Genomic DNA, 144179 nt, shown 5'->3' with positions numbered 1-144179 from the left:
TTCTTACCCGATGGTACACACTTAGCATGTGCAAACATATAACTTTAATTGCTTGCGCTCTTACCTCCTGTCGCATGCAAACGCTCTCAAGTGACGAAGACCGCAATAGGGGTTTTAAGATGCAGCCATGGAATGGATTGTTTTGGCATTCCATGTACTCTCTCTTGTCTTGTCATTGACCCCACCCCTCGTTTCCTTGTTTAGCTTCCCGCCTTTGTCTCATTACCCACACCTGCCCAATGTTATCTTCCTTGTTAGTTTCCTTATTTAATGCCCTTGTGTTTGCTGTCCTGTGCACGTTAGTTTTGCTTGTTTTGTTTTGAGTGATACCCTGTGGAATACCCTGTGTATTACTCCAAGCCTGGTCAGAATTATACCCTGTGTATTACTCCAAGCCTGGTCGGAATTATACCCCGTGGATTACTCCAAGCCTGGTCGGAATTATACCCCGTGGATTACTCCAAGCCTGGTCGGAATTTTACCCCGTGGATTACTCCCAGACTGGTCGGAATTATACCCCGTGGATTACTCCCAGACTGGTCGGAATTATACCCCGTGGATTACTCCCAGACTGGTCGGAATTATACCCCGTGGATTACTCCCAGACTGGTCGGAATTATACCCCGTGGATTACTCCCAGCCTGGTCGGAATTATACCCTGTGGATTACTCCCAGCCTGGTCTTGTTACTGTTTCTTAAGTATAGTCCGAGTTGTTTTAAATTTAATTTAGCATATTGTTCTCTGTTTTTTGGCCCCCCTGTGGGTAATGTTTTTGTGTTGTTCGTGTTTACCCCATTGTAGGCTTTTGCTTTGTGATTTTTATTCAAGTCTTTGTTGTCCCACCACTGCTGCCTGCTCTTGGGTTCTTCCCTCCCTGATCGTGACATAAATAATCGTTCTTTTTTGGTTATTTTGTAGCATAGTGTGGCGAGTCAGCGTCCCCATGGCAACCAAGGGAGGAAACGAGGCACAGCTGTCGGTCGTCAGACAATCATCTAGACCGGCATAGAAGCCGGATACACAGACAACACAGGGAGCAACAACTCCATGGCAATAGCTTGTCTAATGATATTGTCTCCTGTGCTTGTAACCAGGTTCAGACTGCTGACGACCGACAGATGCCACGTACCCACGTCTCCCGCAGCCATACCGCACACGGAACTGCACGAACACGGGGATTACACGGAGACGAGGATTATACGGAAGCACGGGACATCACGGAGACTGGGATTGAGGAGGAGCACGGCTCGCCACCCCACACCGTAAACCCAGAAGCACCGACACTACCTCTCTCTATTGTTTTCATCACCTGTTAATAAATTCCCCTCTGGGGCGTTAAAAGCAGAAAGAGTTGTGCGTGTCGTTTCTCTACTCGTGACGCATACATTGTTGCTTTTTGCAAAATACAAAGACGTCCATTTTTAAACAAACTTTTTATTTATGTTTTATAGGTAAATGCAGAACAACATCGAGAAAAAAGGTAAAAGAACGCACAGGCTATAGCCCAATGAGATTAAGGTAAATATAAGATACATATAAACTGTCAAATGAAGATTTAAAGGTTTGTTACCGATCAAGTTTAAGCGCTGTGTATTTTCATCTTAATAGTTTTGATCAAAGTAATTTCAAGTTAAAACTGCGTTTCGAAGCAGAGAACGCTATTCTCGCATCTGACCTTAAATTTGGTTATTAGGTCCCAACCTGGCAGCCGCTTTTTCTGTCTTATCAACTCTCGTGTATGAAATTAAGTGCTACTACAGGGCATGCATAAGTGTCTTTTGGATTCACGTTCATTGCATTTGCATTTATAATGTGTTCGTCTAAACGGCCAAAGCATCCTTTTACCGGCCCCAAACCATAACGGCCTACCGGGACTCCACCTCTGGCAACATTGCATCGCTACTCCACTATGCAAAGCAGCGAGAAAACACTTATGACTTTCATAACAGGGAAGTGCACAGACATTTTTAGGGGCAGGGGGTCAAGTGGAAAAAAGGGCACTTCTCATATGTAAAAAAAATTTCTAAACAAAATGTATTAAAACTAAAAATATTTAAATCCCCACACTCATTTGTTAGGTTTCATTTTTCAACAATGTATACAAGATAATCAGTTCACATAGAGACCATGGTCTATAGATCCAAATTTTATCATAAGAACAGGCACCAACAAAGGAAACTAAGCCACAATGCATGTATGCTTTCTATGCTAAACTTTCAAGTATATATGTGTTCTTTTGCTCAATTGGAAAGGAAATTTCCAAAATACACATTGTGTTTGTTTTAAGCCTACTATTCCATTTACATTTACATTTACATTTATTCATTTGGCAGACGCTTTTATCCAAAGCGACTTACAAGTAGTTTTTTTTTTTTTTACAGTGACACATTACTGCAGAGCAATCAGGGGTAAGGTGCCTTGCTCAAGGGCACATCAGTCATGACCTGCTGGCACTGAGATTTGAACCAGCAACCTTCTGATCACAAGCCCAACGCTCTAACCCCCAGGCCACAACTCCCTTGTCTCCCTTGTCGCGAATACGTTTGAACTTCAGTTTGGTTGACTGGATAGGCATAGGCTCAGTTAGCTCCATTGTTCAGTATTTAGTGTACTGATCAGGGAGTTTTTCATTTTGAGGGCTGTCTCATTAGCAAAATCCTTCCAGTACACTATTAGATTATTAATGAAAATGCTTATTTATTTTTATTTAGCCTTGTTGTGCAAGGACTGTCAAGCTTGTGCAGAGGCTGCAGCTTTTGCCAGAGGGGAACTGGAATCCCCTGGTCGGCCTGGGTTCTCATGAGTTTTTCTTTTCTCCATTGGAGTTTTGGGTTCCTCGCCACCATTTGGGAGCTAGTTATTGAGATGCAGCCATAATAGATAATTAGACGCCACATTGGCCGCTTTGCTCTGTTGCAGCGATACGTCAACGGCGCGGCTATATTGGTAAAGGCAAAAAAAGTGAATGGGAGAGCTGAGCTTTTTCTGCATTAAGAGCACAATAACGTTTACATTCCTTAACACATTTCAATGGTTTATATGAAGAGTACAAATTTATCATGTCTCTAGTTACTTTAAAATGAAATGTTGTCATAAGATATTGTGAAATTCATTATTTCTGCCTGTTATTCAGGTTAATCCACTAGCTAGGCATTATGTTCCGTGATTTGTTAGGGATATGCAGGGCAAACTACAAAATAAAAAACACACATTAAAGTATTAGTCGAGAATAGCACACAACCATGTTGAGTTTTATTTTAATGATTGAACAAAACACCAAAGGTAAAAGAATGTTGCTTTAAAATGGCTTTTTCTGTCATAATTTTATACAATATCAAAGATAAAAGTTTAGTTTATTTATTTACATTTACATTACATTTAATCATTTGGCAGATGACAAGTAGTTTTTTACAGTGTCACATTACTGCAGAGCAATCAGGGGTAAGGTGCCTTGCTCAAGGGCACTTCAGTCATGACCTGCTGACACTGAGAACCGGCAACCTTCTGATCACAAGCCCAACGCTCTAACCACTAGGCCACAGCTCTTAGTTTGTACCCGGTTGGATTTTGTCTCGGGTTCTGAAACCCTGTGGACCAGGGATACCATCCTGCAGACTGCAGCTCCAACTCCAGCTTCAACACACCTGTCTGTCATTATCAAGCAACCTGAACCCATTGTTCCAACATCTGTCATGCTGATCTCCTGGCTCATTGTCATTTCCGTTCCTAAGTCTGTTGCCGTGTGGTCTGTCCATGAGTAATTTTACGCCTCAGCTCTCGCAGGCTCCAGGGGTATTCTTCTCTTTGAAGGTTTCTGTAGCAAGTCAGGCGGAACGAGAGCCGGGATTCGAGCATCAGCTGTACGCGCACCGTTCTCATATTACGGAGGAGATTGTGGAGCGATCGGACTGTCAGTGAGAGAGGACAGGGCCCGAATTAGTGTTTATGTTTGGGGGCCGGCAGTCGACTGTGAGGTGGCTGGCGTTCTTTTACTTACGTGTTTATTGTTTGTTTTATTTGATTAAAGTTTGTTGAATGTTCACCGGTTCCCGCCTCCTTCCTTCCCTTCTATTGACCTTATTACAGTTTCATATCCATAGGTGGGTGGATTCTCTAAACTACTGTTTGTGTTGTCAGATCCTTTCAACATGGGAAGCTAACCCATGTCAGCCCTGTTTGGGTCTATTCCCTCCTGTTAGCAGTCTCTCCTGGCTGTCACTAGGTCTATCCCTGGTTGTCAGCTGCCCTTTCACAACAGTCACTGGTTTTAACCAGGTTGTTCATTGGACTAGGTGTTATAATCCCGGTTTTCAGCTCGATTTAGCCGCATCATAGAATCTTCCTTTTTCGCTGTGGTTTCGCTAGACAACACCCTTATTCATCCGCTGGTGTCGTTTAGAGCCTTTTGAAGCTGCCCCAGTTTAAGTGCATTAAATGGATAAGAAGCCTGGAAATATGTTCTAAAAAGCCTCAATTTGTTTTCGACAGAAGAAATATACACACGCACGCTACTACTCCTTTAAAGAGGAGATGCAAAATATACAGAGCAGGGGTCGGGAGGACCAGGATTAAGACCCTCTGATCTAGTTGTATATAAGTTTTAATTTAATATAAATGTCTGTTTTCGTAAAGAAAATTAATGCTGCAGATGACCACAAAACTGATATATTCATACAAAATGACCACAAGTTTGAAACATTATGAACAAGAATACATAGGCTAATACAATTAAACACAGTACATTATATAATAATATTTAACAAGATTAATGTTTTAAATGCTTTTTGTAATGCACCTTAATGTATTATGCGAACTGAAAATTATTTTTGCCCGAATATATGGGCCATGTTTTCATATTAATGCAAATCCACAGGGCTCAAATTAGTTCTGGTGATTGGTTAAAGGTTTATGACGTCATGACCAGGGCAGTTTGAAACCGCATTTTCTGCAGTTTTATGGAGAAAATACTCAGCAATAGTTTAAAGTTATAAATTATAAAATGTATAAATATCATGGTTTGTCTAAAAGCATATTTAAAAAAACACATAAACATACACAGGGGGTCTGCAGTTTTGAGTTATGGGGTTTGGGGCATTTTGGTTATAATTTTTCAGAAGAATGGTGCATGTGCTTAGGCTGTTAAAGTACTTCCATGATGTGTATTGCATCATTCAATGAGCAATAACTGTGTTGATGACATTATTGTCATTATTAGCACCTATTGTACTATTGCTCTTTTATGACATATCGCTTATTGCTCCCCAAACTCTTTGTAAGTCGCTTTGGATAAAAGCGTCTGATAAATGACTAAATATAAATGTAAATGGCTAGCCATGGCGGAATCCAAATCTCTGGCTCCCCTCTCCGCTGGTTCCAATCCTACCTCTCCGGCAGATCATTCAAGGAGAGTCACGGAGGGCTCACTGTCCACTGCTCACCATATGATCACTGTTATGCTGATGACACCCAGATTTACATCTCGTTTCACCCAGACGATACCACTGTTGCGGCTCACATAACAGCCTGCCTAGATGACATCTCAGCTTGGATGAAAGAGCATCACCTGCAGCTGAACCTGGCCAAGATAGAACTACTCGTGTTTCCGGCACACCCCACGGTCCAACACGATCTCATCATCCAGCTTGGGAATTCCACTATCACTCCCTCCGAATCAGCCAGGAACCTCAGAGTCATATTTGATGAACAGCTGTCCTTCAATGATCACATTGCAAAGACAACGCGATCATGCCGATATGCCTTATTTAACATTCGCAAGGTTAGACCCTACCTCACTGAGCATGCGGTACAACTCCTTGTCCAGGCCCTGGTAATCTCAGGGTTGGACTACTGCAATGCTCTCCTTGCTGGTCTTCCTGCAAAGGCTATCAAACCACTTCAGCTGGTTCAAAACACAGCAGCACGCCTCATCTTCCAACAGCCCAAAAGGGCTCATGTTACACCCTTTTTCATCTCTGTCCACTGGCGATATGACTAAATGTAATATAAATGTAAATGTAATGCAATGTCTCTCTTATAATTTGTTCATCAGGCCCTCTTTTAACGAGTGCAAGTGCACTTAGGGTGTGTCCGAATCCACTTTTTCTAGTGCAAACACAGGAAAAATTGTCGGCGCACCCTGCGCACGATCTAAATGGGTTGTTGATAATGTATCTTAAGACCATGAGAGTTGTACATTAGAGTAGAGTAGGTATACTGTATATGGTAAATACTGTACTTATGTTTATGTGTCCGAATGAGTCTGTACTCTTTCTATTTCATGTTGCTTTTAAGGTTATTCTGTGTTCAACATGTGTTAATTTTTTTCTTTCTTGTACACCTGATACAAAGCAAATTGTGAAAGCACAAAGAAGTTGATTCAAAAAATGGTATTGAACTAGAAATCAAATAAAAGATTACTATAAACGATAACTATAAAATGTCATTATAAAAATCATTCTTTATTTAGGAGAATAGCAGGGTTCACACCTAAGCTATAAAAAGATAAGGAGAATGAGAATGTTATAATGCCTAAAATAGTTCATAATGGCATTTTAATGGAAACCAACACAATTTCTGTCATGTTTCCATATTTTCAGGGCTCCAGGCTAACTTTTATCTAATAGGAGCACTGTGGTCTCTGAATTAAAGTTTTATGGAGTACAAGCAGAACATTTAAGGGCACACAGGGCTGGGCTGGTAATCTGGCATACCGGGCAAATGCCCGGTGGGGCGACGCACTTGGGGGCCGGTTGATATAATATGTTTTTTTTTTATTTGCCAACGACCGGCCCATAAAGCAGGGACAGCAGCCCATTGGTTCATTATCCATACTGACACTGGGCTGGCCCAATCATCTCTTAGGGTTAGGGCTCCACCCCTCCCCCTCGGTTTCTTGTGTCAAATGCAGTCAGTGGGTCAGAGCCAGAAATCTGTGGATTTAGGATGGAGAAACAAAAGCGTGCGGGTGCGGAGCAGTTGCGGGCCAAACAAATAAAAATTCTAGAGGTTGATGCCTCAACATGTGCAAAAATAACCGACATGTTAAGTGCTGTAGCTTCAGTTTCCAAGCCTATAGTAGCTTACCTGACGAAATTTTGCAAAAACAGGTGAACATAGCACATGGAGGAGAGGTGACAAGCCATAGCGGCACCCAGGCAGAGGAGTAGGTGTCTGATAGTGAAGTCAAGGAGAGACAGAGTGAGTAGGAGAGTGTACTTGAAACGGTAAGCAGTGTTGGGCAGTAGCGTCGCTACAAGCAGTGACGCTACTAGCTTAACTACATTTTTCAGTAGCGTGGTGGTAACATCGCTGTTTTCTGAATCAAATAGCTTTTCAGTAGCGAAGCACTTTTGTTGACCAAGTAGTGCGGTAGCGTCCACACAAGCTAACGTTACATATTACCAAACATTTCTGAAGAACAAGCTCATATCGGAAACACAACTGCTAAGGATCACCGATCCTGGTCCAGTAAGTGACGCCACCACCATACAGGGACCGGCCGGTGACTTCTTCGTGTTTTACGGTAAACAGCTTTTTGGTGCATTACTGCCACCTTCTGCTCCGGACGGTGACATCACAGTGTGTGGGCCTGGTTGGGCCACGACGAAGATGATGATTTACCTAAATGAATGAATATTATAGTAAGACAACATAATCGTTGTCGCTATTATAATGTCTGTCAGATTGTCACCTACTGCACTAGCCACTCAGTCAGCTAAAGTCAAATAACACAGCATAAGCTATTTTGCATTGTTTTTGTAGCTAGGTTAGCAGAGTTAACTTATTCAATTGCAACTTCGGCTGATTATTCTAATGTTAACTAGCTTTTATAACATGGAGCACATTGTAATTGACCGAGTTGCAGAGAAGAGCAAGCTACTGAGGAAACTGCTGTTATTGTAAGGTGAGTTGAGATTATTGATATTATTATAAAAATATTCATAATATTGTAGACTGAAATGTGACTCGTTATTCCCTCTCTCTCTCTCTCTCTCTCTCTCTCTCTCTCTCTCTATCTCTCTCTCAGGATGCCCTCACGTTTGTAGTTCGTTGTCTTAAAAGTTCAGAGCACCATGGAGCCATTTCCACTAAGTAAGTATAAAATATGTGCAACCATCTCTCTACATTGTTATATATTAAAGATACTTGTATGGGGATCATTTTTCTGATTCAGTTATCATTCTCGTCTCTCTCTCTCTCTCTCTCTCTCTCTCTCTGTCTCTCTCTGTCTCTCTCTCTCTCTCTCCCTCTCTCTCTCTCTCTCTCTCTCTCTCTCAGGCTGCCATCACTTTGTGTAGGCCCTACTCCACTGCCACCTTTGGTCACCACGGAGTCAGTCAAGAGAGAGTGAGTACACTGGTCCATGGCACTTAGTTCTCAGCTTTGTAGGGGTTTTGGGGAATGAAAAAGTAGATATGCATATCTGCAGGGACCGCAAGGATGGTGTACTGGTTGGTTGTGTCCGACCGCTTGTGGTGGGCTAGTCTGAGCAAAAATGCCAGGGCCCTTTTTTTACCCAGCCCTGAGGGCACATGTGCTTATGTGCAGACGAACTGAGCTGTCTGCCATACGGTGTATTGAATGTGCTGCTTCTCCCTGCCACTTACTGCATAGAGTGACACAGAGAGAGGCGATCCCTGTACCGTGGAAGCAAGACCTCACTGATAACAGTTTCCCACTGAATGAAAGGTAAGGTTTATTCAAAAAGCTGCTGGGTTTGTCTTTATGCACTTCTTTTGAACAAAAGTTGCTTTAGGAGTGGAAAACACTTTAAATCTAGTAAAAGAGTTGCTAACATTGGCCGGACAAATTAGAAACTAATCGGAAACACTGGGGGCTTATAAATTGTATTTTTTTCAACATGAAATGACACCCAGAAGAAATTATACATTTTTGTAACTTCACCTCTAGATCTGAAGGAGTTCTCTCTGGCCTGGATGCATGGGGAGTCCAGGGCCTTGTCACTGAGGTGGGGGGATGAGGAATCTTTGTCAACGGAGATGTCTGGAAGTGGCTCTCTGTCTGTGATGCAAGACGTGATGCTCTGCGTGATGCTCTGCTGTGTCTTTAGAGCAAGTGGCAAAGTCACACCCTGAATAAAAAAGGGTGCATAAATATATATTCTTATGTATTTCCAATACCCATTTCTGTTTCTCTCTCATGTGAGATTACTAAAAACACTGATATAGAAACTGACATATTACGTAACATTAATTGGGAAAAATCCAAATGTTCTGTAACCAATTACGTAGGCATCAACCAAACCATATTGTTTGTCATGATACAATTACAGTGTTCCTATAGTGAAGAATCTAAAATCTTTTTGGTTAAAAACATTTTTTAATACTAAAAGTCTTTTAAAAATCTTTAAAAAATATTATAAAATATTTTGAAAATAAATGGGGGTTGGGGAGAGTAGATCTTATGATCTTATGGACTTATGGTTGTAAGGAAACAAATTAATGGTGGTTAATTATAACTGCAATATATAATGCATTTATAAAAAAACATGGTGAAGTGCTTTTTTCTCCTCTTTTAATAGTAATATCATACCTCTTTCACCTTCCTGAGTAACTTCAGCCATTGACTGTTGGAAATAAAAACATATGTGTCACTTATTTATTTTCTTTAAATTTAAGGATTTTCAACTATCTGTCAATTGACTAATATACTATGCTTGTTTGAGACACTTAATCAGTTCTTTCAAAACTACACATCTAAGAAACCTATGCCACATGATTTGAGATTTTGTGACCTTACCTGCACTCATCAGGGCCTTCTGAGAGCAACAGAAGGAATTTGTCTTGGGGGAGAATAAGGGCAAAGCAGCTGTCTCTACGGCCTCCATGAGGTAAGTGGGGCAAGTCCAGGATCTCTTTTCCCTCCACTATGGATTCACAATGGCTCTGCAGCAGCAGCACCTGGTCAGGTGGTGAGTCTGCATCTCGACAGACCATGAGATTTCCTTCTACCGTTAACACCAGATATTTTTCTTTCCATTGTTTGAACATAAAGCCCCCTAAAGAATAACACAAGGTGATGGGACATTATTTGGGGCTTCTAATTGAGTGAGCAGTGCCACATGATTATTGCTGGGAAAGGTTATCGTAAGAAATATTATAATAAATGATAAAACCATGAAGTTACCATGAAAAGGAAGTTACTTATTATCAATATCGTGACAGAGTATCTCACAGAAGTGAGTACACCCCTCACATCTTTGTAAATGTTTTATTATATATTTTAATGTGACAACACTGAAAATACCAACCCTTGTAATGTCGTGACTGGCTAATCAGAATCAGGCCTTCAAATGAGCTGTGTAATAATTAACATTAACATTCCATGTTAATTTATTAAAAAGTAATTAGTAAAATTACTTATCGAGTAATAAGCTCTAGCTCCCCGAACTGAGCTAAAATCAGCCAGTCGTCTGTGTAATTCAAAATGCGGATGCCCTGGAATCGCAGAGGAACCAGAGCTGCATCCATGCACTTTGTGTAGGTGCGGGGTGGCAAGGCTAGGCCGAATGGAAGAACCCTGTACTGGTAAGCTTTTCCCCCGACAGCAAACCTCAGGAATTTCCTGTGTTGTGGCAAGATCTCTCTCTATGTAAGAGTATGCGTCTTTGAGGTCCATCATCACGAACCAGTCGTGACACTGAATTTGAGACACAATCATCTTGATTGATTTTGAACTTGTGTGTCTTTAGGTAGCGGTTCAATTCGCAACTCCCCATCCTTCTTAGGAACTAGAAAATACCGGCTGTTGTAGCCTGACATTCTGTCTGATAGGGGAACACGTTCTATGGCCCCTTTGTACAGCAGAGCTTGTAATTGTTGTGTCAAAAGATGTGCCCGCTCAGGTTGCACGGAAGTGGAGACCATGCTGTTGGCTACAGTCCTTTCTACCCATGGAGTGATACCTGGCAGTAGTTTCCAAATTGCCAGCCCCTCTGAAAGGGGTATCAATGTTGAAACCTCGTCTAGTTGGGGAGATGCCAGACATTTGTGTCCTGAATCGTGGCAGGAGATGGCCGAACATTTAGCATTTTTGAGCCCAGCGTAGTTCTGTGAACGCTGTTTCGTCAATCACCGCATCAGTGCTCACATCATGCAGCAAATCAGCCTGGTATGCTTGCAGAACCGCCATGGTGTGCAGGGCAGCACCAGCCTGACCAGGTACCTGAAAAGGCTTGGTGGAGAGAGAGGGCTTTTTCAGAGAGGATGATGTCCCAGGGGAGAGAAAGCTCGCCAGTATCTCCTCCAGATGGGGCACAATCGTGTACCCGCACCAACAACAGTCGAAAAAATTGACGTTGACGGCACAAAAAACGAGAGGAATGAGGTCTCTCATTTCCTGTAGCTCAGTGGCAAGAGCACAATGCAAACAACGCAAGGCCATGGGTCCGATCCCAAGGGACCGCACATACCCATGAACAAGTGTATAGGATAATGCAATGTAAGTCGCTTTGGATAAAAGCGTCTGCCATGACTGAGATACCTCGGCGTGGAGATCCAAAACAAAAGAAGGGGCCTGAATATTGGGCTCATCCCCTTGGCCACTCGACAGATACATGTCGTCTAATGCTTGTGGGTCTCTTGTTCCTGTGGCCAGTCGAGCTTAAGATGGTTGACTGCATTCGACACCGCCCCAGAAACTCATCTAATGCTTTTGCAATGCGAGAGGAACGCCCAGAGGCGGAGCTCTCCAAGCCTGCAGAAACAAGGGATGCCTTGTCCTCCGCCCGGTCTGAAGAAATGCCGGGGCACGCCTTTGAAGCGGACGCGAGGACCCCGCAGCTCGGCAAGTGCACAGGGGAAACGGCTTCCGTCTCCTGTGCCTCGGCTAAATCGAACCCTCGAGCTCAAAAACGTAGTGCTTAGACCTATACACAACGAGCCCTACTTTGCGTGACACTATGTCTAAACACTTTCGCTATGCAAAAACACACATGAACACAAAGCGGTCCTGAAGACGCGTTGGCATCACGCATATTCATAACCTGCAGGTGCTGGTGTAATTAGCCACGTCACTTGCCGAGGTTATTTAAAGCCAAAATATTTTGACACACGTGCTTAGCAACCTGTCGAACAAAGACGTTCTCCCATAGCGTTTGAAATGCAGCATTGAGAGTAGCTTTTGATAGGGAACACGGCAGTATTTGAAGTCTGTAGTTGTTTAATCCAAACAGTGCTGCTATGATTCCCTGTTAGCCTCCTTCAGCCATTTTTCATGTAGGTCAGCACAACCAAAAGTCTAATGTATTTTAATATGCGATATCTTTCATATTATGTATAAATATATATTAGCGCAACCTGATGGGAATTCATACAGTACCTTTATTACAATGTAGCTCATTCAATAGTATGTTTTGTTATGATTTCACTTTGCGCCTGTGACGTTAGATTTAAGGGCGGAGTTAGAGTAGCCATTTATCATTGTTTTGCTACCTCGTGAATTTTGATCAAAATAAGCATTTGTGGCTGTGATTTAAGGGTTTGGGGAGAGGTAAATTATTTTGATATGAGGTTATAAATATATAAATGTACATACACACGCGGCCTGTGTATTGAAAGTCGTGCTGAGTAACATGAAACATTTTTTGTGCTGAGTGACACGAAAAAAGGGGGGAGATTTGTGTCCATGAATATGGATCTATAGTTTACGAACTGCCTTGAGATTGGCACAGTCTCCTAGCACAGTCTGGAACATTTTTGATTGAGATTACTTTACGCAATGACATAAGAACAAACATCAGAGAGACATTAATTCTGTTACTGTCAAGGAGAATTTTTTATATTATGAGTCGGAAAATCGAATGCAACATAAAACCTGCATCTTTACAAAGTGTGCCAAATAGAAGGCACCAGACACAGATGCATGTGCCAGTAAAAAGAACAATGCCTACAAAGTTTTTTGCAGAAGCAGCAAAGCATTTGTAAGACGTCACAATTAACAAAAAATTGCAAATTAAAATTCTGATAAAGACATTATACAACATCCCAATAGCCTCAAGTGTGAACCATGCAGTAAAAAATTTTTTTCATTATTTGACCTAAATACAATAAATACATAGAGAGACCATGTTTACACCTTAAAATGTGACTGCCAAACAGCATGTGATGAAGAGCACACACAAATAGTTCACATTAGAGATTATTTAAACCACAGATGGATTAATATATAGAATACTGAAGGGTCTCATCAGGTGAACAAAACAAGCAGTTGTACTAGAATGTTCTGGTAATCTATTTGTTGTTCTCACATGCCACCACAAATAAGACTGTTCAGGTCCAGAAAAGTTATAAACCAACATGCCATTTAATAAATGCATACAATATTAAAATTTGCATTTAAACTTTTAATGCAATAACTTGGTAGCTATATATTGGGTTATGTTAAACTAATTCAAGATAATACGTTTCGTATATTGTGCTACATAAAATATAATAAATTAAAACATTAGCACAACATAAAATCTACAAATTACTGCATACACACTGATACAAAACAACAAAGGTTTGCATGTCGAATAGCTTTTCATTGCTCTTAAAACAATTCATTTATATAGACAAATGTGAATAAAGCTTTTACAGCAAACCAGGACAGCTTAAGTGTGCAAAAAAGAATGTAAAGAAAAAAGGGAATGCTGGACCTTTACCAAATTTCTTGAGGAATCCTCTGTGTACCACTGCTGTGTTCATTCCTGTGTTCAGTCAAGCAGCATAGATACAAAGCGTTCAAGTTGGTGTTTTGCCCTCATTTTGAGAGAGAGAGAGAGAGAGAGAGCAATAATCCCTAGTCATTTACGACATTCCAGCTGGCAGTGTCCGATCTCTGCTGAGCAGGTCATTAAGGGATTGTACCAACTGCATCTGAAAAGAAAGACACACCGGTGCTCATAAACATCACATAAAATAGAAAGATATGATCTTTCATCAGGAAATGTATTTTATATTTTTAAATCCACAGTATTTGTGATCCATTGTTTATTTATTTTCTCACAATCATTATTACACATTGAAGAGGAGACATCTTCACAAAACAAAAGTATGTTTTGTTTTTGAAATCCACAGTATGTATGTCAGGGACCCGTTTCAGAAAGCAGGGTAAGTGCAAACTCAGTGTAAATTAACCCCAGAAAACGGGATACTCTGGGTTTTCAGTTTCAGAACGCGAGGTATATTAAACCTGTGACCGCGGGGTAAGTCAAGCCCGTTTCAGAAATCGAGTTATCTTATACTTCGAGTGAGTAACCATAGTAACCTACTCTGTGAAGCTAACCTGGTCAGGAGCAGGTTTTATTTCACTAACCCGGGGTTTGTTACAATCTCCGCCCCCTTTTAGAAGCGCGAGCGGTGTTGAAATTGCCTTCGCCATTAGTTTTTTCAATCGTTTTCCTTAATCGCGCACAAGTTCGTAACACAGACATTAAAATGGCATGTCCGTTTATTCAGGAACCCGTAGATGAGGTAGCTGCATTCATTCAGAGAGAGTTAAATTTACGTCGGGAGAGAATATATGGTGAAGCCCCGTTTGGTTGTTTTATCAGATTTTTTATTTGAGCGATACCGTTTTTCTTTACAGTCCATTAAATATATCCACAATCTGCTTCATACTTACATCAAAAACCTCACTCGTCGGGGTCTTTATATGGCCCCGACGAGTGAACACGTTAGCAAGGCAACTGTATGCAGAGCAGTAAGAAAAGTGTGCATCGCTCTCAAGCACTTTTTATACATTTTTGTTAAGTTTCCTGTGAGAGCCATCAAAGAGGAGTTCCATAGGATTGCAGGTGAATGGTGTACATCTTTCTGAATTAGGCTGATCAAATAAATGTGGTCTTGCTGCCAACTCTGGAAGGAAGCTAATAATTCAAATAACCTTTTGGATTTCCCAAATGTGATTGGGTGCAAATGTAGCAGGTTTATTTGTACACTTTTGAATTCCACCAAAAAATATTTATTTTTGTACTACTGGGAGTTTCGTTTTGGGTTCATTCTGCCTGCGCGTCGGGTTAGCGCAGTGCGTGCGTGTGACGTCATCAGACCGGAACTTGTGCCGCGTAAGGCTAACCTCAGTCAGAGCAATGCTGGATTTGACTGAGGTGAGTTCACGTCAGGTTTCTCCGATAATAAAATGGATATACAAGTTGTTATAATCACTTATTTGTTGACATATGACCGTGTAAGAGTGTCTATGATGATGAGTGAATCTTGCAGTAGTCTTAATGAACTACAAGCCGTGATATTGTTTTTATATGTTAAATGCAGTTCGGTAGCTGCTACAGCACGCGGTGAGCTAGCTGTTCGGCAGGCCATTAACATTGTATTGACGTGATGGATTTTTTTAGATGGTAACCTGATGTCACGCAGCACTCATTGCCATATTGTTTATAACCGCAGTTATGTTTTTTGTGTTTGTATATTTGTTTGAGATGACTCAATGAATATATGTGTAGTTTATATAATGGAATTAATGTATGACTAAAGGGAAATTACAATGTGTATTTGTTTTGATCACAAATGTATGTAGTTTTTCTGAGGTTAAATGTGATTAATGTGAATACAGCAGAGCAATGCTGGATTTGACTGAGATGGTAACCTGATGTCACGCAGCACTCATTGCCATATTGTTTATAACCGCAGATAATAAACCGCATTGTGACAGCCCGTACCTCTGTGTCTACTTGAGAACAACCCAGAACACAACGCAGAAAAACAAGACGGGTTACACATAGCTGTCTTACAAACAGGATTTAGAAAAACCAGCCATGATTTTCTTGGAGGAGCAGGTGCAAGCATGGCCAGTTTTCTGTCTTCTATAGCCACTGTGCTCGGTTCTCATATCCTCATAACTTTCAAGGCCAGTTTTTTAAAATATATCAAACATTTCGCAGTCAGGCATCCTACTAGCAAGAGCATTTAAACTCACCGGACTGAATTATGTTTTTATATTTCATTTTCAGCTGCTGCCATGTTCTTTTTATTGCAGGATTGCACCTACATGACAAAACTCATAGGTATATATATAATCATAGAGATATACACATTTTCACGGTATCAACAAAATTTCTATAAAAAATGATAATTAAGCAATTATATTTACGCATTGACACGTAAAGCAATTTTGTCCCATGCCGATTCTCTCTCTTTTGCTGCTGCGGCTGTGTTGCTCTTCCTTCCAAAAATTTGCTCATATTCCCCGTAGGCTTGTAACAGTACCTCCAATTCTGCTGGCGAGAAATAAACGGAGCGTTTTTTTTCACGTGGCGTTGCCATTGTGAATCGTGTTATCTTCGCTCAATTGATGATGGCTTTTTAAAGCCGCGGTGAACGCGCGTAACCTAGGGTGAACTTACTCAGAGTGGATTGAACTAATTGAAGTTGTTCTGAAACAGAAAACTCAGAGTAGCGGTTATCTGAGTAAATCAACTCAGAGTTAACTCAGTGTTGCTTGAACCTCCTTATTGAAACGGGTCCCTGACCTTTTGAAACCAACTGTCTGCTTGCTGTCTCAAGTCGCTGAATACACAAAAAACATGCGATAATTCTTTGGTGAGGAAGGCGGGACGAGAGCCGTGACGCGGGGCCGGTGGTGTGGGTGATAAGTGGAAGCAGCTGTGCACGCACCGGTCCCACATCTTATCACGGAGGAGATTGGGAGCTTAAAAGGATGTTCGGCAGGACTGTTGATGAGAGAGGACCGGGCCCGGACATGTGTTTAGTGTGTGTATGTTTTATGTCCGGCAGTCTACCGTGAGGTGGCTGTCGGTCGGTCACTTCAGTGTTATTGTTTATTTAATTAAAGTTTTCGTGTTTGAATGTTCGCCGGTTCCCGCCTCCTTCCTTCCCTTCTAACGAACTTTATTACACTGGTGCCGAAACCCGGGAGGAAGGAGGGACATGCTGTCAAAGAGCCCTCGCTGCCGAGGGTGATCGCGGTGCTGAGGAGTTCGGGCAGCGCGGACGAGGGAAGTCCGCGAGTGGCTGCCCGAGGCGGTGGTGCTGGATCGAGAAGTCGGATGGGACGAGGACCTCGCTGCCATGCTCCTGGGTCGAGGTGGGGTGGCTGCTGTCCAGGAGGGAGCCAAGGCCCGTTCGCCGTGGGACGAGCCTGCTGCCAGCCGCCATGATGGGGAGGAGCAGGGAACGGAGGACCAGCTGCCCTCAGCTGGAGAGCCATCGCCGGCCGCCAGGGGGCGGAGGAGGATCGAGCCGTCCACCGAGCGTCCAGTACCATCGCATGGCACCGCAAGGAAGAGTTTCTCGGCTGGCTGAGGACCGAGCGACAGCTTGTCAGGGAACCGCACAATTTTTTTCTTTTCCTCTCTCCCCTCTCTCGTCCCTGTCGCTCCGGGGGCTCCCGTCTCCGTTCTTTCGTCTCACCGGTGCATACCCCCAGGCGCCGCGGACTCCGAGACTGGCTCCCCGGGGGGGAGTAGGTACAGTCTCGGTGGTGCCCCCCGGTGGTGTCTGTAAGGGGTGATGGGGGTATGTGGTGAGGAAGGCGGGACGAGAGCCGTGACGCGGGGCCGGTGGCGTGGGTGATAAGTGGAAGCAGCTGTGCACGCACCGGTCCCGCATCTTATCACGGAGGAGACTGGGAGCTTAAAAGGATGTTCGGCAGGACTGTTGACGAGAGAGGACCGGGCCCGGACATATGTTTAGTGTGCGTATGTTTTATGACCGGAAGTCTACCGTGAGGTGGCTGTCGGTCAGTTACTTCAGTGTTTATTGTTTATTTAATTAAAGTTTTCGTGTTTGAATGTTCGCCGGTTCCCGCCTCCTTCCTTCCCTTCTAACGAACTTTATTACAAATCCCTTTTCCAAAACATCATAACACAGACTGTGTCTGTCCCCCTTAAACATAAAATGATGCTTAAACCTCTTAAAAGTAATTTAATAAACTGTAAACAAATTAAATATGAACAAAATACAGATCAGATTGCAAAATATTAGATCTCGTTCTAATAAATCACTTTTTGTTAACAATATGATAACAGATCATAAAATAGACGTGCTCTGTTTAACAGAAACATGGATAAAACCAGATGATTATATTACTTTAAATGAGTCTGTCCCCCAAGATTATTATTAAAAAGACTTTAAATTCCTACATGCAGCTTTGATTATATAAAACTTAAAGATTCCACCTTTATCCAGCTTTATCATCTTAGCTATTGTCAGGTCTGGGTATGAACTGTGTCCTGCCTGCTCTGGTAACCTTGGAACAATGAGACAAGACTGGCTGAGAGTAGAGTACTGTTCTGAACTCTTTGATGCAACTCTTTGATGCAACAACTTCAGTTGTTATTGGAAGTATTCCTGGTTTCCGGTTGATCTAACTAGTAAAGTCTAAACCTTCTGAGTATTTATATTATGATTGTGTAGTGAATGTCTAGATTAAAGCAGACAGAGCATGTCTATATTTATGATCTGTTATCATATTGTTAACAAAAAGTGCTTTGTTGAGAGATCTAATATTTAGCAATCCGAGTCGTAACAGGTGATTATCTGTATTATCAGTTTAATTTGTTTAACGTTAATTAAATTATCTTTAAGAGCTTAACGCATTATTTTATGTTGCTTATTTTATTGTTAATCTGGGGGACAGACACAGTCTCTATTTTATGAATGTTTGGGAGAAGGGATTATCGAATGTTGTGCATTTTGTGTATTCTGCGATGTGAGACGGCAAGCAGACCGTTGGTTATGCCATTCTGTCTGCTCCCTGACCTGGGCCCCAGTGAGTCAAGATTTAGCATTAAGACTTTGTGCCATATTTCTAGACAGGAGGAAAGCACCAGCCCAGGAGGGATGGAGACCGTCACTTTTCCACAGGTCAGGTCAGCCTTCCAGTTATTTATAAAAGCTTTATCATTCTGCAGGCACCACCCAGAAAACCAGCCATTTAGTGATGATAATCTGCTACGTGTGTCATCACCACGATGAGCAGGGAGGGGCCCAGAGAATATTACAGTGTTTGACATCATGCTTGCGAGCTCACACACCTCTTTAATATTATATTTTGTGATCCCCAATTGACGGAGTCGAACATAATTTGTGCCGAGGTGAATAACAATCTTACTGAATTTACGATTAGTCTTAGCCAGCAAATTTAAATTTGACTTGATGCCAGGCGCTCTGGCTCCCGGTTAACATTTGACTATGGTGGCTGTTGCATCTATGTTAATGCTACGAACAATAGAATCACCGCTAGCTAGGGCACTTTCAGCTAGTTTCTCAGACGGTGCATTACTGAGTGGGTCAAACCTTTTCTAGACTGTAATCGGAACGGTTGAGTGATGTTTTGACCTTCGACTACTGTATGCTGTCTCACAGTCAAAAAGTTTCCCAGCTGCGGGTGATCTTCAACCGGAACTGAGCTGTGAGCTCTAACGTTGCTCGCTTCCAAAGTATTTTCTATGGTCGTTTCACTCCGGTCCTTTCTTTGGTCCTTTCACTTTTTCCTTAGATAAAGTATGGATGCGAGACACTAATTCAGATATCTTCTCTGTCAGCCTAGCTATTTCCCTGTATTTATCGCATGTAAAGCCAGAGAAGGCTAAATTAAACATTTGACACGAGGTGCAAGTAACAATACATTTACATCTATTCATTTGGCAGACGCTTTTATCCAAAGCGACTTACAAGTAGTTTTCTTACAGTGGCACATTACTGCAGAGGTAAGGTGCCTTGCTCAAGGGCCCTTCAGTCATGACCTGCTGGCACTGAGATTAGAACCAGCAACCTTCTGATACATACACTTAAAAGAGAAACCGTTAGCAGACAAAACAACTAGAAGGCAAGATGATCCAAAGTGTAAACAGAAAGCAAGCTAGAACGCTAATGCTATGCTAATGGCATTGAGTTAACTGTCAATTTTGGTTTAAAATCTTCAAGTAAATAATAAGGACACGGTTATTAAGATATCAGTTACAAGTTAGTACAAGTTAGCATGTACAAGTTAGCATGGACAGTGATCAGTAATGTTAATAAAATACACTAATATTAAAACGAAGTGCAAGTGCAGTGATACAAACAAACCGCCGGCAGCTATGGTAGCCCACGTTAATATGTGTCATGAACGGCTCCGGGACAGGCAGGTTAGATCCAAATGCAGCTTTATTCAAAGAGAATGGTCAAACAGGCAGCGATCAACAACAGCGTCAGGGGTGTCAAGGGATATCCAAAATCATAAACAGGAACAGGCAGAGGTCGAGGCAGGCAGCAGAGAATCACGGTCAAATCAACAGTCCAAGATAATGCACAGAAGGAATAAACACAGGGAAATCGCTCAGAAATGTCAGACAGGCTAAACAAGACTTCGCCAAGAATGGGTGTGTGGAAGTGGTATATATGTGTATGTGAATGATCTGCAGGTGTGTGTGCAATCAGTGCTGATGAGTCCGGGTAGTGAGTTATGGGAAATGTAGTGTGTGAATGAATGATAAGTTTGATGTGGAGTGCCCTCTAGTGGTCCTCAAGGGCACTCCAGCTGGTGACCGTTACATAGCCCCCCCTTTAAAGAGCGGATTCCAGACGCTCCTAACACTGTCCAGGAGAGAGGAGGAGCGGAGGCGGACCCGGGGGCGGGATGGAGGGCCAGGACCGTGGAGCGGAAGAGAACCCGGAGACTGAGGTGGAGCAGGCGTCCAGGGCGGAGCAGGCTGTGCAGGCGTCCAGGGCGGAGCAGGCTGTGCGGGCGTCCAGGGCGGAGCAGGCTGTGCGGGCGTCTAGGGCGGAGCAGGCTGTGCGGGCGTCCAGGGCGGAGCAGGCTGTGAGGGCGTCCAGGGCGGAGCAGGCTGTGAGGGCGGCCAGGGCGGAGCAGGCTGTGAAGGCGGCCAGGGCGGGGCAGGCTGTGAAGGCGGCCAGGGCGGAGCAGGCTGTGAAGGCGGCCAGGGCGGAGCAGGCTGTGAAGGCGGCCAGGGCGGAGCAGGCTGTGAAGGCGGCCAGGGCGGAGCAGGCTGTGAAGGCGGCCCGGGCTGAGACGTCCCTTCAAGGGAACCAGGCAGACCTGTCGGTTCAGGGGTATAGCGCGGGTCCGACGGTTCAGGAACCGGTACAGGCTCAGGCGTGGAGAAGGCCATTTTGTCCGAAGACACATGCGTGGAGAAGGCCATCTTGTCCGAAGACACATGCGTGGAGAAGGCCATCTTGTCCGAAGACACATGCGTGGAGAAGGCCATCTTGTCCGAAGACACAGGCGTGGAGAAGGCCATCTTGTCCGAAGACACAGGCGTGGAGACGGCCATCTTGGGATGAGGCTCTGACTGGGCGATGGTCATTTTGTCCCAGGGCTCAGATCTGGCAGACGTGACGTGAACAGTCTCTGGCTGGGCAGACGTGACGTGAACAGTCTCTGGCTGGGCAGACGTGACGTGAACAGTCTCTGGCTGGGCAGACGTGACGTGAACAGTCTCTGGCTGGGCAGACGTGACGTGGGTTGACTCTGGCAGATCGACTCGGACTTGGGTTGACTCTGGCAGATCGACTCGGACTTGGGTTGACTCTGGCAGATCGACTCGGACTTGGGTTGACTCTGGCAGATCGACTCGGACTTGGGTTGACTCTGGCAGATCGACTCGGACTTGGGTTGACTCTGGCAGATCGACTCGGACTTGGGTTGACTCTGGCAGATCGACTCGGACTTGGGTTGACTCTGGCAGATCGACTCGGACTTGGGTTGACTCTGGCAGATCGACTCGGACTTCCCTTTCGTGCAATGGCTCTGGGCTGGCGGCCATCTCGTGCAGTGGCTCTGGGCTGGCGGCCATCTCGTGCAGTGGCTCTGGGCTGGCGGACATCTCGTGCAGTGGCTCTTGTGGTTCAAGCTCCGCTGCCAACTGCGCTTGACACTGTTGCCCCCCCCCCTAAAAATATTTTGGGAGTTTCAACACTGTCCTCTGCCTCTCCCACAGTGAACGGAGAGTCACATAACATCAGAGCGTATTGCATGATGTCCCTTAAACTGCAATTAAACTCCCCTCCCGGTAACCATGACCTAATTGGGTCATTGAGTCCGAACCGGAACAAGTCCTTAAGAAAACCTTCATCATAGAATGGGACTTGATGGGATATCGCACAAAACTGTTGGACATACTCCTCAGTAGATAGATCTCTTTGACGAAGGTTCAATAGCTGATCTACTGGGTCCATGACCGAGCTGGAAAGTTGCCATGCTGACCTTTGGGCGGGAACAGACATCTCAGTAAAGAGAGAGTACCGGGCTGCTGGATCCTGGTGTGGCGAAGTCTTCTGTCATGAACGGCTCCGGGACAGGCAGGTTAGATCCAAATGCAGCTTTATTCAAAGAGAATGGTCAAACAGGCAGCGATCAACAACAGCGTCAGGGGTGTCAAGGGATATCCAAAATCATAAACAGGAACAGGCAGAGGTCGAGGCAGGCAGCAGAGAATCACGGTCAAATCAACAGTCCAAGATAATGCACAGAAGGAATAAACACAGGGAAATCGCTCAGAAATGTCAGACAGGCTAAACAAGACTTCGCCAAGAATGGGTGTGTGGAAGTGGTATATATGTGTATGTGAATGATCTGCAGGTGTGTGTGCAATCAGTGCTGATGAGTCCGGGTAGTGAGTTATGGGAAATGTAGTGTGTGAATGAATGATAAGTTTGATGTGGAGTGCCCTCTAGTGGTCCTCAAGGGCACTCCAGCTGGTGACCGTTACAATATGATGGGCTGAAGCCCCCGATTACTTGCGCATGCCACCCGTCGAGGAGACCCTCGCCGCTCATCTGTGCCCTTCCACCACCTCGTTGGACTCGGACCCAGGCCTGCCCTCGAAACCGTGCAGGTTTACCGCCCATCACGCCGGTAAAGCCTACGCGGCCGCCAGGCGAAGCTGCAGGCGAAGCCACCTCCGCTTTGCACTCAATGGCGGTGCTGCAGGTGTTCCAGGCTAAGATCCTTCAGTCGCTGGATTGCGGCAGCCTGGAGGCGGACGCCACGAAGGATCTGAGGGCGGCGACCGACTTGGCTCTGATGGCTACAAAGCGCACCGCGCAAGCTATCGGCAGGTCTATGGGGTTTATGGTTGTCCTCCACCATCATCTGTGGCTTACGTTGGTGGATCTAAAAGACGCTGATAGTAAGTCCCTTCTCAACGCATCGATCACTCCCTCCGGCCTCTTTGGTGACGCCGTGGAGTCGGTAGTAGAGCGTTTTGGTGAGGCACAAAAGCGTGCAAAGGCCAGAGTCACGTGCTGCCTCGACGATCTTATCAACCGTCTCCCAGAGCCCGCTCTTCATCCGCGCCTCACTCCTCGCAGAGACCCGCCAAGCAGCACGCGGCTCCCGCACCGGCTAGTCGAGGTCGCGAGCCGGACGTCCGTCCTAAACAATGGTCGGGCCCAGCTATGAAGAGGTACGGGCCGAAGAGAGGTCCGCGCCACGGCAAACGCAACTGTTTGCATCAATTTTCCGGTTGCGGGCGATTATTGCAATGTTGTAAGTGTTGTTTGTGTGAATGCAATAAAAACACATACTTTTTCACAAGAGGAGCTCTTTCCCCCTCACCCACACAATGCTGCGTCCCTTATCCTGCCACAGTGCAGCGCGAAGCCGCAGTTAGTCCCAGCTATAACCAGCCTTCTCTCGTCCACGGACGCTCCCGTGGACGAGAGACCGCTGGATTCTCACGCGCGAGCCATTTTCCCGCCAGTGCATTTAGCCTCGCTCGGTCAGCACGCTCCCCTAAACGGTCCGCTGACGGTAACCCCCGATCGGATTCGGCCGTTATGTCTGTTTCTGGACGCGTGGAAGGCTATTCCAGGCATCTTTCTTTGGCTACTAAACGTGATAGAACACGGGTACTCCCTGCAGTTCAGGCGCAGACCTCCCCGCTTCAGCGGTGTGGTTCCGTCGCTTACGTCAGCACAAGACGCGCCTGTGTTGAGGCAGGAAATATGCAGCCTGCTCGCGAAAGGAGTGATCGAGCGTGTGTCCCCGAACGAGCGGGAAAGGGGGTTTTACAGCCGGTATTTTGTAGTGCCCCAGAAAGATGGTGGTCTGCGTCCGATTCTGGACTTGAGACCCGTCAACCGAGCGCTTCACAAGCGAGCGTTCAGAATGACAACTCTAAAACAGATCCTGGCAAAGGTGCGTCCCGGGGACTGGTTTGTATCTGTATATCTGAAGGATGCGTACTTTCATGTTCAGATAGCCAAGCGCCACCGAAGGTTCCTGCGATTCGCATTCGAGGATTCAGCGTACCAATTTGCTGTCCTCCCATTCGGACTGGCATTAGCTCCGCACACATTCTCGAAGTGCATGGACGCGGCGCTTTCCCCTCTCAGAGCGAGCGGAATGCGCATTCTCAATTATCTGGACAATTGACTGATTTTAGCCCACTCTCGGAAGGCACTAATCGGTCACACGCGGATGCTGCTTTGTCACTTGACATCCCTGGGGCTGCGCGTGAACATGCAGAAGAGCAAACTCACACCGAGTCAGTCTATAATGTATCTGGGGGTATGTTTCGACTTAGTGGAGATGCGCGCTCGCCTTTCCCCAGAGCGGACGAAGTCCATCTCTTCAGCTCTACATTTTCTCAGGCCGGGCTGGTCTGTTCCCCTGAGGGAGTTCCAGAGGCTTTTGGGTCTCATGGCGTCGGCGGTCTGCCACCTAGGTCTTACACTCAGCTGCCTCGGCGCCCTGAGTCCGTGGCGCGACCCGAGCATGTTCAGTCGGGGAGTTTCCCTGGGGCTGGTGAAGAGACGCACAGTCGTTCTGACAGATGCGTCGTCCTCGGGATGGGGCGCGGTGTGCGAGGGCATGCCGGCATCCGGCCTTTGGTCACAGTCTCTGAGGAAATGGCACATAAATCGCTTGGAGCTAAAGGTGGTGTCTCTAGCTCTTCATACTTTCCAGTCGAGGCTGGAGCAGAAACATATTCTGATTCGCACCGACAACATGTCCGTGGTTTCGTACATAAATCGCCACAGAGGGATATGTTCCGGAGCTCTTTTCAAACAGGCGGCGGGTCTCCTACTGTGCGCAGATCGGCATATACTCTCTGTCAGAGTAGCGCATATCCCCGGTCATCTGAACCGCGGAGCAGACATGCTTTCGAGGGAGGGTCTTCCGCACGGGGAATGGAGGCTACATCCCGACTCAGTACTGTTAATTTGGAAACGCTTCGGGAAGGCGGAAGTGGATCTATTTGCGACAACCGAGAACGCACACTGCCCATTGTATTTCTCGCTGATCCACTCCCCCATGGGGAGCGACGCGCTGAAGGTTTCCTCCGGTGAAGATTTTACCACTAGTGCTGTGCAAAATCAGAGAGGAGACGGCGTCTGTGATTCTCGTCGCTCCGTTTTGGCCGAATCAACCATGGTTTCTGGACCTGACGGCACCGCCATGGCGGATTCCCCTCAGGAGAGACCTGTTGTCCCAAGTGAACGGCACGCCTTGGGACTTGGCGCTGGTGTTGAAGGCTCTCTCTTCTCCCCCTTTCCCCCGTTGGACGCGGCTTCTGTAAGAGAGCTCACTCTAAAAAACGTTCTCCTTCTCGCCCTTGCTTCGGCTAAGCGCATAGGGGATTTACAAGTGCTCTCAGTCGGCGCTGATTTCATTCGTTTTGGACCCGGCGACTGCAGCGTCACTCTCCGGCCGAAATCGGGTTATGTGCCAAACGTCCATGTCTACCCCTTTTAGAGCACAGGTAATTTATTTGCCCTGATTGTCTTCCGAGTCGTCAGACTCACAGGATGCTAAAGCTCAGAGAGTGGTCTGCCCGGCAAGGATCTTGCGGGCTTACATTGATCGCACGGCCGGGTTTCTCAAAACAGAGGCTCTCTCAATGGGTGGTGGACGCTATTACCTTGGCGTACGAGAGTCAGGGTCAGAACTGCCCCTTCGGTATCAGAGCTCATTCGACTAGGGCTATCGCCTCTTCGTGGGCCTGGTCTAAGGGCACATCTATTCAGGACATATGCTGTGCAGCTGGCTGGTCTTCTCAGAACACCTTCGCCAGGTTCTACAGATTGGATGTGTCCTCGTTGGCTTCTCAAGACCTCTCGGTGAGTGCTGATCACGCTTTATCTTCTACCTTGTAATTTCTTATGCTACACAGTCGTTGCTGCATTGCTGTTTACACTGTGCTCGGTGTACTTTATGTTCGCTATTATATCGCCCGGGATTACGTGCTGGTTCTACTGCTGTGGTGTCTGCCCTGTTCAACGCAGCCCGCTGCATTCGTTGGGTTTGGATATGCAAATTTGCCAAGAGCCCAATCTAGCAGTTCATTGGCGTGTTCAGTGATCTAGCAGTTCATAGGCCGGTTTCAGGCAATCATCTGTTAACGCTTGGGGCGACCTCGCGAATAGTTGATTTGTATGCTCCACATACTTTGTTTGTTGTCGGGCTCTTTTTGCTAGCTCGCACGGCGGGATTGTACTACCGTTCCATATGCGGTTCTCCGCAATGTCGAAGTGACCGCTCTCGAAAGGGAACGTCTCCGGTTACTTTCGTAACCTCGGTTCCCTGAGAAGCGGGAACGAGACATTGTGCAGAACGCCGTGTTCGCGGCTTATCTCCGGGCAGGCGTTCTATCGTAGATTCTGAGGAATTGTCGTCACATGCACTGTATTTATACTGTCTAGATTCGTCAGTATTTGCATACTGTGCATGTCTTGCGACAATTGGCCAGTTTTTTACTGGCGTTATCCTATAGGACTTCAGGAAAAGTGAAAAAGAGGAGGTTTCATATGCGGTTCTTGGCAATGTCTCGTTCCCGCTTCTCAGGGAACCGAGGTTACGAAAGTAAACGGAGACGTTTCATGGAACAAACAAATCAAAATGATCAAGCACAAGACAGAAAACACAGTGGCATTAAATAAGGGATCAAATAAAGAAGGGAACAGGTGTTGGGCATGAAATAATTAAGAATCAATGATGAGGAAACGAAGGGCGGGAACAAAGACGAGACCAGGGGCCTGTACCATGAATGTAGCTGAACAAACTCAGGGTAGTTGGAATAGTTTTGGGTTGACAAAACCAAACCAACGTGATCAAGCTTTGTTGGTACCATGAAGCAGCTCATGGAGTTTCTTTGTCAACTCAAGCTTTGATCCTGAAGCTAAGATTAGTTTGCGCGCGCGTGCACATGAACGAGTGACGTCAGCATGGCTAAACCAATCGCATTATAAATGGATAAAGCGATTTCCACAATATGAACACAAACATGAATTGGAGTGATATGTTTCTGCTGTCTACGCAAGAGAGAAGTGTTTCAGAAACACTGCTGATTGCGTTAATGCGCAAGTTATAAGACTATATAGTACACATATTTACTGTAGTGCTGTAGGGCAAACAGGATCCGCGGGGTCCTCGTGGAACTACAAGGGGTTTGTGTCCTTGCGGGCAACTTTTGTATGTAAGGCATGGGTACAGAAATATTACAACAAATGTTCATTGATGCTCCCGCATATTGCAATTTTAACCTGCGCGCGGACAAAAAACATCCATTATTCAGGCAGCAGAAGCAGTTAACCTTACATCTGCTTCATCATTTCCCTTCCGAGTAAACATGAGAGGAGCTGCGTGCAGATAAAGTTCATTCTCATATATTTCTGAACTTCTGTACAAATTTGTTAAAGCTGCAAATAAGGCTAATTTCACAGGCAAATGACACCACGCCGCTTCTGCATTGTAAACTCTGACATCTTACGTGTTTAAAATCAATAAATGCACCTTGTACTGATGGTTCATGTCAAACAAGTTGCCCAAAAAATAACGCGGACTGGTTGCATGTTGGTCTCCTTTTAGTCTGATATGATAAAAACTAGTTTTTTTTTCTTGCAGAAAGAAGACGGAGCTCAGAATTATAAATAGCGGTGTGTTCTGCAACACAGAGAAGCGGAAGGAAATATAAGAATTACACTTAATAAAACGGCCTGCTTTTACAACAGAATGCATAAGCCTTTACCTTTAATAGACTAGTCTTTGCGCCATTAACCAGGGTCAGTCATTTCATTGAAGCCTTAATAAAAACTACGGTTCAGGACAAAGAAAAATGTCCTAATACAGTGAAACTGAAAGTGTTTCTAGATGTTCTGCACCACAGACAAGAATGTAAAAACTGCAATGCAAATACACGTGATACAATAAAAGTGGAATATAAGTAAGTAAATTGAATTTCATGTGAGTGTAAGGGAAAGCCAGCAAATCTGTAAAATCAGATTTTACCTATATAGTAAACAATATTTGATTTTATATTTGTAATATATATTTTTATATTAGTATTTTTATTTTATTAAACAGTATAAAAAATAACTAGCCATTCTAACAAGCACTGTGAGTCAGTTACGTCACCTATATGTTTCTTTGCTCACAGCTGATTGGTCAAACTTCAGTCTGAGATCTCGAATCCAGAACATAGCCTGCCCCGGAGCAGGTTAGCCGTGCAGTGTAAGACACCATGCCGACGAACACCGAATAAAGCCGAGCTACTCTCATGGTACCTAAAACCCAGGGTTGCCACAAACTAAACTGAAACATAGCTGGCTAGCCACCTAAACCAGCTTCATGGTACAGGCCCCAGAGAGAGCGCATGGGATGTCAAAACAAACAATGGCAGGTCTCTCGCTACACTTAACACGTGGGTCTGTTGTGATCCTGCCACTAGACCACTAGAAAATCATGACCAAAGGTGGCAGAATCATGACAGATTTCATATCTATTTTTTACAGTGTACAGAGAAGCTGGATTTTTGAGCTCAAATTCACTCCTTGTACGATACACAAAAGAAAAAAATTATCAATACACACATACACACCCACTCACACTGAGTAATTAGGGGTTACAAGCAGCTTAGCACTCTGTATGGGTACACCACCACCAAAACAGCTAGCCTCCCATCCCCAAGGCCCATCAGTGCCTGAAACAAAAAAAAACACATGAAAGATACTGAAACTCAACAAAAAATATACTTCAAGTAGGGAGGGGAATGTATTAAAAGAAATCCCAAAGAACTCCTTAATTATCAAAGAAAAAGAACTATAGATCTTTAAACTTAAAAACTTTAAAAATATATTTGGAATAAAATACAAAGAAACTATACAAAATATACTATATCTTAGAAAACTAAACAGCAAAGCACTTAGATGGTTTCAGATGGCACTAAGGCTTTATAATTGAAGCCAATTTAAAAAGACTCTTGCGAGTGCAGTTCCAGCAATGACGGACCCTATGCTCAACACAGCTCCACCCTTAAGCCAAGGGACAAATGCTGATAGTCACACACTAGACACCAACACTAAACACCTCGATACGTGCAATGGCTATTTAGAAAGCAGGTTGTTGCATTAAAGCCCATCTTTTTGCCTCATTAAATACAAGGAAACTTTATCTGACAGCAACAGTCTTAGTTGTCAGGATATTGTAATGTTTCTATTTATAATGAAGAAACTGTTTGTAGCAGATGTCTTTATTACATCACATGTTTACAGTTAGCTCTCAACTTAATCGAACAACAACCTAAGGTCCATCAACATCTACTGACCTCTAGTGGTTAGTAGTAGTAACCTACATACATTTACATTGGGTACGGAAAGTATTCAGACCCCCTTAAATTGTTCATTATTTGTTATATTCCAGCCATTTGCTAAAATCATTCAAGTTCATTTTTTTTCTCATTAATGTACACACAGCACCCCATATTGACAGAAAAACACAGAATTGTTGACATTTTTATTTATTAAAGATTTATTAAAAAAGAAAAACTAAAATATCACATTCAATTCATTTCAATAAATTGTATTTATATAGCACATTTCACAATTTGCATTGTTCCAAAGCAGCTTTACAGGGGAAAATAAGAAACACACAAAAAAGGTAAAACACAGTACATGAATAGTTTATTTTGTTATATAAACACTTAGTAAATAATATCTAATATCAGCAGTCTCCCGGTGGTTTATTTAGCATATTTCGCATTAAGTGAATGCTTTGCTGAAAAGATGTGTCTTTAATCTAGATTTAAATTGGACGAGTGTGTCTGATCCTCGAATAGTATCAGGAAGGCTATTCCAGAGTTTAGGTGCTACGTATGAGAATGCTCGAACCCCTTTGGTGGATTTAGTTAGGTGTTATCAAAAGTCCTGAGTTTTGAGATCTTAGAGAGCGTGATGGGTTGTAGTGTGATAGAAGCTCTGTTAGGTAGGTAGGGGCTAAACCCTTTAAGGCTTTATAAGTGATTAAAAGAACTTTAAAGTCAATACGATACTTAATGGGTAGCCAGTGAAGCGTTGATAAAATTGAGGTTATGTGATGGTATTTTCAGTAGTGCATTACAGTAGTCAATTCTTGAGGTCATAAATGCATGAATAAGCTTCGCCGCGTCAGCAACACATAGAATATTTCGTAATTTGACAACATTTCTTAGGTGGAAAAATGCTGTTTTTGTGACATTTGTGATGTGATTTCGAAATGACAGGTTGCTGTCTAATATAACGCCTAGATCTTTTACTGTATTTGTTGGAGTAACAGTACATCCTTGTCCATCCTTGCAGTTTATAATCAGAAATATTCGGTTTGCGTGTCTTTCATAAGTAATATTTCTGTTGTATTAGAGTTTAAAAGAAGGAAATTACAGGTCATCCAATGTTTTATATCTTCAATGCACTCTGCCAATTTGGATAGCTGGGAGGAATCATCTGGTCTTGATGAGATATTTAGCTGAGTATCATCTGCATAGCAATGGAAGCTAATTCCATGTTTTTTAATAATGTTTCCGAGGGGCAGCATGTATATGGAGAACAGCACGGGTCCCAGAACCGATCCCTGAGGTAATCCACAGTTTACTTGCGTTAGATTTGATATTTCCCCATTTAAATGGACAAATAGATGTCTGTCTGACAAGTATGATCTGAACCATTGTAGTGCCTGTCCCTCAATACCGGTATAATTGTGAAAGCGATCTAGAAGTATGTTATGGTCCACAGTATTCAACGCAGCACTAAGGTCAAGCAGGACTAGGAGTGAGATGTTACCTTTATCTGATGCTATAAGCAGTGTGTTTGTAATTTTAGTTGCAGTTGCAGTGCTATGATGCGGTCTAAAGCCTGACTGAAATTGTTTGTGCATGTCATTATTTTGTAGGAAAGAGCACAACTGAGTGGACACTACTTTTTCTAGAATTTTAGACAGGTATGGGAGATTTGAAATCGGTCTATAGTTTCCTGACGTTGACCTGTTTTTCTTACCACTCCTGGTTCCATGTAATGTTTCTATTTATAATGAAGAAAACTGTTTGTAGCAGATGTCTTTATTACAGCTCACATGTTTACAGTTAGCTCTCAACTTACTCGAACAACAACCTAAGGTCCATCAACCTCTACTGACCTCTAGTGGTTAGTAGTAGTTACCTACATACATTTATATATCATGACAGATATGTTTATAGAAAATTTAGTGATATCAGGCTTGAATTCTGAGAGCCTATATCAGCAAAGGTATCGTGCTAAAAATGTCATGACAAATATGTCAAATACCCAACTAAAGGAACCACTGATCTTCAAATTAAACAATAAACATAGTTACATATCTGTTCATTCTCAACCAGAGCTTTTGTAGATGTACAGTATGACAGAAATAAAGTGAAAGTGGTGTCTGTAATATGTGAAGAAGTTAATGATATTTATGTTGGATTTTCTTCTGGTGAGATCTTGACAGACTGATGTGTTCATCTATGGTATTTACAGTTACTGTTTGACTTTAAGTCTATGGTAATTGTTGTGTTTTTTCTATTCTTCTTTGGTTTGTTCAGTGATTCTGTCATTCAATCCGATTTTCATTTGAAACTAAAACCCAGCATCATCCATTATTGTTAATGTTGGAGTCCGACGTCATTCTGATGTTAAACTGACAAACTACTACTACTAACTATAACAAAATGTAAAAATGTCATTACTATGCAGGCAAAAATGACTCATCTTAAAGCTAAACATATACAAAAATACAATGACCAAAATAAATAAGTCAGCACAATGGTGTTAAGGATTTATAAAAACGTATATTTTGACAATAAAATGACTTAAAAACAAAGCAAATCCTCCTATTATTTTGGATAAATTGTTTCAGCTTTTTCCTTTTTTTTCATAAGGTTTTTCCTAGGCTGGTGGTTCAGAGAGAATGAAACTCATCATAAAGTTAGAAAATACAAACTCCCATGTTTAAAAAGATATTTTGATTGGCCACTTTTATTGTCACTCAAAGACCTCTAGACCTCTACGTCATATGGGAAGTGGGTATAATTTAAAGCATTTTGGTGGTAGGTCAATCACTCAAAAAGATTTGAGCTTGATTAATCAGATTTTTACCCAAGAAAAAAACACGTCTATAAACTAGAGGTGAATATTGTCAGACATATATCTACAGAACTATCATCAAGGCATCCCTCATCTAACCATCCCTGTATTAAATGTCAATACATATAAATAGATATATGAGAAAATGCTGCACAAATGTATGACACAAATATCGTAATTGTCAATTACTCTGTTTTATATTGTAATTTCAGTTATGGAATTTTTATTGTTTTAATCTCATCATGCTGTATACATTTTCACAGATTGGGATAAATTCATAAACAGTTGCTTGGACTGACTGACATGTTTCAATATTGTGCCTTATATGCAACTTGCTTGAACTGGCCACATGCCACTTTATTTAGCTGAGCCTTGGACATAAATCTGCTTTTACACCCTGATTTTCACAAATAAACATCGGATCCGACATTTGCTATACTTTAAATTTAAATTATACTGAATCTGTTAATCTGTTTTTCTCTCTCTAGGTTAACCTTCCTCTGTTTTACTCTGAACAATATTCCCTAATTCCTTCAATTTAGCATGTTCCCTTCTCCATGTTTCATACTTTCTGCCCCCTTTATCTCACCCCCCCCCCTTCTCCCTCCTTTCATGTGTGATTCCTTGGTTTCTTTTGAAAAGTGAGGACACAATGGGGGCTTTCTCAGGCGAGTTCTGTCTCCATTTAAAAACCCTGGGAACATTGCACGGTTCTGTCTCCTCTTTAAGGGACAGAAAGCCCCCCATACCAAGCAACCTGAGAACGTAAAAACAGTGTGTTGCGTTTTGGGAAAATATAGAAGTTATTAATTAAGGGTGTGTGAATCCCGTCTCCCAGCTACCTCTATTCTGTCACCCAAACAAACGTCACCCGCATTTATCCCCTCAGTCCTGTATGAACATGTTGGGCTATCTTACCTGCAGATGTAGCCATGACAGTGACATAAAAAAGGGTATTTGCACAGACAACCAGAGGTCGCAAAAGATGTTTAATCTTTTGCACTTTTATGTATTATTTAAACGTTTGTATGTGTTTATTCTAAATATTTGGTTGGTAAAGTCTATTCATGCTTTAAAGGGACATTAGGCCTTTACTGCTAATAATTTAAATATTGTTTATAAATAATTCAAAAACATGCTTTTATGCGTTCACAAAAAAAGGACAAGTCACAAATCTTCTACAGCCCTTTAAAGGTCAGCAAATCGATGCTATATCACTCATCAAAGGAGTGACATTTAAATACGTGAACATTCGTGTGCGGGTCTACACTTTTAAAAATCTTCATGTTTAGGTAAAGGGCGTGCTGAGAGAGGGAGGGCGTGCAGAGAGAGAGAGAGAGAGAGAGAGAGAGAGAGAGAGAGAGGGCAGGGGGAGGGGAGAGAGACAGAGAGAGAGAGAGAGAGAGAGAGAGAGAGAGAGAGAGAGAGAGAGAGAGAGAGAGAGAGAGAGAGAGAGAGAGAGGGGGGGGGAGGGGGGGGAGGGCAGGGGGAGGGGAGAGAGACAGAGAGAGAGAGAGAGAGAGAGAGACAGAGAGAGAGAGAGAGAGAGAGAGAGAGAGAGAGTTGGCCAAGTTTTGCGGGAGGAATGCGAGTTCGTCTGAAGGGGTATGAAGGAGTCCTGATGGGAAACTTTTGGAGGCATAAGGAAATTCTGACATAAAATTACTCGTCGTGATTCCAAAACTACATATTTTTGGGGAACATCTGGAACGCTATAGTTTGTACTTCAGGTATCTTGAAAAAAAAACAAAAGCGATCAAGAAATACTCAAAAGAAGAAACAATGCATTGTTTACTTTGCATCTCCCATGCTGCATTATAGCTGTCAATAAAGGAAAATTTGGTTGAGAACTTGACAAATTCAGTAGGCTATAACATCCATCACGCTGTGGATTTTGCGAATTTTCCTCTGGATTTTCTTTTTCTTGGAGTTTATGAAGGAAGTTGACTGATCTGTGGAAAGTTAAAGCGCAATATACATTCGTAAACGCTACAGCGATGACATGACGCGATCTATGTTCACAGGCACTTACTCACACAAGACACCGATGCCGAACTGCGGACTGAAACCAGACAGAACAATGTCTGGACTTCATTTATTCACTTTTTCGCTCATGATACTGATTCGTATCGGCTCCGCGGAACATGCGCCAGGTAAGAGATCTATAGGATTAAAAAAGGACTTAAAGGCATTTATTGATGTATAATTGAGGTAAACTGATCGACGTAGTGACAATATACACCACGACCCACAGGTATATGCACAATTTAAGACAATTAGTCAAAATCTTTCTTGATAAAACATACCACAGCAAATGTTATTTGTTGAAATTTACACTACCATAAACACTCTTTTCAAAGAGGATATTCTTTATTGGAAATTGTAAAACATTATATACATCATTGAAAATATTAATGAAGGTGTAAAATATGAGTAGGACACGGAGTGACTACTATGCCTGAACACTTGTGTGAACTTTAGGTGGAATTAACTTCATATATTCATTAAAAATCACCAGCTTAAGTCAAATCACCATAAAATTGGCTCAGTCTAAAGATTTAAGGTCTAAAAGGAAAAATATATCACCCCTTATCTTTCAATATATCCTAAATTAATGTCTAAACAATTTCTTCAAACAGTACAAAGGGAAATCAATCAGGATTAAACTAATCCACATGATTTGAGTATCACAAACAACATTTTCTGAATGATGCATTTACTGTGGGATGGAAAGGCTTAACTGAATTAATTACGCTTACATCAACTGGTTGTAAACTTGTTGCCAGATTTGCTTTCGATTCATATAGATTTAGAAGTTGTAGGGGCTGTTTCCCGGACAGGGATTATCTTAAACCAGGACTAGGCCTTAATTATATTAGGGCATTTGCACATTGGCACTGATGTATTTTAACATATTAAGTTTGCACAGCTCTAACATTGAATTTTTTCTAGGACTAGTATTAATCCATGTCTGGGAAATTGCCACTTAGTTTTGACCAGACATGGGGATTGAGAAAGAATTCTTGAAATTGTGAGGCCCTGCCGAATCAACTAATGGAAATGATGGACTGAGTTTGGGCCAAAGGAATGGAATAGCAAGTTGTCAGTGGAGAATAAGATGGGCAGAGTAGAGAAAACAAAAGAGAAAAGAAAGCATGTGTTGCATACGTACAAGGCGATAATGAAAGGGGATGTGTGAGGGCTGAATACATAAAATAGTTTATACTTTCTTTTGTACAGACTGCACAAATCCATATTCCTGCCGTTGTTTTGTTTTCAGCCAAATATATGCAAACATCCTTGAAACAAGATAAATCTACTTGAGGATAAAATGTATACAAAACTATATATTTACATTACAGTTATATTTTAAATATCTAGTTCTAGTATAATTTGAAGATAATTCTCTCTAGAAAATAGTTTAGCATGTTACCCTATTGGCAAATGATTTAAATATTGAAATATTATTTTTAAAAACAAAATATTATCGGGGTTTCGCAATATACTGGTATTGTCAGTAATTGTGATAAATGTGATTATATATTGTTATTAATAACAGCAATTATTGATATTGGATTAATTCTATACAAATGATAATCATTTTAAATAATCCAGCAACAGTATTTGGTTGACACATCAACATAATAGGTGGCGGTTTTGCACCTGTTTAACATGCAGCTCTCTCCTCATACACTGATATACACTCTAGACCTAAAGATGGTTGACTACCCATTCTCAGTCCATCATCGAAGACAATATGTTTAAAGGAACTAGCCAAGCAAAGCCATAATAGAAATAGAAAGAAGAAACCAGCCATGAGAATCTAGTGAGCGTCACCATTGAATCAATTGCACCATTGCACCATTGCTGTGCTATATAAATATAGCACAGACCCCTTGTTGGGTTATTTTATCCCTATACATTAGGTAGCAGTTTTACCCAATCAATTATGAAAAAACTAATTTATTTCTGCCAAAATGTTGTTAACCATCCTTTTTATTATTGTATTGGTGTGAAAACAAATAATGCACAACATAGAAATATCTCTGAAATTATTTATTACCAGAACAATTGAAAGTTTTGGTTGCAGTTGTTTTATTAATGTATTTCCTTTTATCACGAAGTTACTTGCATTTAAGTTTGAATTTACAAGAATCAAATAAATAAACAAATGCTGTAAATAATCTTCCTGTAGGGTCAGAGTTAGGGGTCATCTGACAGCTTTGACTAAACCAATCTTAATTTATAAAGAGGAATCATCTGAAGCACTAATTATATCAGCTTTAAAAACCACGGCAGAGCTTGTTATTGAACCCATGCTAATAAAGGAATGTAAAAAAGTCTTCAGGCAAAGGGAGTGGGTGAAGCCAATGGAAACTGAATCACCATGGCCAGACTAGTGTTGGACAGAGAGTGGATTTGTAGGCATGCAGTCTTATTCACATCCTAAACATTCTGGAAGGGTTGGTGGTATTTTAAATGCCTCCCTAAATATGTCCTTCATAAAGCTATGGCATGGCATGAAGCTAAAATGTTTAAGTATCATGATAAAAGTATCTGCTAAATGTAAAATCTATTACTGTTCGTTCATCCTGTTTATAGCATAAAAGTCCACTGATGTGTTAGGTAAGCAGCAACAGTCAAGTGCAAGTCGTTAACTGAATATTGTTATGGTTGATGAAAAAGATCTCTCAATCCAGACTGTAGTGAGGTAGGCGGGATGAGAGCCGGGATTCGAGGCTCGTCATCACTCATGCACCGGTCTCGTATTATGGAGGAGATTGGGAGCATAAGAGGACGAGTGACCGGACGGTCAGTGAGAGAGGACCAGCTATATGTAATAAGCAGGATACACCTAATGGGATCGGTTGGCCTATATACAATTGCTGACCACGTTGTGTAACCTTAAGGAACTACCAAAGAGAAGTCGTTTCATAAGAAAGCAAGTAATAATTTGTTAAATGTCAGCAAACACTGCGCACATAATAAAATCCGGTATGGTGGCCAATTGGTCTGGTCTGGCTCAGTTTATCAGTGATTGGTTGACAACAATTCAAATTTACTGGCTTTGGAAATCAGTGGGAGGGGCTCATTATACAACAGACAAAACGCTGTGAATGATGCGCAGTCTGTGCAACAAAAAAGCAGTTTTTACGCCGTCGAATGCCAAAACAGCGGTGCAAAAGGTGGTGCTTTTTGGGTGCCTTAAAACACTATTAAATACAGAGTTATGGACGGCTTCTTGTGTGTTTTTTATTTTGTGGAGCAAATACTGTTTAAAACGGATATTAACGTGTTTTATCTATGGCGTAATTGTGACACCATCGGCTTACCATATGTGTCTCTCCGTGCAGGTTAAGGTGCGCAGTTTAAAGTCAAACGTGTCTTTCCATGCATGCGTCTCTCCGTGCAGCAATAAGTCTTCATCCATTTAATACATTTAATAATTTACACACTAAGGGGCCGGTAAGGGGAAGGAAAGACGGGCGGGAGACGAGGAAACAAGGGAGCGGGGCCAAGAGACGAGACAGGTGAATACGTGGTGCAGTCACAACAAAGGCCATGTGTTTCCACACAAAACACAGCAAGCACAAAACAAAATACATGGTACTCTCATGACCCTGTCCCCAGAACTAGAAAACTCCAGACAAGAGACATGACAGTATGATATGGGTCAAATTACCTAAAAATCCTTTTTATAAAATAAAAAATATGCACCAGGTGGACCTTGCCAAAAACACCAAATATGCGTGTCGTAGATTGCGGCGATGTGTCAGTGACTCTTAAAGACAGTGATCCCCACTTTCAAAGACACTAACTCTAGCTGAATTTAACGTGGCCTATGGAGCATATAGAGATTTCATATGCAAAGTTTATCCAGCTTGTAGGGCAGATTTAGACACGTATTTTGCTATGTCTGCCATGTACATTCAACGATTCAAGAAGTAGATTCATTGTTAGAAAGGTGGTAAAGAAAGGTTTTTATGATGGGGCCGTTTTGATACATCCCTCTTCACAACCCGTAGAATTAATTCCATAGCAAACGCTAACCATAAATATTCAGGAAAACAGCGATTAATTATTGATCTCTTTGTCCCAGATAATGACAATACTCAAAGTGTTAACAGACTTATTCCTTTAGCTCCTTTTTCTCTGTTTTATGCCTCCCTCGACGACAGAATTCAATTCATTAAGCATGCAGGCAGAGGTGCTTGGCTAGCAAAACGCCTTTAAAATTATGCCTTTACATCCAATACAGTGGCATTTATTTGGTGTTAAATGTGGAAATAAACCGTTTGTTTCGATTAGGCTTACCTTCGGCTGTCGCAGCAGTCCAAAAATATTTAATTCACTGTCAGAATTATTGTGTTGGATTCTTCTCAACAACTGCAAAATGCTGTTCGTGCTTAACTTTTTAGACGATTATTTATCCATAGATTATCCACATGCGAAGCAAGATCGCTGTATCTCGGCAATAAAATGCACATTCGATGAATTAGGCATTCCTCTCTCCGTCGGAAAAATTATAAGTCCTCTTAAAGTTATCCAGTTTCTTGGCATCACATTAGATTCCAATCTCATGCAAGCCTCAATTCCCATCGAGAAATGTTATCGCATAAGAGAAGTCATAAGAAATGCTCAGGTGTCAGTTTCTTTTTCAAAAAGAGATTTGCTTTCGTTGTTAGGCCACCTTAATTTCGGAATGCAAATCATTCACAGGGCAGGTCCTTTATTCCCAGGCTCCTTGACCTTTCAAAGTCTGTCAAGGATCTTAAAGATATAGTTACCTTAGATGCAGGATGAAGATCAGATCTCAGGTTCTGGTCTTTGCTCATCGATAATTGGAACGGCGTCTACTTTTTCTGTAATGACGATCTTGAGTCTTCCGCAGCCATTAAATTGTACACAGATGCTGCGCCTTCCGTTGGTTTTGGGTGGACCTTTAATGGTCAATGTTTGGTAGCGCATGGCCAAATGACCTGCTATCCGTACCAGATCAAACTTTGTTTGGCTCTGTGGGAACTGTATCCTATTGTAAAATCCTGTATTTTGTGGTGTAAACACTGGGCTAGGAAACAAATCACTTTCTTTGCGACAACAAGTCAACTGTTCATATAACTAATAAGGGTCAATCCTCAGTGCCATTTTTTAAAAGGTTTGTTGGGCGCCTTACTTGGTTTTCAGTCATGGGTAACTTCAAATTTCAGGCAGTTTACATTCCAGGCTTAACCAATCAAATTGCTGATTCCTTGTCTCAATTTGAATTTCAGAAATTCCATCTCTTATGGCCGGAGGCAGCACCATCCAGCCTTGTCTGCCCCTATTTAAACCAAACTTTACTGGACTAGACATGAACCTTCAGTCTTATCTGCACTCTGCAGCTCGCTATATGCGTAAAGGTCTTGCCAAATCGACATAAAAAATGTACCACTCTGCTTGGTCTCACTTCAGTGTCTTTCAGTCTAGTCTAGTCTAGTCTAGTTTTGATGTTCTTGTTTAAGTGTAGGTAGTCTTAGTCATGTCTAGTTATTGTACCCATCCCTGTTTTGTTATGTTACCCCACGTGGGTCTTTGTTTTGTATTTATTTATTAAATGTCCATGTCTCACCACCCGCGATCATGACATTTACACTCTCACTCTTATGGAAGATAATTTCACTGTTGAGAGAAGGTTGCTTTGGGCCTTATTCTGATCTATTGCTGGAATCTGTTTTGCTCACTGTTTTCTTAGAGGTCACATGACCTAACAGTTTCTGATTTATCAATTTATGCTCACCATTTCACCTTATTTCTTAACCATTAAAAAACAGATAGAAACCAGGAAAGAACTATTGTGTTAATCTCTGAATCTAACACTGCTTTTTCTCCTCTGTCTTCAATGTTGCCCTATTTGAAAATACGTCCACAAGCTGGTCAGAAAGACCCATTATTTGCCACAGAGGAAGGAAAGCCTGTGTCCAGGCACTGGTTCGCCTCCTGTCCTCGTCTGCTTAGCCAATATCGTGGACTTTCCTCCAGATCATTATACTGCACATTCGCTTGGCATCGGTGTCGCAACAGCAGCAGCTTCTTCCACACCTGTTTCTATTTTGAAGTCCATGGGACGATGGTCCTCAGTTGCTTACGCATGCTATCTTCGACCTGATGCTCGAGCCATCCTTGAGGCTCCAAGTGCAGCTCTTTGATTTGTGGCTTGAAATAAATATTTACAGCTTCAGCTATATCGTTCCTGTTTACTTAAAATATTTTATTCTATTTTTGATTAATATTGCTACACTTCTCATGCCTTTCCAAAATCAGTCAATACTTGCAGTAACTTGCTTTCACATTTATTCATTCTGCAGATGCTTCTATCCATCGATTACAGGTGAAGATCAAGCGATTGTCTTGGGAAGGCAGTAAGATGAGAAGTGCAGTAATTCTAGTTTCAGAGACAGTCGTACTCTGAACCGCTCATTTGGTTCCTCTGCTGGCTCTTCGATTTGGTAGGAAGAGCCAGAGAAGATTGCCTTGCATGGTTTTGTTTGGGGGGTTGAGCTGCTCTCCCAGCTAAACCAGGAGAGTTACCCCAGATGCTGCTGCTGCTTCCCATCTTACCTTTCATGGAGCTCATGAGAAGGATGGGGAATTTCGAACAGAGCCGTACCGCCAAATGTAAATTCAGCAAATCTGCCAATAAAAGATGACTTGTCTTCAAATTTTCACTTGGGTTTTTCTTGACTTGAAAGTTCCTGCTTGAAATACTGCCATTACTCGCTGTTTGAAAGACATGGAAGAAGAGGGAGAAAAGAGAAACATTGCCCTTGGAGGCAAGTGGATTGCACCACATGACAAGTCTCCGCTACATTACTTCCATAATTATTCTTGAGGAAGTTCTTAGAGTTGTACAGGTAACACACAAAAGACTGCAAGGTGCAAGTACAACCATGGCCTCAGCAGTAAAGAGAACACATGTTCTTGTGAGGACCTTCCGGGCTTTCGCAGTACTTAGTAACAACCACAGTTGACCACATGGTGAAAATGAGACTGTGAATCAGCTACACAGACGTTTAAATGTCAGTTATATCTCCCTGTTTTAGACACTGCATGCCGAATTTGTTGGTACTGCTACGTCAGAAAGAATTTTCAAGGATTACCCAAGTAGGCAATGGGAGGTGTGCAGGTAGGCGAACAGGACCACCTGTGCCTGCCCGGACTGCTACCAATGAGCTGGACCGCGGTGGACGAAGTCGGCATCTGCCGGGGGGCGTGACCTTTCGAGAGAGCAGATGGGCTGTCTGATCGAGGTTGTCTGGGATATGAATGGCCCGCAAGGACACCACCCACTGCTGACTCCAGATGAGGAGGGCGAGTTGCGGCAGATGGATCGCGCGGCGGGGAGGATTCCCTCGATCTGCCTCTTCACTATCGGCTCACAGCTACCTGGGCAAGCATGGCTGATATATCTGGGTCGGCCTCGTCCTGGGCTTTACTGGCCATTGCCGGGAGCTGTAGGGAGTCTTCAGTGTCTGATGACAGAAAGTCGGTGTCCGATGTTGCAACCAAAATCTCATCCTCTGCACGCTGTGGCATGGTTCTGCTGAGTTCCCCAACTTTTCAGCGACCCCAAAAATAACAGTGCCTATCAAGTGACTCAAGACCCCCACTATCCTCAGAAGTGGTTAAACTATACAAACGTTGCGTGCAAATCGGCACATGCACCTATTCAACTCAAACGCGCATAACAAAAAGATAAAAGAACACAGTCTAAGTAGGGTGACTAAGCAACACCCAACAAACTGAACGTGGGAAAAGTAATCAGTTTATGTGGGACAATGTGGGACACCATTGAAAGGTAGCGTGAAACTGTGATATAATAACAGAATGAAAAAAATTGTATATCATTTTTTAACTTAACTTTTTTAACTTCAACTAAAATAATTTGTTATTTAGTCCATTCCAACTACAACATAATTAAGGCATAGATCAAATGTTATACAACATAAAAATGTAATGGCGATTTCAATTTAAGGTGTACTGTCTCTTTGTTAATGTTTTAGTGAGTTTTTATTCGGGAAGTTGACATGGGAGGATTGCGACCTGATCTACTGACAGACGTCACAGCCTCTTTATGACTGAAACCACTGCATACTTCTCATACATTGAGTAAAAGTTGCATTTGTATGAGTGTTGTGTGCACTGGAGTGCACCGTGTTGCTGCTTTTGACACAGTGCTAAATAGTTAAATAAACACTGGTGCAAACAAGCGTCTCATGTCCGTTTTTGGGTTAAAGAACGAGTTTCTTAATGTAACAACTAAAAATCAACAGACATGAAAATGCGATGAGATTTTCTAAATATGCGACTTGTGGGAAAAGGTGTGAAAATGCTGTGCGGTGTCATTCCTTATTATAATTATACATAAAATATGAACTATTACTACAAATGGTCGAATTTCATGAAACTGATTAGAGTGCTGATGGATGTGCCCTCTTCCGCTGGCCTCCCTGCGTTGTCTTTGGTCGATAATAATCAACGTTTCAAAGTTGCAATATTGTTAATTTGACGCAATCATGATCGGGGAAGGAATTTACTAAGGCTGATGGCTTTCGGGCTGGCCACTTCATAACGTTAATATTGTTGGTCTGGAACCAAGATGCTGTTCGCTTACTGGTGTGTTTAGGGTGTTCTCTTGTTTCATTCATTCATTTTCTTCCGCTTATCCGGGGCCGGGTCGCGGGGGCAGCAGTCTAAGCAGAGATGCCCAGACATCCCTCACCCTAGACACTTTCTCTAGCTCTTCCGGGGGGACACCGAGGCATTCCCAGGCCAGCCGGGAGACATAGTCCCTCCAGCGTGTCCTAGGTCGTCCCCGGGGTCTCCTCCAGCGTGTCCTAGGTCTCCTCCCAGTCGGACGGGGAAGGCGTCCAATAGGCATCCAAAAAAAACAAAAAACGTCTCGATCCGCCTACATTTCATCATTAATAAAAGAAAACCAAAATAACCCTAGGTTTTTATTTGATACAGTGGCTAAATTAACCAAAAATAAATCGTCAGCGACTTCTGATGCTGTATACCAGCATAGCAGTGATGATTTTTTGAACTATTTCACAAATAAAATCCAAGATATTCGGGAGAAAATTATAACTATGCAACCAGATGCGAAACCCGCTGAACATATGACTAACTACAGCACCCCTAAGGAGAAATTATGTTTATTTTCTACTATAGATCACGATGAACTATCGCATGCTAGACCCTATACCTACAAATCTTCTGAAAGAGATGCTCCCAGAAATTATAGATCCTCTACTTAGCATTATTAACTCATCTCTGACATTAGGACATGTGCCTAAAGCATATAAGGTGGCTGTTATAAGGCCCCTTGTCAAAAAAACCCACCTGGACCCTGGAGAACTAGTTAACTATAGACCTATTTCGAATCTACCTTTCTTATCTAAAGTTCTGGAAAAAGTAGTCTCAATTCAAATATGCTCCTTCCTCCAAAGGAATGAGATTAATGAAGATTTCCAGTCTGGATTTAGAGCACATCACAGTACAGAGACTGCTCTGATTAGAGTTACAAATGATCTGCTTATGGCGTCTGACCGAGGTTGTATCTCCTTATTGGTGCTGCTAGATCTTAGTGCTGCATTCGACACCATTGACCACAGCATGCTCCTACATAGACTTGAAAATGATGTCGGTATTAAGGAAATAGCTTTGAAATGGCTTAGATCTTATTTATGCGACCGTTTCCAATATGTAAAAATAAACAATGAGGTATCATGCAAATCGCAAGTCCAGTACGGTGTACCACAGGGCTCAGTACTAGGGCCTATGCTCTTCGCATTATACATGATACCCCTAGGAGATATAATAAAGCGACACGGAATAAGCTTTCACTGCTATGCTGATGATACGCAACTTTATATTTCCTCGAAGCCTCACGAAACACAGCAATTCCATCGAATAGTGGAATGCATAGTCGATATAAAAAAGTGGATGAGTAGCAATTTTTTATTACATGATCTCGGACAAAACTGAGGTGTTACTTATCAGACCAAAAACCGCCCTACGTAACAACCAAGAACACTGCTTAACTATTGATGGATGTTCCATAAAACCCTCATCTTCAGCTAAGAATCTTGGCTTTATATTCGATAGTACTCTGTCATTTGAGAACCAGGTCGCCAACACCTGTAAGATTGCGTTTTTCCATCTTAAAAATATATCTAAATTACGTCATGCTGTCATCATCAGATGCGGAGAAGCTTATACATGCCTTTATGACATCAAGACTAGATTACTGTAATGCACTATTAGGTGGTTGCCCTGCAGGCCTATTACAAAAACTCCAACTGGTCCAAAATGCGGCAGCTCGAGTTCTTACACGTACAAAAAAGTATGAGAATATTAGCCCGGTTCTGTCAACCTTGCACTGGTTACCTATAAAGCATCGCATAAATTTTAAAATCTTGCTTATTACCTATAAAGCCTTGCATGTTTTAGCTCCTCACTACTTGAGAGAACTTCTTACGTATTATAGTCCATCACGTGCACTACGCTCTCAGGCGTCAGGTCAGTTGGTAATACCTAGAATTTCAAAATCAAGTGCAGGCGGCAGATCCTTTTCTTATCTAGCGCCTAAACTTTGGAACAGTCTTCCCTGCAATATCCGGGAGGCGGACACACTCTGTCAGTTTAAATCTAGACTAAAGACGCATCTTTTTAATCTTGCATACACTACATTATCATAATATATGTATTTCAAAGATCTAGGCTGCACTAGTTAGATCAACCGGAACCAGGGACACTTCCAATAACAACTGATGCATTTGTTGCATCAAAGAGTGCAGAACAGTACTCTACTCTCAGCCAGTCTTGTCTCATTGTTCCAAGGTTACAAGAGCGGAGCGGGCAGGGCGCAATCCATTCCTAGACCTGACAAATGCTGGACGAAGGAAGTGACGTCCCTACAAAACTTCAGCCACTATTAGATTATTAACGATAATTTTAAATCTATTTTTTTTTATTTTTGCCTTGTTGTGCAAGCACTGTTGAGCTTGTGCAGATTCTGCAGTTTTGCCAGAGGGGAACTGGAATCCCCTGGTTAGGCCTGGTTTCCCTCCGAGGTTTTTTTTCTCCTCCAATGGAGTTTTGGGTTCCTCGCCACCGTTTGCATACTGTTTTGCACTGTTTTGCCTGGCCGGGGGGGCTGCTAGAATTTGGTAGTCTTATTTAATTAACACTGCATATAGGAATTTATTGTGTGTCTGATATTTGACCTGTGTTTTGAATTCCATAACCTTTTATGTTTTACTTATAGTCATTTTTTTCTTGTACAGCTGCTTTGTAACAATGAAAATTGTAAAAAGCGCTATATAAATAAAGCTGACTTGACTTGACTTGAACAGGTGCCCAAGCCACCTCAGCTGACCCCTCTCGATGTGGAGCAGCAGCGGCTCTACTCCGAGCTCCTCCCGGGTGACCGAGCTTCTCACCCTATCTCTAAGGGATCGCCCAGCCAACCTTCTCTTGTTGAAACACCCAATTCAAGGGCATTTCCTCTTCGGCATAAGGCACCATGACCTCTTTAAGCATTTTAATGAACAGAAATCCCTTTTTAAAGACTACAACAAACTTTTTCCTAGGTTGGTGACATCATAAAGCCCCAAATTTACATTGATCCTGCCCCCTGGAACATGGATAGGGCAATGAAGGGACATTGTAACACACACTCTAAGCAGTAGATCAATCAGCAACCGTTAGTTGACCTATTATTATACTTTCTTCTTCTTCTGCAATGGAAGTCTATAGAACCATACATGTCAAATTCAGTCAACTTTATTTATATAGCGCTTTTTACAATATTCATTGTAACAAAGCAGCTGTACATGAAACATATTGATTATAAGCCAAACATTTAAACTTATGATTAACAACTTATGAATACACACAGACATGCACAAACGCACGCACGTTCCCGCCCTCTCTTTCCTCGGTTAGCTTTCCATCAGTGTTTTATTCCTGACATCTGTCACTTAATTATCTTTTGTTAGTTTCCGCTATTTAATACTACCTTGTGCATGGTGCTACTACATTGTGAGTCTTGTGGATAGTTTATCGTGTTCCTGCCTTGTAACATTGGTTCTGATCCCACCTGCCTGTTTAACCTGCCTTGTTTAATTTGTGTTCTAGTTAGTCCGACTTTGTGTCATGTATGTTATTTAGTTTGGCTCCTGCCTTACATGTTCCAGTTGATGCAGCCTAAAACCCTAAGACAGAACATGGTGACTTGAATGCAAGGAGACCAATAATAAGATACAACCTCAGTCAGAAGCCAAAAGCAGATCATTTGTAACTCTGTATCTGTACTGCAATGTGCTCTTAATCCAGACTTGGCATGGGCCGGTATGAAATTCTAACAGTATGATAACCTTGATCAAAACTACACGGTATTACTATTAAATCTCCAAAATGTGTTATTTTTAAATAACAACAACTTATTTTTCCACTGAACTCAATATTTTTTGCAGCTGAACAATATTTTGGAGACATGCTCACTTTCTGCACATTTATTTTTCAGTCCAAGTTATGATGCAGGAATTTAAGCATGTTGACCTAGTTCATGTTGGGCTAGTTGATTAGCCATTTTATTTGCCTTGGTAGAAAGCTAAATAGTATTTATTTCAACAGTGCTAAACACTCTAACTGATGGTTGCAAATGTTAATATCTGTTTCTCTGGGCTGCCATCGTGCACAGATACTGCCTCCAAAGTCATGGCATTCGGCTGCTATTTGTAACCAAACGCTGCCAGGGTCTTTTTCTATTCATCTCCTTCGGCCATCCTACACACAGGTTACTCTCACTCACTGGCTGCTTGCACCAACCGGAGAGGCCATGTGACTCGTTTTGCCTTGCGATGCATACAACCTGAGGGATTCCTGCACTTTCAGTCTTTGAGAATGAGTAAAAACTGTGCATATTGCACTGTGTCAAGAGGGGAACAGGTGTAGGGCATGAATCAATAACGAGAAAACGAGAGGATGGGAACAGATACGAGACTGGAGAGAGTGTATGGAAGGCCATAAGGGCCATAAATGCCTCTCTCCACACAAAACATGAGACTCTGGCATGATCCTGCCACTAAACCAAGAGAAACATGACATGATGCGGCAGAATCATGACAATATTGCTAGACAGGAGTGCAGCAGCAGCCCAGGAGGAATGGAGCCAATCTCATTTCAACAGGTCAGGTCAGGTCTGCCTCTAAAACAACAAGTTATTTATAAAAACAATATCATTCAGCAGGCACCACCTAGACAACCAGCCATTTAGTGAGGATTATCTGCTATATATCTCATCACCACCACGAGCAGGGAGGGGGCCAGAGACTATTACATTGTTTGACATCAGGCTTGTGAGCTCACACACCTCACACCTTAATGTTATCTTTTGTGCTCTCTGATTGATGGATTTGAACATCATTTATGCCGACATGAATAACAATCTTACTGAATTTACGATAAGCCTTAGCCAGCACATTTAAATTTGACTTGATGTCAGGTGCTCTGGCTCCCATAAACATTGGACAATGGTTGCTGGTGCCTCTATGTTAATGTTCCGAACAATAGAATCACAGATAACTAGGGCATTATCAGCAGGTCTCTAAGTCGGTGCGTTACTGAGTATGGCAAAAATGTTGGAGAACTGTAATCGGAATGGTTGTGTGATGTTTTTCACCTGCAACTACGCCATCTCAAAGTTACAAAGTTTCCCTGCTGTGACGGATCTTCAACTGGAGCCGAGCTTTGCGCGCTAAAGTTATTCACATCCAAAGTGTATTCTATGGTCCTTACACTCTTACTGTGTGTTCACATAGAGCGCGAATGAGGCGTCATTTACATGTTAAGTCAATGCAAAGACGCGATAGACGCGCTTGCAGCGCGAATGAGGCGGCGCGAATGACGCGAATAGCGCGAATGACGCGAATAGCGCGAATGGCGTGAATTGCGCGAGTTGAAAAATCTGAACTTTGGCGAAAATTCGCGCTGCGTTAACCAATCAGGCGCCTGCTCTAGTAGTGACGTAGACGACGTAGCGAGCAGAGGCAGAAATAAAAAATGGAGGACAAGCTCATCTCAGTGTGTGGACACCCGGAGCTATATGATACGTGTTCATAAAAATAGGAATAAAAAGGATCTTGCTTGGAAGAAAGTGAGTGAGGAGGTCGGAGAATCCGGTAAATTGTAAAAACATTTTCGTGAAGCGAATTTCACTCGCGAATGACGCGAATGAAGCGAATGACGCGAATGAAGCGAGTAAACACAAAATGTTCATGCGTCCAACTACTCGCGAATAGCGCGTTTTTGACGCCTCATTCGCGCTCTATGTGAACACACAGTTACTGTCCTCTCATAAAGATTGGATGTGAGACTCTAATTCTAAGATCTTCTCTGTCAACCTAACTATTTCCCTGGATTTATGTAAAAACCTCGCCTGCCGTCAGAGAAGGCTAAGCTAAACACATAACATGAGGTGCAAGAAGCGATAATAGGAGTAGACAGTGATATGTAACGATTATAAAATACACTAATATTAAAAAGAAGTTCAAGTGCATATGCAAGGATAAAAACAAACCGTCGGCAGCGAGGCAGACAGAAACTCCCACCCATACATTAGAAAATGTTATGGAAATTGGCACATTGAAAGAGGACAGTATCATTAGCAGCATTATCCACAGCAAATCTGAACTTTCAAACTCCATAGCGCCATAACCACTTCAAAGATCTATGACACATTTGACACAGTCTAGACCGCTTGTTCGAGTTGCACAAATTCTGTAAGGAGCGTCTAGAGACAGCAGGGAAACATTGTAACCATCACCACTTCAAAGTTCTATGACATAATTTTACGTCATAAAAAATGTTTCCGCCCTTTTAAAATTTTCGAGAATTCACAAACACATTTGATTCGCACGAAATTCTGTATGTAGCGTCTATAACATGAGGTGCATCATTAACTAATCTACTGCTCTGTAACCTTATTAACTGCATTAACTCATATACTGCACCGTAACTTTAATAACTGCATTAACTTCAACTGCATTAACTCACCTATTGCACTGCAATAACTTTAATAACCAATGTCAATAATCTATGCATACCTAAGTCACTTGCACTATTTTAGTCTAAATTATTATCTGTTCATATCCACCTGTACATTAATGTTCATAGTACATAGTCATCTGTATATATTGTTCATAGTATATACCTTCTGTCATATTTTCATAGAACACACCTACTGCTAAATATTTTTATAATCCATGCCCACTGTATTATATTCTCAATATTGTATTCTGTATTTATTCTAACTGTATATCCATCACTTGCTAACTGCACTTCTGGTTAGACCTAAACTACATTTCGTTACAGTGTACTTGTATATGTGTAATGACAATAAAGTTGAATCTAATCTAATCTAATCTAGAGACAGTGCTGACAAAAAAAACGAGAAAAAAGTTTTCCTTCAATCAGGTCAATTTAAAGGAAAATCTGAAATCAGCGAGTGGATTTTAACTATTATAGATGGTTTTCTTCACACACTACGGACACATATTAGTGTTCAAGTGATTAGTGATCCTTTTACCATTTTACAATCCATAAAGCCATACAGGTGTAACATAATATAAGCGTTTTGACTAATTTCCGCGAATGTCCGAAGCAGGCTATATGTGTCAGTCTTCAAAAATCACTAATTTTCATTTACTTCTTCCACATATTGTGGACTATTTAGAATTCAGGCAATAGTGACTGAGTGAACGTGTGGGCAAATCCGGATGCAGCAATACTTTCCAGATTCAGATTATGTTAACCTTTACCCTAACCTTTACCCTGAGTTTGCTTCAAATTTTTTGCATGCTTACATAAAATGTTTGTGTAAAAATAAACAATTCTTGTTTTTTAATTAAAGTGTGCTCTGTATCCAACATGGATGTCTTTTGCCAGACACATGCCTGTATAAGTGATGAACCACACTATTTGTTTTCAGAGATGGCTACATAAATATGATTCTAGTGCTATTAAAAAGAAAATATAAATGGACATATAAAACGTTCTCTTTGTCAAGCAGTTATAAATGGAAGCTAAAGGGGAAGTCTTGGCTTAACTGTAAATTACTTTTCCATCAATTGTCTGTGCTGTGCAGGACTACAGTTTGTGGAGAGCCCAAGGAATGTGACCTCCTCTCTTGGGAAGCCAGTGTTGCTTCAGTGTACCCTGCGGGGGGAGAGCATTGACCAGGGGCCCCTGGATGTGGTCTGGCTAAGGAGTGGACAGCTGCTGGAGTTTGGTGACACCAACCAGATGCAGGTGTCTGACGATGACAACAACTGGCTGGTTATCAGTGAGCTCAGGTAAATTATTACACTGATGGGGAAAGTTACTTAAAAAAAATCAGTATATTTAGTAATAGCCTTTTCCATCGTAACTTTTATTATTATCTTATTGTTACTTTATATTTTCTGCTTATAGGATCGATGAGGTACAGCTCTCAGACATGGGTGCCTATCAATGTGCTACTTATTCTGATTTAGGGGATTCATTATCCATTGAAGGACATATCCAACTAGAAGGTATGGATCACTTTTTAGTGTTTTTCAGTGCGTTACCCTATTGTTTTAATCAAATTTAAACAGGTTTGTTTCACATATAGATGATAATTTATTTTCACCCCACGTTGTCCCAATCTCATATTAACTTCTGTTTTTGTGAAAAAAGCTGTTCAGTTTTTTGGCCCTTTATAATTGGTGCTTGTCAGATTGTAGTTTATTGTGAATTAATAAGCGTCCCTTTAGCCTACAGAATTTCAAGGCACTATCAACACTAGGATAATTTACATTTATGCATTTGGCAGATGCTTTTATCCAAAGCGACTTACATTGCATTATCCTATACATTTGTTTCTAAGTATGTGCAATCCTCTGGGATCGAACCCACGACCTTGGAGTTGTTAACACCATGTTCTTACCACTGAGCTACAGGACAAAAAGCTCACGTGGCGCTCGCAGAACGTGAAGCTCAAGTTTATAGGAATGGATTAAAAATGTTTGCACTGTTCTGCAAGAGTACAAAATTATGATACCTCTAGTATCAGACAGATGACTCAGGTGAGCATAAAAAGTAAAAGGGCAGAGGAGAAGATGTTTCACCTCCCACTGATATTTCTTTTAAATTTTTACAGCATTTAAACAAAACATTGCTGGGCAATTTTTTGATAATCTTTACAGTGTTGATTAAATTATTTACTCAATCTTTTCTTAGTTTTATCAACATAAATGTTGCGTTAAACTGTAGTAATTAAAATCCTTTCATAATCACCATGAGGACATGCCATCCCATCCAGCAAAAAAACAAATATAGTATTAAAGTTTGACACGTTGCATAAGTGCATGAATTAAAGTCAATGGAACTAAAAAGTCTTGTGTGATCTTGGCATAAGACTGGAGTTATATCAGGTGATGATTTGAAGTCCGTTGTGAGTGACATACTTCTTGTTGCCAGTTGGTGGCGCTATACCCAGGGGCTCACCATCAATGTGATCAGACCCATGACAAAACATCCAGCTCAAGTCTGAAAAATCACTCAATGTATGAAGTAGATATGAGCACTTCCTGTTTCCATGATTTTTACCATACATTTATTGCCTCACTAAAGCGACACTGTTTGAGATGTCCTGTTAAGCAAAGATAATGGGTTGCGTTCAGCAAACGAGCGGCACCTTGTAATGCCTTCTCATAAGGGCACTAAATCCCTTTCTCGCTCATTCTCCTTCCTGGTGGAACATTCTTCCCAATGCGGTCCGGTCAACCACATCTCTCACAACCTTCAAAAAACAACTTAAAACACACCTCTTCTGCGAATACTTGACAGTCAAATTAGAAAAAAAAAACTTACACTAACCCTCTTCTCTAAACAGGAAGTGGTCTAGCTTTTTTTTAAACTAGTAACTTTGTATGAGCACCTGTTGTACTATTGCTCTTTGTATTGCATATCGCTTTTTGCTCCCCGAACTCTTTGTAAGTCACTTTGGATAAAAGCATCTTCTAAATGTGGGTGAGCTAATTTTGAAAGTTGTTCAGTTTGGTGATATTAATATATGTATACGTTTGGTAACTGTATGGAAAACTAACCGCACCATTTAAATTCAACAGTGGTGCTACAGAGTCCCCCGGCCACGCCTATTTCTCAACTTTAGCATACGGTTAAAGGACACCAGCAGTGTTGGCTGGGTCAAATTTCATGAAATTTTAAGTAGGATAAGTGCTTAAAATGTCAGGGAATACATCTAAATATAGCATTAAAGTTTGACGCATTACCACCATTCCAAATAACAGCATTCCACTGTTGCCAATTTGCACCATCATTTTTTATTTATTCCAGGGGGTGCTAAAGAAGCCCACCCTGTAGTGTTAGTGTTAAAATTGTGTTGTGATTATTTTCACATCTTATGTGATCCATATAAGGCTTGCTTGGTGGGTGCTGCACTTGGTTGAGACTGTAAAAGTTGTCTACAATGTCATTGGAAGTAATGATGCATATCATGTCTATCTCTTCCTACTTCACCAGGTCTTCCCTATTTCTCAGTGGAGCCTCAGCATATGTCAGTAGTAGCTAATGTTAGGATGAGTTTGCAGTGCACTGCTCATGGTCCTCCTGAACCTGTTCGGGTCATTTGGCTACAGGATGGGGCTCCTCTCAATAAACTGGATGACCCAATATCCCTCTCGCCTTCAACATTCACAATCTCAGGTATACATGTTTCTCTACAAATAACACGCAAGCACGCAGCTGGACAGTACAACACTGCACACTTACTATTTAATACTATCACTTCAAATACTCTATTACTACTTGACTGTCACACAGTGCTTTGTTAACATCCATGTAATTCAACAAATGCGAGTACAGGCTAAAACACACATTTTGTAGGAGGAAAAAGGGATAATTTGCAGCATCCGGGTTACCATATGTTATTAGTTTTGTGCGGTTATTATACGGCAATATCATAACTTGCAATATTGTGATTGGCCATTTCCAGACTGCTTTGTAATAAGAGGTGATAGCAGACAAGTGAGGGTGATTGCTGACAGGGTGCAGGTGATTAGCCGTTGGGGAGGATGGGAAATGTAGTCCTGATGATGTGACAGACAGGGATTGTGACAAGAATGTGGCAGAGGTCCTAATCTAAAAAAAACATCATAGCTCGTATTTGAGGAAAGAGATAAACAACCTATACTGTACTGTTATATGGGTTGGAGGGTAGCGAGTGTAAAAGCCAACTAGTAGACAATCTGTTACAACGAAACAGGTAATACTAATAGGAAAAACAGGATGTTGTCTCTATATAGAATATTGTTATTAGTTTATAGTTAACGAGTAACATAACAACTTATGAACTTGTCACATTGCTATGGAATTCAACACGTGTATGCTCACAGGTGTGTGTGTGTGTATTTCATATACCGCTGCAGTTATACTAACTAACCCCTAAACGATGGATGCCTCTTTGTGTCTTCGCATTAGCTGCTTGCACACATTCATACACACTCTCACATACAAACCAATCGTAGGCGCTGGTGCGTGCACATGCATGCACACACAAACACTGGGGCTCTGTCTGGAATAGGCTATTGAGGTGCTGCCTTTTCTCACTGGTAAAAGAGCATCAGGAGAAAAGTAGAGAGCTGGACAGGAAGAAACAAAACAGGAGGAGAAGACCTTTGAAAACCTGCCACATACAGCATATGTTGTTGTTCCAGCTGTGCTGATCTGAAGAGAGAAAGAGAAAAGAGAGAGAGAGAGAGAGCCTTCGACTGGAGGCTTTGACTCATCATGCACTCACTTCTTTGGAATGAGATCATTTCTGCTTACTGCAAACTGACTCACACTCATTTAAGAAGTTCATAAGCTAAAAGGGAGAGAGAGAGAACTATTCTGTATTGTTGCGCAATAGATGAGTTAACACTTTTACTCTGTTTTATTTGGTGAAACACACACACACATAGTTGCCACTCAGCCTCTCTCTGTCAGAATTTGATCTGTTGACCGTTGATATTGAACTGCTGTGGCCTTTCAACAATGGAGGCATAGTAATTATTCCTTTATGCGTGGTTTTCACTTAAAGTGTGAAGAATGCTGTGTGTGACAGAGAGCCTTCATTTTACATGCTTTTGTGAATGTCAGCATGTTTGTGTGTGTGTGTGTGTGTGTGTGTGTGTGTGTGTGTGTGTGTGTGTGTGTGTGTGTGTGTGTGTGTGTGTGTGTGTGTGTGTATGTTTGCACGCCTTGGTGTTTTCCTGAAAGCAGAAGCAGCAATTTTCGAATCAGCTTTTTTGACTTCACACTTGATTCTCAAATTGATTTTTTTAGAGATTTCTCAGGCTGTTAAACACCACATTCTGTAACTTGAATATAATGCAACCCAACCTAAAACAGCACAGTAACTTGGTTAGGCTTTCCAATGTTTTCTGATGTTTTGGTTTTCTCATCTCAACAGGCCTAAATAAAACCACCTCTTTCTCCTGTGAGGCTCACAATCGTAAAGGGGTTGCATCATCTGGCACTGGAGTTGTGACAGGTAAGGGTGAGGGCGAAGGGTGTTGCATCTTACCTCTGTCATATTCATCTCATGCAGGGCTGGATATGGGGAGAAAACTGGGACAGAGTCCATGGAGTGAATTTTAAGGAGGTGGAGTTCCCCCTTTAAATGTAGAGGACTTTCATCTTTTATCCATGAAATTGCCTTTGTGACTACATACAGTATATAATTTACTACAAATTCGCATAAGAGTTGGGTGTTGTTAAAGCGCAGAAGTAAAACATATATACTGTATTATTGTATGAAATGAATGGGAATACAGTTGGAAGACTAAAAAGCCGTTGATTGGACAGTGGTTGCCATTGGGTGTCTAAAACCCTCATTTTGGTGCATCCATTAACTGAAATGAGCATTCGTTTCTTTGCTGTTTCCAGAACCCAATAAGAAACCGAATAATTTCTTTAGCTCAACTACCCATAAATTCTCATTTTAAATGCAAGAAAGCTCTGTCGATTAAGTGTCAGTGCAAATGCCCTTTAGGTCTGCATTTGAAAGCGTCTGTCAATGCAAAACTCTACAGTATATATGTACTAATTTGAAATCTAAATGTGCCTCAAAAGATGTAAACAAGGCATTTGAATACTTTCTTTCATTCTTTGGAGAGTTTGCTGACACAAATATAGCAACAGATGTTTTATTCAAGAGCGATATACAGTAAGTAAAATGTACAATGAATCCATTAATTTTTTTGTTTGTCAAAGTTCTTCCTGCCCAACCTCATGACATCAAAGCTGAAGAGATCACTAATTCAAGTATCCATCTATCTTGGAAGACGGGCTTTGGAGGAATCTATCCCATCAGCCTCTGCACTGTTCAGGTACCTGCCAAAACACTCGTCATGAGATCCATAACTGAATGAAGACGTATGTTTGTATCAAACTATCTAGCTGTTTTCTTGTTTGATGATTTATCATTTTGCTTTGATAAGCCTGTGTCACATCTGCTTTTACCCAAATACAAAGAGTGCTTATTCATGCTTTAGAGTAGCCTAGCATATTTCACACTTTGAAAGAGCCTCACTTTTAAAGACCCGGTACGACGCAGGTCTGTGTGTGTCTATATGTTACACACTCTCCCTTGCCTGAGCACCACCCTAAAGTGCCTGGTTTTAATAAAAACAGGCCTTGCGCCCGGGCCCTCACCCCTCCTCTGGTTTCTTCAACTCTGAAGAAAAACACGGATTGGAGCGATCCAGACTATGATGAAACATGTAAGCCTAAAGGAATAAAAGGAAGAAGTGGATAACAGAGAGAAGTAGAGAAAAACAAAACTCAACAAGAGGAAGAGAATAAGAGAACTTACAAAACAGAGAACAAGTTGTTTCAGTGCAATTATGTACATTTTCCCTACAAGTCCTATTACTGTGATGCAAAAATATCCCTGTCAAAACCGTAATATTGATGTTTAAGTTTATGGCTGGTGATAGCTTATTAAATTCTGATTTTCTATGACTGTAATACAGTTACTGTGTAATATATTATGATTAGTGCAAACAAATGATTTGCTAAACAATTGACATATAAATGTTTAGTTATTTTTTTGCCATTAACCATTTAATGACAAATTCATATTTTCGTTAGTATGGCAAAGTTTAAAGGAATACTTCATCCAAAAATGAAAATTATGTTAACATTTACTCACCTTCGAGTTGTTCCAAATCTGTTCAAATGTATTTGTTCTGATGAACACAGAGAAATAAATTAGGAAGAATGCTAAAAACCAGACCAGTTTATAACCCCTGCATTAACTCCCATAGTAGGAAAAATGACTTTATAATTTTTTGGTTCTGTTGAACACAAAAGACATTTTGAAGAATGTAGGACAGCAAACCGTCCAGAAAATTTGAGTATTAACTGCGTATTGTAATTGTTTTGCCAAATGTCGTTTCAATGGAAATTGTGCTTAATTATCATGAAAATGTCATGATGCACAATATCGTAAATGAATCCAAAAAACCTGGTCATGTTCTTGGCAGGTTTATGAGTATGACCCTTTAAAGGGTGAATGTACCAACCCTTGGTTCGAAAGTATCATGTAAAAATGCATGTCTTCATGTGTCCAGATTACTTTTGAAGCCAAAGTAATCCAAATTAAATAGAGATTAAAGTCTGTCACTTCAAATACAGAACTTCTTGTGACATTACTATAAATGAATGTCTGAGGTCTTTTAGGCCAAGGTTATTTAACTGATTCGTCATAGGGAAATTCAACGCTGTGTGAGTCAGTGACCAGCAGTGGGCTGCAGTTAACATTGTTTATTGATTTGATTCTGAATCACACAGTACAGACTTGCATGTGTCTCCGCCCCAAAATTTGAGTTCTGTGTTACGACACATCTGCAATACTGACCTATTCTTGAGTCTCATTCTCACATACTGGATACTCATTCTTATACTGTTTGCCATTGCAATGCATCATGCTGGTGATTGCTTACCCCCGTAGCACTCCGTAGTCTGCTCTAGAGCGATGCTAAAACAGTCTATTGTCTATTAGCTCTCTTAACAATTAAAATTACACTTAAAGGGAGGATTTTTCTGAGGGTGGGACTCTAAATATTATTCTGTGCTGGTCTGCGCAGCCAACAACAGAACAGTTAGCATAGTTTGCTCAAACTTTTACCATGGTGTCAGAACTAATACACGCATGTTGCTAAAGCATGTGTGCACCCATTGCCAACAAAACACAGACATATGACTCGGTTTCACTTACCATGTCTGGCATCTTTTAGCGCTGGGACTGCTTCATCTATCCGTTTCAAACTAAATCCAGCATTATATCCACCGTTTATATAACATTACTCACTGAAATGCAGTGAACAAACAAACACATCTGAACTTTGCGGACGCAGTGCTCTCTCTCTTGCTCCAGCTGGTTGACAGTACACATGCTCCTTCTCCCGATCTCCTTGTTTGACAAGTGGGCATGCTTTTCTGGGAGAATTGTCCAAGAAGGGACTTCAAAAAAACTGATTTTCCTTTTTCGAAAAAAAATTCAGAAACTTATACAAAATACTACTTCAGACGTCCAACTCGTTTTTTGACAAGTTGACCATGTCAAGCATGATAAGACAGCAAGTTTAACATTGTAAGGAAGTAGCATGAAACGCCGTTCCACATCCCCTTTAAAAGTATAATGAAGTATACTTGGCTTGTAGTTGTTTTATATTATTTGATTGAGTGGCCTATTTAATGTTTTTTTCACATAGTTTTACATATAAACTTACCAAACATGTAGATTTATTAAATTAACATTTTCAAGTGTAGCTTCGGAAAAGCTAAGAGGGAGTTAACCCTTTAGAACCTGAAGCAAAAATAGGCTGTTTTCACACATTTTGTTTTTTTGACGAGCACAATGTGCCATCATCATGTGCAAGGTATAAATTGTTTCAGAAAATAAATGTTTAAATAAATTTACGTTATTGACCATTACTGTGTGTTTTGATAGTTTGTAAATATCATTTAAATCATTAATAAAAGGAAATGTTTTTTATTGACAAATTCTTAAAAAACTAAGGAACACTAGGGCCTTAAATGGGGAAAACGTACGAGGGATAATGACACTGGGCATGTGAGGGGATTGAAACACTAAGGGCGAGATTACGGTGAAACAAGGGGGCGGGGCCAAGACACGAGGAGAGCGCGTGGCGCAAAGTGACAACAAAGGACACAAAACACAACAAGCACAAAAAGACATGGTACTGTCATGACCCTGTACACAGAACTAGAAAACTCGATGTCTATATCATTATACTTAACATGTGTGAATTAAAGGAACAATTAAGTTGGCCTTTATTTTACTCACCGTCAAGCTGTCCCAAGTGTGTACAGTATGACTGTAAGAAAGCTTTGCTGAAGAATACAGATGAAGTTCATTTCCTTCAATAACGCAGTGAAAGCCAACACAAATCCATGAAGTGTCATTCTCTTGATTGGGTTTATGTGAATATTTTTCAGGTTAAGTCTTCTGATGAAGACTCAGATGAAATGATCTATGATGTCAGCTCACCCAAGACCAGTCACCTGTTTTTAGATCTACAACCCTTTAGCCGATATGATTTTAGAGTGGCCTGCCAGAGCAGTCAGGGTAACTCTGATTGGACGGCATGGGAAACCATCAGAACCAATGAAGGGGGTAAGCACATAATTTCAATTATTCAGGTGTTAAGCTGTATTGAATTGAAAACTCTTGGTATATTTTTCTTGATAGACAATTGTGATATAGAAACCTTCTGGAATAGTTTTAGAAACAGCTATCAATGCAAAAACTTGCACTTTCTGCATACATACACTAAAGCACAATTCTCACAATTTCACAATTGTGTAATATACAGTTACATTAAACATCCTTCATAATTCCTTATAAATAAGTAATAGAGAAGCAACTACTAATGTTAACATTTTGCTGTATAAGTGTTACAATTTGTATCCATCATCTTGTGTTTTTAGTCCTTGTGTTGTGTTGTGTTGTGTTTTTGAACTATCACTCTTTTTTACTGTATGTACCTGTTGGAAAGTTTGACCTGCTAAACAGGACGAACATGATTTACAATGAAATACTGCTTCACGCTTAAAATTGTACACATTAACAAGGGGACAAAACAAGCAAGACGTTCATGAAAATGATCATATATTTTCATAGAGAAATGTTTTGTCTTTGTGATTTTGTCATCATCAGGGCTTGCAATGTTCTGATTTAGCCAATTCTGCTGTTAGCAATTATTAACAGTAGTTAATCTTATAGTTGTCAGTGTATTCATAATTTGTCCTTGATAAAATATTTTAACATCTTAGATGAAATGTCCTGTACTCATTTAAAGAAAACTAGACATATAGAGATTGTTACTGTGCACGCCTGGAGTCAGATGAGTTTTAGCCGAGTGCCGGTTGTATTAGTTCTGACTCTACTTTTCCAAACAACAGTCTGTGTTTAGTAATGGTGTGACTTTGTGTATTTGTTAACTTCCAAATATTTAGCACCAATCACAATTCTGTGTAACTGATGTGTGTGTGTGTGTGTGTGTGTACACGCTCTGTAAAAGGTCTTGGTCTGGCTTTGTTCCCTATGCACAACATACAGTATGGTCACCGAGCGTCTGTAAGGCATAACTGTACTTGAGCTGGAGTAAGTTTTTCCGTGCCTGCTCAAACGAGGAGAGAGGATGGAATGTGGCTGTTGGGTACTTTTCATAAACTGCCATTATGTGTCTTGAACATTTGTGCATTTGTAAATTCAGTGCTAACAGTTTCCATATACATATATATTAGCTAAATATTTTGTAACACAGGTGTGGCAGCAGGGCTCTGTAGAGCCCCCTGTTATGCAAAAGAAGTTGGTGCACAGATCACACATACATGGAATTATATGTATGAAACATGTTACGTATATACAGGTAGTTATCAACAACTTTTGCCCTGACATGTTAACAGATTTTTTACATCTCAAACTGTTCCGGTAGCAAGGCAATACATTTTATATTTATGATGGTGCGTTTCTTGATAATTTGCCTGAATTGTCTCAAATCTCTAGCATGAGTAATAACGTTGAAGATCTTGACTTTACCATTGAAAATATTAATGCCACCTTCTCGGAAACGCTAGACATAGTTGCTCCCTTGCGCTTAAAGAAGATTAAAAATGACAGACCGACACCGTGGAAAAATGAACACACTCAGGCTCTAAAGAAAGCGGCACGAAAAATGGAGTTTTTAAGAAGGTCTTTAAGAAGACTAAATTAGAGGTATTTCGTACTGCCTGGAAGGATAGTACAAAAAAATACTGGAAAGCCCTAAAAACGTCTCGATCCGCCTACATTTCATCATTAATAGAAGAAAACCAAAATAACCCTAGGTTTTTATTTGATACAGTGGCTAAATTAACCAAAAATAAATCGTCAGCGACTTCTGATGCTGTATACCAGCATAGCAGTGATGATTTTATGAACTATTTCACAAATAAAATCCAAGATAGTCAGGAGAAAATTATAGCTATGCAACCAGATGCGAAACCCGCTGAACATATGACTAACTACAGCACCCCTAAGGAGAAATTATGTTTATTTTCTACTATAGATCACGATGAACTATCGAAAATCATTAGATCATCTAAATCGACTACATGCATGCTAGACCCTATACCTACAAATCTTCTGAAAGAGATGCTCCCAGAAATTATAGATCCTCTACTTAGCATTATTAACTCATCTCTGACATTAGGACATGTGCCTAAAGCATATAAGGTGGCTGTTTTAAGGCCCCTTGTCAAAAAACCCCATCTGGACCCTGGAGAACTAGTTAACTATAGACCTATTTCGAATCTACCTTTCTTATCTAAAGTTCTGGAAAAAGTAGTCTCAATTCAAATATGCTCCTTCCTCCAAAGGAATGAGATTAATGAAGATTTCCAGTCTGGATTTAGAGCACATCACAGTACAGAGACTGCTCTGATTAGAGTTACAAATGATCTGCTTATGGCGTCTGACCGAGGTTGTATCTCCTTATTGGTGCTGCTAGATCTTAGTGCTGCATTCGACACCATTGACCACAGCATGCTCCTACATAGACTTGAAAATGATGTCGGTATTAAGGAAATAGCTTTGAAATGGCTTAGATCTTATTTATGCGACCGTTTCCAATATGTAAAAATAAACAATGAGGTATCACGCAAATCGCAAGTCCAGTACGGCGTACCACAGGGCTCAGTACTAGGGCCTATGCTCTTCGCATTATACATGTTACCCCTAGGAGATATAATAAAGCGACACGGAATAAGCTTTCACTGCTATGCTGATGATACGCAACTTTATATTTCCTCGAAGCCTCACGAAACACAGCTATTCCATCGAATAGTGGAATGCATAGTCGATATAAAAAAGTGGATGAGTAGCAATTTTTTATTACTGAACTCGGACAAAACTGAGGTGTTACTTATCGGACCGAAAACCGCCCTACGTAACAACCAAGAATACTGCTTAACTATTGATGGATGTTCCATAAAACCCTCATCTTCAGCTAAGAATCTTGGCTTTATATTCGATAGTACTCTGTCATTTGAGAACCAGGTCGCCAACACCTGTAAGATTGCGTTTTTCCATCTTAAAAATATATCTAAATTACGTCATATGCTGTCATCATCAGATGCGGAGAAGCTTATACATGCCTTTATGACATCAAGACTAGATTACTGTAATGCACTATTAGGTGGTTGCCCTGCAGGCCTATTACAAAAACTCCAACTGGTCCAAAATGCGGCAGCTCGAGTTCTTACACGTACAAAAAAGTATGAGCATATTAGCCCGGTTCTGTCAACCTTGCACTGGTTACCTATAAAGCATCGCATAAATTTTAAAATCTTGCTTATTACCTATAAAGCCTTGCATGGTTTAGCTCCTCACTACTTGAGAGAACTTCTAACGTATTATAGTCCATCACGTGCACTACGCTCTCAGGCGTCAGGTCAGTTGGTAATACCTAGAATTTCAAAATCAAGTGCAGGCGGCAGATCCTTTTCTTATCTAGCGCCTAAACTTTGGAACAGTCTTCCCTGCAATATCCGGGAGGCGGACACACTCTGTCAGTTTAAATCTAGACTAAAGACGCATCTTTTTAATCTTGCATACACTACATTATCATAATATATGTATTTCAAAGATCTAGGCTGCACTAGTTAGATCAACCGGAACCAGGGACACTTCCAATAACAACTGATGCATTTGTTGCATCAAAGAGTGCAGAACAGTACTCTACTCTCAGCCAGTCTTGTCTCATTGTTCCAAGGTTACAAGAGCGGAGCGGGCAGGGCGCAATCCATTCCTAGACCTGACAAATGCTGGACGAAGGAAGTGACGTCCCTACAAAACTTCAGCCACTATTAGATTATTAATGATAATTTTAAATCTAATTTTTTATTTTTATTTTGCCTTGTTGTGCAAGCACTGTTGAGCTTGTGCAGAGGCAGCAGTTTTTGCCAGAGGGGAACTGGAATCCCCTGGTTAGGCCTGGTTTCCCTCCGAGGTTTTTTTTCTCCTCCAATGGAGTTTTGGGTTCCTCGCCACCGTTTGCATACTGTTTTGCACTGTTTTGCCTGGCCGGGGGGGCTGCTAGAATTTGGTAGTCTTATTTAATTAACACTGCATATAGGAATTTATTGTGTGTCTGATATTTGACCTGTGTTTTGAATTCCATAACCTTTTATGTTTTACTTATAGTCATTTTTTCTTGTACAGCTGCTTTGTAACAATGAAAATTGTAAAAAGCGCTATATAAATAAAGCTGACTTGACTTGACTTGACTTGACACACATTGAAGGATTTGATTAAAGGCACATGTTTAGTCACGGGGTCTGATCTAGGGCTGAAACCAGAATTTTTTATTTGTCGAGTAGTCGTTTTTTTGTCATGATTCTGCCTCCTTCTGTCTTGGTTTTCTAGCCTAGTGGTAGAACCATGACAGAGCCACATGTTTTGTGTGGCGAGAAACATATTATCGTCAGTCATGACATAATATGTGTTCTCTCCGGTCCCTTCTCTAGCCCCGCCCCTCTTGTTTCCTCGTTAGCTTCCATTAGTGTTTAATCCCCCACACCTGCTTGTAATTATACCTTGTTAGTTTCCCCCTATTTAATGCCCTTGTGTTTGCTGTCCTGTGCGAGTTCGTTTTGTAACACCTCTTGTTGATTGCTTGTCACACTGTCTTCATGGAGATATTGAATACCTTTTTTTATGTTGTGTTCCCCAGTTATTCGTGTTTTTGTCATTTAATGGATTTTCGTGTTTAATACTGCTTCTTGGTTTTTGACCCATCGTGGGAAGTTTTTGTTTCCAGTTCATATTCAGTACGTTCCTGTTTTTCCCCCATCAAGGGTTTTTGTTTTATATTAAAGCTTTAGTGTCCGCTACTGCTGCTGCGCTTGGGCTCTTCTTCCTCCCTCTGTCACACCCCCGCGGTCGTTTTGGTATCGCATGATATATTTTATGGGCCCGCCATAACGCGGTCTGTAGCGCGACAACACTTCCAGTGGCAACGCAATAGAATAACACACTACTAAGCAATGCAAACAAAATTAAAATGAGAGTGAATTTGGACACTGGAAGCGTGGGCGCCATTTTCGGCAGAGACTTGGAAATTCATTCAGCGTGAGCCTCAAGATAGATGGCTAGATGCTGGCCGTGAGTGTTTAACAGTTGTACACTAGTTATTACATACACCACTTAAAATGTATGTCCCCTTAAATAGTGCACTATATTAGTGTATAGGGTGCTATTTCCGACATTTATTTAAACACATTAAAGTTAGTTAAAAATATTGTTTAGTAAATAAGCTCACACTTCTTCCTTGGGTGCATTTTATTTGACCATTTTAGAACGAGCTTACAACATATCATGTGCTTTTTTGTTAAAAACATTATGTGTAATATAATCCTACATATAAATTGCTAAATCGTATTTATGAACTAAACAAAAAATAAATACAGAAAAAGCAAATGAAGCTTGTGGTGAGCAGGGCGGGACGAGAGCAGTGAGGGAAAGGCGCGTCAGCTGTGCACGGGTCTCTCACGGAGGAGCTTTGGGAGCATAAAAGGATGAGTGACAGGATCGATGACGAGTGAGGACCAGGCCTGGACTTTATGTTGTGTTTTATTATGTTTGTGTGCCTGACAGTCCACCGTGAGGGAGGCGGGAACCGGCGAACATAAAACAACATTTAATTAATAAAACAAACAATAATACGAACTTAAAATAATACGAACTTAAAAAGTCCGCTGCCGGCCACACAAACAAAACATAAAGTCCAGGCCTGGTCCTCTCTTGTCATACACTCCTGTCACTCGTCCTTTTATGCTCCCGAAGCTCCTCCGTGAGAGATGCGAGACCGTTGCACGCACAGCTGACGCTCATTCTCACTAACATCACCGGCCTTGCGCCTTTCCATCAAGGCTCTCGTCCCGCCCTGCTCGCCACAAAGCAGAATACAGCAATGAACATACATAATGTAGTGTAGCATACAGTCATGGTTACATACATGGTTTTGTTATCACTTCACTAGTGTCTGTTAAGAACAAAACTGCATATCCACAAGCACAAGGTTCGAGTCCTTTCACTAAGGGTCCTTCACTAGCCTTATTATTCCTTCTATAACCAAAGGCAAACTTAGCGATGCTGTTGGGGTAAACCCATGTTATTAAGCTTTCTTGAATTTAAAGTTGGGATGTGAAGTTTATTACCATTATTACCATGACCGTTGTCATAAAAAACACTGAACGATTTTGCTGTTAAAATCACTAAAAATAGTTTAAAAAGTGCAAGAAGACATATTAACAATATACACGTTAATACTGTAACTTATACAATTCAAATTAAAAAAACATTCCATAAGATCTCCCAAATCCATAATCATTAAGGAGTTTACACATATAAGGAATTGGTGATTTCTTATCTTTCTCAGTTCCTTGTAAGGCAACCTGTAATGTTTTCTCATACAGGGGGTAGCCAGTTACGGAAGTAGGATTTAAACAATCTCCCTGCAAAGTCAAGACATATTTGGGGTCGTCTTTCTGCAAGTGTACACAACCCTAAGGTACAAAGGGCTGTTGGATATTCTGAGTATCTTTGACAAAGTATTAAGAATTGAATGGGAAACACAGCGTCATCAAGAATCTGCGGCTGTGGCAGGAAGGATTTTTGGACTAGCTGTGCGCCATGCCACAATTAATATAGCGGAAACACTGCCTGCTGAAGAAAGTCATATACACAGAGTTTGGTATGACGATAAGTAAATTGTATTCATATTCATTTTGGAGTGAAATATTCCTTTAACTGAAAGGTTTGTAATATTACTTGAATATGTTTTATTCATAATGTTAGTAAGCACTGGGTGTATCTATTTTTCATGGTATGTATTAGTAGTACGTATACCAAAATATAATTGTCTGTAAGATTGTAATCAGTTTCTCACTATCAGTAAATTCAATTCGAACCTTTTTAAGACATGTATACCTGTAATTTCACCCAAAGGCTCGCAATCACACAAATTAACTGTTTTGCAGTTTTAAAGGTACCATTCTTTGGCTGTTTTCTAAGCTTTGGTTATGTTTTTTGGGTGTTTAACAATTGATGTTCGTTTCTAGCTTCCAAAGACACATTATATTTCCAGTCAATTGTTCACCGCTGTTCCTCTTCTCACTAAACGATGGGATTTTTTCCAGTTTGTATAAAGTCTCTCCTTCCGAAACGCTCTGATTGGTAAAGATGACCCAGTCTGTAGTGATTGGTTCCCCGCTTTCAGCGTGTGTCTGAAGATGTCCCACCCACAACATATCACAGAGCTTCCTCTTCTCATGCTGTTGTGATTGGTCGAGCCCTCCTCTCAAAACAGTAACAATGGCCTCAACTTCACGTCATCAGTTAAACACGTGCGTATTGATCGAAGTGTAACAGGAGATCTGCTAGTGCATGTGCAAACGTCAATCTTTGTTAGAGAACGCAATTTATTTCCTACTCTGGCGAGGGAAATGACAGATTGGCGTTTGACCGGTTATATTTAACATTTATTTTTTTATATTGGACCCAAGTTGGATAATAAAACAAGCAGATTGACCAGGAGACATTAGCAAGCAGGACTTCAAAGGACATTTCACAGAAGTGATTTAGAGGTTTGCACACACACACAATATCAGTGTATTACACAGAACAGCTTTCACAGCCGATGTTAAAGTCATGGAAGCTGTTATTTGACCGTTGGTTATCTAAGAATGTGTGAAGCTGAATAATTATTACCAGCTGTAAGACTGTGATGAAAGTGAAAGTCATTAAAAGCGTAGCTCAGTTAAATGTTTGCAATCTCTGATAACCAAAGACTAATCCAGCGACTCTTCCTCTTCTCTAAGGAAGGCCTGGCCCCTTTTTTGGCATATTGCTGTGGGCGGAGGTTATCGAAAAACTTGGAATAGTGACATCATGTACCCGAGAAGTAAAGGGCTGTAGTCCTTGAAAAGGGAATTATGTTAAAGACAATATCTCACTTGGCATTGAACTGTAAGGTTTATCATTTTGCAGATATTATTTATGCTCTAACAGCAGCATTACAAACTAACTAAAATTGAAAATTGGCATTACAGGGAATGGCACCTTTAAGTACAATCCAGTAGTTTTACTAATAATAATGTTCAGGGTTGCTAACCGTCTCTTAAGCTATGATTATGCAAAAAATATTGATTCTGTGTGTGTGTGTGTGTGTGTGTGCGTTCGCTCGTGTGTGTGTTTTCTCTCTCTCACTCGCTAATCCTAAATATTCTCTTCAAGAATGCATTTCCTGCATTCCCAAATGCGCTGCGCTCGTTCTTTCTCTCCCTACTCACTCTTACGTCCCCGTCTCCCCCACCCAACCTCATGTGACCTTTGATTTGTCCTTGCCAAAAAAAAAAAGATGAAACGCAGACAAACAGTGTGGGAAAATCAAGGCAAAGTGACGGGGCAAAGAAACTACAGAGATCCTGTGATGGATAGAACAGGAAAATAGATGAGGGGGCCTTGTGAAAGAAAAACATGCTCTCTCCTAGTTTCCCAGAGTCAACACTTGCCCAAGGGAGAAGAGTAACTAGAGAGCAAGATTATACCACAGCTGAAGTAGTTACTTGTAGTAACACTATAGTTATAGTGATAAAGCTAGAAGGACATAACATGGGGGCAGGTCTTTTAGTTAGATTTATGATCAAAACAGTATTAATATGGTACCAAAAATAAATTGGATTAATTAATGAATACACAAATGAAGGTAAGAACATTGAGGGTTACAATGTTAAATCTGAACAAATACATTTGCACTAAATACAATAAAAAATTGCCAGAAACATTCAATCCAAGAGTCGGCTAGAACAAGAGATACAGCTGCTAGGAATGCGGCATCATCATGACAGTCTGAGGAATCTGTGCTAACTCTGCAAGGACAAACAGCGATCAAGTTTATTCAAGTGCTTTTTTGTGATAAACATTAATCAAAGAAACTTCAAAGTTCTGTGAATCTAGAAGATGAGTCGTTCTCATAGTTGTATTCTGCTCAAAAAGCATTTACTGCATTTACAGCTTATTCTTCCATTAAATAATGTCAATCCATCTTTGATGCATTGAAATTTCAATATCAGAATTTTGATATTCATAATTTTGTAATTGTTAACATAACTGTATGTAGCTTTAGATCATTATGTACTTTTAAACGTTTTAAACGCTTATTAAACGTTTTTTCCGCATCGCGGCAATAAGAAACCAATACAGTATGGTTTCGCATGGCTCCATTGAAATTATTTTTATGCCACTTTGATATGACATTGTTTGCGTAAAACAAAAAATTCTCGCCTTTATCATGTCATCATTGTTGACTAAAGGTAGGCTTATGATCTGCCATTTACAGCAATACACATAAATGACAGGTTTTTTGTCATTTTTATGCCAATAAAAACTTTGACACCTTAAATCTCATAATTCTGTAACTTTAACCGGGAAATCACAGACGGGGTCACACTTATTAAAACAAATATACTGGATTAATCTAATTAAAAAACGAAAATATTATAACTAACTACAGGTTTCCATGTTATTTTAGATCCAGCTAAATAACTAAGCACATTGAGGCCTAAAACAAGTCGATGTGCCACCTGGTGGAAATTCTAGGAAGTGTAACAATCATACCAGTCCTGCAGTAATCTGGATGATCTCTTTCTAGATCCTGCATGAAAAAACACATTTTTAAATCAGTTTTAACCCAGACAGTCATTCTGAGGTGAGGTGTTGTTCTTGTTTCATAAGCTTGGAGATACGATTTCTAACAAAGTACAGTAAATTAGTGGGAAAGAAGGAAAGAAAAACTGAGTTGAGATGGCAGAGGAGGACAAAGAGTTTCTGGAAAAATAGTACTTTCACAGGCACAAGTCAGAGACACATGTGGAAGTACTTAGACGTGACATACTTCCTGATAACATCATCAGAGCCTAGTGTATGTTCCTCAATGTCTCTAGCACGTGTGTATTAACATAATGAAGTGTATAGCACATGCATTGAAAGTCAAAACAAATATATATATTTTCGGCTTTTGAAAGATATCTTTTCTAGATTGCCAGCAAACAAATATTTTTTGCAGGAAAACGTCAGTTGTGGCCTAGTGGTTAGAGCGTTGGGCTTGTTATCAAATCTCAGTGCCAGCAGGTCATGACTGAAGTGCCCTTGAGCAAGGCACCTTACCCCTGATTGCTCTGCAGTAATGTGCCACTGTAAGAAAACTACTTGTAAGTTGCTTTGGATAAAAGCGATGAATAAATGTAAATTAATTGTTAACTTGAAGTGCGCTATTTTGTACAAAGTATATTGTTTAAAGTTTATTTTAGTATTTAATTTTTTGTATATATTGTATGAGATATCTTTTAGTTGCAATTTACTTGTAGTAAAGCACAATTTGAAGTGTATTTAGAGTAGTTGTGTGGGCTAAATAGAACAACTTAAAGTGTACAAATTATACTTTTAAAAGCTATTAGCTGGATTAAGGTACTAACATTATTTCAACTGGATACACTCTAACTTTTTTATTATAAAAACTTTTATTTGAGACAATAAATATAATTTAGTTAAAACAAATTCAACCATAACTTATATTTTAATTGACAGTATAAAGCATTCACAATACCATACACACATTATACAAACATACACAATACAGCATAAACACATTATACAAACATGCATGTTATATTTATCAATATATGTCTACAGTTATTATACAATAGGTGTGTAGAAATGCATGATGAGTTTAGGTGTGATACTTGACCTTCTTTACCGCCATCCAATTGAGGTCTACATGAATGCCAAGGAATCAGAAAAAACCAACATTGAGTCATTTTAACCATGCCGTGTGTTTCGTCCCATATTTACCCCGCATGGTTCAAAAACAACCCATCATTTTTGAAGTGTGATTTTTGGCAGAATAGGGTATTTAGAACATGAAAAATCTCTAACGTTAGTGGTTAAAGTAACAAACATTGCAGTACAAAAGCCAGTTTATCACCAATAGCAAGTTATACTGGCGATATACATATCAATAGGGGTCTGCGTATTTCAATTACTTTTGTACCAATAAAAATGAACGCAAACTTTAAAAAACAAACAAAAATATATAATTAGAAAGAAGAAAAATACTTTGATAATGAAAACAATAAACTCAAGAGCAAAAATGTGACATGATTTTCAAATAAACTGCAGTTTTTCTTAAAGTTTAGTTTTTGTAAATAACAGCTTCTAAAGTATATATTTAATTGTTTACAGTGTTACAGATTAAAGCTAATGAAAGGTCTCGTGTTATTACGTTCTTATGATCAGTGAATTGTGTGTTAAGGACACTTTTCCTCATGTTCATAACACATGTAAATATAACGACAAATAAAACCTTACAAGATACTTTGATAATGAAAACAATAAACTCAAGAGCAAAAATGTGACATGATTTTCAAATAAACTGCAGTTTTTCTTAAAGTTTAGTTTTTGTAAATAACAGCTTCTAAAGTATATATTTAATTGTTTACAGTGTTACAGATTAAAGCTAATGAAAGGTCTCGTGTTATTACGTTCTTATGATCAGTGAATTGTGTGTTAAGGACACTTTTCCTCATGTTCATAACACATGTAAATATAACGACAAATAAAACCTTACAAGAGCAAACAATTTTGTCGCAGTCTGGACTCCTGCATTCGTATTCTATATATACTGTAATTGCCACATGAAAAATAATACTTTAGTATACTATATTATTCACTCAGAAACTATAGTGTTTTTGAACCATAAAGGGGAAAAATCCATACAGATAGGGTATAATGTATAGCTAGGTTAATAAACCAGCATTTTACCAGTACATTTTCTTTTTTTTGTTGGTCTACTTAAATTTAAGTTCACTAGCAAATTTACTTCGATTTACTAAAGCAATAATACATTATTACATTTTTATTATTTTCAAGTCACCCATTTCAAAGTGGAATGCTAATCCATTTGATTTTTTTTGTAGTTCCAGATTCAGCTCCAGAGAATGTGACAGCTGTGCTTAATGGAACAGAGATTCAATTGAGATGGTCTGAACCTTCTGGAAAAATGAATGGACAACTGCAGGGTTACATTATGGAGTACATCTCACCCAATATGGAACAGGTTAACACAAACACGTCATCAAATAGATATTGAATTATTTTTGTGCCAATATAAATCAATGCTGGTGTAGTTTCTAGTATGGCATATCAAGGCTTACATGTTTTTTGAATAACCTGAATTTAATTCCAGACAATGTTGCTGTTTATGCCTAACCAGACCTCATACTTGTATTTTCTTAGGTTGTCGTAGACACGGGTTTGAACAATGAACTGTTTGTGAATCTCTCAGCCCCCCTATCAAACATTTCCTTCAGAATATGTGCATACACCACCATAGGGGAGGGACCCTGGACGCCCCTTCAAACCATCATGCTCATTCCGGCAGGTGAGAGAACAGAGTACATCAGAGGATTTGACAATAAACACATCTAAACTACTCACACATCATAATATTTTCTTTACTGTATTTTTTTTCAGAAATGCCACTTCACTCAAGAGGTGAGTCGGTTAAACACAAAATCTAGTTCAGGTTTGCTGAAATGTAGTTCAGGTTTGCTGTCATTTAGTTCCCTTAAATAAAGGAAACATGACCTTTAAGATGTGAAATGGTCTTTTCCTTGTACCTTTCCTTGTTTATTATGCTGCTCATGTACTCATGTAGAAAAGAGGAACAGGACAGAAAGAAACAGAACAGAAATTGATACAGGCAGAACACGTAAGGAGTTTAGCTGAGTGGAAGGCAAGTGGAAAAAGAGAGAGACACTTAGGGCATTATCTGCAGTAGCCCATTTGTAAACAAGGACATTTGCACTAAGGTGCAGCTATTTCAACCAATGACCAGCTATACAAAACAAAACACACAGAGACACACTCATTTTGTGTTGCTTTTTATCCATCAAGTCTAATAATGTGTCAGAAGTTCATTGATTCTTATTTCTTCCCAATCTGAGAGCTACAAAACTGGGTGAACTTTTATGAGAACATGCCTAGGTTACATGTAAGCCCAAATTTCTAATGCATCATATATTTTTCTCTTGAAAAGTTTCGTCCCCCAATCAATGCAAATTAATGTACTTTTTTAATTTCTCTCTTCTCTCTGTATAAAGACCTCTCCAGTCCTACAGCATTCTCCTGGCATTGGTGGTATGTGGTGATGGCCATTGCCGCCGCTATTGCTCTAGCTGTGCTCTTGGCTGTGTACGTGACAAAGCTAAGGCGGAAGGAGACGCGCTTTGGGTGGGTGTGAAGGCTTGGCTCTAAGAATGATATCGTCGGGATCACTTTCAGAATATTTTTTTCCAGCTGTTGAACGATAAAACATACTGTAAGACAGTTTCTGGCAGATAATGTTTGACTATTGGTGACGCGGCTTTTATGCCAGAATTAAAGACTGCAGTGGTCGGAAAGCGGTGTGTTTACGGCGGGATGTTATATCTACGTAATGCTTATAAAAATATATGCTTTACGTGCCGGACATGAGCGCACCTTCAGCCGTCAGAGTGTGCATCCAGCCTTTGCTTTCATAGCCTATTTTGGAGAAAAGATGTGCCAAGAAAGAAAACGAAAGCATCAGCAGGTCATACATAAACATAACAGTATTGTTATTGTCCACTTTTGTGGACGCAAATATGGATATAGTTACAGTTATCGTTACAATGTGAACGGCCCTTTAGACTGATAACTGCGTTTTGGTGCGGTGTGAACGTGGCCTAAAAATATCTTCCATTTAATATCTGAAAGACATCAGTTTTTAACAGATGCTTAAACATTTTGGGCCCTGAGTCAGACTGAAACTAGCTAAATACAAAATAAAATGGCGCCGGATTGCTCCGGATGTACGATAGGGCTCTTTAATTCATTCTAACACATTTTCATTCTAGAGCATTTAACTGCACAAAATGGTATATCTCCGATTGGGTGGTATAATAATGTGTGTCAGCAGTGATAAACAAATGCACAGAAATACAACACAATATAAAATGTGTGTGTAATTATGTATATTTGTGTGTACAGTGAGGCATTTGAACCCATGATGGAAAGTGGTGAACTGGTTGTTCGATATCGAGCTCGTCGCACATACAGCCGACGCACAACCGAAGCCACACGTGAGTTAAACATTTTTTCCAGCAACATACCAAACAGACTGCTGTAAGTTCACAGAAACATTTGACTTGCTGGTACATGTAGCTGCAACCAGATCAGTTACCTTTTTAAAAGGTTTGCCACACTGTATTGTGTTGATGTTCCTCAAGCTTTCTAGTTCTTGGCAGATACATTTTTAACAGTATACTTCAGCTATGATTGATTTGTGTCGTCTAAAAATGCTTGGTTGTTTGATCACATGTGAACAAACCCAACTGTTCTGTTTAACGGACATAAAAAAAGTCAATATAAACCAGTGCCTGTCCTTGACGTCTGGGGGCTCTAAGCAAACTTTGTCAGGGGGCCTTTGTCATAATAGGTAAAAGTGGATATAAACATAACTGTAAACGAAAATAAATAAAAAATACTTATTCAATTAATACACTTAAATAAAAGAATGACCGAGACATGTTATTTTGTGTTTTTGTTGATTCTTATACACAGTATACACACTGTGTGTGCAAACTAAAGCCCTGGGCATATCTATACCACTAACATCCAAGTTTCATGAAACGGTTCTTTAGCTGCTTTGGAAAGCACTGGTTAAAAGAATGCAAAAGGTTTTTTAAATAGTATAGATTTAGAGTAAATGTTTTTAGAAGATAAAGTATTTGACTGAAAATCTATAAGGCAACAAATGTGTATTTTGCTGTTGCTTGGCTGATGTTTGATGGAGAAAAGTGTGGCATCGCATTTCACCACAGAACAGGTCATTGAGCTCAGACAGGGGCAGTTTAAAACTGGTTTGTTTTAGAAAGACAGAGAAATACAAAGGGGAAAATCAGAAAAAAACAAGAGAAAAATGTAGTTCATTTGTAATCTGACAGACAGATAACCGCCACACACATCTTGTCAAACCCGCTGGTGGAGATGCTCATCATAGAAATGATCATTGACTCAGCCGATGGCGATAATCCTCAGTCAACACATAGCAGCCTCACACACTACCGTCAGAAGTCTTACTTTGCTATATTATTGTTCTTTACAATAACTAATTGCAAGTATGAAACAAACAGGGTCACATGCCAATTTTGATCATTTCCTGACCTACCATGTCTCATTTGTATTTAGCTATTTAACTATTTAAGACAATTCCTTCAGATTTCCAGCTCTGAGTTGCTGCTTCTCCTCTTTGGTTCTTTCCACTCATTTTCTATATGGTTCATATGGAGCCGGTGTGGTCACCCATTGGAGAAGAAAAACAAGACCCGCAAATCCGAGGCCACAGTTTTGTCATTTGTTTCCTCAGTTAAAAAACATGTAGGCTACTCACAGTTTACAAAACCGTGCTCTTGGATTAAAAAAGTGTGCCCACGAGTTTCCAATATGTGCTCTCGGTTTTGTAAACCGTCCCCTGAGTTTTTTAAATCTGTGCCCACGCTTTCACAATCCGTTCGCAGTTAAAGGCGTTCAGGTCTGGAAAGTGGGATGGCAGAAGCTTAGTTTTTTTTCTCAGTGACCCATTTTCGTTTTGATTTAAACATTTGCGTTCAGGTCATTGTCAAAGAACAAATGAACCTTGCAGTCTACCAAGAGCAGTATAAAGGGTCTGAAACGTGTGACAGAGACCCCTAATAGACCCTTAGTGACAGACTATAATACAAAACCTACATCACAGTTTAAACCAACACATCATGAGCTCATCATGAAAGATAAAATAGTATTTGAAAGCTTTTAATCATAGTTTAGGTCATTTCTATGGATACTTTTGCCTGTGTTTACCAAATCCAGCAAACAGTCTTTTTATCACGCCAAAATGGGTGTTTGCACTGGCGCAAGGTGTTAATAAATCTGGCCCAAAATGTTTTTCAGTGGTAATTTATTAAGCCCTTCGCGACCTTCCATGGATCAGTCAAACATTAACAAAGTGTTGGAGTGTATTGTGACTGACTTGGACATGTTTTATTAAGATTGGCCTATCAAATCTATGTTATTGGAGAGGCAGAGACGCTTTTTAAAAGCAACTAATTTCTTCTCTCACAATTCTGTATTGAAAAGACTCTCATAAAGGTGATGAAAATGACTTTACATTTCTGATCTTTTTCTCAGTAAACTCTCTGGGGATCAGCGATGAACTTAAACAAAAGCTTCAGGACGTGATGGTGGACAGACATAAACTAATGCTGGGAAAAACCCTGGGAGAAGGTGAGCATTAGAAAACTGCTGTAGTCTGCTTCTGATTGTTAGTGTATTTACATTACATTATTCTACACAATATGAAGAACATCCTGAGAAATGTAACCTTGATACATTTGATATTGACTGAGTAATGCCATGTCAAAGATTGAAATCATAGTGAAATTAATGTGTGAAATTTGTTAAGCTCCACATCTTAAAATTAGATTTTCAGACTTTAGCCTGGTTTCCACAGACTAGGTCGCAGTTGGTTTTAAATGCGTGTTTGTGCACAGGTGAGTTTGGCTCTGTTATGGAGGGATTACTCACTCAGGAAGATTCAGTGCTGAAAGTGGCTGTGAAGACCATGAAAAGTAAGTCGGCGACATCACCACTGAAAATACATGCACTCATTCTCATCAGCGTGACCTCTTTTTCTCGCTGTGTTCGATCAGTTGCTATCTGTACTCGCACTGAAATGGAGGACTTTCTGAGAGAGGCAGCGTGCATGAAAGAATTTGACCATCAGAACGTCATGAGGCTTCTGGGTGAGAACCAAATCAATGCAATCAAATCTTTTCTGGTTACCAGTAATGGAAAATGAAGTATCAATAAGCTGGACATTAAGTCAACACTTCAGGTTTTTAATAATTATAGGATGTTGACATTTTTATTTGATGTTTGACATGCTCACATTTATTTCTGATCATTACTGGTGGGCAACATACTGTAACTGTGTGTGGTAGGTGTGTGTCTGCAGACAGTAGAGAGTGAAGGATACCCATCTCCTGTTGTAATACTTCCCTACATGAAGCATGGCGATCTGCACAGCTACCTGCTCTACTCTAGACTTGGCGACTCACCAGTGGTAAGTCCTTTAATGTCACCATAAAATTAACAGTTTTTCATTTTTATTTTATTGCAGTGTTAATTATTTACTGATCAAGGTGTAACTTTGACTTTGGTGGGGACAAACAGTCTTATCCATAAACTTTACCCTGGGGAAATACTAATTCTTCAAACCCTAAGCAGGGCTGTATGTTAATTCTTTGCACATAGAACCGGTTCTACAGCGGTTTAAAGTTTCGTAACACAGGCCAAACAGTTGTAGCACAAGTATACGTCTGTTTTCATCTTTAAAAAAAACCCAAGCGAAGGTCATCACATAAATAGACAGGTGACTGAGAACAGACATTAACCTAACCTAAAAAAATAAAAAAATAAGAAGGGAATGAAAAAGTGGTGCGCCATTAGTAAACCTCACACAAGAACAAGCACAACGACAAACGCACTTCTCACAAACAAGCGGCACTGTCTAATGCACCTGGCAAATTGTATCGCACGATTGCTACACTATTAAATTTATCCGTAGCACATACTTATTTTTTCGTAGCATGTGCCGCGTATATGCACTTTACAGCCCTGCTAGGTACATATGATCCAGGAAGCCTGTAAATACAAATCTGTATCATTATTCCTTTGGATCATTTCTCGAAAAATGTTACAAAAAATAAATATGTTTTTCTCTAATTCCCATTGCTCATAAATGTATCCAACCCCTTTAACAACCTCTTATTTTTGCCAAGATAACAGCTCAGAGTCTTCACCTATAATGCCTAATAGGCTTGGAGAGCACTATATAATAGTATGAATGGTACTCTACACTTCAGATTTCCAGCTCCATGTTGGTGCTTCTCCTCTTTAGTTTTCTCCAATCATTTTCTAAAGTCATCGTCATATTGAAAGATTTAACCCTGGCCCCTTTTGTGACTTCTGGCAGGGCCTTTCAGGTTTTGTTGTTGTTAAAACCTATATAAACAGTAACATGATTTGAATCACGATTTATAAACACTTAAACTAATAAAAGTATACAAAATAAGTAGCCTACAGACCAGTGGCGGCTGGCCTATAGAGGGCGATAGGGCGCAGCCCTCCCTGCACCACACACAGAATAACAATAAAATACGTCAGTAACACTTCAGTATTCTCAGACAATTTTTTCAGGCAATTCTCACTATTTACTAGTTGTCATTAGCATGCCTATTATTGGCATATTGGCTGTTTATTAGTACTTATAAAGCACATATATTGCATGTCCATACTCTACATCTTTAATCCTACCCAATACCTAAACCCAATATTTCACCATACCAACTATTAATGAGCAACAAATTAAAAGTTAATTGGGGAAAAGTCATAGTTTATGTTTGTTAATATCAAGCTAATTGCCCCCTACACTGAAGTGTGACCAATAAGTCATAACATTAGATATTTATATGATATAATATTATGTGAAATATAAGATTACCTACATACCACAGTATCCTGTCTGTTTTTATTCACGTTCCAAACTCAGCTCTGGGGCAATCGAGAAATTGCTCACTGGAGGCATAACTATGTTCCAATTTATACAATTACTGATTCAAGAATTGAACATATTTAAAGACATGAAATACAATTTTGTCAATTTACGTCTTCAAATCTAATCCATGATTGGCAAATCTTTCAACACGCTGCATGTGGCGCTTCTGTTACATAGTTTGTTTGAGATATTTAGGTAATGGATCAGAAAACTTGGTAATAATATAAACAATTGTGCATAACAAAGGATTATGCATGTCATTTAATGTGACATTTACCAGATTCTAGTATGACAATGGCTGTCTGGTCACAACTGTCCTTACTTCCATTTCATGGCGATTGTAATACACATGAGAAGAGATAGCATGGGTTCTTGAGAGAGCTGAAATAAGATGATATCCATGGAACACAAAGGGCAAAAACCTTACTTTTTGTATTTTATTCACTCAAACATGAAACTTTGAGTAGCCCACATTTGATATGGACTACTGTTATAGTGTCTTTATAATGTTTTTAATTGTATATGGAGCTTGAAAGCCACAGTCACAGTTTATTTTTTTTAAATGAAACATTTTTACCTTTTGTGTTCCAGTGTACAAAAAAATGTAACCCCAGTTCCCCATCTTGTTACGGACGTAAACAGTTATGTTCCGTTGCGAGGGAACTGCCGCTCCATTGCCATATTGACACTTTTGGGAATTGCCCACGCCGCCAGACTACTGTTTGTTTGTGCATTATAAAATCTCACAAATAAGTAGTGAGGAACAGCCTGCCACATCAAATATCTCATGAAGTGAATCATCTGAATCTAAGGCTGCCATACTTTGAGCTGAGTGCACCTTTATGGTTACCAGTAAAGGTCTGTGCGAAACCTCATAAGAATGCCAGATAGCCTTAACTCTTCACCTACATAGAGTCTGCTTGCTTGTCAGAAGGTCTTTTTTGGGCGAGCCAAAGCACACAAAGAACTGTTCAGACTTTCTCCACTGTGCAGTTTAATGTCATATGTATCTAGCGTTGGGAGTAACGCATTACAAAAGTAACGATATTACAGCATGTGTAGAGGAGAATGTGGGTAATGTTATACCCGTTACAATTTCAGTAACTCAGTGTAATTGGATTAGTTTTGGGTTGACAAAACCAAACCAACGTGATCAAGCTTTGTTGGTACCATGAAGCAGCTCATGGAGTTTCTTTGTCAACTCAAGCTTTGATCCTAAAGCTAAGATTAGTTTGCGCGCGCGTGCACATGAACGAGTGACGTCAGCATGGCAAAACCAATCGCATTATAAATGGATAAAGCGATTTCCACAATATGAACACAAAAATGAATTTCAGCCATGGAGTGATATGTTTCTGCTGTCTACGCAAGAGAGAAGTGTATCAGAAACACTGCTGATTGCATTAATGCGCAAGTTAAACGACTATACAGTACACACATTCACTGTAGTGCTGTAGGGCAAACAGGATCCGCGGGGTCCTCGGTGGAACTACAAGGGGTCCGTGTCCTTGCGGGCAACTTTTTTTATGTAAGGCATGGGGTACAGAAATATCACAACAAATGTTCATTGAAGCTCCCGCATATTGCAATTTTAACCTGCGTGCAAACATCCATTCAGGCAGCAGAAGCAGTTAACCTTACATCTGCTTCATCATTTCCCTTCCGAGTACACATGAGAGGAGCTGCGTGAAAAATAAAGTTAATTCTCATATATTTCTGAACTTCTGTACAAATTTGTTAAAGCTGTAAACGGCTAATTTGACAGGCAAATGACACCACGCCGCTTCTGCATTGTAAACTCTGACATCTTACGTGTTTAAAATCAATGAAACATTCACCGTGTACTGATGGTGCATGTCAAACAAGTTGCCCCAAAAATAACGCGGACTGGTTGCATGTTGGTCTCCTTTTAGTCTGATATGATGCTCTGCAGAAAAAAAAACTAGTTTATTTTTTTGCAGAAAGACAACGGAGCTCAGAATTATAAAATAGCGGTGTGTTCTGCACCACAGACAAGAATGTAAAAAATGCAATGCAAATACATGTGATACAATAAAAGTGGAAAATAAGTAAGTATATTGAATTTCATGTGAGTGTAAGGGAAAGCCAGCAAATCTGTAAAATCAGATTTTACCTATATAGTAACCAATATTTGATTTTATATTTGTAATATATATTTTTATATTAGTATTTTTATTTTATTAAACAGTATACAAAATAACTAGCCATTCTAACATGCACTGTGAGTCAGTTACGTCACCTATATGTTTCTTTGCTCACAGCTGATTGGTCAAACTTCAGTCTGAGATCTCAGTCTTGATTTTAGTGAATTGACTGCGAGTGAAACTAAATTAAACAGTAGGTCCAGATAGAGCCTAATGTAATTTGTGTATCAAAATACTGTATTTCACATTTCACAGTATTTAGTATTTTAATTTGAAACATAACTGAGGTATGTTGTAATTTTATTTTAAATACATTTTCAATCATGCCCATCTCTGCCCTAAACATAATTTATATTCTCTGGTAGGGTTAATGATTTCTTGTTGCTAACAGATCTTACTGACGAGCAGTTTTTAGATGCACATCCTCATCGTCACAGTGAAACTCCACAGTAATCATAAATTGAGTTCCTCCAAAAAGCACCTTGCCACGAGAACATGCTGTACTGCTTACATGTTGTCCCTGCTGCTCATCAATGTTTGTTAGTGTGGTTTGTCTATCGAAAGAGGAAAATGCGGGGGAAAGTCTTTCTCAGCACTGTCACAAGAGGAAAAGACAAAAACATTCATAGACAAATGTCACATTAGATTGCTTGGTATACTGTTATTTGCTACATTTTTCTAATATTTTCCATGTTTTTTGTCTTTATGTAGTTTCTGCCCTCTCAGATGCTGGTGAAGTTTATGACAGATATCGCCAGAGGTATGGAGTACCTAAGTGGCAAAAACTTCATTCATAGAGACCTGGCAGCTCGAAACTGCATGTGAGTTCACCTTTTCAAACATAATTCAAACACACATGGGGAATAAATAGAGTCAGCTAAACCATAGTTTATAATCCCTGATGATAACTACGGACATTTGTGTCAAATTATTAAAAAATTATACACTGATTTTTTTAAAGGGGTCAGATGACACTACTAAAACTTGTGCATGTTGGTATCTCCCCTTTGCCCCGCATATCTGAAACGTGCCGAATTTTTACAAAGCTGGGACGCTTCTTACCATAATTGGAACATCAGGTTCCAAAGCAATTGTACTGACAGCTACGTCCACCTTTGTACTCTGAGATACCTGAGATACTTCTTGTGGTCTCTGTGAATTGGGATATGGAAGTAGTCGCTTTAAGTGTCGATTTAATTTCTTGAGGTTCAGGATAGGCCGAGGACCCCCATCCTTCTTTGAAATGAGGAAGTAGGCTGAATAAAACCCCTGCCCTATCGCTGAGGGCAGGCGAGTTATTGCTCCCTCCCTTAAAAGAACTGAAACCTCTTCTTCCAGAGACGTTGCAGTTCTCTTCTCAACACAGTAGAATCAATCCCTTGAAATTGGGGTGGTTTCGATTTAAATTGGATTCTGTAACTGGACACCAAGGTACTGAGTACCCATAGACATCCAGTGGAAGAGATGTTGGCTGGAAAAAAGTGGAGTCAGAGGTTGATGACTGTCATGGACGGTTTCTTCTGCCACGTGTAGTGGAGAACTTTGCTTGTTGTCTCCTACGAAAGGACTGCCCGGATCCTTGGCTTGGTCCTTTGAGCAGCAGAGCGACTGTGACCTACAAAGGCACGGCTTGATGATCCCAGCCACTGATCCCGGCAAAAGTATGCGGATCACAAGTAGCTGGTGCCACTGATCGGGTTAGAAAACCACCCTCTGATTTATTACGTTGAGGGCCTCTATCAAACACTGAGGTTGATGTTGAGGCAGCAAGGGGAGGTAGCTTTGCCCTCACAGGTGCTCTGGCAATCACTGCTTAGTCTGAAGGGTCCAGAGTCATTGCGTCTGAGGTGGGATGCGTACTCACCCATGTTGAAGTCGGAGATGTTGTCCGTCTCCAAATGCTCAGGGCGTTCGTCCCTTCCAAACCTGCCAGACGCTACCACTGAAATTTCATCATAGTGGCGTCATAGCCATTTGGGTTTTGCCTTGAGGTTCTGCAGCCCCTTGCTGAGCCTCCACCAGCGATTTTAGGGTCTCCTGCATACCTCGCATTTGGATCTGCAGCTGGTCAAGGTCCCCTTTTATATGCTTACGTTTGTAAGGCTCTGATATTCTCACAACGTGCATGTTTACCAACAAAAACCGAGCACAATCTGAGTTGTTAAATCTCTCCAATACTTTGGCAATGTACCTCTTTTGATTTTGTATACAACTCTCATCCTTTCCTGTTGAAAGTCGATGTTTAGAAAATTGTCACGGGAATGTGAGGAGAAGAACCCAATTGCAGGCAGACGCGGGGATGAAGGGGTTAACAAAGGGATTTTAATAATATTAAACAGAAAACAAAAACCCACGAGGGGGTAAAACAAGACAGGAAAATAATGACAACTAGGACACAGATAAACTAGACTGGAAAAAATAAACACTAAGGACTAAACTAGACTGACTCACCAAACTACAAAGAACAAGAACAAGATACTGGGGAAAAACTAGACTCAGCAATCACGAATGAGGTACAAATACAGGGTACAGCAAACAATGAACGAGCACAGGACAATGAACACAAGGATGTTTTATAGGGGAAACAAACACAGGATAATTGACAAGGGTCAGGTGCGGGTAATGAAACACTCAGGGAAGGTTAACGAGGAAACGAGATGGCGGGAACAAAGACACGGACCAGAGAGAGAGCATAGAAAGCCGATAGCCAACATCTCTCTCTCACGTAAAACATAAGACTTTGTCATGAATCTGCCTCAAGACCAAGAATAGACATGACATGAAGGCAGATTCATGACAGAAAATGTTTTAGTTTTCCCAGATCCCTAACCTTTCAAAATCATTGCAATTAAGAATCCATCACTATGTGTTTTTCCAGCATTTCTCAGTGGTGTAATTGCGCTTTCTGCTGTAAGAAAGTATAGTATACCAGGGCTTTTGGACAGGAGATGAAAATGGAAGAAGAATAGAATGGAATGGAAGAGTTTTTCTAATGCTCCTTCCTGAACTGACACATTGCTTGACTTCTGATATTTCATCCCTAATTAGGTTGAATGAGAACATGAACGTCTGTGTAGCTGACTTTGGCCTGTCTAAGAAGATCTACAATGGAGATTACTACAGGCAGGGACGAATCTCTAAGATGCCAGTCAAGTGGATTGCCATTGAGAGCCTGGCAGATAGAGTGTACACCACCAAGAGTGACGTGGTAAGACATATTTCTATACATGCTTCTTTGACCAAATCGTTTAGAATGACAATACAGTTTGTGCTTCAAACCAAAGTATAAAAAACACAGGATTCACTGGGATGCAACAGCTTGTGATTCTAAACACAGAAATGCATGATCAACTGACAATAGCAGTACTACAGTAAGCAGCGCCAAAATAACATGTTGAAAACGTATTTTCCTTTCAGTGCCACAATTTTCCATAATTTTCTGTAATGCACGTTGTTGAGAACTTTTGCATAGGTCATCTTTCTTAAAGCGGACATAACCCACACAGTTTCTGCCAACCTCATGTAAAAGTTGACTCTTCATATCTCTGAAGAGTTTTTAGTTCTATCACATTTATAAAAGACAGATACAGCTGTACGATTCTTACCAAAAACAGTTGAGCTCCTTGAGGCGTACAATGGGCGGAGCTAAAGCACACAGTATTTATCCTGTTGATTATTGCAGGGGGCATTTTATAAGTGGGGCGATAGCTGTAAGGTGAAATGACCCTCAAAGTCCAAACAAATACACATAATGTACAAAGTTCATGTTCATATAATCAATTATAGAATATCGAATGGCATTTCAGAGCATCCTAGTGGCTATCCATAGTAAACACTACTGGGACACACTGCCTTTACCATATAACAAATTGTATTTGATATTTTTAACAAAAAAATATTTATATATTTATGTTTAATTCCTTAAAACATTGACTATTTTCAATTGTAACTACTTTTCCAATTAACTTTTTTCTAAGACAAATTTCACCTCTCTCTCTCGGTGTCGTATCATGTGAAAAAAACTAATAAAAAAATTACTTTTGATCCCATTGATTTATAGAAATTCTATGCAGCACATGGCATCCACTCCTCATGTGTTAGTGCAGGGACGTGCACAGGGGGGTTGCTCAGGTTACCCGGGCAACTGCCCATATGCCCTTCTCGACTCACGTTGCCCTCCCGAGGTGGAAAATAAATAAATAAATCATGTACAATGAATGCAGAATTTCACATAAGTCTAGATAAAAAAACGCGAAAAGCCTCATTCACCTCCCTATTCGGGCAACGAAAGTGAAAGTCAGAAGAGGAATTGCGAACTCTGTTTACATGGGTTCAGCACTGCACGTGACCGGCACCTGATCTGAGCCTGCATGAGCAGCCCTAGAAGGAGATTGTCGCGGTTATCGGGTGATACGACTCAACGCCATACGTCTGGATTTTTTAAGCCCCCGCGTCCGTGGCAGCCTCAAACCGGACACTCATTTGTCCTTCTTTTGTGCTGAATCGGCCTAAACAAAACCCGCTTTAGAACATTTATTGGGACGCAGCAGCATTGCGTCTGACGCCGTAAGATCTAGATTCAAACAAATGATTGGCTGAAAGAGGTGTCAAATAAATATCTGATATATCATTGGTTAAAAACGTAAACAAACTTTATATAATATAAAAGGCTGTAGAGACACTTTTCATGGATGTTGCTGTGACATGGACGTTTGTAGTCAAGGGACATGCGACATGCCAGCACAGAAAAACAAAAGTAACCGACGAGCTGCAGGTACATCTTCCCTTAAGCTTAGGTCAAATATTCATTGGCCGACAATTTTTGAAAAAACAGAGTAGGCGATATGATGCACAAAATTGTATTGTAGTTGCGAGTACACCAGAGTCCTATGCAGTTATTCTCGCCTCACTTAATGCTGCAAAGTGTCCTCCTTTTTGGTGTAATTGAAATGGCCACTATTACGTTGTCAGAAAAGGTGAGTTTGTGATGTATAACAAACGAACGATTCATCATCATCAAGTTTTGTGAAATGAATTAAAATCTTCATAAATCCAGGCTGAGTTTGCCACGTTTAGCCTAAATAATAAGACAGCTAAGCCTGCTACTATTGTTTTGGTAGGTAGGCATTAGGTAAAACTAAGCTACATGTCTGCTGATAGTTAGGTTGTCACATTTCGTTTTAGCAAGAATGAATGAATGATGGAAGCAATGCATCACATTAATTATTTTATTCTAAATGGTTAAATGCCTAAATCCTTTCACTATTTTGGATAATGTTTGAAGCCAAGATGCCCACTGAAGAGAGGCGGATTCAGGAGAGATATTTCAGGGAGTTATGTTTTTCTGTGTTATTATTAGTACTAGTTAAGGTGATTGAGTGCTGTATTTCAGTGTTTTACTTCTTTATATATTTTTTTTTAATAAAGACCCTGTTATTCTCAGTCCTTCATATAGCCTGTGAGGTTTTTTTTGGGGGTGGGGGTTGCCCTTTTTTCAGGTCAGAGCAACTGCCCCTCAAAATTCCTGTGCACGTCCCTGTGTTAGTGGACATCTTGAATAGTACAGTATTGCGGGTTTTTTTTTCCGTTTCCAATCCTAGGAATTGTGATCGGTTGTTATGAAAATTGGTTCAGATGATCTTTGGGCTGAGCTGCACAGACGTGACCCAATAGACAGGGGATTTTCGCCGCTGTTCAAAAGTTACGACATTGCAAACTATTCAAGTCACCCTATAATGGATCAGAGACCGTAACTCGGCCATTCTTTGATCTACCGGTACAAAACTTTGAATGCTTCTTCTACACCTGGGACTGAGGGTCCTTGCCAAAATGGGGAACCACCTATGGGTCGTGAGTTCGGAAAACCGTAACTTTGGATCTGTTTGTCAGAAAATCGTGATATTGGTTCCTTGCCGTATCGTATGATTTCAATTATTTCCCGATTGGATGATAGGCCTGTCCGCCATTTTGAAATTTGTCATAAATCTTAATATCTTTTGAACTGTATTATATAATCAGCACCAAATTTTACCATTTGACCATTGAGTTACAGTCCAAGACGTACGCTTAAAGTTTCAAGATAGCGACACCCAGCGTTCATGAGCTATGATGCTTTTAATGCACTTTTAGTGCACTATTCTGACTGGATGTAACGTTTTGTGCATTACTATGCAATATTATCTTCTTGAGTTCATTCCCACTTATGCTATCCTATCTCAAATAAATCATATTTCTGTTATTTCTGCTCTACGCTCTCATGTCAGCCCTTTCAGGGCTTTTCAACTCCTTGGGATCCTGTGTCAAACACGTCAACTGAGTGTCACATCTAATAACTAAAGCATTTCTGTACATTTCAATATAAATTGTCATGCAAATATATGTCTTGGTCATCCGGCTTGACCAAATGTCTATTGTTGAAAAGAAATTAATCATAGACATTTCAAGTTGAACCTCGGTATGGCACTTATTGTAAAACTCGGGTATTGCAACTTGAGAGAAATCGTTGTGCGAGGGCAGCTGGTATCTCTTGTCCAATGTGTGAATCATTTTCTGAAATTCCTCTTTCCTAACGGTTTATGTGGGCATCATGTCTTTTGCCAAGCAGTGCGTGATGGAGTCAGTAAATTCTTTATATCTTTGCAACGTCTTGTCATATGGCGTGACACCCCCTTACACATCAGTAATGATGTTTTTTTTCTGCTCACAGGTTGTGCTTTGTTTTGTTCGGTGTCTTTACTACTCTTGCCTTTTACCGTCATGCATTCATCATACTTTTCTCTGAAATCTGAGAGCTGTGCAAGGGTGATCGTCAAAACTGATAACACACCAATCAGAATCTCAGGATAATATCAATAGGAGAACAGGTGATAGTGCTTTAGAAATAGCATCCTAGAACTATTTACAGGGCTTTATATGTCTTACTGTAAACATACAGTATAATAACAGCACAGACTAACAGAACTTTCTTTAATTTTAAAAGCAACTGCTTTTTTAACCCATTAATGCATTCAATCACACCGGTTTTATCATTCTAGGGCTGATCCCTGGAGCGTACGATCACGATACGCTTAACATATCACTTGATCAACTGCTAAATTCAAATATGCTAAAAAAACTGCTTTCGTGCTTTATTTTTCAGACATTTACATTCACAAAAGTTCTAGCAAAACAATACATTTATAGTTCATAAAATACACATGATGTTTATAAATGCGGCAATAAGCATCATTTCAAATGTTATTTGACAGGGTGTTTTATTCATGTCAGAAACACATTATGAGTAACATTATGGGTAACTATAAAGTTCACTCTATTCATGTTCTTGCCAAACTACTTTCATGTCATGTCTGTGACGTCAGTGATGCATTTAACATGTTGTAAGATCTGACAGCTCAGATTACGTGAAATGCAGTGCAATCAATGTGTTGTCAAAGATAATTGTAAAAGGTGTTTAGAAGACCAAATAAATTTACTAATATATAATTGAGACTTGGAATATCATATCTCATACAGTTTACAAGTGAATATTTTGAATAAATAAGAATAAGCAACACATCAATCATACTGTACAGAGCTGTTGTTGCGGTGTGTCACGTGACAAGCATGATGCGTCCCCATGGAAATACGACCTCTTTAAAGCAATAGTTGACCCAAAATTCTGTCATCATTTTCTTACACTCAAGTTGCTCTAAAACTGTATAAAATGATTTGCTTTGTTGAAAACAAAGAAAGATATAAGGAGAATGTAGGAAACTAAACAGTTCTGAGGCACCAATAGGTACCAATAGTTTCAATAGTCAATAGTTTCCCAGAACTGTTTGGTTCTTTGTGTTTCACATAACAACGAAATTACAAAAAATGAAGACAACTTGAGGGTGAGTAAATAATGACAGAATTTTTGGGTGAACTAAAAAACTCAAGCTGGAGGCTCATCTGCAGTATTTTAAAATGTGCATGTGAAACTTACTGTACATCCATGCATGTGACGTGACAGTGTGACAGTCCATACAGTTATCTGTAAAAATATAGGGCCCTATCGCACACCCGGCGCAATGCAGCGCAAGTGTTTTTCCTCACTAAGTTCTAATTTTCCCGTCCTGTGCCACGTTGTTTAAATAGCAAATGCATTTGCGCTGTTTGCAACCGTTTCCCCGTTGCTTAACTAGCTTTTGCTATGATTCAGACACCCCCTGAGTACACCTCCGCTGTGCACTTTAGACCATGTGTTTAGATAGTTAAAATAGGGCCCATAATGTGTAATAATGGGCAGAACTGAGTTAAGTGTAGTCTTCCAGCCCTCTACAACCGTGCCAGTTTCTCATGTGGCCCCTTGGGAAAATGAATTGCCCACCCCTGTGCTATAGTATACTTATACGAAAATTGGTCCAAAGGTGCGGGAGGATGCCACATTTATTTATTTATGCAGTTATATACTATAATTGTAATGAAGCACCAGCATGCTGAGGATCCATTTGCACACTATTATACACAATCGTGGTCGTACAGGCGGGGTCAAAATACAGGCAGATAATCAGGGCAGGCAGAAAACAATCAAAAGGTAATTAAACTCTCAAAGATAGACACGGGATAAACAGACAGAAATAACGCTCAGTAATGATGCCAGGGCAAAACAAGACTTCGCAATGAATGAGAGGTTTAAATAGGCAGTCCAATGGGGTTCAGCTGCAAGTGCAATCAGTGTGGGTTTATGGGAAATGGAGTCCGGATAAATGTTAATACTCGGGAGATGGCTCTCTCAGGTGGCGTTCGAGGAGCGAAGCAGGAGAATAAATAATACTGTATTGTTTTACACATCCAGTTCGTATTGTTTTTTGAACTATTCTTGTCTTGTAAAATCATCTACTTTCATCTAAGATTACTTTACAGTAGTGTAATGAAAATATTTTTCCGAAAGCAAATTTTAGCATTTTAATCTAACGGCTCTCTTTTAGGTTGTGTATTGTAATAGACACTGAGTTGTCAAATTACTCTGTTACTAAAACCTCTTATTGCAATTCAAGAATAGTGTTTTGAATTGATCTCACCAGTGTCTCTAAGACTATGTTATAGTGTTAGTGTTTCTGAGGGCTTGTGTGTCATGTTTGGTGGAAAAGATTGCTTTTTCAGCAAGTCTGAAAGGTTTTGAGAAGAAAGCATCATTTTGACCCGAAAATAAGATGTTAAGGGAATTGGGTGAGAAGTTATGGATCTGTGTAAAACACTCATAGGCATGCATTACTGAAACAATATTCTGTAAATTGCCTTGTTAATGTTCTCTTGCTTGTGTCTTGCAGTGGTCGTTTGGAGTGACAATGTGGGAGATAGCCACTCGCGGTCAGACGCCGTATCCGGGAGTGGAAAATAGTGAAATCTATGATTATCTGAGGCAGGGCAACCGACTCAAACAACCTCCAGACTGTCTAGACAGCATGTAAGTACAAAACAGTGTCGGAAACTGTCTTTTTTACCCATGGTTAAGGAGCAATGTTTTGCATTTGGTTGAAATTGTACTTCTTCCGAAATGAGCGACATCTATCATTAATTGATGCAGCTCAACATTTTGGAGCTCGAGTTTTAGGAGCCCCACAATGCACACAATAGAGTCATAAATGAGCCATTATATCGTCCTGTTGATTTTAGTGCAAATCGGTTGCAGCATAATATCATGCTTAAAATAAACATGTTATACTTGCATGTAGTGCTAGAATAAATCTGTAAAAACTGGAGAGAGAATTATACGTGCAAACCCTTGGTATTAAAATCTATTTCATTTGGAGCGATGGTTCCAAAATTATTTGCAGAAACACATGTGATCCCATTGTATTTGTAGTAAAACAAAGGATAATAACAGTTTTTAAAGTTATCGGTCACAAGCTAATGTTTTTCTTTGTGCTTAACAGCTATTCCCTCATGTTCTCTTGCTGGTTACTAAGCCCGAAGGACAGGCCGCGCTTTGAGATCTTGCACTGTGAGCTCGAAAAGGTCCTGGAAGATCTGCCAAGCCAAGACCCAGATGAGATACTCTACGTCAACATGGAGGAGTCCTCTGGAGACCTGGGAGCAGTGGGGGGGCGTGACCCCCTGACGGGGGTCCCATGTGTGCTGGGGGCCCTAAAGGGTTCAGGTTCAGTGGCCACTGTCGAAGTGCACCAACCTAATCGATATGTGATCTGCCCTCAACATGAAAACCAGCGTCTGCTTAACGCAGACTCAATGGAGAGTCTAAACCTGATGGCTTCCACCCCCACTCCAGCACTCCAGCCCTCTTCTTGTTCCACTCCAGTGCTGCCCTCTGAAAATCAGTTTCAAGAGGAGAGAGACAGCCCAACGGTCAAAAAAGTGCCATGGCAGTGACGGCACTACAGTGGCTAAAACAGGCATACTGTGTCCTTGGTAATAAACATTCCAAACACTCGAGACATTTAGTGCTAAACCAATAGTTAGCCCAAAAATGTTATTCCCATTTTATGTACTGTTATTTTGTTCTGTGGAACATGTACAAAAAAACATTTTTGAGAAATGTTCAGGTAGGGTTCACACAGCTTTTTTCTATTTTAGAACAAACCTTATATAGCTTATATATATATATATATATATTAGACAGAAATAACATTTTGGGTGAATTATTTCCCCTAGTGTTTTTTCCTCTTATGTTTTTGAGATAATGAGGTGTCTTTGGACCAAGATAAAAGTTTTATATCATGTGACGTAACCAGGCATGATGTGACTGGTTTCCATAAAAGAAATTTATTTGCCCATTCATATTGAGAACAAATTTGATTGCATTGTGTTTCATCTGGGGGATGTAAAAAGACCATAATAGCTTAAATGCTTAAGGGTAGTTACTTTTTATTTAGGCCACTCACCTAGCCATGGCATAGTTGTGGATCAGAAACACAGAAGTACACCCTAGCAACTTCATCGAAACAGCTGCGTAAATGCAAATGTAACTACAGCTTTTCCTGCCACATTTGGAACAAAAGAGTTAGAACAAAAAAGCACATGTGATTCATGCTAATTTGAGTTTAGTATATTGCATCACACCTGGATAGATTATTAGATACCTATTCTATTCCAGAAAATCTAAAATCAGGACAGTTGTATAAAGCTCAATTTCATCTTATTTAAGAGAAAGCTGCTGATTTTGATCGCGCAGTATATCTATTGTGAACACTGAACTCAGGAGATTATTTCATTTATGTTGACCAATGAAAGATGGTCAGTAAGCAAACTGGCTGTACACTGCCAATTTATAGAATGGGACGGGGGCTGGTCGAAGATGAACATGTATGCATTATTGTAAGTGCATTCCCTGGGGAGATTTTGTCTCTTTCTGTTTAAGAGTATGCCTCCCTCTGACCCAGCATATTCTCCCAAAGAAACGTTAATGGAGGAAGGCAGTTACAGTATTTTCAACAGCTGCCAAACAAATTTAACCAGATGCTCTGTGATTAAATCGTATAAGTTGTGTTTGTTGAGTTGTCGATTTACAGACACATTCAAGCTGACCTGCAGATCTATAAAAACAGTTTTGTAACTCTGGCTTTCTGAATCAACAGGGTTGATACATGTGTGAGTTTTTTTACACTGATTTGAGACCAATTTTGTGGTTATTTTTGGATAAAAAGGTTTCATGAAGTTACTTTTTTAGCTGACTTCGAAGAGTAGAAAAGGGCAGCAGAATAGATTATACCACAAATATAGTACACAAGGCCTTTGTTTCTCAGAGGCCCTGCCCCAGACTCAAGCACAGTATTATATATTTGTTCTTGTTGTTGTTTTTTTGCATTTGTTTCTTGCATTTTTGTAAATTTGATATTTTGCACTAATCATGTTTTGTATGTGTACGTGTGTGTTTTATTATACATTTGCTTAATATGGCATTACATTTGTAAAAGGGTTATTGGAAACATTACTCAAGCAATATAATATTTTATAATGTTAACATTTTGATCCATCAAATCACTCTTCAAAAATAATATTTCTTTATGTAAACAATGGACGAAACCAATAAATGAATGGTACTGTATGTAAGTATGGCTGAATGTGGTAGAAATAATTTTGACTTGGGAAGATTAAATAAGGCAGTGGTTCTCAAACTTTTTCGTTGTAAAGCCACGTTTGTGTAGGGTGCATCGCTTGGGCCCTCCCCAATAAAGACTTGTAATCTAATCTTAAATAGAATTGAATTAAATTAAAAACATATTCGATTAAAAAATGGTCAAACATAAATTGTTTTGGTTTGTATAACTGCACAAACTTTATGATACATTTTTATATTTCATAAAATGCCACAAAAACTGTGGCCCCCCTGGATCCATCTAGTGGCCCCCTGTTTGAGAACCACTGGACTAAGGTACTGTTCAGTATTAGTTTGGTAAGACTTTGAAGACTTTAAAATAATGATACTATTAATGTGCGCCAGTAACGTTAAACATAATGCTGTCTGCAATCCTTCAGAGAACATGAAGGAATGAAGTCCAAAAGTAACTCAACCAATGTTGTGTCATTCAACTTGTATGTATATTTTGCACGCTCACAATTTCCAATCACTAGTCTTTTCAGTGTAAACTGGTGCAGGTCTTTGATATGGATTTGAAGGCCTTTTGTGTAAACCTCAGACACAATTTCTGCATTGCACAATGTTCTGAAATCTCAGCTGCATTTTTCTGTCTCAAAAGGTATAAAAATACGAAAATGCTTTTATTAACATATAAATGCTCATTTATAGACACAAGCACACTTTAAGGGGCCTTCAAAGCCAGTATATTGACTTATAATGGTGCACACGTTTAGCTTTAGTCGTATATGTCTAATTTTTCCGATATGTCACTACTGTGATTTTGATATACTTTTTGTATTAAATAAAATCTTCATGTACAAATATTGTGTGTATTATTTAGGATTGCACCACAATTGACTAATAAATAAAAAAATTAATCCAGTCAATTACATTTTCATATTTGGCAGATGCTTTTATCCAAAGTACAGTTCATTCAAGGTACTTACATTGCATTATCCTATACATTTATACATAGGTATCTGCAATCCCCTGGGATCCAACCCACAATTTTGCGTTGTTAACACAATGCTCTTACCACTGAGCTACAGGAAAGCTGTAAAAGCTTGTGTTGGTCTGGCGGATGCCGGAACCCTGAGCCCTACAACTGGCCCGCAAAGTCGCAAGAGGGTTCCACCGGCTCTCTGACTTTAGAAAGGAAACATTATTTTCATGAACCAATCACTGTCGGGAGGGCAGAGCCACCAATCAACGGGGAAGAGCCAACTCGCATTGACTGCGGGACACAAAGTGAGAGAGAGAAAGAAAAAAACACACAGTAAAAACACAGTATCGTAAGGAATGTTCTATTTCATTTCAGTCAACACGCCACAGTATGGGTCAGCCTTAGCTAAGGATGAGCTGTCAGGAGATGGTATATAAAATTAGCCACGCCCCGCTTGTATCCCGGCTATAAATATGGGCGTGAACCACCACTCATTCTCTTTTTTGCCTCCTAGCAATTGATGCTAGCTGTTCACGGTAAGATTCTTTGGTATTTCACAGTAATATCTTTGATTATAAAGATCAAAACGAGCGCATTTGTGCTCGTTTCTTTGTTGGTAAACATACAAGTTGTGAATATTATCGGAGCCTCTTCACCCACGTGGAGAGATGCTACCGCTAGTCTTGTGTGTTTACGTTTGGTTAAATTACAATTTACCTTGATTTTAACCCCCAGAAAGGAGCCTCTTCTCCCGTTAGGGAGAATGCTACCGCAAGTCTTAAGTGTTCATGTTTGGTTAAACTACAAGTTGTGTTTGCACAGTCACTTGATCATAACCCCAGAATGGAGCCTCTTCTCCCGTGAGGGAGAATGTTACCGCTAGTTGTTGGGTGCTTATGTTTGGTTGAAATACAAGTTGTGTTTTCACAGTCACTTCATTATAACTGCCAGACAGGAGCCTCTTCTCCCGTGAGGGAGAATGCTACCGCTAGTCGTTGTGTGCTTATGTTTGGTTAAATTTCAAGTTGTGTTTTCACAGTCACTTGACTATAACCACCAGAAAAGAGCCTTCCGTGAGGGTGAAAGCTACAGCTATTTCAGCCACAGAGGCCTCTTTGTTTATGAAAACAAAAGCCTTCTTCCGGATTCGACTTTCATTGTAAGCATGCAAGAGGTGCAGTCGGAGTTAACCCCTGAAATGCCTGCAGGCACACAGCCACTCCTGTCGGGACAGGATCCTCAGGAAAGCTTACAAGAGAAAGCATATAAACCTTGACCAACTGCAGATGCAAATGCAGGGTATGCAGGAGACCCTAAAATCCCTGGTGGAGGCTCAGCAAGGGGCTGCGGAACCTCAAGACTTGGTGCTGCCAAAACCAAAATGGCCGTGCCGCCACCCCGATGAAGTATCAGTGGTAGCATCTGGCAGGTTTGGAAGAGACGAACGCCCTGAGTATTCTGAGACGGACGACATCTCTGACTCCGACATGGGTGAGTATACTTCCCAGGCCTCAGATGCAATGGCTCTGGACCCTTCAGACAGAGCAGTGATTGCCAGAGCAGCGGTGCGTGCAAAGCTGCCTCCCCTGGCTGCCACAACTTCAACCTCAGTGTTTGATAGAGGTCCTCAGCGCAATAAATCAGAAGGGTTGCCAATCCTGCCTGATTTTATAGCGGAGTTGCAGTCTTCCTGGAAGGCCCCTAGTTCCACGGCGCTTCCTAGAACACAGCTGGGAAACCTGGAAGGAGCAGCAACCCAGGGGCTGACTACAGCTCCTCAGATCGGACCAACATTTGCTATGTTGACCGGGGCAGTGGCTAGGACTGGAAGGGACCCTACACACCCTCACAAGCAGGGTAGGATGGTTGACGGTCAGCTGCGAAAAGCCTATCAGGCCTCTGCCTTATCAGCTCGACTAGCATGCACAAACTCTCTACTCTTGGTGTACTTGGAGAGTCTGTTGCAGGATTCGTTCTCCTCCTCAACAGAGGAGGAAAATATCCCAGAATCCCTACGAGTAGTTGATATGCTACTCCGAGGAACAAGGGCGCATGCCCAAGCCCTGGGGCAATCCATGGCCAATATTGTCCAAGCACGTCGTCAGACATGGCTTTCTCAGGCTAATCTGTTTGCATGGCAGTCATTGCAGCCCCACTGGTGCCTGGAGAGGTCTTTGGTCCCCCGGCCGAAGCTGCCTTGGAACAGTCTCGCAGAACGAGAGAACTAACCCGATCAGTGGTTAGAGCACCAGCTACTCGGGGTCCGCATACCTTTACCGGGAGCAGTGGCTGGGATCGAACAAAATCATCAAGCCGTGCCTTGGTAAGTCACAGTCGTTCTGCTACTCAAAGGGCGCCCACAGGACCAACCCAAGGATTTGGGCAGTCCTTTCGTAGGAGACAACAAACAAAGTTCTCCACTACACGTGGTGGAAGGAACCGTCCATGACAGTCATCAACCTCTGACTCCACAGTTCTCCAGCCAACAGCTCTCCCACTGGCGCCAATGCACTCGATGTCCATGGGTACTCAGTACCTTGGAGTCCGGTTACAGAATCCAATTCAAAGCAAAACCACCCCAATTTCAAGGGATTGTTCCGACTGTGTTGAGAGGAGAACTGAAACGCAGGTCTCTGGAAGAAGAGGTTTCAGTTCTTTTAAGGAAGGGAGCAATAACACGCCTGCCCTCAGAGATAGGGCAGGGGTTTTATTCAACCTACTTCCTCATTTCAAAGAAGGATGGGGGTCTTCGGCCCATCCTGAACCTCAAGAAGTTCAATCATTACTTAAAACGGCTGAGTTTCCATATGCTTCGACTTTCAACCCTTTTGGCATTCATCAGAGAAGGGGACTGGTTCACAACAATAGATCTCCAGGATGCCTACTTTCACATCCCAATTCACAGAGATCACAGGAAGTATCTCAGGTTTCACTTTCAGGAGAACTCTTACGAGTACAACGTTCTCCCCTTCGGTCTGTCATTGGCCCCCCGCACCTTCACCAAGTGTATGGGTGCGGCGCTCACTCCACTCCGTCGCCAAGGTCTCCGCATTGCCAATTACCTGGACGATTGGATAATCTGTTCCCCTACAGAGATACAGGCCCGAACCGACACAAGTGTAGTCTTGGCCCACTTACAGAAATTGGGGCTGACTCTGAACACCAAGAAGAGTTGTCTCACTCCCAGAAGAATTGTGACATTCCTGGGCTTGAGTTTGAATTCAACGGTGATGAGAGCATCGCTGACTCTACAGAGACAGTCAGTGCTGAAGGACAGCCTGTCCAAGTTCATCAGAACAAGGCAAGTTATGGTGAAGACGGGTCGGAGACTGCTTGGCCTAATGGCAGCAGCCAGTCAGGTGGTGCCGTTGGGATTGCTACATATGCGCCCATTACAACAATGGTTCGCAAGATACAGAGTGAGTCCATACGAGAATGGATGGCGACTGATTCCCATAGACTTGGATTGTCTTCCAGCGGTAAAATGGTGGCTCCTGACTCCAGGCCTGATGGAAGGAGTCAAGTTGGGCCCGTTATGTTCAAGGGAGACCATAACGACAGATGCTTCACAAACAGGCTGGGGTGCCATCTGGCGAGGCAATCCAGTACGAGGGGAATGGGATGCCTCATGGGTAGGAGTACACATCAACCTCTTGGAGTTGGAAGCTGTATTTCGAGCTTTGATTCACTTTCTGCCTCAGTTTCTGGTAAGACAAGTTCTTGTCCGTTCAGACAACACAACGGTTGTGTCATACATAAACCACCAGGGTGGGGTACGTTCAATGCCCCTACACAGGAAGGCCCGGGATCTCCTGTTGTGGGCACATGCTCGAGGTGTGTCCCTAAGAGCTGTCCATTTGCCAGGAGAGGACAATATAGCAGCCGACCTCTTGTCGAGGGGGGGTCCCAAGCCAGGAGAATGGCGACTCCACACCAAGGTGATAGAGGGCATCTGGCGTCGTTTCGGGAAGGCCAAAGTAGACCTTTTCGCCACACGGGAAAACACACACTGTCTCCTGTGGTATTCGATGAGGGGCCTCAGGGGGCCCTTAGGGGTGGACGCTCTTGCGAACGATTGGCCCCCAGTGCTCCTGTATGCCTTTCCTCCTTTTCCACTACTGCCTGCAGTCTTGGCCAAGGTGAGAGCTTTGAAGGCCAGACTCCTACTGGTGGCACCGGATTGGCCTCAACAGCCATGGATGGCCGAATTGATCGCATTGTTGATGGGGCCACCTTGGGGTCTCCCGGTCACAAACGATATGCTGTCCCAGGCCCAGGGTCAGATTCTCCACCCGACTCCGGGGAAGTTCAAGTTACATGTCTGGCCACTGGACTGGAGTCAGCCAGGATTCTAGGAACAGCAGTTCTGGCCACATTGCAGGCGGCAAAAGCCCCATCCACAAGGCGGCTTTATGCATCTAGATGGAAGCGGTTTTCTACATGGTGTCACTCAGTAGAGATAGACCCATGTTCATGTGGAGTGGATTCCATCCTCTCATTTCTCCAGGTCGTACTCGAGACGGGAGTGACGGAATCAACCTTGAGAGGCTATGTAGCAGCTATATCTGACCGTCATGAGGGCTATGAAGGTTGCACTGTGGGGTCCCAACCTCTTCTCAGACGTTATCTCAAAGGGGCTCGAAGACTTTGCCCATCTCGAGCTCGACTAATTCCCTCATGGGATCTGGGTGTTGTCTTGAAAGCTCTGGCAGAACCTCCTTTTGAACCTCTACATGAGCTAGGGATGGAATTTCTGACATTGAAGACGGCATTTCTCTTGTCTATCTCTTCAGTCAAGAGGGTGAGTGAAATTCATGCCTTCTCTGTGCAGCCAGCATGTTTGAGATTGGGAGAAGAAGGCTCATCTATGTCGCTTCTTCAAAACCCCTCATTTCTGCCGAAAGTTCTGCCCCGTTCTTTTGTTTCCAGGCCCTTGGTGCTGGAACCATTCCATCCACCTCCTCACGCTTCGGATGAATCGGCCAGACTCCATCTTATCTGTCCTGTCAGGGCACTGAGAAGGTACATTTCTTGCACGCAACAGATCAGGCATACCGATCAACTTTTTGTGTGTTATGGAAACTTGGTACAAGGCCAGGCAGTGTCCAAGCAGAGGCTGTCGAAATGGATTGTCAGGCTGATCGAGCTCGCCTATCGCAGTGCTGGGATGCCTCCCCCTCAGGGAGTAGTAGCCCACTCTACAAGGGGAGTGGCTGCCTCCTGGGCATTGTTTAGTGGGGCTCCTTTGGAGGATGTGTGCGCAGCAGCAGGATGGTCATCATCGCTGACTTTTGCTAAGTTTTATCGTCTGGATGTGGCTACAACGGTCTCATCATCTGTCCTTCAGACTGCAGTACTGCCTGACCAGACTTGTCGAAGTGATGCCCAGGTGCAGAACACCCTCTGATTTCACTGTGTATGTGTAATGTTGTCAAGATGCTTGACTGCCCTTTGACTTAACTGTGTATGGGTAAATATTGTCGAGGTGCTAACGGCCCTCTGGTTACCTGTGTACACAGCAAAGGAAACTAATAAATGTTCTTTTCAGCATTAAAAGGTTTCCTTAAGTTTATTGCCCCGCTTGGGTTGGTTCTCCCCTCCTGACCTTATCTGGTATACATGACCCATACTGTGGCGTGTTGACTGAAATGAAATAGAACGATGGGTTACTTAAGGTAACCTAGTTCTATGAATAAGGTCAACACGCCACACGGCGTGGTCACTCGGGGAGTGCCTTTTCGCTACTCGGCAAAAGAGAATGAGTGGTGGTTCACGCCCATATTTATAGCCGGGATACAAGCGGGGCGTGGCTAATTTTATATACCATCTCCTGACAGCTCATCCTTAGCTAAGGCTGACCCATACTGTGGCGTATTGACCTTATTCATAGAACTAGGTTACCTTAAGTAACCCATCGTTCTGAAGGTTGACATGCAATATAACAAAATGAAGAAATATTATGAAGTTGAAAGTTAAAGCTGGAAATCCAACACCTGGAGAAATATGCAAGAAAAATCAGCTTGTTTCCCCATCAGTCCTTCTCCACATATGTTTCTGGCAGCCTCTTTCTCCTCAGTTACACAATCTACAACACACAAGCATCCCATTTTACTTTGCCATTTTTGAAAACTGTAGATCACCATAGATTATTTGGATTTAGATACTAGATCTTTTTTGCCAGTATAAATGTTTGAAAAATGCTGTTTCCAGCTATTATAAAATTTTTTGGGGAACGTTCAAATTCAAACTTTTTTGACATTAGTTTAAACATTTGATATCGAATCAATATAACCTAACACAGATGTATGACAACAGGCAGTAAATTCACTCATTATTGTGGTCTATAATTTATGTAATTTATTAAATTCTTCATATTTGTATTTATAATGGTCAATAAAGTGAAACATGACAGCGAATCAGTGGTTATATCATCACATCACGTTGGGTCAGTGTTAACTGACCTCTATTAAATCAAACAACAAAGGCTTAGCCTGACAGTTAGCCTGACCTGGACCAGGCTAGTGGTATACAGGAACTAGGACTCCCACAAGACTAAAAAAGCATGACAAGGCGATACAGTTTTTTAAAATGTAATGTACTTTTATGCTTTGTAACAATGAAAATTTTATAAATTGCCATATAGATCAAATTTGAGTTGAATTTAGTATCAAACTGATCCTCTTTTAATTTCCTCATTGATTATATGATTATTTCTATTTATATTATTATTTCTCTCTCTGAAAACATTGTGTTACCTGTTGGATCACTCCTCGGTCCTTTGAGACAGAATGCTCTTGTCCTCTTTCACAACCCCGGACACTTACCCTGATAGTGCACATACATTGGCAAGCATCTATTTGACGACTGTTTTTGCATCTGCAGTTGTACTTTTTGATTGTTGCTCATCTGCAATAAGATCTTTTGAAAGATGTCTGTAAGATGTTTATGATTTAGAATGTAACTATACTCTTTCTAACACGTTTATCAGATGTTTCAACACAACAGATGCTTTCCGGATCTCCCGATCATTCGCAGACATCTTACAGATGTACTTGTGCTATCTGGGTATTAACTTTCCCGTTTCTTTCATGTGTGAATATGTTGTGTCTAGACCGGACTGTTTGTTCACCATATAGTTATATAATACATTAGTCAATGAAACCCTACCGTGATATAGTAAATTAATGTAGTGTAATACATATAATATACCCACGTGTAATGTTTTAATAGTTTATAGTGAATTAACAAACGCAACATTTTTGACAAATAAATCTATTAAACGTTGGAAAAAGTTTGTAGTTCAGACATTTTAGTGCTGTGTTAACTTGATCATAAGGCAGCAGGGTTACATGTGTGCTAAAGTTTAATTAACTAATATTGCAATACAAAGATAATCCGATATACACTGTATTATAAAAAATATTTTCACTTGTTACAACAACACAAGTAATATTTTCTAGTCCATTTAAGTCAATTTAAGAAATAATAATCCTTATAATGAATTTTCCCATCAACTTAACCAAAGATTGTAAGGCAGCATGTTATCAAACTTTTCTCAACAATTAGTTTTTTACAGTGCAAATATTCACTCATGATGGAGACGAATGCATAAATAGACCATATCATTCAGTCCTGCTTAGACACTCTAAAATATGAATACCTGATGTAAACCAATAATTCCCTGTATTTTAAAACAGTAAAACCATGTTTTAAAATAACCTGTTTCATGAATTTGACCCTTTAGGTCTGGTGGACTCTCATAAGCTCTAATTTCTCCTTTATCAAATCGCTACACAAATTTTACAAGCATTTTATAATTGAATAGTTTGAGTAATATTTATGTTATTTTCTTTGAAATATACATCATCAAACAAATGAATGACCGTGATTTTGTCTTCTTGGTTCATTTGCAGGACACCTGGCAATGTCCACTAGCATTGGTAAAAGCATAATAGTGTCACATTCTTACAACTAAAAAGTTAATAAAGAGGTCACATGCAGATAGGTTACACATTTTATTACATGTTTAACAGCTGCCATTCTGGATTTCCTTTAATACACTTTTAAACTTGACACATATTAATGGGGTTTTGACTAGGACAGTGCATTTATGTAGGCTATGTACTTATCCTAATACATGTGAGTAATTGTGTGGGCAAGAAAAGGCAGAAAGCGTGAGATTCACACATTTTTTAGATCACGTTTTGTTGAACACAATTATGTGTTATCATTGGCATTAGCAAAAAACATACTAACAATGAACAATCATTTTACGGCATTTATTAATCTCAGTTCATGTTTATTTAATTTTTATCCCTTGTGCTGTGCACGTGTCTTGTTCCCGGTCAAAACCTTCATACCAGACATAGATTATGTTATGCTATATTACCCCAAAGATTAGATTTGATCTTTCTGTCGACCTGCTTTCTATCATTTAAAACTGGTTTTGCATATGTTTTTCTAACTAATAACCGTAGCCTTCATTGATCTGAGCTCATGAACCGTAAAAAATGACTGCATTAAAAGATCTTTTGTAGAAGATCACAAAACTCAGGACCTTTATTTGGAAATCATTTTATTTTCTGTATAAGGGTGTGAATTGTACTGTTTCTGTGTCTAATCTTACCAATTTGACACAGAACTGATTAACGCTATCATATAGAGAACCTCTCATGGAACATTCCATAGACAATAACAATACTGTCATAGTACATAAACTGTATCATTACTTAGAAAATGATGGAAACATCAACGCAACATCTGACTGTGTCTGTCAAATCAAATTCAAAATCAAATCAAACAAAAAAAGAACACACCAACACTTTAATACAAACACAATTACATGGAGCAACAAGTTGTACAAAAACATTTATTTTGTTTTCCACTCAAAACTAAGGGCATGAGCTTTGAAAAAGAAATACAAAACCAGTCCTAACTGAAGGAAATGGAGTTGACAAAAATATTGAATCCAATATTTGGTGATAATATAGCATAACGAGTTATTTATAAGCTATATTCTGCAGAACATTCATTTTTGACAAGGAACAGCACAAAGTACAATAAAAACAAAATGGAAAAAATCAATCGATAATCAACAAAAATCTGATTGTTTTTCCAGAGACATTATAGTCATTCCAGTCCAATGTAATAACATTAACTAGTATATTTTGGTAAAAGAAAATGTTCTTGGGGTCAAAATGACCTTAATACAACATAAATGAAGGTTAAAATCAAAAGTCGCAAAAAACTGCTGAAACTCTTTATTGCTCATTGTTAGGTAATTTCCGCAAATGCATTAATTAATGGGAACAAATACAACCTATTGTAAACTGTTGAAAATATTGGTCTATTTACTGTAAGCTTTTAATTATAACACTCACAATATGTCTCTGAAATGTATTTTGATACCCATTTGAATACATTTTCATTCCTTGGTGGACAGAGGCTTGAATATGATGTTTAGTAATAAGAGACAGAAATGCATTCTCAACATTATACTCTGCATTTCTTGAAGCTCAAATATTAGTATATGACAACTTAGTTGTGCACAAACTATCTCTCTCGCACGCACGCACACACACACACACACACAGATGCAGACACAGACACTAACATATACTTTATAGCAGTGATTCTCACACTTTTTCATTGTAAGGCCCCCTTTGTATAGGGTGCATCGCTTGGGGGCCCCCAAATAAAGACTCTTAAATATAATTTTAATTAAACCAAAAACTTATTCAATTATACGATGCTAAACCAGCAATCATTTTGTGTTGTGGTCTTAATTATCAGATGTATAAATGCACAGAATGTATGATACATTTCTATATTTCATAAAATGCCATTAAAACTGTGGCCCCTGGATCCATATTGGGTCCCACAACCCCCAGTTTGAGAACCACTGCTAAGCAGTCCCAAAACAGCTATCCAATCTGTAAGATAAGGGATCATTCGCATATCACATACGGTCAAACAGAAATAGAGAGATAAAGATCCCTCCAAGACAGGATTACAATTATATAGTTATAATTGTTTTCGTTCTGCCAGTGTTATCCCCTCTCTTTGAGGGGTTACCATTAATGCCATCCAAAATGCAAACAGTGTAATCGCCCTTTGATAAGATATGGCTCACTTCAGGAGGGATATGTCATCAGAGAAGTCTCCAGCGCCCAGCGGCTGTAGGCAGCGTGTAAAACGCCACTGACAGACCATGAGACACAGAGGCAACATAAACAGGGCACATATGCCTGCCATAATGTAGGCAATTGTCATAAGTGTGGACTCATCGGTCTGAGGGACATTGTAGCCACAGTCTTCCAGGTCAACGCCATGGAATGGACCCTCCACTGACGCAGTACGAAACTCATCATGGACTGAAGAAAAATAAAGATCAACATAACAGCCATTTAATAAAACGATAACAAGTAGGTTCATTTTTGTTTGTCTTAATAAATCCCATTCGGCTACAAAAATGCTATGTTTTCATTTACCATTAATTCATTAGATTAAAGGCAGTAAATTCCATTGTGCAAAATTACTTAAAATATCTATAGCATTTAAACAATCATAGAATTTCAGATCAAAGGACCTCAAACATTAACCTTTTGGGTAATACACATGTACAGTGATTTAGAAAAGGTTTGTGTTGGATGTTGTTGCAATTTGTTTTTGGAAATGTTTTTCCCCAACGTTACAGTCAAATTAAGGAAAAAAGTGCTCAGTTTTCATGAAACTTAGTGTCACAATTATATTTTCACCTTAATAACTTGCCTTTTTTGTGTACATAAGCTTTTTTTTGTTTAAAGATTCGGTAAGACTTTAGATTAGGGTCCAATTCTCACTATCGAAAAGGCTTATTGGCATGCATAGTATGTATAGAGCATATATTAATGCCTTATTCTGCAAGACCTTATTTTACACCCCTTTATCCTACCCAATACCTAAACCTCACAACTACCTTAAAAGCTGCAATTAAGAGTTTACTGAGGCAAAAGTCATAGTTAATGTTAGTTAAAGCAACTCTTAGAACATTGGCTCATGGGTTCCCCCATGTGGTTGATAGGCGCAGTTGTTTGTTACTAGTGTCGTAAATACAGTTGATGTATACCTTCCCTGTGGGCAGCGCAATAAACGTTCATTTGAACTACAAGCAAGTGGTAGTTCTATGGTAGAACAATGATTGTAGTCACATTGTGAACTCCAGTACCCATGTTTTGCCAGGCAGTGTGGACAGTGTGGATTGCACGCCTTATCATCAGGGTAATTTGGGTACTCAAAACGTTGATGGGCCTAATGTCGGTCCTGACATTCGCCATAATGACCCCGACATGTTCCAAAAATCACTTCTAACTGGTCACCCATTAGGTTGTGTACCACAATGATAGACCTTAAATAGTGTGCTATTTGTATTGTGCGTTCATATGTTTTGTTAAATGCTGTGAACTTGGAAGTTTTGAGTAAATTCTCATGTGTTTTCATGTGGTTTTCAACAGTTAGGAAAGCCGGTTATGAAGACTATATGAATCTGGTTTTGGTTGCTTACTCAATGTTTTTGTTTGTTTGTAATGTTTCTCTCAGTTGTGTATAGCTAAGGACAGCCTTTATTTGCCTGGGGGATCTGTAACGGCCACCTTATGTTAAGAACTGGCTCAGGGCATCTCTCTGACAGACATAATTAGAGCTGCAGGTTTGCAATACCTTCGCAAAGTTTTACAGCCTCCATGTGGAACTGGTGTTAGCATGAGTCTTGCGTGATACCGCCGGTGGTGCGTATGCCTGTGAAAACGCCCCCCCCATCTTTGGGTGGGTCAGTGCGCTATTCAGCCTCCCCTCTTCCCCCGATCGGGCGAAGAGTAGGCATTCCATCCATCACTAAGCACTTCCTGGTGGCGGGCATTCCACTTAGGCCGGGCATTACTTGAGCATCTAGCAGGATAGCTCTGACTGGACCTGGTGCTCCACACGTAGTAACCCCCCACAGGGCGGTTCCGTCTGATGTATCCTCATGATCTGGCTCCCATATGGGCGGCCCATGACCTCTCCTAGGTGGACTTCCACCTTTCGCGGCACTCACTTGCAGTCCGATCATTCTTCCATGAGTTCTCCCGTTTCTCTACTAAAACTCCTGCGGTAGGAAGTGGTCTCCGTAGCCCGTTTTCTCAGTGAGAATGGTACCGTTACGGCACCGGGTGGCTTCTTGCCGCTAGAGAAACTAGGCCTCCGCCTGTGACGGCCGGTGGCAGGGGCTCCCCACCTTCCTCAAGCTCTGGGACCCCCTACCTATCCACTGGACGGTTACAATTTCGCGCTAGCACTCACGTCTGACACGCCCAGGCCAGTCAGCGTCGCTCCGCTAGAGATTGTGACGTGGCACACTGCCGTTTTCATCGGAACCCCATTCTGGAGGGGGCCGACAGAAAGGGAACGTTTGTAACCTCCGTTCCCTGATGAAGGGATCAAGACGTTCTGTCCTTATGTCACAACACAGGCTGTCTGCTGCAGCAGTCGGGACACGATTCTGAGGCTCATCAGCACAAAAGGTGAACGAATGCAGCACACCACTCCCTTTTATACCCGGATATCCTTGGCAGAGACCGGCATGCAAATCGAATTTGTCAATTTTCATTGGTCTTTTCAAGTCAGTCAGAGATGAGGGGTTTCTCAAGTCAAACCCCATTCTGTTGACACAACGTCTCTCCTCCATCAGGGAACGGAGGTTACAGGTACTTGTCTGTATTCTGTGTGTTCACTTTTTTTCGTTTTAACTTGTATAACTTTAATGTTTGGCTTATAATCAATATGTTTCATGTACAGTAACAATGAAAAGTGTAAAAAGCGCTTTATAAATAAAGTTGACTTGACTATGTCAATTAGTTCTTAGCCAGAAAATCGGAAGCAGCAAAAACAGTATCAGAAGGTCACTAAAAAAGTCACACCAAAAAATCAGTGCAGCCTTAATTGAATTTAAAGAGTCTGTTTAAAGAGGCTCTGTAAGACTTAACCTGGTCAAGCAATTTAATACATAACCTAATCTATAAATTTGTTTCAGTGGGGTATTTTGCAGTTGAAATACTAAATAATATTTTTAAGTGTTTTCACTAGGGTTGCCAAAAGTCATCTTTACGCACCTACTGGATACAAATAGTCTTATCCAGCTCTGCTACATCCGGTGCACAATAGCATTCATATGGCATTTTTACCTTGGTTGCTTCGAGGTACACATAGGATTACGGTCAATGATGTAAGTCAAAATATCCAGACACTACGTCATACATTGACAACCAAAAATGAGAAGGGCTTTCAGCTATATGTCTCAAGCTACATCCACAAATATGAAAAAAGGCTAAGTAAACTTGCACTTACTTAAGGCTTCATCACATAACAATGCTCAGCCACAGTGCTGTCGGTTGAACTTGGAACGTTTTCTTACTAAACACATTGTTATCGTTTGGTGAAAAACTTGCTCAGTGCTATGAGACCGGAGATTTTATCTAATGTATGTAATTGCCCTGTGTGCATATACACCATTCTACGTTGCAGTAAAAAACTGCAAGTTTCGGATCGTGATCGCCATTCCGGAATCGTAATCTGATCGGTAAAGGAAAAAGGGGTATTGGTGCATCCTTAGCTTAAATAGATTGGCCATATAGAGTGTTGCTTTTCCTACACATTCATTGTAATGGCAGAGATGCATCTTGTTAATGTGTGTTATCTTTGGTTGTGTTCAACTGAGGAAAGGAAATAATATTCATCTGGGATGGGTGTGTAAACATGGTGAGATCATTTTATAAAAAAACATTTTTTTTAGCTTTGGTGTGCCAACTTCATGCACAATTCTTTATTTGTTTTTTTGGACGAGCACCCACTTGAGGCTGATGTAGGTGCCTTTGTTATCTTTTTTGGTCCTAGCTACCTTTTTGTTCAACTGAACATTGAAGGAATTTCTGTTTCTTACCGTGACATGTGCTGACAGCAAAGCCAATGCGTTTGTGTTCTCGATCGAAAACCACATAGAAGCCCTCCATGATGACAGCACCCATTACTGTACCAGTGCTGGACTGAGAGACAGCGAATTTATAACAATCCTCTTGTGCCGAGGCCACGTCTTCCACAGGCCTCAAGTACTGCTGCAGAGATCCAGGAGAGAGACACACATCAATCAACCAATCAATCAAAACTTTATTAAGGACACTCACGATCCAGAGATAGACACAAACCTACATTCAATCATCACGTATTGACATATAAGCTACAACGCCAATTCTTCCACAACCTAGAAAAGAACCTGACTGAACTAAGTAATGGGTTCGTCAGCGTTGCAATTATACTATTCACAGAGTCTGAGAGTCTACACGTACATCTGTACAGATTACGCAACACAGAAGAGCAGGTTGACACATCAACACAGACAAACACATAGCTTGCAATGCTCCATCATGGCACTCCGAGCAGCAGCCTCAAACCGTCATTATATGCCACATTAAGTTTTTGCATACTGCTCTTTCTATATCGCCTACACAAATGTCCTTTGTTATATAATGCCCTAAAAATGTAACCTCATCACATACTTTAAGAACCGAACCAGAAAAAGAGAAATCAGGAGATGACAATTTCATGTCCTCTTTAGTTCTAACGATCATATAGATACTTTTCTTTGCATCATATTTTATGTCATAGTCTATACCATATTGAGAGCAAATGATCAGTAACTGTTGAAGACCACCACTATATGGGCAAAAAAATCACGAGATCGTCTTCATACATCAAACTGTTAATGGTGGTGTTACCCACCCTACAGTCTTTTCCTAAATACATATAGATATTAAAAAGTAAGGGAGATAAAATGCTTCCCTGCCTGACACCATTACATACATTAAAAGGTTCAGATACATGATTACCCCTTTTACATACAATAACTGATGATCATAGCAAAAAACTGTTCCCCTTCAGTCGGTCTCTCGACGTTGTGAGAGACTGACTGGGGTTTGATCTTGAGAACCTACCTTCTCCGAGATAATTAATTAATAAAACGCCAATGGGCTTGGCGAATGGCACGCGCACGCCAGTCTCCGCCCCGTGCATACGGGTATAAAGGAAGATGGCGGCGGTCATTCACTCATCCTTTGTTCTTCGGAACCTGTGTGTTTGCTGATGCTACACGCGATACTCGACTTCGAGAAAAACCTGCTGGATTTATGACGCGGAGCAGCGGACTTCTCCTTTCAGTGGACTTCCCCTGGGCGTTTCGGCAGAAGGCTACAGACCTTAAGAGGTAAGTCCCTCCGGCTACGAGCATGTTTCGTAGCTGTATCCTTGGGTGCGACAGACTCATCCCGGAGTCTGACGGCCATGATTCCTGTGTCACTTGCTTGGGGCTCAAGCATGCTGAGGCAGGTTTTCACTGATGCAATGTCCCGTGTGTGCGGACATAGCAATCAGGGTGTTGCGGTCACGGTTGGCTACGTTCTTTCGAGCGCTGCCACCACCCCGTCTGTTTCCCAGGCGTGTTCAGCTGCCGTTTCGGCGAGGTTGACCGCTTTGGCGAGCGGCGGGGGTGATTTAGGGACGCGATAGATGTCGCTCCGTCAGCTTCACGCTCGCGGACCATCTATACCCCTTCACGCTCACCTGGTTCGTCCCCTACGAGCGGCAGACGGCCGTCTCATAGTGGTAAGACTTCGCACACGGATGATGACGCTATCTCTGTCGCTGCGTCGGACAGCTGCCTGCTGGCATCGGATGCGGAAGAGAGCTCCGGAGGAGACTCAGGCTAAGATGTCGGCCATGCTTTCCCGGGCAGCCGCGTGCATCGGGTTGCAGGGTGTAACAACATCCTCGCCGGAACGCTCGCGGCTAGATGCGCGGTTTCGGGGGCGTGGTCAAAAGCCACGCCCCGCTCCGTTACCATTTTTCCCGGAGGTGCATGACGAGCTCGCCAAGTCCTGGAATGCGCTCCTTTTGGCGCGTTTCAGGCCGGAGGGCTCTGTGGCTGTGACTTCCCTGGTTGGTGGGGCGGCTAGAGTCTATGTTGACGTTCCCCGCGTGGAGCGTGCAGTCGCGGGCCACTTGTGCCCGCAGACAGCTGCCACTTGGGGGGGCTAGACCTAGACTCCCGTCCAGAGCACGTAAGCTCTTCGACACTCGTCGAAGACTTGCAGTGCTGCTGGACGAACCGCCTCCGCTCTCCACGCCATGGCGGTCCTCCGGGTTTTTCAGGTAAGTCCTGAAGGATTTGGACGGCGGGAAGTTCGACCCAACTCGTATGAGAGCTACTTACTGCCACAGACCGCGCGCTACGAGCGACGAAGGCCACGGCACGTGCACTGGGTCGGTCGATGTCCACAATGGTGGTCCAAGAGAGGCATCTGTGGCTTAGTCTTGCGCAGGTGAGCGGCGCCCAGAACGTCGGTTCTGGATGCGCCCATCTCGCAAGCAGGGCTGCTTGGTGATACCGCGGAGGACGGCAGTTCTCCGCGGTCTGGCAGACTGAGGCGATCGAACAGATCCTGCCACGCGCCAACGTGCCCGCCAACAGGTCGGCATGGTCTCGGGCACAGTCTGGTTCCCAGCAGCCCTGCCCTCCCGCGGCGGCCCTCCGGTTAAGGAACCTCCCAGAGGACGACCCACCAGAGGTGGACCCCCGCGGAAGAGGGCATCTGTTCCCCGTCAGCAGCCCGCCAAGAGGTTCTTTAAGCGGCCCTGACGGGACGAACCAGGGGGAGATTTTACTGGGCCCGAATCCCGGCCTTTCCAATGCCGGATCGGAAAAGGACGCTGCCTGCCGCGTTCCATTGAGTCTGGGCCCTTTTCAGGGTCCGGCGCCCACATACTCTCAAAGAGACAAATCTCCCCTGGGTTTTCCTCCACAACACTCTCGTCCAGACGGTGTATGGGATGGATCGGGCCGCCGACCGCAATCTCCTCCGGACATTGCGTTGGGCCGCCTGAAGCAGGTAAACATACAGAGCCGTCAACCTCCCTGGGGGTCCCCCCTGTGCGAGGTGACCGTACTGTCAGCCACCGAACCAGCCTCCCCCGGCACGGTGAGGCAGATTGTCCTTCTGGTCCCGTTGTCACGGTTCTTGGGCGCTTGGTAGCGCACCAGCCCGTCACACTGGATAGAGAGGACGGTCCGTCTCGGTTACTCGATCCAATTCGCCAGGCGCCCCCCCCAAGTTTCGTGGCATTCTGTACACCTCGGGGCGAGGAGAGAATGCTTCCGTACTTCGGCAGGAGGTCGCCGCCCTTCTGGCGAAGGGTGCGGTCGAACCCGTCCCTATAACCGAGATGTCGTACGAGTTTTACATACTTCATCGTGCCCAAAAAAGGGCGGGGGGCTGCGGCCCATTTTTGGATCTGCGGCACCTGAACAAGCACCTGCACAAGCTGCCGTTCAGAGTGCTGACGCAGAGGCGCATCCTGGTCTCGGTACGTCACCAGGATTGGTTCGTGGCGATCGACCTGAAGGACGGGTACTTTCACGTCTCTATTCTCCCCCGACACCGGCCGTTTCTACGGTTCGCGTTCGAGGGAAGGGCGTATCAGTACAGGGTCCTGCCATTCGGTCTGGCCCTGTCTCCACGTGTTTTTTCAAACAAGTGGAGGCTGCCTTAGCTCCTGTCAGGGAGCAAGGCGTGCGAGTGCTAAACTATCTTGACGACTGGCTTATCTTGGCACACTCGCGAGATGTGTTGTGCACGCACAGGGACCTTGTGCTTCGGCACCTAGACCGTCTAGGCCTCCGGGTCAACCAGGAGAAGAGCAAGCTCTCCCCCGCGCAGAGCACCTCTTACCTCGGTATGGAACTAGACTCTGTCCGTATGTCAGCACGTCTCACCAACGAGCGTGCACAGTCAGTGCTGCGTTGTCTGAGGTTGATCAGTCAGAATCCCTCGACGCCGCTGAAGAATTTTCAGAGGCTCCTGGGGCACATGCCGTCCTCGACGGGGGTAAACCCTCTCGGGTTGATGCACATGCGGCCGCTTCAGCACTGGCTACAGAGTCGGGTTCCCTGGACGGCGTGGCACGCCGGCACCAGGCGGATTACGGTGACGCCTCAGTGCCTTCGCACTGTCTTACCCTGGTCAGACTTGACCTTTTCTCCGAGCGGGGGTCCCGACAGACGCCTCCCTGCAAGGGTGGGGTGCGGTGTGCAAGTGGGCACGCAGTATCGGGTCGGTGGACAGGTCCCCGACTGCGTTGGCATATCAACTGCCTAGAGTTCTTGGCAGTCCTTCTGGCACTGAGGAGGCTCCAGCCCCTCGTGCAGGACAAACACGTGCTAGTCCGGTTGGACAGCACGACTGCCGTAGCGTACATCAATCGCAAGGCGGCATACGCTCACCGCAGTTATCACAACTCGCCCGACGCCTCCTCCTTGGGAGTCAGCAGGTGAATCCCTGCGGGCCACGTTTCTTCTGGGCAACCTGAACCAGACAGCCGATGCGCTCTCTCGACAGTGTACTCCCCACGGAGAGTGGCGACTCCATCCCCGTGCAGCCCGGCTCATGTGGGAAGCGGTTCGGCAGGCACAGGTGGACCTGTTGCCTCCCCGGACTCCACCCATTACCCGCTATGGTATTCCCAGACCGAGGGTCCCCTCGGCACGGATGCCCTAGCACACAGCTGGCCGCGGGACAAGCGGAAGTACGCCTTCCCCCCAGTGAGCCTCCTTGCACAGGTCCTGTGCAAGGTCAGAGAAAGGGGCATCAGGTTCTGGTGAGTGGTGCCATACTGGCCCAACCAGACCTGGCTCTCGGATCTGGTAGATCTGACGACAGCCCCCCCTGGCCCATTCCCCTGACGAAGGACCTTCCGTTGCAGGGGAAGGGCACGTTGTGGCACCCCAACGCAGGCCTCTGGAACCTCCATGCCTGGCCCCTGGACGGGACGAGGGCTTGCCCGTTAGCGGTCCGGGAGACTGTCTTACAGGCTAGAGCCCCGCCTCTAGGCGGTCATACGCTTATAAGTGGCGCCAATTGTCCTGGTGTTCTCCCTGGGAGGAGAACCCGCGGAGTTGCCTGATCGGATCAGTGCTGACCCGCAGGTAAGTATCCCCGTCAGCACAACCTGGTCACCAGGTTCCTCAGGAGCGCGAGAGGGGTGTGTCCACCCTGGCCGCGCTCCGTACCCTCTTGGGACCCTAATGTGGTCCTACAGGGCCTTGGTACGGCCCTGGTGAGCCCCTAAGTATTGCCAATCTTCCTCAGTCGGATGAAAGATGCACTCTTTGTGGCGCTCACCTCCATCAAGAGGGTGGGGGACCTACAGGCATTCTCTGTGTCCCAAAGGTGCCTGGAACTCGGGATCGGTAATTCTCACGTGGTCCTGAGATCCTATCCCGACGACGTGCCCAAGCTTCCCACTACTCCCTTCCGGGACCAGGTGGTGAACCTGCAGGCGCTCCCCTCCGGAGAGGAAGACCCAACCTTTCTATGTGTTGTGTCCAGTACGCGCGCTGCGCCTCGGTCTGGACCGCACACAGAGCCTCAGAAGCTCTGAGCAGCTCTTTGTCTGTTCTGGGAGACGGCACCCGGGGGGGGCTGTCTCCAAACAGAAGTGGCGCACTGGGTACCAATCCCAGGATCGCCGTGCCCGCTGGCAGTGAGAGCCCACTCCACTCGTGGGCACTGGCACAGGGCGCCTCTCTGGCAGACATTTGTAGAACTGCGGGTTGGGCTACGCCCAGTACCTTCACGAGATTTTACAATCTCCACGTGGAACCAGTTGCAGCACATCCCTTAAACGCCGCCAACGTTTAGGGTGGGCTCCTGGTTTGGGCGTACGCCTGCGAAAGCGCCTTCTCCCCTCACCAGGTGAGACTAGTGCGCTATTGTAGCCTACCTACTTTCCCCTCTCGGGCGAAGTATAGGCATTCCATCCATCACTAAGCATTGCACTTGGTAACAGACTGGGCGGAGCCGTCTGTTAGAACCAGGTCCGTTACAGGTAGAGTCATCCCTGCTCAGGCAGACCCCTGTATTAGGACTAGTGCCCCATACGTAGTGACTCCCCTTTGGGTCGTCCCGTGTGTTGAATTCCTCACTCAGGATTTCCCGATTGGTGAATCTGTGACCTCCCCGCCGGTGGTAATCCCACCTGGATTGTCCCCCTATTCGGGCTAACACCGTTCCGCATGTTGTTCTCCCCGCCGGGGAGACCATGTCATGTCTCCACATGTACCTCCCCTCCGGGTAGGATGTGGCCTCCGTAGCACACTCTTCTAAAAGGAGAGCAATGTTTCCCCAGTGTTCGGCTCCTGACAGCTCCTCGCTACTAGAGGCGTACGCCACTGTCCGTGAGGCCGTCAGTAGAGGCTTCTTGGTATGACCAATACTATATGACTGGAAGATTACGTCTCGCGGTAGCACTCTGGGACTCGCTAGCCCAGTCAGGGTCGCTCCGCTAGAGGTCGTGATATCGGTGCAAGCGCTGTGGCGTTTAAGATTGATCCCCAGTCAGTCTCTCACAACGTCGAGAGACCGACTGAAGGGGAACGTCTCGGTTACGTCTGTAACCTCGGTTCCCTGATGGAGGGAACGAGACGTTGTGACTTCATGCCACAACGCTGCACCGAATCACTGCAGTGAACGGGAGTGCCCTCTCAGGTTCCTCAGTACAAAGGGTGAGTGAATGACCGCCGCCATCTTCCTTTATACCCGTATGCACGGGGCGGAGACTGGCGTGCGCGTGCCATTCGCCAAGCCCATTGGCGTTTTATTAATTAATTATCTCGGAGAAGGTAGGTTCTCAAGATCAAACCCCAGTCAGTCTCTCACAACGTCTCGTTCCCTCCATCAGGGAACCGAGGTTACAGACGTAACCGAGACGATTTCTTACCAGAGATTTAGGAACCCCTCTTTTATATAGCCTGTAAAACTGTTTTTCATGATTTACACGACCAAAGGCTTTGGAAGCATTAATAAAACACATAACTATTATAGAATTATGGCTGTCATGCTAAATTAAAATCTCTTTTAAAGCAAAAATAGAAATATCTGTGCCATGTTTTGGCTTAAAACCAAACTGGTTATCAGTAGTCAGAATAAACGGTTTTAACTTATTAAATAATGTCCTCTCAAAAACCTTGGATAAAGTACTGGCCAAGGCAATAGGCCGGTAATTATCCATGCTGTTTATCTTACCAGCTTTGTCTTTAATACCACCAACATAATAGACAAAATAGCATCAGGCAAAATACCATGGACTAAAAACCCAGTAAAACAAATGGCAAGCAAATGACATAGTCTTCTACTTGCAAGTGTTAAATGCTCAGCAGATCGATTTTTAAATATAATTTTATCTTAAGAAGTCACACAATGCTAATGTAACCGAGCGATTATGTAGGTTTCGCCTGACACTTGTGGTGCATAAAATAAAAAAACGGATGCTTTCTTCTGGTACATAACTCTTCGCCTTTATTAAGAGATCGCACATGTAATAACACCGCACTTCGCATGCCCACTCCCCAACTACAGCGAGCCCCGAGGGGAAAACGGTATTGCACACACACACTTACTACAATGCGATTGGACTCAGTATTCCAAAATAAGAACACTCAAATAAAATCTTTTACACTAATCTCACAGTATAAATACAACATAATGCCGAAGACAGTATGCAAATACAAACATGGCATATTATCAAAAGAAAAGACATACCTGTGGTAGAATGGAGATGCGGAAAGACTGGTTTCTGTTTTCACTCATCAGGTAGAGGGAGATCACTGGGAAGATGTGCCAGGGTGTGGTGCCAGACTGCCAACATACCAGCTGCTCACCCAGCCAAAAACCTGAGGGAAACTGTTCGGTCTGCAATGAAGGTGGACAGAGTTGAGCATAGAGCCTACTCACACCATGCCAGAGGTTCCCAAAAAAATTGGTCCTGGAGGTCCAGTGTCTGGCAGAGTTTAGCTCCAACCTATCTCAACAAACATTTTTACAAGTTTCTACTATGCCTAGTATGACCTTGATTAGCTGGTTTAGGTGTGTTTGATCGGGGTTCAAGCTAAACTCTGCAGGACACCAAGCTTAGGGACCCCTGCACAATGCAAATTAAACCTTTCACAGGTAAATTAGACACCTAAAGAATCTAGTGGTACTTTGATATCATTGTATATCATAATTGGATCAGTCTGAACAGCAAGTACATGAAGTTATGCACACCCAGTAAGCCGCAAACTTAAAGAAGCAATGTGGAGATTTAAGCGGCGTCTAGTGCTAGAGGAGAAGCATTTTTTCTGCTAGCTGTAGCTGTAGTTAAGACTAGAAACTGTTTGTTAGAAAGGATCATTGAACTTCCTACACAAGACCTTAAGGTCAGGTGATGTTTTGTTAAGTGGCAGTTTGGCCCCTAGCCACCTAGCTTGAGTTTCACATAGCACTTTTAGACGCTTTGAAGCCTTGAGCTGTTAACTGACTATGTGGGATCAACTGTGAAGCAATCACTGACCCAGTAGGCAATTAGGGAGCCTCTATATAAGTAACACTAACTTCTGAAGTGGAAGTCGCAGCCCTCGTGTGAAGAACAACAAGGTAAAGACCTGTGACCCCACCGAACAGCGACACCGGCAGGACACTGTACGCCACGCTGTTTTGCCCTGCTATCATTTCTCTCCTACCTCCCTTCTGCCCATTTTCCTACTAACACGGTTTCAGTACATTATGACCACCATGTTGTGGACGTTTGGCTATTTAGAGTAGAGGTCTTCTCGGGTCCAAAGATCTTTACCCGACCTGAAATGACCCGAATCACTTTTTACTAGGGATGAGCGAGTACAGCATTATCTGTATCTGTATCTGTTAACCATATGAATTATCTGTATCCGTATCTGTACTCGGACTGGGCGGGGCCTAACCTGGAAGTGGTCGGGTTGTCTTGAAAGGGGCGGGGCTTTAACCAGTATGTTATTTTTAATCATGCAATTGCTAGCAGACGTTAAAAAAAAATTTGATGACCAGCGGAGGGAGGGAGAGAGAGAGTGTGTGTAGCTAATTAATTTGAAATATTATAGTTTTATACGTGAAGTCAAAAAACTGGCTAGAGTCAGCAGACGGTTAAAAAAAGAAAAAAAAATCTCAGACAGGCAGAGACGCAACGCTAGTCGCGTTCTACCAAGCACCACGTCTGAACAAACCCCACGTTTACCAGAACTCTACTGGTTAATAAGTACTGCAAAAAAAACAAAATAAAAAACAACCCTGAAGCTGAAGAAACCCTAAACGTTAACGGAAAAGACCCGCGAACCTGAGTGACTGAGGGAGAGACAGAGAGAGAAAGAGAGCTGTTCTCTTCTCAGCGTGTGTGAGTGAGTGAGCAGAGCGGGACACAGCAAATCTGTATGTGTAAGGGAGGGGCGCTGTGACTAGCCTATCACAGAACGCAGACACATTCAGCTACCCAATGAGGATTTTTATTCCATCCGAGCACAGATATTGACTCGTATTACTCGTATAATACTTGTACTCGGCAAATATGCTTTATCCGTACCGGATACTCTACTTTTTACCCGAACCCGAGACAGACCCGATAACGTTTTTTTTTAAAGCCCCGACCCGAGACAGACCCGATAACGTTAGACCCGAGTCCGACCCATCGTATATATTTTAGGTATGATGACATGGCAACCACTCGCACGAACATTCTGTCTCAACAATGTGTTCCAAACCGCGTAGTACTGAAATGTGCGCGTCTTTTAATATCTACTTCTGGTCGCCTGCTGGAAGTATGTTTTTCCTGAATACGATGGTAACTACATCGAGTGCAAACCCCTGCAGCGTTGGAAACTTCGGGATTTCAATTCTAAGGTGATTTCAGATCACCGCGACTTTAGGAAGATTTGCTTGGCTTTCAACAGATCGGCTGAGGGCTGGAGGAGAGTTGGTAACTACACGCACACACACAAGCGATGCGCTGTTATTGTACAGGATAGTTCGGGTCTTCCTTGGGTCAATTAAGCAAAACAATTTTTTACTTTATATAACCCGAGACCCGAAGACACTAATAATATACCCGACCGTGTCCGAAGCTCCCGTGAATCTTTTAGACCCGAACCCGCTCGGGTCTCGGGCCGGACCTCGGGTTTTCGGATCTAAGTGGACCCGTGAAGACCTCTAATTTAGAGCCACTGTACAAGCAAGCACCAAAATTCAACAAGGCGTCTGAGCTAATTCACTTCGTCGTGCAGAACAACAAAAAGCATACAAAGACGTTGAATGAGTGTGGCAAATGATTGCCGAACATCTTGAAAAACAAGACAGTATGTATTGATTTCAAAACAAAAGATGTACGATAAATTGTACAGTACTGTGCTCAAGATAGGTAAACAATAGCTTGTTGGTAATGTCATTCATCCATTCGACAGCACTAATTTATTAATTCAGTAGATAGCATTCGTGGAGTTTTAATACAATCCATGCAACCCTGATCACATAAATGACTGCTTGCATGTAATCATTTGCCTTGTTTTGTGTAATGTTACTTGAAGCAGTGAAGTCAAGTCAAGTCAGCTTTATTTATATAGCGCTTTTTACAATTTTCATTGTTACAAAGCAGCTGTAAAAGAAAACATTGACTATAAGTAAAACATAAAAGGTTATGGAAGTCAAAACACAGGTCAAATATCAGACACACAATACATTCCTATATGCAGTGTTAATTAAATAAGACTATCAAATTCTAGCAATGAAGAAAACGTGGCGTAACCTGCGGGACACATACATCCACTACAGGAAGAGGGACAGGGCAGAAGTGTACAGGGGGCCGGCAAAAAAAAGAAGGGGACATATGGACCTTCCTTCAAAATTCCTTGGCAAGTAGAAGGTAATGTTAGCCAATAGAAATGCACCATAGAAAGACGACTCTTGCAGAGTGCAAGAGTTAGCTTACTTTCAACAGGTCAGATGGTAATATCCAAGTGGATAGTGGCTGAGGAGGAGGAGAATGGAATAGGGAAAGATGAGATAATGCAGATAGAGAAGGAGAGCGACAGTGTAGAGATGGATGCAGTGGGCAATGGCAGCACAACTCCTTTAGGTAGCTCTGGTGCCAATCGCAAAAAGACACAGGCAGAGAGTGAGGACAGCCTAGCATGGTACTGTCAATGGAGAGAAGCTAGGAATGAAAGCAGAGATAAATAGAGAGAGGCAGAGTGATAGTAGCGTCAGGCCTTGCAGGACCTGCAAAATGAAGAGGTTTCCATTTTTCTCTCCAGCTTGGCGCCCTGCATGAGGAGACTTTGCCCAGATAGTCCCCTAACTGTCCTATCTAAAAATCTAAATGTTTCCTTTGGATGGGTTTATTATCTGCAGGTTTCCCAGGGTCCAAACTTCTCTTTGATTATATTGTTTTGATGTTATTATAACCAATGCATTATTCCAGTTTAACGTAGTGCTTGTAACCTAAAAGTTCTTGAACCCCCCGATGACCTAAGTAGGGATAAAAAATAAAAAAAATGTACATGTACATTGTAATTTTCCTACTATGGCAGTCATTGGGGTCCAAGAACTATTTGGTTACAAACATTCTTCCAAATAACTTCCTCTGTCTTCACAGATTTGGAACAACTCGAGGGTGAGTTAAATGATGAAAAAATGTTCCACAGTTTGGTGCAAGTGTGTGCATACGCGAGTGTGTGGCTTCATTATCGATAGGAAAGCATCAAACAGTATCGCTAGCAAAGCATCAAACTGAGCAACTGATATCTAAACTGAGATCTAAATTAACTGACAGTGAATTTTTAAATGCTCAGGATAATCCGGCAAGTCCTTGATAAGGAGGTGGATCTCTTTTTCTTCGTTACACAACCTCAAGATTGAATGGACCCAATATTTCCTCTTTATTTTTCTCTTTTTAAAAAGAGAGAGGACAACAAAATTGTCATCACTGCTTGAATACTTGTATACTGAGAAACTTCTTAGAAGAGCTTGACACTCTGCGGTCTTCTATCCCTGAAGACGGCACTCCAATGGCAATGCTAGGTGACTTTGACATCCACATAGACAAACCACAAGCAGCCAACCTCTTAGCTCTCCACTTATAAATGGAGACCATCAGCAGTCTACTTCTCTGCACAACACATCCCAGATCTTTTTCTCACCCCTTGCTATCCTCGACTCCCTTCTTTCTCCCCTCTCATGGAGACTGATGTTTCCAAAATTCTAATTTTGTCCTACCACCTGTCCCCTCGACCCGATCACTTCCCTACTTCTACAAGCTATCTCTCATTCATTACTTCCTCAACTCACACACATTATAAACACCTATATCACCACCACAGGCAAGGGCTAAGTACTTAACCTCTCTGCTGCATTTGACCACCAGATCTTGCTGTCCACTCTCTCCACAGGGGGCATCTCTGGAACTGCACTCAACTGTTTCGTATGTTGCAGGCAGATCTGTGATTGCCCATATCTCTGGACATCTCTTCTTGAAAGAGCATCACGTCCTACTCAACCCATCAAGTGAACACCTCTTCACCATTCAGCTCGGATCCTTAGCTATAACACCCACCAATTCTGCGAGGAACCTGGGGGTTCTGCTGACGATCAGCTTAAATTCACCTCTCACATCGTAGCACCCACTCGAACATGCAGGTATGTGCTATGGAAAATCAGACCTTTCCTCTCTGAGCATGCCTCTCAGCTGCTAGTCCACACTCTGGTCATTTCAAGACTGGACTACTGCAATTCTCTCCTCCAACCAATGCAGGCAAGATCCTGCAAATGATCCAGAATGCAGTAGCATGTCTGGTTTTCAATCAGCCAAAAAATAACTCATGTAACACCCCTCCTGATTTCACTTCATTGGCTGCCAGTTGCCGCCCGCATCAAGTTCAAATCACTGACACTGGCAATCAGAATGTTAAAAGCAAATACGCCCCTTTACTTTAAGTCACTGCTCAAGCGTCTGGCATATGAATAAATGTCATAAAATAAATATGTTATTTGATGTAATAAATAACATATTTATGAAACCTGCTCTTTAGAGCAGTTTTTCCGTTTAGGGCTACTGTAGAAACAACATGACGAATTAAATGTATGTAAAAACAAAAATGCACGTGACAGTGTGCTATACAAACTGACCGAGGAGGCAGCTTCAATGGCCTTCACAGCAGACTGGAACACCTTACGTGGGAGACGCAGGTTTGTAGTGCCGCTGTCCACAATACTTTTATCATAGTTATACTGAGAGAGAGAGAGAGAGAGAGAGAGAGAGAGAGAGAGAGAGAGAGAGAGAGAGAGAGAGAGAGAGAGAGAGAGAGAGAGAGAGAGAGAGAGAGAGAGAGAGAGAGAGAGAGAGAGAGAGAGAGAGAGAGAGAGAGAGAGAGAGAGAGAGAGAGAGAGAGAGAGAGAGAGAGAGAGAGAGAGAGAGAGAGAGAGAGAGAGAGAGAAGAAAGAAAGATAATATTTTATGTTAGAAATGCCTCGTATGCTTTGAGAACAAGCAGATTTGTCCTACATCGCTGTGCTAGTTTAATATCTGTGACTCTATGCTTTTCTCTGACATAAAATCAATTAGACTCCAGTCAGTTTTTTTATTAAAAAAAAGTTAATTACTTGGATAATCTGTCTTTGCCTTACATCCGGGTCATTAATGACCATCTGACTTTACAATGATCCCTTTGTATTTAAACAGGTAAACTTAAATAGTATTGACCGTAAATACGACTGGCATCGTATGTATTCTTATTTGATAATCTTCTGCATTCATATTTAATCATCAAAGGTAAAGGCAGAGTACAATATTAGGAAGAATGAATGCTGAAAATAATGAAAATCGGGCATACCTCTTTGCAGTCCATATTGAGGTCCTGTCCGTTAACTTCAATGCGCACTATGATGACCTCATAATACCATTCCCGCCTGATTGGTGTGTACCACAGCTCACCAACATATAAGGATGGATCTATTCCCCCAATGATCTATGAGGAATAAATACATCTGAATGAAAAACACTGGAAAAAGTGTAATGTCGTTTTCAAATCTGTTGTTTCTTGTGTATATGAAGAGATAGTTTACCCAATACTTAAACTGCTGTCATCATTTTCACTGCAATTTTCATTTACATTTGCATTTGGCAGATGCTTTTATCCAAAGCAACTTACATTGCATTATCCTATACATGTTAACGCAATGCTCTTAGGTCCGCACCGCAAAGGTCCCCACCGATTCTTTATAGTTGGAATTGCACGGAAATTGTTGATGCTTGTGTGATGGTGTCCCCTGATTTCTAAAGCTAAAATTTTGCTCCATAGAGTCATACGATATGACTGTTATCGTGTGGACCACAACGGTAGGACAATAACATAATCTTTAGGGGTGTGACAAGATCTCATGGCACAAGATCTCGCGAGGATGCCAAGTACCCCAGGAGCCTCTGAAATAGTTTCAGGGGGACCGCTGGCTGCCACTTGAAAAGGTTCAACCAGTTCACTGACTGCACTGACTGTGCACGCTCGGTGGTAAGACGTGCTGTCATAGAGAAAAAAGACACCCTGCACAGGGGAGAGCTTGCTCTTTACCTGGTTGATCTGTAGGCCCAAACGGTCTAGGTGCCCAAAGCACCAGGTCCCTGTGTATACACAACAGATGTGCCACTCAAGATGAGCCAGTCGTCTAGATAGTTGAGTATGCTCACACCCTGCTCCCTGGGGGGAACTAGGGCAGCTTCCACTACCTTCGTGAAGACCAATGGAGACAGGGACAGACCGAAGGGAAGTGTCATGATTCCGCTATCATGTCATACTACATACTACCGAGTCATGGCATAGCCTTAGGTTTTGTATGAGGAAGACATGGCATTGTTTTTTATATTGACCTTCCATGTGCTTTCTCGTGTCTCGTCAGTGTTTCCCGCCCTTTTGTCTCGTTAGCTTTCCCATTAGTGTTTCATTACATACACCTGCCCCTTGTTAATTATCCTGTGTTTGTTCCCCTTTAAAACATCCTTGTGTTCATTTTCCTGTGCTTGTTCATTGTACGTAGTATGCTGTATGCCTTTGTATGTCTTGCCTCATGCGCTACCTAACTTGTTTCTTGGATAATCATGCTTTGTGTCTTGAAATATTGTTACCTTGTGTTTGGTGAGTTAGTCTAGTCTCGTCTTAGTTTTTTTTGCTCAGTCTAGTTAGTCCGCGTCCTTTTGTCATTATTAGTTATCTAGTCTTGTTATACTCCCTCGTGGGTTTTTGTTTGTGTTTATTGTCCAAACTTATTGTTAACCCCTTCATCCCTGTGTCTGCCTGCACTTGGGTTCTTCCAACACCATCCCTGACAGGAAGGACCTTGTACTGATATGCCTGTCCTTCGAAAGTGAACCGCAGGAACGGTTGATGACTAGGGAGTATCGAAACATGAAAGTTAGTGTCCAGGTTGATTACCATGAACCAGTGATGCACTTCTGCATTAGCATCCTGAATGGCAGCTTTTGTACTTGCCTGTTCAAGTTATGCAGAATGGGTCGCAACCTGCCGCTTTTATTGGGGACAATGAAGTACTGGCTGTAAAACCTGCAGAACATCTTGGCTAGAGGGACATGGCACACTGGAGAAATATGCTCTTTTAGACACTTCTGGTTACTGCCGAGACGCCCAGGGGAAGTCACTGACAAGAAGGGACAATCCGCTGCACCACGTCATAGAATTCCAGTAATATTTGTAGCAGGAGTCTTCAGCATCAGATGCGAGGGTGAACACCACAAAAGGTAATGCAGCATGCCATCTTCCTTTATACCCGGATATCCCGGGCGGAGTCCAGTATGCAAATTTAATTCGCCCATTTAATTGGACTTTTCAAGTCAGTCAGAGATGATAGGTTCTCAGTCAAAGCCCATTCTATCGACACAATGTTGAGAGATCGACAGAAAGGCGGCCCAGTTGACACAGTTACATTGTGAAGATATATCTGGACGGGACCATATTCGTTACAGCGCTGTATCAAATAGCGTTCCAGCAACATAATTTGTGATTCCCATATTCGTCATACCAATATAACACTGGATGTTAATGGAACATGGGGATTACGTCCTCAGAAGCACCTGGACTGGACCATATTGGGTGTACCAAATAATGTTTCACAAGAAACAAATGAATACGTTTTTAACACTGCTAAACAGAGAACGCTAGAGCTGGAGAGGAGCACGGACATATCAGAAGTGCACACTAAATAAAAAGAAACACAATTTTAATCGTGAATTTTCAGCTGAGAAAAGTAATTTTGTCTTCACATTATAACATATTTTACTATGATCTAACATAATAAATAAAAAATGACCAGATACAGTACATTTGAAAAATGTCATGGTATACAGTTCTCCAGATAACCTGGACACTGGAACACCATGTCACTACAATGTTCCCTGTGGGATCAATTCACAACTTTTTTTTATTTTTTATTTATTTTTTATTTTATTTATTATTATTTATTTTTTGTAAAGCGACTTTGAGTTCTTGAAAAGCGCTATATAAATTCAATTTATTATTATTATTATTAACTTTATTTGAGGACATGGCCGCAACAAAAATTGTGATCATGTCCTGAGGACGTCTTGGTTATGTCATGCTGACCAAATGATTACTAAATATTTAGGAGCAGGGGAAGATTCTAAATGAACCCAAGCTCAATGAGTTTCTCACCATACTGCCCCCTACAGTAGAACTGCCTGCACTGTAGTTCTGGGTGAATCCTGCTCCACAGAGCTGCAGTGAAAACACATCTGGAACGCTGGTCTGTCTCAGCAGAGAGTCAAAGAATGGCTCCAACATCTCATCCGGCTGAAGGAGAGAGAGTTTTAAGAAATTGTAAATATTTAAATACAGAATATATTTTTGAAATAACATCTGGGGTGTAAAGAAAGACATGAATGACATGAGATAATTATCATACACGGCTCAGAAACACAGTGTGGACAAACCCTTGCAATCTCCGCATAGGCAAGCCCTAGTATTCCCTCCCAGTTGGATCCATTGATGAAGAAGCGGTCAGACTGGGTAATGGCAGCTATGTTTACCCTCAGTGAAACATTGGGCCCATGAGGAATTGACACCAAATCTGTACCCAGTTCCCCTTCCCAGCGGCCCTGTGTGTATGGGACATACACACTGCGGCCCAGGTCTCTGTATGACGTAGAACTGCAACCGAAGAAAAAAAGCACTCTTTAATAGGAGTACATGAATGTTTCTCTAAATCAAAATGAAATGAAAAATATATTCTAGGCATTTTTAGACAATTGAGCATTTTGTGTGATGAGGATTGTTTTTGTAGTTCCAGAACAATTTGGCAGAAGTACCCTTGTTTTTGTTGTGCTTGCAGTAATGTTTTGTTTTTATGCACAAGCATTTCAAATGCGACGATGATCAGCTACAATGGATAATTCCTTAGCGAAAAGTAAACCATATTATAATAAAAGTTTAAAATGTATTTTGCCTTTTTTATTATTATGCGTATAACCACATTATAACCGTATGAAAAGGGTGCATGATACACCTGTAATCGCAGAGAGGTATCTGAAGTTATAACAGTATAAATATGTAGGACATCTTTCACTATTTGACTGTTACGACCATGGACAGGCAAATGGAAGCAAATGGCTTTACTCTTAAACCTGTGCATGATCGTTGACCTATGCACATTCTCAAGAAGAAAATACAATTATAACATTTCAGTAAAAACACAGTTCTTGAAGTTGGACATTATATAAAACCTGCATAATATATTTGCATGTGATTAGTTAATTATTTATGATTACTCACAGTGAGCGATGGTAGTATCTGTGTAGAAATGGGTGAGCGGCAGCACCCACTGCAAAATTACTGCTGCCTGTATCCACCAAGATGTTCAGCTGAAACAGAGAGTGAATATATTGTACTTTCACATTTATCTTTGAGATTAAACAATGAATATTTATTTTTTACTAGGGCTGGTAATTTAATGCAGCAATTCATTTAAATGAGTTGAGCCCACGAAGCTATACATACCATTTGTAATAAGATATTTTTCTGCCATTTATTTCATATATATAAAAATCTCTGGCAGGGATTTTATAACAATGACTGGGATAAGAAAATCTAAAGTGTGGATGCACTTTGAAATGGTAAAAGGTGATCCAAAAAAAGTTAAATGCAAGTTGTGCCAACAGCTCATGTCATACCATTCAACAACAAACATGGCTTTCCACTTAAAACGGGTAAGTTTCTTAAATACGTTTTCCTGTAGCTCTGTGGTAAGAGCATTGTGTGTGTTGGATCCCAGGGGATTGCAGATACCTATGTAAAATGTATAGGATAACGCTATGTAAGTCGCTTTGGATAAAAGCGTCTGCCAAATGCCTAAATGGAATGTAAATGTTTCACTTTTTCATATATAAAGGCGCTTTTAATTTACGAATATTAATATCTTATGTTGTGACTTAAAATATGTTTGTCTTTTTTCTAGATCCACCCACAGTATCAGACTGACGACGGCAGTTCATCTAGTAGTACCGGAAAACTAGTGCCAAAACTAACTCAAAGAAAGCCATTGTCAGAGAAAAGGAAAAGAGAAATCACGGACAAAATTGCAGAGTTTATTGCGCTCGACATGAGGCCAGTAAATGTTGTGGACGGTGAAGGTTTTAAAGAATTAATGCGCACACTTGAGCCAGGATACACAGTTCCCAAAAGAGAGACTGTTATGCATGCGGTGGATGCGGAATACGCGTCCATACGTGCTGAGGTTTACATGTTAATAAACAATTGCAAAGCAGTCAGCGTCACCACAGATATTTGGACCTCACTGCAAATGGAGGCATATCTTACAGTTACAGCCCACTTTATTACTGAAACCTGGCAACTTGAAAATTTTGTGTTAGCAACCAAAAAAATGGAGGAAAGTCATACAGCAGAACATATTTCATAAACACTGAAAGAAGTCATTTCTGATTGGGACATTCCAGGTACTAAGATCGTTTCTGTTGTCCATGAAAATGCAACGAATATGGTTGCATGCACCAATCAACTGGCCCAAGACCCATCGTGGGGAACTGTACAGGGAGTCCGTTGTGCGGGGCATACACTTCAATTGTGCATTAACAGAGCATTAAAGAAAGATCCCGTGTGTCGCACTGTTGCTTCTGCAAGGCGCCTTGTTTCCCACTTCAAAAAAAGCGCAAAGGCCACCACAGCACTTGCAGAAAAACAAAGAGAACTGAATGTTGCAGAGCATGTTCCTAAAACCTTCAAGATAACCCTGACTGAGGAGATTAACAGACGATGGGAGCTTAAAGGTCGTCTTTTGTAGAGCAGCTAGGCTGCAATTCTTGACCCACATTTTAAGAAAGACCAAGTGATGTCTATGCTGTTGTCCAGTGACGAAGAGGAGCAACAGCCAGGGGACAGTGAGATGAGGGCTTATTTAAAGGACACTACAAAAAGCAGTACAGGACCACTGGAATGGTGGCAAAAGAACGAGGAGAGATACCCAAAGCTGTCCAGGGCCGCAAAGAGATTCCACACCATCAGAAAGAATTTTCTCCAAGGCTGGATTTATTATCAGTAAAACCAGGAGCGCACTGCTGCCGGCCAACGTTAACAAGTTGGTTTTCCTCGCACACAATTTGAAAAGACTCAAACGCACACAAGCAGAGTGAAAGAATGGATTTTTTTCGATCGGGTAGGGTACAAGTGTTTTCAAACATTTTAGCCATTTCTATTTTTATTTTCTGTTAACATGTTTAGCTAAAAAAACTGTCAGTTTAGCGTTTATTGTTGTTGCGGCAGTTAAAAAGAGAAAGTTCACAATTCTGGCTAAACTTTCGTTGTTTTAATAACTTATTTGTTTTAATTTTATTTATTGATCACTTGGGGTTACCTAATTTAACTGTGTGTAACTTGTGTTTTTTTATATATGTTCCCCTGCACTTTGGCATTTTGCACACATTTATTATGCTTCTTGTGACTTGATTCTGATTTCATTTTTATTAATTTCTTTATTATTAGAAATGTATATTCTGTTCTAATTTAATTCTGTAAATTAATGTTTTTTTTGTTTTTCGTTAAGTTGATGTTGCGCTTCACTTTAAGCATGCTGGAACAGGCATTTTTGCCGATTTATTTTTAATTTCGCAAAATGCAAATCCTGTCTGCAGTCAGTGTGTTCTTTTTCTCTTTAGGCAAGTTTTTTTTTTAGGTATTCTAGGTATGTTCTTTTATATATTTGTGTGATGTTCTGTAATTTTGGTCGCTTTTTTAAAAATTGTTGCTGTGTGTAGTGTGTAAAATAAAATAAAAATAGTTTCACCCTCCTGCTGACTACCTAGTGCCATGCCCCTCCCAACCAATTCAAACGCACACATATATGATTCGACTATCAGTCGACTATAGAAAGATTAGACAATTAGTCGGGGACACCCCTACACATTAGACAATTAGACAACTTTCCAGTACTGGGAACTTAAAATCATAATATACCAAAACAATTTGCAATAATACCATAACATGCAAATAGAATGTACGTACATTGTTAAAGTTAAAACTACAAGTTAAAGCAACACTTAGTAGTTTTTCAACCTTACAATAAAGTCTCTAACATTATTTCAGTGGTAGAACAACTCTATACTCGATGAATTCTACTGCCGCTGCTACCTGAGCGGTCTACCTGAGCAGCCTACAACCAAACTCTGTAAGTTTTGTGTTTGGGTCGGTACACACAGCCCCGCCCATCCCTGCCTGCGTAAGAGTGCCACATGGTTTCCAAATTACGTTTCTTCATTCACCGGTTTCATCAGCTTTGTAAATAAATTAATGTGTATTGTGCTGCCCACAGGGATAGCTTTAACAGCGACATCAACCACATTGGGGAACACATGAGCAAAAGTTCTATAGTGTTGCTTTAAATGCAAGATGTTTATTTTTATGGAGAATAAACCCTAAGAAGCAAAATCACCAGTCTCCCAGTGAGTAAGCCAGGGACGACAGTGGACAGGAACTTAAACTTAGCAAAAAATGTATATAAAATATGTATGAGAGAAACAACCTTGGGAGAGACCAGACTCAGCTAACACCACCAAATCTCAATCCCTGTGTCTCAGTCAGCTACCCAGTTTGCTAAGTCGTGGATAAGTATGTCATGTACACAGGTTCGGGCACTGGTAAAGACCATAGCTCACTTATTTTCCTGTGACATGACAACTTAAGCCCTTACATATCAGTGAATAAATGTAGTCGAATATTACATTTAAATGTGAAGTAGATTGTCTTATCTAAAAGAGTTTGTCTATAAAGATATATAAGATGCATATAAGATATTCACTGAAGTTAAACCATAAAATCCTTATAGTAACTCTGGAGTAATAACTAAAGTGATGAATTGCTCCTGAATATTCTTTCTGTTATCTATGCAGGCATATTTCTGTTTGTTCTGTATTTGTGAAAGGGTATTTAAGTATGACATAAATTATTGATAAGCCTGTACGCCACCAGCGACTGACTGCCTGTCTTAGTATTACACTCACTGACTGAGCAAAATGTGATACCTACATACAGAGAGAGAGATAGGTGGCAGCAATTGAGTTGCAAGGGGGGTATTTAAGGGGGGTATTTTGGGGGCTTCAGCCACTTATGGTTTGCCAAAAGACCCTGGGGTCTCATTTAAAAATGTTACGTATGCACAAACCTGTGCTGTTAACATGCGTACGGCACTTTGTATGCAAAGGTTGTGATCTATTAAAAACAAACTTGGTGGAGATTATGTGCACCTGTAAGCAAACTAGAGCTGCAACTAACGATTATTTTAATAATCGATTAATCTGTCGATTATTTGTTCGATTAATCGATGAATCGGATACAAATTTTTAAAAGCATTCATTTTCAACCCTTTATTGAAAAATAGAACTGACATTGCAAAACATATTTCAAAAGCTTTATTATTACTTATTATATTATTATTACAGCTTGCTGTGGTTTACATGATGCATTTCCCATCAAGAAGCCCCTCATGGTTTGCTGTTTTTTTCGGGTCTCTCTGATGGTCTTTCCTCTACCTCCGCTCTGCTTTTTTAATTTATTTTTTCTCCGCTATGCTGCGCGGCGCGATCAACTTTTTTTAGTCCTGTGACACACTAGATGCGTGGCGTGAGCGTCTCAGAAGCCTGGCGTGACCGTTTTTAAATCGGCTCCCATGTTAACAGGTTAGAGCTTGCACACTGCCTGCGTGAGACGAGCCGCACGGAAAACGCGTGCATACTAGGAATTGAATCGACGCCTATTTTTCACGAGACACGCAAGCGTGTTGGAAGCGTTTCCAGGCAAAATAGAATAGGAAAAGATGTTTATATGTAATTTTGTACACGAATACATATTAATGAATGCCATTTTGATGTTTGAAAGCTAATCATCATTTATTTGATCGTATTTTCAAATTGAATTTCATTAAACCAACATCTACACGTTACGGGGTTTACATGTCCACTGTAGAAAACATCAGGACTTAAATCATGTTTATAATGCATTTTTGGAGAAACAACAAGTGAATATTGAAATAAATTATACATTAATATTCCTATTAAGTATGAGATATTATTACTAAAATGTTGCAAATGAATACTCCAATTAACTACTTTTTTCCATAAAATCTTCCTCCAAGAAAATGCTTAGGCTATATCCAATGAAAAGATACATTGCATTGAATGGGAATATTAATTTATGTCCATCTTAAACACATATTGCATAAAGTAAACACGTGCATCAATTGATTACGTTACATCTTTAATAACATATCTGAGAATCATCTTAATACGAATTGTGGTTCGTATTAAACCCCAAAATGTATTGGTGACTGAATTATTTTTGTTTTTTATGCTCTTAACAATGTGATTAAAAATGGAAAAAAATATGACACACTACAATAACAACGTAGTCTAGTGTGTCATCTGAGTGACGGTCCAACATCAGGTAATAAAGCTACAAAACATTTGGAAATGTTATTTAAATAAACAGACAGCCTACTTACTCATTTTTCGGATTTTGGAAGGTGTAGGTTATGTGAAAAAAGTTTAAACTTGTCGTGAATACAAGACCCTTGTCTGTCGGCGGCCTCCCTCTATGTCACCTATAGCAGCAGCAGCGCGCCAGCGCCGCGTCAGGCACGGTGCATGTGTGCAAAGATACAGAAAACACGACGCAGCCGCCACAGAGCTGACACGCAACAGAAACGCCACGCTCACGCCACTCAAACATGTGGCGCGCGTTATAGTCGCGCGATACAACGAATCGATAATGAAATTCGTTGCCAACATTTTTAATAATCGATTTTTATCGATTTTATCGATTCGTTGTTGCAGCCCTAAAGCAAACTCTTACAGACCCATGCGTACTCACATTATGCAGTCAAGGGGAATTGGCGAGATTCAGAAAATTCTATCATTATTTCTCTCACTTGAGTTGTTTCAAATCTGTATAATGTATTTGATCTAATGAACCCAGAGAAAGTTATTTGTAATAATGCTAATAACCAGACAGATCTTGCCCCCCATTTACTACCATAGCAGGAAAAAATACAATGGTAGTCAAAAGTGCTCCAGAACTATTTGCTGTCCTACATTCTTCAAAATATCTTATTTTGTGGTAAACAGAAGAAAAATATAGATAAAGTAATTTTCCCTACAATGGGAGTCAATGGGGGAGCAAGATCTACATTTACATTTAGTCATTTAGCAGACGCTTTTATCCAAAGTGATTTACAGATTAGATTACATTAGATTCAACTTTATTGTCATTACACATATACAAGTACAGTGTAACGAAATGTAGTTTAGGTCTAACCAGAAGTGCAGTTAGCAAGTGCAGGATATACAGTTAGAATAAATACAGAATACAATAGTGAGAATATAATACAGTGGGCATGGACTATAAAAATATTTTGCAGTAGGTATGTTCTATGAAAAAAATGACAGAAGGTATATACTATGAACAATATATACAGATGGCTATATACTATGAACATTAATGTACAGGTGGATATGAACAGATAATAATTTAGACTAAAATAGTGCAAGTGACTTAGGTATGCATAAATTATTGACATTGGCTATTAAAGTTGCAGTGCAATAGGTGAGTTAATGCAGTTATTAAAGTTACGGTGGAGTATACGAGTTAATGCATTTAATAGGTTGCAGTCCAGAAGATGAGTTAATGCAGTTTATGGGTTACAGAGCAGTAGATTAGTTAATGCAGTTATTGAAGTTACAGTGCAATAGATGAGTGGATGCAGTTAATAGAGTTACCGTGCAGTAGATTAGTTAATGCAGTTATTGAAGTTACAGTGCAATAGATGAGTGGGTGCAGTTAATAGAATTACAGTGCAGTAGATAGGTTAGTGCAGTTATGGAAGTGGTCCATTAGTGCAAATGAGCATTCAGTTAAATATTCCTGGTGTGCAAGTGAGCAGTATAGAGTGCAAATGATGCTGTGTGTGTGTAAACAGTCCGGTAGAGCAGATACATGAAGTACTGGTGTGTACAGTTCAGTCATGCATGCAGCCCTGTAGCGCAATGTAAACAATGTTATTGCAGCATTGGAGTTAAAGGTAACTGAGGTAGTGGAATCAGTGGGGGGCAGAGTTCAATAATGAAAAAGCTCTGGGAAAAAAAACTGTTTCTTAGTCTGCTGGTTCTTGTCCGGAGGCACCGGAAGCACCTACCGGAAGGCAGGAGAGTAAACAGTCTATGAGCGGGGTGAGAGGAGTCCTTGAGAATGCTGCGAGCTTGTCGCAGACAGCGTTTCTTCTGGATGTCCTCAATGGCAGAAAGTGTAGTCCCTGTGATGCGCTGGACTGTTTTCACCACCCGCTGCAGTGCCTTGTGCTCAGCAACAGAACAGATCCCGTACCAGACTGTGACACAGTTGGTCAGGATGCTCTCTATCGTGCGGCGATAGAAGTTCACCAGGATAGTTGAAGACAGTTGGTTCTTCTTCAGTGTCCTCAGAAAGAAGAGACGCTGGTGAGCCTTCTTGACCAGGCATGAGGTGTTGGTGGTCCAGGACAGGTCCTCCGAAATGTGAACTAGAACTTAAAACTAGAAACACGTTCAACAGCCATCCCATTAATGTGCATGGGGTCGTGTGTGCCTCCTTTCGCCTTCCTGAAGTCCACGATGATCTCCTTTGTCTTGGAGGTGTTAAGGAGCAGGTTGTTGTCTGAGCACCATGTGGCCAGGTGCCGGACCTCATCTCTGTATGCAGTCTCATCGTTGTTGCTGATGAGACCAATCACTGTTGTATCATCTGCAAACTTGATGAAGGAGTTAGATCCGTTCACAGGCCTGCAGTCGAGTGTGAAAAGGGAGTAGAGAAAGGGGCTCAGTACGCAGCCCTGTGGTACACCAGTGTTGAGGGTGGTGGTGGTGGAGCAGATGTAACCTAACCAGCTGAGGCCTGTTCGTCAGGAAGTCCATAATCCAGTTGCAGGTAGGGTTGTTGATGCCTAGGTTTCCAAGTTTGATGATTAGTTTGGAAGGGATGACCGTGTTGAAAGCAGAGCTGAAGTCTACGAACAGCATACGTGCATAAGTGTCCTTATTGTCCAGATGTGTGAGCGATAGGCAAATTGGTATGGGTCCAGTGTGGGTGGTAGGGGGACCTTTAGGTGTGCCAGGACCAGCCGCTCAAAGCACTTCATAACAATGGGTGTGAGTGCTACAGGGCGGTAGTCGTTAAGGCATGTCGGGTTCGAATGTTTTGGGATGGGCACAATGGAGGTGGATTTAAGACATGCTGGAACCACTGCTTGGGCGAGGGACCGGTTGAAGATGTCCGTGAAGACCCCAGCGAGCTGCTCCGCACATGCCTTGAGTACACGACCAGGGATGCCATCTGGGCCAGCAGCCTTGCGCGCGTTGATCCGGCTTAGTGCAGTGTGAACATCAGTGGAGTTAAGTGTGATGATTGGGTGGTCAGCAGAGGGTGTGAGCTTGGTAGCTGTTTCATTATTGTCTCTCTCAAAGCGAGCATAAAAGTCATTAAGCTCGTTCAGGAAGACGGCATCTGTGGCTATGGGGGTGGGGTGTTTGGGTTTGTAGTCACTGATGGCCTGGATGCCCTGCCACATGCGTCGAGGGTCAGAATTAGAAAAATGCTCCTCTAGCTTCATTTTGTAGCAGTGCTTGGCCTTTTTGATGCCCCTCTTCAGATTTGCCCTGGAAGTACTATAGGCCTGTGCATCATCCGATCGGAAGGCAGTGTTACGTGCTTTCAACAGGAGGCGCACTTCCTTGTTCATCCATGGCTTCTGATTAGGGTACGTGGTGATCTGCTTCTGGGTTGTGACACTATCAATGGTGGAATTTATGTAGTCCAATACAGATGAGGTGTAACTGTCTATGTCCGTGTGAGAGCCACTGGTGGCCTAAGAAGCAAACAGACTCCAGTCTGTGTGTAGAAACCTTTCCTGGAGTGAAAAGTCTGCCCCCGCAGGCCACACCTTGATGGTCTTCACTGATGGCTTCACACGATTAATGAGATTAATGTACTTGGGGGTGAGGAAGAAAGAAAGGTGATCAGATTGACCCAGGTGGGGGAGGGGGGTCGCGGCGTAAGCTTCAGCCATGTTTGTGTAGACATGGTCCAAAGTTTTGTTTCCTCTTGTGTGGCAGGAAACATGCTGATGGAATTTAGGGAGCACTGTCTTTAAGTTTGAGTGATTAAAATCTCCCTTAACAATAAATGCAGCCTCCGGGTGAGCAGTCTGTTGTTTACTGATGGCTGCATGAAGTTCTTTCATAGCAAGCTTGGCATCAGCATCCGGCAGGAATATAAGCTGCCGTTATAATGGTGGAAGTGAATTCCTGTGGCAGATAAAACGGTCTACATTTAACCATGAGAAACTCAAGGTTAGCCGAGCAGTGTCTCCCGACAATAACAGAGTTCGTGCACCAAGCTTTGTTGATGTAAATGCACAATCCACCTCCTCTTGAGGAAACACTGGAAGCAATTTTAACAACATAGGCAACAAAATACATAAGTGCATCAAAACTAGTCCAATAAAGCCTAGCACAGTATACAAAGCTAAGAATAGTGAGGTTAGTATATATATATATATATATATATATATATATATATATATATATATATATATATTATTTTTTAAATAAGAAGAAAGAAAGGGAAAAGAATTAGGTTAAATCAAAAGAAGGCAACCGAGTCTGCTGATCTTGTAGCAGCAGGTAGATCATTCCACCAATGTGGAACAGATCCAGAGAAGGTACGGGAGAGTGACTTTTTTCCTTTTTGGGATGGTACCACTAGTCGTTGTTCCTTTGCAGACCGCAGTGATCTGGCAGGAACATAGATCTGCATTAGCGAGTGAAGATACGATGGTGCAGACCCGGTGGTGGTCTCGTAGGCCAGGAGCATAGCATTGAACTTTATGCGGGCGGCAAACAGATCTGTTTGGTTATAAGCATTTTTCAAATATGGGACCATGCATATGCACTCCTTTACTGGTGTGAGTGAAGCCCAATACTACTGGCAGAATTGTTTTAAACTCTGTTTTCTCGTTTATACACACATTTGATTAAATATTTCACTCTTATTAATGGAGTAAAGCACTCAAGTGACCTCTAAAAGTAAACAAAAAGTATAGTTATATTTCTAGTGCATGCACTTTCAGGTGGCATGTTGCGTGTTTCCATGTTGTAATTACAGCGAGAGGTGCATTACATTTCCTCTTAAACTAAATCACGCAACTTGTGTTCTAAAAGAACCAAAAGTGCACATCTTGATATAATTGTGGACACTGCGCAATCCATTAGTGAAGTGGTCCATTGGAACATCTTCATCATGTCTTGTACCGGCCCGTGAATGGAAATATGCTTATGGAAATGATAGGCAGAGGACGTTATGCATAGTTAAACAAACCATTATAAGCTCCATATATGGTTCTATCGGGGAGGAGATTGGGTGGAGATACACGTACACAGTCCTACCCTGACTAGGATTCATAAAGGGAATTATGGACAGGTTTTTGCATGGTTTTAAAAATCTAAAAACGTTGGTGCATACTCAACATTTTCCCTTTCAGCGTGCGCAGGATTCTGCCGACCCAGAATCCATACTTCCACCAGCAGTATTTCTCACTATTGATAAGGGTTACCACACGGCACCAGAAGGACAGACTTTTGTTCTCCCTGAGCTACTTCCGACACTAATGGGATCTGCACACACTGTTGCAGGATCAGGACACCAAGGCAGTCAGCTGACCCTGTGCTATATCCAAAACCCCATGGCGACTTCCCCTGCCGATTCCCAATTGCCCCTGGTCCCACCTAGCCACAGACTTAATCATGGACCTTCCTCTATCTGTCATGTTCACCTGCATTCTCGTGGCCATTGTTTCTCCAAGGCCTGTAAACTAATCCCCTTGCCTCGTCTCCCCACAGCATTGGAGACCGCAGTGGCTCTCTTCACTCACGTGTTCAGGAACTTTGGGATCCCTGAGGATCTGGTTTTGGACAGGGGTCCAAGGTTCATTTCCTGGGTCTGGAAGGCTTTCTTCTCACTCCTGCAAGTCACCATTAACCTGACCTCCGGATAACACCCTCAGTCCAATGGACAGGCGGTAAGATCAAAGATGTCGGAAGGCATCTGAGGTCATACTGCCACTCTCACCAACACAGCTGGCATCGTCACCTACCTTGGTTCCTGTGTAAAGGGGGACCCTCGTATGTGCCAGCTGTGGACCACAGGTTTCGAGAGAGCGAGAGGGTCTGAATAGGCCTACTTTCATTTTTTATGTGCAAATGAATAACTTCTTGGTTACGACTATGGGCCAGATTTACTAAACAGGGCAAAATGGCATAGGAAATTTCTGTAGGTGATTAACACTCAGACGCAATATCTCATTGCCATAATGACCAATGCAATCTCCTAAATGAGCAGGGTATGATGCTGATAATCTGTGGTTCGGGTGGATCAATTGATAAAAAACATTTACATTGTGATTAATTGTGGTCGTATAATACAAATTCTTAATGATGAAAATATCAACACTAAAAACCACATTTTAACCAGGCCCTGTACAATCTCTCGTCAAAGTGTGTTTTGTGAGGGGAATGGCATCACGCTGTTACTCTCCCCTGCACTGAATTAATGATTTCCTTTTTCAGGTTCAATAAAGCGCAATGACTGATGTTTACCTGTTTCTAACCATACCAGTCAACAGTAGGGTTACAGAATCAGGGAGACCTAAGCTTCCCTTGCATCCATTCACTGTCGCCTTCTACACTGTAAACCCAGATTTTGATTCAACTTAAACAGTTTGAGTTCATATTACTTAAATGTGTCTAATTTGTTGACATTACTAGTTAATTCTGATTAAGCTTAACTTTTTCATGTCCTTTCTTATTGTAATTGTGTTTTTAAGTTAAGTTAAGTTTTTTAGTTTGTTATGTGTTTGAGCTCAAACAACTCAATATCATCAAGTTTTGCCTTTTACAAATAGCACCGCATTGACGTCACAACCGCCAAAATTTGAGACGGAATACACCTGTATCTAAATTGCCGTTACAGCAAGCACGTTGTTCATTCACCGAAGTAAGAAGCCTTCGGTGAATAAACCGAGTTCAGCCACAAAACGGTAAGTGGGAACCCGGCACTGGCATGCCGTTGCAGTCCCGACTGCTTGCTGATGTAACTTAGCTAGCAGTATATCACGAAAGTGAGTTCACCCCTCACATTTGTACAAATATTTTATTATATATTTTCATGGGGACAACACTATAGAAATTATACTTTGATATAACTCAAAGTATCTATTAGATATATATCTGTATATCAAAGTTTCATTTCAATAGTACTGTAGTTATTTTAAAAAAAATGAAAAATGAACTTCGCTAGTTATTAGCAGGGTAGCTATCCAGCTAACTCTGCCCCACACTCTCATAGCTAACGAATATCTTCACTGGTAACGTTAGCTAGCGCCCGTAACGGAAATTGTATGTCGCTTCCAGACAGCTAGTGCAAGTTGAGCTGAGCCTGACGCCTGAAGCAGCGATCGTTAGCTCAGCACGGAACATCGAACGTCCCGGTAAGTTGGCGCTAATACCCGCTGCCTTGTTAGCGGATTCTATTGTGTGACTACGACTGACTGAAATAAATTTAGCTTTTCTCCGACGTGTTCGGCGACCGTCTGATTTGGGTACACTTCGAGTCCGCCAGGTGTCCGGGTAACGTACTCGTTCACACAATAGACTGCTGGCCAGGCAATCTCTACATGCTTTTAAAGTGATACCGAGCTAATATGTCCGCTCTGAACCATTTTACTCTGTTGCTTCCAGACAGCTAAAGTTGAGACGGTGCAGCAGCTAGCCAGAGAACTGCAAACATCCTAGTAAGTTGTTGCACACTAGCTAACATAATTAGCTTTAATTTCTTGATTTTTTATTTATTTATTCGTTGTTAGTTAACTACTGTCATGCCTCTAAGTTTTTGTTATTTAGCTAATGTTAGCTTATTTAGTTAATGTTATTCTCACACACTTTTTTGTTTTTCCATGTACAGATTTTTTTTATTTGTATATGTTAAATGTAAGATACCAGTGTTCAGCAGGGATGAGTTTTATCTTGCCAGTTTGTCAACCAAATTTGAAGAGTAAATGTTGAGTTTTGAAGTATAACTTTTAAGATGCCAGTCTTCAGCAGGGCTGAGTTTTATCCTGCCAGTTTGTCAACCTAATTTAGAGAGGTGTAATTCAATATGATTGGAGGTAAATAGGAAGATATTTTTTTCTTTTCATGCCATCAGTGAGGAAATAGAATTAGGTCATGACTTTGTTTCTTTTGTTGCTAATAAAAAATAAAATAAAAAAAATTTGATCAGTTTAATGTGTCAGTTGTATCTTTGTATTTTACAGGGTTCTATTGATTGAAAGACATATTTTGAGTTAGAAATAAGTTGGGGCAGTTAGAATATACAATTTAGTTGAATTGGTAATGGAGTAATGCTTACTTAACAAGCCGAGTTAAATAAATGGGTGGGGAATGATCGTTTAAACTAAGTATCTTCAGTCACTGTAACTCGGTTATTAGTACATTCAACTTAAATATTCTATTCCATTCCATTATGGGCTCAAGTACATTGAACGTAGTCCAGTTAACTTATTCAACTAATGCTTCATTACTTAAAAATTTTAAGGCAACGAGTTACCTGGATTTTTTTAAGTAGATTCTACTTATCCGGGTTTACAGTGTAGGGGAATCCCTGTGTGTTTGTTTGCAAACGCGTTTGGGGGGTCCTGTCATAACTGAGACGTTACCTTTCTGTTGGTCTAACAATTCTATCAAGACAGAATGGGGTCCCTATACAAAACACCATGGCACTGAACGGCATCACGACCTCTAGCAGAAATCTCTAAATCATTCATAAAACCAATCTTACACAAATTTATGTTTGAAGGGTGATGCCAATTTCATTTTTCATGAATGAGGGCTTTTCAGCATGAAGACCTTTATCTGAATTTTAATCCACCTGTCTCTCGCCAGCATGTAAAAAATTACGCTGAGTCCTTTTGTTATTGATTCGTCCTGTGGACTTACTGTTTTTTCTGCCCTCTGAATCCAGCTTGTATGCCTGCATCCTTACTACAGGAGACTCGCATTAATCCTTGCATTAATCTCTTTTCCTCCAGAAATCCCTAATATTCACATGACTATCCTTCTGTAGCTCCAGCACATAACTGTGACCCTGCTGTCCAGAAAATAAATATGTTGTGAGGGAAAATAGTTTTTTACGATGTTTGGTGTGCAAAACACATTCATTAATTTCCTTCCACTTGTTTAATAAGGAATTTAAAGTTATATCTATCTATCACGTTTATACCCTTAACAATATAATACTATAAATAACCCAGCGTCACTAACTGTGATATTAACCGGGATTTCTAATGTCATAATAATACGCACATTACAATAAATAACCTAGCAGACCATGATATTGATGATGATATATTGTGTTAACACAATGCATTCTGTGAGATTCACAACCCAAAAACTTATTTATTTCAGTAAAGTTTTTAATCAATAATCATTAATGTGACCTTTTTGGAAAAACTTGTTCATGTGATCCCAATGACATTTCAAAGAAATGTCAAGCACTGCTACATTAAACCTCTTTAGCATTGTGATGTTACAGAATGAATTGAAAACATAGCCAATAAGGTAGCAGTAGCAATGTTTTGTCTGGAAGCGTCAACAAATCTTGCAGTGGGACTTTTATCTGACATTGAAGTGTGTGTGCATGCGTGCATTTCAACCACTTAACATTGTTGAATCAAATCCAAACTTTTTGTGCGCTCAGGGAGCAACCTTAGCCAAGTAGCCAGCTCTTTTACTGCTCAGTTTAAGGAAAACATTTATATTTTAGACTGTTTTATCAAATGCTCGCTGAAGTGTCCTTTGTTTGGTTTTAATAAGACAATTTATTTTATATTGAATTTATATTAATATTTTATTGCATATTTGTATTGGTCATCATACCGTTTGTTTATTTTGTCGCTGCTGAAACATCTTTAAAAAACTAAATGATTTTGCCCCAATTTGTTAAATTGTTTGTTACATTTACTCCAACTTTCTGACGAAAATGTGTTACTTTGGTGCCATTACTGTTGGAGCATAAACTTGTTTTATCAATAGATGGCAGGCAGATGTAAAGCTATTTTGAGGAGGCAAATGTCAATATTCTCTTCTCAATCAGTGTGAATTATTTTCTGTACATCTCTATGGTGGTGTTCAATTATTTTACAGGCAGTAGTGATGGGAAGTCCAGTTCCTGGCGTAATGATGTCTCTTGCCATTGACGTAACACATCAAGTCTATCATCCTGGCCGGCTGGGATGAAAATACACTCAGCACATTCAAATATATAAATCAGTTATCATTACTTGTGTCGGTTAACACATCATCGTCATGATCTGATACGTTTCATACCTAAGTGTTGTAACTAAAGTACCCCAAAACAGGCACACAGTGATGTTAAATAAATATAAATGATCCTTCATCAGCGTTTTACAGAAACTACCAATTTGGTGAAGAACCGGATCAAAAGAACAATTCGTCTGCGAACCGGCAGTGCAACATGACGGCTGGAGCAAATTCTGGTACTCTTTCAGCAAGTACTCTACGGTCTGTGTCAGCCTGTGGCCTACTCTACTGCATATATCGGCTATGTAATGCACTTACTGCTCTGTATAGTTTGTACATGCCATACTATGTTTGGCTTGTTACATTGTTGTTGCTGTGCTGAAGTACAATATAATTCAAATCACAGTTGAGAACTGTGCATTTGTCACATTGGAAATAACTGTTGAAATAGTTCAAATGAGCGCAATGCATTGTGACAATATAGTATAAGAATCGAAATAGTAAAAGTAGTGCTCGGAAGAAGTATAGAAGAATACTTTACTGTTTGGTGAGAGCCAGATGGTTTTGCAGGGAACGAATCTCACCTTCTGGGACAGTGTGCCCACGGCCATTTCGATGTAATACCCCTGTCCTGACTTTCCTCTCAGATTGTCGATCATGTTCACAAAATTCATCCCGCCGGCTCCCCTCCTTGTCCTGACAGACCGAACAGTACCCCTGGTGGATGCAGGCGGTGAGAGGGGCCCCTGCCGCAAGGGAAAACGCAGAAGGACCGGCCAAGAAACGGCACCAGAGAAGGTGACCGGCAGAAGAGCCGTTAATGCCCACAAATACAGAATGACCAGCTGCACCTTCATGTTTCAATGTTTTAAAATCCGTCTGTTTTCTGCAGTGCGCCTTCAAGTTGTCTACCGATACGTCATAGACGCCAATTCCCGATCGTAAACGACGTGCGAGATGCAGCTTATCCTGTTTCCCTCGCCCTCTGCATTCACCATCCGCATGAACCTTTTGTTTTCCACATATTTCAGGATTACCTATACATATTCATTCTTACATGAAGACATGGCTCACAGAAAAACCCTCCCGCATCTCCTTTAAAGAAAAATGTAGCTATTCAAACACAATTGTATTTAAATGAATGAAACTCATTTGTAAACTGAAACCAAATAGTACATCATTCATTTAGTCCTGCCGTCTTAAATTATGCTCGGTGTCATATCCATTAAGCGTTTGATATTCCTGTATGGCAGTCTTGCGTCGCAAACATCTATAATCCGCATCTCTGTGTCCTCAAGCCTACGATGCCTCCTCCATCTTCCTCACACACACTGCAGCGATGCTCGATTCACAGACCACTGACACATTTGAACAGGTTCTTTATTCGTGATTCGGTCACAGTGATATGCAAAGCGTTCATGAATCATTCGATTGAAAGAGCTTCGTTTGGTTAATAGATAAAGCTTAAATACGTCTTTATGTATCGATCGAAAATGTAGCATTAAAAAGCAGTTTCAGCGCACTCTCAATGTCTTTTTTTGCGATGACACTGTGAATTGTTTTTATGAACCGACTCTGTCCAAATGAGTCAGTTTGCTATAATGAATCTGATTTCAGACGTATCCAGCGCACAACTAATGTCAAACGCAGTGTGATGCATTGTGGGACTTGTAGTTGTGCGCTGGATAAGGATGAATATATGAAGAGTTTGGTTCCAGAATGAGATAAATCACATTCATATCAATCAAACTGCAGTTGTTTTGTTTTGATTTGAGCCATAATAACAAAAATACAGCTAACTAACACCATAAAAACAGGTTAACATAATAAAACACATGATGTATATAATGTATTATAATGAATGAATGTCAATAAAACCAATGAATCTAGTTATTACCATTTTTGAAGTTACCCAAAAAATGTATCAAGCTAATTCCAGTGAGCAATAGTTAACCAATCAGACTTCTCTCTGGTCTGCTCACACTGTCCCACTGACAGGGCAATGTGAAGAACATTGGGCCGGTGTGAAAATGATCATGTGACTTCTTTTCCTTCCTGACTGAACTGTAGAACATGCCTTCATTATGAAACAACGGTGATTCATTTACTACTGTCTGCAGGCCTGGATCATGAAAGCTTGAATAACCTGTAGAAAAGAGTAGAAAACAGGCTGTGACATTTGCATTATTCCTGAGCATGCTGTAGCCTATTCCAACCTAAACTCAGATTTGTTTTTTATCAGCAAGTTACATGATGGCATTTTCATCCATCTGCCTAAACTTGTGATGTTATACAGCTGAACCCACGATTAAGATGCTGTTGATCTTGGAGCGGCTGGTCTTCACGGGCAGTGGCCCCCTCAAGCATGTTCCATGGCAATGACACCCGAGAAGAATCACATGTGGAGTCACTATTAGCAGACCTGTTGAAAAAACACAATTGTCATAACATCAGTTTTGGCCTACAAGCAATGAACATGACACTCAAGTTATAAGCTATTAGAGTCTGTGCATCTGTTTTTGCTAAACAATTACAATTCGTTATTTTTTTCCACAGTAAAGGGTGTTTTAGGTCATACGTCGACACCCTTTATCCGAATAATATAGTTCATTAGTTGTTTATGATTTTTTTGTCATTCTGTTTCCCAGTTCGAAGAATGCAGACTTTGAAGGTCAGGACTCGGACTTGAAATGAGTCGGTCTAGCCTACGGAGGATTTCCTAGTTACAGTTGATTAAACTGCCTAACAGTATTTCATTAACGAATCTTTGAAAAATGCCAAAGGACAACACAAGAATGCAGCAGTAATATTAATAGACATCATCATGTATTATATTAGAACACTAACAAGGAGCCGGGTGAAAGAACACATTTTTAAGGGTCATTTGAAGGAGCCTTTGAAATGGAACAGTCTTCTTGCTGCTGTGACGCAGTCGCTCTTGAAATGCAGACGTCGAAGGACACAGTCTTGAGCTAGAGCTATTAATCATTAGCCAGAGATAGTCCAAACAATTTATGACATCAAAGAAACTTGATGATGACTACGATGATGTTTTAACCTCCTTTTAAAGGATTAAGAAGAACTATCTGCTGTGTACAAAATGTTTTGAATAGAGACACTTTAGCAATGTCAAAATTAAAAGCAAATAACCATAAGTATATGGTAATAACCTAATATTGACAACAAAACGCATGTTTATATAACAATTAACAAAAAAGCCCCAATCCATGTTGGTCTCATGCTGTGTGACTGTAATGGGCAATACCAGCATAAAAACACTCAGAGAATGTATTTCTTTACCAATATATTAAACCATTTGTTTGTATTGTTGATAGAGTTAAAAAATCAGTCTATGCACAAGTTTTCTGTTTTAAAAAAGGGAAATAAACGTGCATTATGGAATTTAGGAGGAATATGTACAGTTATGGATGTGACAATCCTGAAAATGGCACTTATCTGACTATGGCAAATTGTCCACTAAAAAGTAAAACATATGCTTTAAAAAACTTGAAGAGAGAACTCACATGTATATTTTAACCACCAAATGTAGAAATCTGTGTTGTAAGCATGGTAAAAACTAGATATTTTTCATTGTTGACATTTCAATGGAATTTCCCTTACGCTCTAACTATTTACCTGTTTTCAGGCTCTGCGGTACGAAACCCTTTCGCAAAAGGATTGCAGGCAATCTTTAGCTGAGTAATCTATGGCAGAAAAGGTGTTATAAAAACGCTATAAGTAATACTTTTAAAGCATTCAAACGGAGCAAAGCATGCAAATAAATTAATGACTTGATGATGACATTTAAATGTAATGAGTTTGTCCCTGTGAACTAATGATGGCATTATGGCATCTACTATCAAGGTCCAACTAGACTATGCAACCCAGTCATAACCTGACTCTTTGGGTAATGTAAATTATAATTGTTTGCTGAAAACTTTTGTATTTTTTAGGCTAGTGGCAAGCTAACAGTAAGGCCAGAGGCACATTTTTGACAAAAAGATATATTCTTTGTCAATACTCTACTTATGAAATGTTTGTTGCTGTCATGTTTAAGCTATAACAGCATGCAACATCAGTTTGAAGCTTGTTCGCTGTCATTGGCTATAATGGGTGTCCTGTCGGAGATAGCCTTATCAAGAGTTGTTAATATCAAATTTTACAATTCAGGACCATGGAGGCTCTGACACGTTTGGGAGCAGTAAAATAATCATAACAATCAAAGCCACAAATGAGTGTTATTAGACAAAAAAATCTGTTGCTGATCACTTGGGGGGCAAATTGAGCCCAAAATCGAGCTTTCAATGTTTGGTACCCTGTGGTTCTGGTAGGCGGTGACTGCGATGAAGCGGGTCTCTGGGAAGGTGAAAGTGCAGAAGTTGCGGTGAGCATATATCTGGCTGTTTCGACTCCTG

General features: G+C 41.3%; 3 protein-coding genes across 5 annotated transcripts in view; 1 reads left to right on the top strand and 2 right to left on the bottom strand.

Annotated features, from left to right (window-relative positions):
• The window catches only part of LOC306908892 (uncharacterized protein), a 19386-nt gene extending 5555 nt beyond the window's left edge, over positions 1 to 13831 (bottom strand). The window contains exons 1-4 of the mRNA XM_079482158.1: positions 13665 to 13831; positions 9761 to 10019; positions 9554 to 9587; positions 8906 to 9092 (exon numbers count right to left, since the gene is read on the bottom strand). Coding sequence (XP_079338284.1) covers positions 8906 to 9092; positions 9554 to 9587; positions 9761 to 10019; positions 13665 to 13707 — 523 coding nt within the window. The 5' untranslated portion in view covers positions 13708 to 13831. The remainder of the gene's footprint in view (positions 1 to 8905; positions 9093 to 9553; positions 9588 to 9760; positions 10020 to 13664) is intronic.
• A 20122-nt stretch (positions 13832 to 33953) lies between these two features.
• On the top strand, positions 33954 to 92756 carry axl (AXL receptor tyrosine kinase). 2 transcript variants are annotated; one of them, XM_079482157.1, is made up of 21 exons: positions 34024 to 34070; positions 34365 to 34493; positions 50531 to 50738; positions 50857 to 50957; positions 52951 to 53133; positions 54881 to 54961; positions 55684 to 55799; positions 58936 to 59113; positions 71017 to 71156; positions 71336 to 71480; positions 71573 to 71593; positions 72202 to 72331; positions 73109 to 73200; positions 75287 to 75382; positions 75649 to 75726; positions 75808 to 75900; positions 76099 to 76220; positions 80591 to 80700; positions 82928 to 83087; positions 89173 to 89309; positions 89779 to 92756. In XM_079482157.1, the coding sequence occupies exons 2-21, from the start codon at positions 34388 to 34390 to the stop codon at positions 90230 to 90232; spliced, it is 2751 nt and encodes a 916-aa protein (XP_079338283.1). In that variant the 5' UTR covers positions 34024 to 34070; positions 34365 to 34387; the 3' UTR covers positions 90233 to 92756. The 2 variants fall into 2 exon arrangements, with proteins under 2 accessions (XP_079338282.1, XP_079338283.1); XM_079482156.1 differs by having other exon boundaries at positions 33954 to 34493.
• Positions 92757 to 100880: 8124 nt separating this feature from the next.
• On the bottom strand, positions 100881 to 141114 carry bace1 (beta-secretase 1). 2 transcript variants are annotated; one of them, XM_079481765.1, is made up of 9 exons: positions 140349 to 141114; positions 124631 to 124719; positions 123793 to 124009; positions 123515 to 123652; positions 120668 to 120802; positions 119964 to 120065; positions 114543 to 114692; positions 106838 to 107009; positions 100881 to 103256 (listed from the first exon to the last, which is right to left on the bottom strand). In XM_079481765.1, the coding sequence occupies exons 1-9, from the start codon at positions 140619 to 140621 to the stop codon at positions 103012 to 103014; spliced, it is 1521 nt and encodes a 506-aa protein (XP_079337891.1). In that variant the 5' UTR covers positions 140622 to 141114; the 3' UTR covers positions 100881 to 103011. The 2 variants fall into 2 exon arrangements, with proteins under 2 accessions (XP_079337891.1, XP_079337892.1); XM_079481766.1 differs by having other exon boundaries at positions 100887 to 103256; positions 140306 to 141102.
• Between the last annotated feature and the right edge of the window lie 3065 nt (positions 141115 to 144179).

This window comes from Barbatula barbatula (assembly GCF_947034865.1).
Source record: "Barbatula barbatula genome assembly, chromosome: 19".
In the NCBI taxonomy this organism is placed as follows: Eukaryota; Metazoa; Chordata; class Actinopteri; order Cypriniformes; family Nemacheilidae; genus Barbatula; species Barbatula barbatula.
This window is presented reverse-complemented; position numbering and strand designations above follow the sequence as displayed.

Coding starts and splice junctions, on each gene's coding strand:
- bace1 (XM_079481765.1), bottom strand. CDS start 140,621: ATGAAGGTGCAGCTGGTCATTCTGTATTTGTGGGCATTAACGGCTCTT. Junction 124,010..124,630: donor AGATACTACCATCGCTCACT/GTGAGTAATCAT, acceptor CTTCGGTTGCAG/TTCTACGTCATACAGAGACC. Junction 114,693..119,963: donor CCATTGAAGCTGCCTCCTCG/GTCAGTTTGTAT, acceptor CCTTCATTGCAG/ACCGAACAGTTTCCCTCAGG.
- axl (XM_079482156.1), top strand. CDS start 34,343: ATGACGCGATCTATGTTCACAGGCACTTACTCACACAAGACACCGATG. Junction 71,157..71,335: donor TCTCACCCAATATGGAACAG/GTTAACACAAAC, acceptor GTATTTTCTTAG/GTTGTCGTAGACACGGGTTT. Junction 83,088..89,172: donor ACACCACCAAGAGTGACGTG/GTAAGACATATT, acceptor TGTGTCTTGCAG/TGGTCGTTTGGAGTGACAAT.